The sequence below is a fragment of the Acartia tonsa genome, chromosome 1, assembly GCF_053477335.1.
Source record: "Acartia tonsa isolate MP-2025a chromosome 1, ASM5347733v1, whole genome shotgun sequence".
Taxonomy (NCBI): domain Eukaryota; kingdom Metazoa; phylum Arthropoda; class Copepoda; order Calanoida; family Acartiidae; genus Acartia; species Acartia tonsa.
In genome coordinates this window covers 16767706-16911884 of record NC_137260.1, presented here as the reverse complement: position 1 = coordinate 16911884, position 144179 = coordinate 16767706, and the positions used below count along the sequence as shown (strand labels likewise).

The window sequence follows — 144179 nt, the reverse complement described above, 5'->3', positions numbered from 1 at the left end:
AGAGGTTAGTCAACTGAGAGCAGAGCAGTTGCGTGACCAGGGATTCGGATTTTTATGCAATAGGACCCTCCCTCCCCCTCTTCTACCACTTTGAACAGGGACATTCATTGTGAAAATAAAAAGTTGAATAGCAAAGGAACTAAAAATGATGTTTGAAAGAGAAATAACAGTCAAAGAAATATTTGTAGTAATCTTAAAATGAAGAACAAAAATGGATTTGACTATAATTCATTTACAGAAAAGTTTATTTAAAACGGTTATTCTTTTTCTTTCGATGGAATTTAGATTTTAATTCTGATCTACTTTTAAATTTTAAGATTAACTGTCCCTATTTGAAAAGCACTCAATATTTTACAATAAAAATGTAGTTAAAGATTTTCATGGATATAAAGTATTTTGTATTTAACAAGAAAAAAAAACTATTTGCCATTTTTTTTTAACTCAGCTTTTAATTTATTATGTAATGTTTGTATTAAATTAATATTATATTTATTTTCTGGAGTATACTTTTAGAATTAAGATTATTTTTTTTTAAGTTTGGATTTATAATCAGAACCCATATATATTCAAATAATAAATGTGTAAGTATAGATTTATAAACAGAACAACTACCTAGCCCAAGTGGTGGATACCTCTTTAGTCTGCTAAGAAATTGCTTTCTGTTATTTTGAAGGTACCTGGCTGTGTTTATATTTCCGACGGTATTACCTGATTTTAAAGACCCAATACAAAATCGGGACAGGGCAAAAATTAAATATAGCTCATGTCTCCCTCTATTTTTTCACTTTTTAAAAAATCTAAAAAAAATCTAATTTAAAAATAAATGACTGTTTTCTGTAAACCTGAAAACAATACCTGAAGTTCCGTATAAAAGATATTGCACTGCATATTGTACTGTCCTGTTATGTAATATCTATATTTAGAATTTCATATTCTCGATATTGGTAAAAATAACCAGGGATACAAATAAATATTCAATAATCTTGGATTACAAAAAATGTCTGAGGTAGATTCCATTTCAGTGTTAAAGGGGCAAAAGGTTCTTTAGCACAATGTGTCTGTTGTGCACTAATAACTCCCCCCCTCCCCTAAACCTACGGGACTTCCCAGTACCTAACCTAACCTAGCCTATTGTAGTAATAAACAGACGAAAAACTACACCTTCCCTCCCACCCCCCTATCCCTTATTTTATTTTAAAAATAAAAGGATTAGGTTCTTTGCTCGACAAGCAACTTTGTGTGAAAGTGCTAAGCAAAATGCTATGTAAAAAAGTTATATAAAAAGTCATGTGAGTAATTTCTTGTACAAAAGGCAATTAAACAAGGATCAATCAGATTCCATAATAATATTGGACTTTTTTCCTACTTTTTTATTATGGGGGTGTCGACAGTCCTATATACTACCCTCTCGTACGCCGATGATTAGTTTTAAAAAATTTAACTACTTTACTATTTTTGAAAATATTTTAAAGAAAACTTATCTGTTTATTATGAATAAGCATAAGTAAATTGATACGGCATGTTGTTGTTTTTTTTAGCTGTACTTTCTATTCTGTACTTTGCGCATTTTTTCCTCTTATTATCATGGGACATTGGACTGTTTATTACTAATTTTCTTATTCGTTTGCTTAAAAACTTTGAGTACTTTTATTTAAATAAATTTGATTGGTTGGTTCATTAAGTTGAATGTCCAATTGTTATCAATTGTTATCTATAATACAAAGTAGAACGATGTCTGTCCGTCCATCCGTTTCTCCCTTAAAATCTCGGTAACCACTGAACCGATCGGTTTCTACTCTTCAGGGAATACCTACTGGTCCTGTTGTGGTTTTAGGCTATTTTCTTGGAGTTGGACACAAAAAAATCTCCTTCAAAATTTTTTTAAAAATATGTTCGAAAAAAGTGGGTGCACCTCCATTTTCTTAATTTTTTTTAATGTTCGCAATAAGTTGTTGCATCTACATTTTTTCTTTCTTTTTTTAATTACCTCTTCGGGCAAAGCCCCTCAAGGCTAGAGGCGAATCCGCAAGTTGTAATATTGTATATCATCATAGGGGAGGTACATCAATTTATTAGTCATTTTCTTATCCCTATACATCCCTGGTTTATATAGTTATTAAAGTTACAATTTTACTAAAAAAATTGTATTTTAAGTTTTCAGTATATAGAGTACAAAATAAACGAACTAATGCGTTCAAAGAAATTATCAAGGGGTGTAAATTGTGCTATATATAACTAAAATCCTATCTGATTCAAAATGTGAATTTTTTGGCAGCACAAAATTTAACTTTAACAATAAAATAGGCGGTTTCATTTAAAGTGCCTAGTCGAGCACAATCCTCCCCCTCCCCTATTTTATATAAATTAGAAATAAAGAAGGGGGGGTCTAGTTTCATTTTTGTTTGTTATTTACTTAGGTTCAGGTTAGGTTAGGTTATAATGGGTACTCTATGGTATGGGTCCCGCAGGATTAAGGCCACCTTAACGGGTTTAGGCATTGGGAAAAAACTACTCTTACCCGTATTTTTAATCTATTTTAAAAATAAGTGTAGGGATTTCATTGTTCGCTAGGCATTTTGAAGGAAAGCACAATATAATTATTGATTTCATTTATTCACCCTCTTAAAACCCAATAATCTAAGCACCATTTTTTGTTAGTAATAAAAAAAATAATCCAATCTGAATCCCAGATTTTACAGCAGAAAGAACAGGCGCAGAAACTGGCAATTTTCATCAGAAATATATATCAAATAATAAAAAAAATATTAATAGAAAACTAAGTGTTAGCATGTCTGTCTAAAATTTAAGATTTTTAAAAACTAAGCTTTTCTATAATAAGCTGGGTCGGTCAGTCCGTCAGTTAGTCCGTTACGGTTAGCTAATTTCGTTAATTTAGGCATGTTAAAGTTGTCCTATCGATTTCAAACTTTGCATGGGGATTCCTGTAGTAGTTAGGTACAATTTAGAAAGCGTAGCATTTCTATAATCGTTACCAGAATGTCCGTACGTCCATTTTAAACATGTTGGTTTTTAACCTTTTTAACAACAAATTTTTATATGATAGAATCATTCGATTGATCTGATTTTTGAATTACTGATTTCTAGGACAACAAAGTACAATGTTATAAGCAAAGCATCTCTATACTCAAGTCCTAAAAATTTGCCTAATTTTTTTTTTATTTTAAACATTTATATTCTGATTATTCAGTTATGGCACTCTACAAGTGTCAATGTTCGTTTGTCCTACCGTTTCAAAGCTTCCCTTTTATGGATGTTGTCATCCTTGTTAAACATTTGATTAGACGAACATCAACCTGCTTTATATTTAGCCGTTAAAGGCTTTGGTACTTAAATAGCCTAAAACTGTCCTGGGGCCACGAGGTAGCTAAAAAGTGTAAACAGATTGCTATACAGGCATTTTAGAGATATTTTATTATTTGTTACAAAACGTTATAACCTTTAGAAGATTCTATTTTGGGGATGATTCTCTCGTGTTAATATTTAATTGTCAAAAAGCAAAAAAACCAATTAAATTTTCTGAGGAGAAAAATTCTGAAGTAGGTTTAACTTTAACCAAAGTTGAACAAAAATAATGTAAATAATTTTACAGTTGTAAAAAAATCCCAAACAAAAATGCAATTTGTTATTGCAAAGTTTATTAATGTTGAAATAAAAATGGCAGCTCTAAATATGATTATTTGTTTTGCCTTGAACTTATTTACATTCAAAAACTGTTTGTTGATAAAAATCATGAAAATTCGTTATAACAAGCTAATTTAAGATTTAAGAAAATGTCAAAGAATTTTAAAGACATACTGTTAGGCTTACTATTTAAATCACAATTTTTTCAATCAATTTTTGTCGATTTTCCCTAAAGTACCAAGTCGGGCACAAAACCCCGCCCCCCTTAATTTAAAATAAATTGAAAAAGGAAGCGGGATGTTTTTTCGTATGTTTTAGTTTTAGTTTAGGTCAGACAAGGTTAAGTCATTGGGTAAGTGGTGGTTCAGCAAGGTTAGTTCACCACATTTATTAGTCACTCATAAAAAAAACTACCTCTTCTTGTTCTTGTTTATTAGTGTCAAAATTTTTAGAGTGCTCTTTGCTCGCTAGGTACTTTGGGGAAAGTACCGATATTTTTTCATAACTTTCTTTGTTTTTTTTCATCAATTCTTATTGAGACTCCATATCACACCTAAAGGCTATCTATTTCTTTAATTTTGTCAACATTTACAAAGGAAAAGTCAACTACTAGAAATAATGGAACTGGTGCAGTTCATGGTAAAATATTCCTGATTATCTTTAAAAAATCTATGAGCTTTAAAAGCTGATGATAACGACCAAATATATTCTTATAGAGCTATTTTACACGATTTTTTCTTCATTGAAGCTTTCCCTGTGCATCATTGGATCTTGGTTTTTCCAGATTATTTATAGGACTTATCATGCCGCTAAACACGGTGTTACACGTGTCCTGACATGGCATGTACGTTTTGCAACTAACAGACTTCTAAGTTCATCGATTTTTGGAGAATATCGTTACCAGAAACATTTTACCATGAACTGCACTAGATTCCAAGTAACTTTAATGGCATTTAATACGCATAAATGAGGAATACAACCAAAATAATGAATTCAATGCTAATACCAAAAAAATGCAATTGAGCAAGAACAAAAGAAGCCGAGGTCATTGTTGTATGGTATAAAGGAATATGATATATATTAAAGATGAAAATTCTAAATGGTAACAGAGGAAAGCTGCCAAGAAACAGCGGATGTATGACAACCTTTGCAGAAAATTACAGAAAATCAAGTTAGATAAAAACAAGGAGAGACAACGCGAAAAAGACCTGAAAATAAGGCAAAGAAAATCTAATTTTTTTGAGTGATTTTTAGCCCATTTATCCTATCATAAAAAGACAGACATTCTACCTCCGATAAATAGCTTAAAATATGTCTGTACCAGTACAAAATCTTCGAATCCTGATTTTTTAAATTAAAATTTTCTTTGAAACAAGAATGAGAAATGCCAAAAACCGCGAGGAAGGGTACAACAGAAAAGTACAGAACTATCATAATCGAATGAATAGGAATAAAAGAATTGTTTAATTAATGTTAGTTCGACTATTCCAAAGCGTTTGATATTACACATATTTCTTTCTGCAAAAACAGATTTATTAAAAAAAGTAAACTAAACCCTACCGTGCTTAGCATAAATTAATGCCTAGGCCTGTCATAACATTAATGCTGCAATGTCAGACGTGTAACAATAATAGCAGAAATCGTAGAAAAAAAGGACTATTGTAATACAAATGATGTTGAAATGAAGTATATTTAAAACTAACCAACATGTTTTGAAACTCATTAACTAATTAGAAATTTACATATTAGAAGGTCGTATTTGATCTGCTATCTACATAAGTTAAAGTTTGTCATTTTTTCAAATGTAAACTTAACAATTCTTTCACAATAAAGGTTATGCAATATAGAACGAGAACGGGGTAAATTAATAGGCAAAGAAGTTAAATCAATAAAAGACGACCTCCAAAACAAACAGAGAAAAAGAATGGAGATGCTGTTGGCCAAAATGGAACCTCTGATAATTAAAGATGGTCCCTCCCAGAAAACTACATATAAAATGCACGCCAGAAATTTACACACACAAATTTTCCCGCTAAATCAACGCATAAGGAAAGAACATTTATTATAAAAGTAAAGGTATTTTATATGTTTAAGTGTTTTGCTATTTTTGTTATTTGATTTTTTATTACAACAATATGACAATATCTCCGACTGTCCAAAACCGCATCACCAAAAGTTTGGGGAGAAAAGACCAGCCACGGAAATAATTTTATTTCCTAAATCTTGTTTACATATGGCAGGTTTTCTTGCATTTTTTTTTTTTTTTTTGGGGGGGGGGGTAAATTAAACTCACATTTTGAAAGGTTTTACTCTAAACAACTTTCTGTAAATTTGTTATATAGTGGGGAGGTATAATGTTGGGTAGAAATCTAATAAGATTTCTAATTTTATTTGGAGGGGGGGGGGAGTGGAACATTATTAACCCCCTCTCCTTCTCCTTTGACGTCTATGAGTAAGGATGGTATGTCTGACATCATGTTAATTAATACCCAAGGTATAATAATGCTGGGTGATACTTTATTTTATCTCTAAACTAGTTCCTTATAAGGCAACAAAATCCAACTAACCAAGGTGTAAGTAAATGAAAATTATTACAATAAATAAATATTCTTGACTGAAGGTTATTACAAATGAGAGTGGAGCATGAAGCACACAGAAGAAAGGCTGTTGAGTTAGAAGTTAAACAATTAAGAGATCAAATTTCTGAACTTTTAAATAGAATCACAAGGAAACCAATATACAATTATAATTCTAAGTCTAGGGACTGCGCGACAAGAAACTAAGGCCACGTATTTGAAGGGTTGACGAATGGCCTTAAAAATAGCCTTAAACTTTTCCGTAATCTATACAAAGCTTCCTAAAGGGAGAACTCAATTGTTAGAGTAGATATAAAAATCTTAAGCAGCAAAAAACCTTACTTAATTGCGAGGTGAGGATTATCAAAATAACCTAAAACTTCTCCAAGACTTTTATAAATTTTCCCTGATAAGTACTATCCACTCGGATCAGCAATTTCCGAGAACCTTCGCTTCAGACAAGAATTCTTACTACATTATATAATACAAATAAGAAAAAGTGGTTTGAGGCTTAATTCTAAATGAAAATTTCATACCCAATAAGATTTTACTTTAGTTTTCCATGTACTAAAATTAACATTCACTTTTAAATGATTTTAAAAGTACTACTTGATAATTTTAACTGCATTATATTTAAATAAAAATTTAAAGTTCTAAAACAAGGGACAAGTTTGTTTAAATACTGCAACTGTATGATTACATAAATATAATTGATTGAGATTACTAGTCCAAAGTTGGGGACTTGCATTGAAAATTATTATGCTAAATGATAAATATTAATATATTGACTTTAAAAACTTTGTTCAACCTAATGATATGTATAGATGGGGTGAGGAAGGTTAACACTGAAAATCATGGGCACATAATTTAGCATTATTGCGGATTTTTTTATTTTCAAAAAGATTTGTAACATAATCATTCCAACACTTTTCTTCCTTTAATTTTCTGATGTACAAAAAAGTAAATAATTATTTTGTTACCAACAGATGAAATGGTTCTTATTGTTTAAATATATATTTTGCCAAGAAATTACCAACGTTTGTTTTACAATTTCTTTTAATTTTGTTATTCAACTCCCTAACTGTAAGGTGCATTGTTTTCTAACAAATGCCAAAGTCATAATTTTAAGGCTTGTCCAAAGTTTTACAAACTTTTTACTATTTCCTTACTGCTCTTGGGTAAACAAGAGGGGAGAACTTTGGGAATTGTCTGGAAAATTTCTAAAAAATATTGGCCTGAAATAATTGTTACAAAGAAGTCTTTAAGTAATATTACTTGTACAGTATAATTACTACTAGAATATTATTTTCATAAAAAGTTTTTCTAAAATCAGTAAAAGATTTTCTAACTTTATCCTTTACTTTCTTGTAAAACCCTTTTTACTTTTAAAACACTGAGGTGTGTTCTCAAATTTAGTTAATTATTTTGTAAAAAAAATCTATTGAAGGGGTATTAAAAGTCTATAACGATTTTTATATCTTATGCTTAAACACATTTTATGATTTTATAATTTTTTAATTTTTGGGAATGAATTTTGCTAAAAATTCTTGTTTTTTTTTATTTTCTGGACTTTGAAATATTAAGACACAGAAATTAGAAAATTTACTTGCAATGTTATAACATCAATCTTGAAAATGAAAAGGTTTTATGATAACAATAAAAAGCTGTTGTAAAGATTTACAACAAGCTTTTTTCTTTCAAAGATTTATTAGAATTTATAGTAGGATTCTAAACAAAAAGTATTATAAATGCAACTAAATACACTTTCTATATTTTAAAATAATCCATCTTTTTGATATAGGAATATAAAAAATATAGGATTAATTCTTGTTTTGTTGGCCTTAATAGACTGTTAACCATAGCCAACAAAAAAGAGTCCTATGATATTTATCTTCTTTCCTTGCAAAGTCTGCTTATATAAGAATTTATTTCTGTAAACAAGATTGTTATGTGAAATTGCATAAGACTTGTTTTTGCCAAAAGTCACCTGTTTCTGCTCATGAACATTTGTCTTTTTAAAAACCAGTAAAAGAAATTAGGGACTATTTAGCATTAAAAACAAATCCTTGTTAGATCAATACAATAATGATTTAACAGATCTATTTAGAGGATATTATCTCTATTTTAATCTAATTTACTGTTTGAAATAAGTCAATAGACATTGTTAAGATTTATGCTACATTGTTAAAGCACAATAAAAAATAATTGAAATATCAATCTAGAACAAAGGGAAAACAAGGATTTCTGGTTGAGTAAGTTCCTTGTAATTTCCAATTTTGTTGCACTTCATACTACGGTCTATCATTGAAAATAATAGAATTAAAACTTTGATATTATATTTATGCATAATTCAGAATATTATTGAATCATTATAACCATTATTTAAGCAAGAGACTGAATAATGATAATGTAATATAATAATATTATAACCAGAGGCATTAGGGGGGAGGGCTTTTTTTTGACACAACCAGAAGGAATACAGAAAAAACGATTATATATCCTTATTCTCTGTAAAAAAGTACATCAAATTTATAACAGGTGTTTTTCATTATCTCTATAAATACGGCCTCTATGATAGATACATAGTTTCCAAAAATGCTATATGTGAAAAATGTTGTGCAAGAAAAATTAAACTATCTCTTCAATTATGTATAAAAAAATCGTAGAATTTCATTATTAATTTAGAAAAAGGTATAAGAAAAGTACCTTAATGAGTTTTAAAGGTGAAATGCTTTTTAGCTCCTCACAAAAGCATTTTTAAGAAACTGCAATTTGTCATTTTTTTCACATTTCTTGATTGTGATGCATTTGCAGTAAAAGAATCTTCTTTAATAACGTAGGTTATAGTAAAAAGAAAAAAAACTCCTTTTTATTTGACAAAAAAATCTCTAAAGACAAAAAAGTTATTGAAGTTTGAATTTTTGGATCATATGAAGGAAATGGAGTCATTCCTTATAAGGACAGAAATTTCATTCCAAAAAGGACAGAAATCATCTTCCTTTTTCTCAGATAAGTGAAATATGGACCAAAATCACTCTCCTTATTCTCACATATCTGAAAAAGAGGATAAAAATCACCTCCCTAAATCTCACTTAATCTTCCTAATCCTAAGAAAATTAACCTAGTTCCTCCAAATTCTACCTTTTCATAACAATGTCTACCTTTTCCTTACACATTGTCACTTATTCTCAGATAACCTACCTTATTCTAAGAAATTCTTCCTAAATCTAAGAAAATCTACCTGACTCCCCTGATTCTTCCTTATTCTTGGAAATTCTATGTTATTCTAAGAAATTCTTCCTTATTCTAAGAAAATCTTCCTAATTCTCCCAAATTCTTCCTTATTCTAAAAAAATCTACCTTATTCTAAGAAATTCTTCCTTATTCTAAGAAAATCTACCTAATTCTAACAAATTCTTCCTTATTCTAAGAAATTCTTCCTTATTCTAAGAAATTCTTCATTATTCTAACAAATTTTTCCTTATTCTAAGAAAATCTTCCTTATTCTAAGAAATTCTACCTTATTCTAAGAAAATCTACCTTATTCCAAGAAATTCTACCTTATTCCAAGAAATTCTACCTTATTCTAAGAAATTCTTCCTTGTTCTAAGAAAATCTACCTTCTTCTAAGAAATTCTTCGTTATCCTGAGAAAATCTACCTTATTCTAAGAAATTCTTTCTTGTTCTAAGAAAATCTACCTTATTCTAAGAAATTCTTCCTTATTCCCCCAAATTCTACCTTATTCTAAGAAATTCTTCCTTGTACTAAGAAATTCTTCCTTATTCTAAGAAATTCTTCCTTATTCTAAGAAATTCTACCTTATTCTAAGAAATTCTACCTTATTCTAAGAAATTCTTCCTTGTTCTAAGAAATTCTTCCTTATTCTAAGAAATTCTACCTTATTCTAAGAAAATCTACCTTATTCTAAGAAATTCTTCCTTATTCTAAGAAAATCTACCTAATTCTCCCAAATTCTTCCTTATTCTAAGAAAATCTACCTTATTCTAACAAATTCTTCTTATTCTAAGAAAATCTACCATATTCTAAGAAATTCTTCCATATTCTAAGAAAATCTACCTTATTGTAACAAATTCTACCTTATTCTTGCAAAACATAGCAAATTCTTGCAATATATAGGGGTCCCAAACTCAAAAACGAATTTTCAGCGCAATCTGACCACCCTTTCTTGAGATACGGTGACCGGGTGTCCTTGGTACTGATGGTAAGATTTGGGAAATGGTTCGAATCCTTAATAAATTTGGCAGTAAAGGCCAAAAATATTTTGGCACTTAGTCAAAATTTTGAAGAAAAAATACCCAGGTGGACAAATAATTTTCAAAATATTTTTGGACTTTGACCAAATTTACTAAGGATTCGAACCATTTCCCAAATCTTACCGTCGGTACCAAGGACACCAGGTCACTGTATCTTGACAAGGGGTGGTCGGATCGCGCTGAAAATTCGTTTTTGAGTTTGGGACCCCTATATATTGCAAGAATTTGGGAGAATTAGTTAGATTTTCTTAGAATAAGGAAGAATTTCTTAGAATAAGGTAGATTTTCTTAGAATAGGGAAGAATTTCTTAGAATAAGGTAGATTTTCTTAGAATAAGGTAGAATTTCTTAGAATAAGGAAGAATTTCTTAGAATAAGGTAGATTTTCTTAGAATAAGGAAGAATTTGTTAGAACAAGGAAGAATTTCTTAGAATAAGGAAGAATTAGGGGGAATAAGGCAGATTTTCTTAGAATTAGGAAATATTTGGGAGAATAAGGTAGATTTTCTAAAATAAGGTAGAATTTCTTAGAATAAGGAAGAATTTCTTGGAATAAGGTAGATTTTCTTAGAATAAGGAAGAATTTCTTAGAAAAAGGTAGATTTTCTTAGAATAAGGAAGAATTTGGGAGAATTAGGTAGATTTTCTTAGAATAAGAAAGAATTTCTCAGAATAAGGTAGAATTTCTTAGAACAAGTAAGATTTTCTTAGAATAAGGTAGAATTTGGAGGAATAAGAAAGAATTAGGGAGAATAAGGTAGATTTTCTTAGAATAAGGTAGAATTTCTTAGAATAAGGTAGATTTTCTTAGGATAAGGAAGAATTTCTTAAAATAAGGTAGATTTTTTTAGAATAAGGTAGAATTTCTTAGAATAAGGAAGAATTTGGAAGAATTAGGTAGATTTTCTTAGAATAAGGAAGAATTTCTTAGAATAAGGTAGATTTTCTTAGAACAAGTAAGAATTTCTTAGAATAAGGTAGAATTTGGGGGAATAAGGAATAATTAGGGATAATAAGGTTGGTTTTCTTAGAATAAGGAAGAATTTCTTAGAATAAGGTAGATTTTCTTAGAACAAGGAAGAATTTCTTAAAATAAGGAAGAATTTGGGAGAATAAGGTAGATTTTCTTAGAATAAGGAAGAATTTGGGAGAATAAGGTAGATTTTCTTAGAATAAGGCAGAATTTCTTATAACAAGGAAGAATTTGAGGGAATAAGGTAGATTTTCTTAGAATAAGGAAGAATTTGGGGGAATAAGGTAGATTTTCTTGAAATAAGGAAGAAATTCTTAGAATAAGGTAAGTTATCTGAGAATAAGGGAGAATTTGTGTAATTAAGGTAGAATTTCTGAGAATAAGGAAGAATTTGGTGAAATAAGGTAGATTAATTAAACATGGTTGTAATAGTGAGGAAAAGGAAGAATTTCTAAGACTAGGAAGAATTTGTAAGATGGTGGACAGATGTCACCTTCCTTTAGTGATAATTTGTAAGATAGTGGACAGAAATCACCTTCCTTACTGAGAATTTGTAAGAAAAAGGAAAGGAAATAGCCTTCCTATACCCAAGGAAGGGGATTTCTGTCCTTTTTAGGAATGACTTCATTTCCTTCATATGATTTGGATCATATGAAGGAAATGAAGTCATTCCTTATAAGGACAGAAATTTCATTCCAAAAAGGACAGAAATCATCTTCCTTTTTCTCAGATAAGTGAAATATGGACCAAAATCACTCTCCTTTTTCTCACATATCTGAAAAAGAGAATAAAAATCACCTCCCTAAATCTCACTTAATCTTCCTAATCCTAAGAAAATTAACCTAGTTCCTCCAAATTCTACCTTTTCATAACAATGTCTACCTTTTCCTTACACATTGTCACTTATTCTCAGATAACCTACTTTTTTATTAAAGCATTTAATTACAAATTATGGATAAATTATGAGTTTATGTCTTAACCTGTCAATCAAATTAAAGGATTATAGGAATAAATGAGGGGTGGGGATTTACGAACATGAGCAATTTTTAAGGTCATGTTTCTTAAGTATACAAAAAGAAAACTGAATATTTGTTTTCAGTGAGGGAATTTTAAATGAAATTTTTAGTGTAATTGGTAGAAAATTGTATTGGCCGTATTAGGATGTTGTTTTCAAGTGAATAAATTTTTGAAAACCAACCTTAAGGCACAAAATTCTACCAGAAAAAGATATCATACGCATCTTTTGAAATATTTATGCTTTAAAATGCGCCGTTATTTTCAGAGATATTAAAAAACACCTGTAACAATTTCGATGCATATTTTTATAGAGAATATTGACATATAATTATTTTTTTTTGTACTCCTAATGGTTGTTTCCCAAATTTGGAAAACGCAGTTTTTTTTTAATCGCCCTGTATATATTATCCATGCTATGATCTATAATTCCTGATATTTCTTTATTGAAATTAGGGTTGGGCCAGATATTTTTTTGGCCGGATACCGGATATCCGGTTGATTTCAAATGCCGGATATCCGGTATCCGGCAAATATCCGGTTATCCGGCCAAATTACTGCATATTAAAGTATCAAAAAAGGATATAGTCCCTTTCGTGGCAACGCACCTTAAAGGGTGATTCGTCATATTTTTAAAATTGCTTTTAATAGGTTATTTTAGGTTAGGCTAGGTTATATTTGGTTAGGTGATTGCCCCGCAGGGTTAGGCAATTGGCCCCGCAAGGTTAGAGCCCCCACAGAGGCTAGAAATATGAGGAAAGCTACTTTGAAAAAACGAATAATCGCTCCTTAAGGGGCGTTGCCACGAAAGGGACTATACACGCAAAACAAATTTCTTAATAAACTGGTGTTTTATTATTTAAAATTAAGGTTAAAACTTAAAAATTAAGTAACTATTAAATGATCTTTCTTTTTAGCAATTAATCTAATGAACTATTACTACCCTCAATCTGTAATATCAACCCCTAACGGTTGGAGGATGGGTGGGGAGGTGGTGTTAAATGCCCCCCCCCCCTCTGTTTTTTTCTATCCCATTTTCTGTGTATAGAGGTAGAGGGCTATAACTGAGTGACTTTCGAAATATGGGTATGACACATAACTGAGAGTTGAAGTTTTTTAATACCCCCTTCTTGGAGGGCACAGGATGCCAGCAAACCTGGTAAGGTCATTCAGGTAAAAAGTAAAATTATTTTTTTTACTTAAACAAAGCATTTCATGTTATCTAATACTAAAATATTCTGTAGTCGTACATCCTCATATGAAATATAGGTGTTCAAGTCGATTTCAGATTCCAGGTATAATCCTGCAAGTCCTGAACCTCCAGGTCTCCAGAAATCTTTAAACGGTTACTGTAACCGCAAATTTTTACTTGAAGATTTCAAATTTTAAACTTAGGTTTTAAAATTACAGCCATTTAAGATTTAAAAAAACAGAGTTTTTTGTTGTAAAATATAAAAGATTATGTTGCCGGATATCCGGCCGGATAGTTTCACTATCCGGTATCCGGCCGTATATTGAAAATGGCCGGATATCCGGCCCAACCCTAATTGAAATCAATCAATAATCTAATTGTATGCATATTGATTAATAAAAACAGGATGACAAAAGGAGTTCCAATTTCCAAGACTATGCTTTCAACAATTGAAGAACACAAGGAGAGATGGAAGGCCATGTGTAACAGACATGCCATAGGTAAGTAATCAAATTAGTTTGTAAGCTTCCAGGTACTGTAGTCTAGAAAAACAGTAAAAAAAACTCTCTAAAATACTTTCTAATATTGCTCTGTAATTATAATAATAATAGTATAGATAACTGCCTGCACCCTGCAATGAGAACCTTTATGTCTTCTAGCAAATTGCTTTCTGCTCTTTTGTAGCAATTTGGTTGTGTCAATATTTACAATGCTATTGGCTGTTATTCAAAGACCCAATTTAATGTCGGCACGGGGTCCATGGGGGTCGGGACTTACAGTTATCTAACCTCTTCCCCCTATATTGCATTGTTAAGCAACAAAATAATCAAGGGTAGCCAACAAATGTTGATTGATCAAATCTTTTGGCCAAAATTTATTAATTGAACTGGATATTTTTAAAGTTCAAAACATATCTTTATGCTGTTATTATAAGATCTGAGAAAAATGTAATTTCTAGGTATAAAGGCAATTGTTGAGAAGAGCAAAGAACTAAACTGTGATAAACCTGCCAAGGAGGGAGAACAAAGTGATAAAAAGAATAAGCTAAAGGAGAAATTAAAAGGTCTTGGTTTTGCAAATGAGGTTGCAATGCTTATGACCATGCACAAACAAAGTAAAATTGATGCAGTTTCTTGATTTAATGCTAATATTTTTGCATGCTGGAAAATATTAGTAAAGGTCCTAAAGCTGGATTTTAGGACTATAGCTCACTAAAGTACCTTTATGTACAAAAAAGGATTTGTGAAGGAAAGAAGAGATTTATTATCTTAGATTGTTTCTAGTTCAGTTAAATTTGTGTTGAGGCCTGTCTTAAAATAAATCAAGTCTAAGATAGGTTACTCCAACCAAGACTATAAATGTTACTTGAAAATGGCCTAACTTTGATAATCTAGTGCTTATTTACAAACTTTCCAGGGTGTCTTTGTTATGCAAAGTTTTTTCAATTAAATTTTACTTGCTATTGATTGATGCAAATATACATGATTTAAATAGTAAATATCCTCTTTTCTACTTTAAAAGTTTCTAAACATAAATAAATTTGTTTCCATATAAAGAATTTAATAAGTTGATGAAATTTTAGGAACATAGCAAAGCAGTTGATAAAATATCAAAACTTAAAAGCCCTTTTAGAGTTATTTTGATTTTAAATTATATCTATCTTCTGCTCATATTTATATGTTAACTTCTGACTGGCAGAAATTTAGTTTTAAATTTCAAAAAAACCCTTATTAAGGTTTTCTAATTGGCCTCAGATTATTCATGCTTGATCTATTTTGGTTGGTTTAAATTTTTACTTGATTCATTTTAAGATAGATGGGATTTATATCCAATATATTTATCTTATTTTCTCACGTTATATCTGTTTTTTTAAACAAAAGAATTTTTTCTACATTAAACATTTTAAAAATTGCAGATTCAAAGAAACAATAATTGACCTTCAGAAAGTATCTGATTTTATTTAACCTTGTTGAAGGATTTCCTTTTTATATTGGTTTGGTTAAATAATAATTTATAAAAACAGATTTGCTAAGATTTGTAATGAAATTGTGTTGCTATTAAATATTTTTTATTGTTTTTTTTCTTTCTTATTTGATTGAATTTTGAAAAGTAACGGATTAACTTATGGCTGAAATAAACAATATGTGATATTAAAAATTATTTTTTAAAAATATAAGCTACTCTAAACTCACTTTGTCCATTTATGATAAACAAAAACTGGAATTTGATGAAAAGACATAAGATATATTAAGAAATTTTATGTTTTTATTCAATGAAATAGACACATGTATTTCATTGAGTTTATTAAAAGGATTTGATTGGGCTAGTAACTGAGAAAATAGAGAGATAAATTATCTAAAGAGAAGCTGCACAATTGCTACAAACCTATAGAGTCTGTATTGTTATAGTTGTTGTAAAGTCAATTTGCATTTCTGCCTCTTTTATAAAGAAGCTAAACTACTAAAAGTACACAATATAGATACGACAATTTTTTGTAACTGATATTTTGTTTGGCAAAAAGTTTTTGAACAAGGAAAAAAACTTTTTTATAAGCTATAATTGTATTATGCCCCACAAACTATTTGACATGTTTGCAGTTTTAAATGGCAAATTTGTAAGGAAATAATAAAGGATTATTCATTACTGTATCATTATGCTTGCTTGTCCTAGATTCTATTATGTTGATACAGTTGGGGATCAAACTAAAACTTTTACATTTACAAGACATTAAAGAATTCATTTTCAGCAGGTCTATGTTGTACATGAATTAATCCAAAAATGGTAAATAGTTGATGCCTATTGGTAATTTGAATCCATATAATGAACTTTTTTTTATCTTCTTTTCTATTATGAGTTCAAAGTTCTCATGTTATATTTTAATTGTCCTCATAAAACCTCAGAGCTTTATCTATAAAGAATAATTCCCCTATGTATTATGAGTTCAAACTTCTCATATTATATTTCTATTGTCCTCATATCAACACAGATCTACAACTATAAAGAATAATTCCCCTATGTATTATGAGTTCAAAGTTCTCATATTATATTTCTATTGTCCTCATATCAACACAGATCTACAACTATAAAGAATAATTCCCCTATGTATTATGAGTTCAAAGTTCTCATATTATATTTCTATTGTCCTCATATCAACACAGATCCACAACTATAAAGAATAATTCCCCTATGTATTATGAGTTCAAAGTTCTCATATTATATATCTATTGTCCTCATATAAACTCAGCTCCACAACTATTAAGAGTAATTTCCTTATGTATTATGAGTTCAAAGGTCTCATATAATATATTTATTGTCCCCATAAACTCAGATCCTCAACTATAAAGAATAATTCCTCCATGTATTATGAGTTCAAAGTTCTCATTTAACATATCTATTGACCCCATATAAACTCAGCTCCACAACTATTTTCCCCTATGTATTATGAGTTCAAAGTTCTCATATTATATTTCTATTGTCCTCATACAAACTCAGTTCCACAACTATAAGGAATACTTCCCCTATGTAATATGAGTTCAAAGTTCTCATATTATATTTCTATTGTCCTCATATCAACACAGATCCACAACTATAAAGAATAATTCCCCTATGTATTATGAGTTCAAAGTTCTCATATTATATATCTATTGTCCTCATATAAACTCAGCTCCACAACTATTAAGAGTAATTTCCTTATGTATTATGAGTTCAAAGGTCTCATATAATATATTTATTGTCCCCATAAACTCAGATCCTCAACTATAAAGAATAATTCCTCCATGTATTATGAGTTCAAAGTTCTCATTTAACATATCTATTGACCCCATATAAACTCAGCTCCACAACTATTTTCCCCTATGTATTATGAGTTCAAAGTTCTCATATTATATTTCTATTGTCCTCATACAAACTCAGTTCCACAACTATAAGGAATACTTCCCCTATGTAATATGAGTTCAAAGTTCTCATATTATATTTCGATTGTCCTCATATCAACTCAGCTCCACAACTATAAAGAATAATTCCCCTATGTATTATGAGTTCAAAGTTCTCATATTATATTTCTATTGTCATCCTATCAACTTACATTACATACTTTTATACCTTTTAACTTTTACTGTAAACAATAGAATTGGCTTGTGTTATCAAAATATTTTTTTTTCATTAAAGAAGGATTGTTAAGTTTTGAAACAAAAATGACTATTTAATTCGTCAATCAAATTTAATTGCGTTGCTACAAAGGACCTAATTACAAAAGACCTAAATCACAAAAGTCCTAATCCTAACAAAGACCTTTTGTTATTTAGGTATTTTGTAGGATTAAGTCTTTTGTATGATTAGGTGTTATGTAATTTAGGTCTGCTGTAGGATTATGTCTTTTATGATTTAGGTCTCTTGTTGTTGTTGCAAACGCAATTTTAAAAGACTCTGGTCGATAATTTTTTTTTTATTTGAGAAACACATACCTTATTCGCAGCTATAATATGGTGCAACTTGTCATTATTTATTACAATATTTCATGTTACATATTATTTACTCATTCTTCCAGGAAGTGAGGGGAACATTGAAATGTAATTTAAGACGGTACCCAAAGTTTTTATTAACATGTTCTCTCATTCGTTGGAATTAAAACATCTACAGGCTAGAAAACAAATGAGATATATAATCCAGATAACTACCAGGATCAAGAAAATTGTTTACTGTTATTTTTTAGCCACTTGGCTGTGTTAATATTTCCAACGCTATTGGCTGTTATTCGAAGACTCAATTGAAAGTTGGTACAGGGTCCACGGGCTGAGGGACATACGGTTGTTTAACCCTCTTCCCCCTCTATTGTTTTACTTTTATGGCTAGAAGCAAAAACCCCTGTAATATGTATTATTTAAGGTTAGATCTCTATATCCACTGAACCGATTGTGAAATGCATTTTAACAGTTCACTATATTAATTCTTAAAATATAAAAAAAAAACAGAAAAGCAATTACACAAGTTTAGATATAATTCAAAACAAAGACTGTATATATCATGATGAAGAGTATAATTAAAAGTCTACTTATTAGATAGATGGTCAATCAGCCGCAAGTTTAGATTAGATTCAAGTCATATGAAATGCACTAAAGTTTATAAACACTTAAATTAAACCCGCGAATGTGGCTCAACACGTAGTGCATCCGCTCGTCAACGGGGAGGTAATAGGTTCAAATCTTGGCCTAATACCGCGTCATAAATAAAGACAATGAAATGGTTCCTACTGCTACTATGTTAGGTACGCTTCTCAGACAAAGGTCGTGCAATCAAAAAGTTGGTTGTCCGATGGGTGTTACTTAACCTAATAACCCGACTGTTCAGACAGAAAATGAGACATTTGAATCCCTTTTGTTATCCTGGGTTGTTGGACCTGGCATTACAGCATCCCCGCCTGTATGAGGTACCTGAGGTAAAACTGAAATTAGCTAATAGTAATTATACATAATCATACTGATTCCTAAACACATTGCATTGGCTGGCTTTAATATCACTCACATTACTCTAATCTAACAATAACAAAGCATAAGCGGCTGTCAATGCCCATTATTATTCCCTTCTGAACTTCCGTATTTAAAACTATTGGTAAAGGCAGTCTACTAGTCTACAAAGTAATAGAGTGTTTTCTCAAAATAGATAACATTATATTAATAAAAAATTTCTTTTCTGATGTCCTGATATTCGACTCTTTAGATCCCGCTAGCTACTAAAACTAATGTTATTCTTTTAAGTTTTATTTTGGCTAGTTTTCTACTGTTTTTTAAAGTGTGGGACAACCTAAGAAAAAATTGTCAACCCACTCTCCTTAAAGAATATGCATGACTAAAAAGTTCATATGGGTTGTTTAATCTCACCCTAAATACAGTATGTTGTTATCATGTCATTACAATAACGCTATGTTGATAATATGTCAGTAATTACCACCTTTATCAAAGCCATAAAGTAGACATAAACATTAAAATTGTATTATCAAGTACTGACAGGGGATCTATGTTTTAATTTATATATATCTAATGCTGATTTGTATGTATGGATCGGGGATAAGACAATGTAATGGCCGAAAAATGGATGTACATTCGCAATGATGATACACAAATTTACCCGTAAATTATCCGAATGTCCCCTTTTCAATAGTGTTACTGTTTTCTATAAATATTTTCATGATCAAACAATTAATTACAAATTTTCTGTTGCTTTAATAGACACAATGTTTTGATTACGCAAATTCTAAAGGTTATGTAAGGCAGAGAAAATATGATGATTAAGTCTTGATAAAACGTCTGGTGTTATTATTACTTGACAAGGATATAGTAATATGTAAATAGAAGCAAAAAGTAGTCCATCACCATATATTTCATCAAAAAAAAGTAAGGAAGGAAGAATAATTTTTTTTCTTCAGGTTTTGGTTAAAAAAAGACAATTTACTTATCAAGGCTCGGCACCCAAAGCTGTATAGGCACACTATGAGAATGTACAGCCGCATCTCCACTGTTGTTTCCTTTCATATTGTGTTTTTTTTCTGGGTGGAGGGAGGACGAATTTTTAGGTGCTTGACCTTTTGAAATAGACAAAAACCTGATCATCAACTATATCAAGCTTTCCTAAAAAGAAAAAACAAGCGGTCCAGCGGTTGGCGAGAAAATTTTACACTTACCCTTACATTGTATTTTTTTGTATTTTAATAATTTATTCATTCAAATTCATTTCATTTGACATTTTTTATAATATCATATCTACGTTGAGAATAGTTTGTTATTGAATTAGTTATTGTTGAAGTCTTATTTGGGTTTTATACTTATTGTTTTTGTTTTAGCTTTGATACAAATATAATCATGCAGTATATTGATGACCAACATTCAATATTATTCTTGTATATTTTGTAAGTTTTATTCGTTACCCAGCCAATTCTATGCAATAACAATAATATGTGCAGCATAAATACAGCCATGTTAGAATTGTCCTATTGATTTCAAACTTTACATGATGATTCCTGTAACAGTTCGGCACAGTTTACAAAGCATTGAAACTCTATAATCGTCCATTTAAAACATGTTGCTTTTTAACATTTTTAACAACAATTTGTTGTGTGTTATAATTATCCCATTCGTCTGATTTTTGAAATAATTCAAATGTAAATATAACAATGCAAACAAGTGAATATGTTATAAGCGAAGCATCTCAATAATTAAGTCCCAAAATTGTAGGCGTGTCCTCACATTATCCTTTATTTAAGCAGTTTTGCAACATATTCAATTACAATTTTCTTTAGACTTATGATATGATATGATTTATCAGCAGTAAATTACAGATTAGCTTTACAGATAATTTAATACATTTTAAATTAAATAGATTTTATTTATAGATATATTTATTTACATTGAAAAAATTAGGGTAATTGTACTACTTGATTAACAAAAATGTACACCATTTTGGTGCCCTAAAAGGGTCCTCAGAAATTTTTATTTGTGGCTATCTAATTTTACACGGGGGAATTTTTCAATGTGCTACAATTCAGTGGAGCAACTATAGAAACTATTTTAATCGAATGTAAATTTCAACTACTCTAAATCAAGGTTATGTAAAAACTGATTAATTAATATTGGATTTGAACCAGTTCTCATCCATACTAAAAACATGTATTGCGTCGTATTACAGACAATTTTTTAGAACATCGGCCCCAAAGGGCTAACCAAACAGGTTTTAATCTTATATTTTTTATTTTTATATTCCAAGAAAGCTGTCAATTAAACGATGCGATAAATAACTATTAAAATATAATAGTTTACTGTTTTATTGGATAAAATCTCAGTATGTTGTCTTTTGAATAAGTTTAAATGTTAGAGAATAATTTGAATGTTTAGTATTTTAGGTTAGTCATGTTAAAATTTCTTAATGGATTTTAAACTAAGTATGACTCCAGTAACAATTTGGTATTATCTAGAAAACTCTAAAATCTTGCATATGAAATCATACCATTTTGTCTTTAACAATCATCATAAATTTTCTTAAATTGGTCAACTTATATTTTTCAGATATTTTGAGCTTCTCCTTTTCGGATATTTTAATCCTTGTTATTGAATATTCATTTCTTTATAGTTGACACTCAGTAATGCAGTCTGATGTCGAGACTTATATTTGTTTTATCGAAAAAAAAAGTATTTTTGCAGTAGCGTGTCTAAGAGGGTTGAACACCTACATTTCCCTAGGTCAACACCCCTCTCTACACCCTTTTTGTAAGCTGGTTATACCCTTTCAACATAGCCAAAGAGGGTATCATTTTAAAGCAAGTCACACATCCCACAAAACTTCTAGATAGGCTTTGGAATCTATCTTATTTTTTTATATCAATTTACTTCCCTTTAAAAGTCTGAATTTAACCCCATAATGCTTTACCCCTTCGCAAGGGGTTATCAACTTTTGCACGTGCTTCGCACACAACTCTCATTAAAAAAACAGTGCATGCCACTGTATCTGTCCCAATTTTCACCTTTGCATTTTTACTTTTTAGACATAAAACTTTTTTCGTAATAGCTTTTGATAAATCTATCAATCATTGGTCTTAGATTATTGCCATCGAAGCTAATTTAATTTCTTTTTTTGCAGATTTTTAAAGAATTAACACTGAACCAAACTTTACTCTGTAACCATCTAAGGTTCCTACCAGGGCTCGGCAACCGCATGTCAGCCTCATTTAAATCATGAATGTAAAACCCAGCTGAATGTCCGAACCTGATCCTAAACATACAATCCATCTTCTCAAAACTTACTTTATTTGCATACAAGCGGGTTTTAATTTGAGGCTTTATATAATATCAATCTTTGATTGTTGAACATGGATTCCTATAATCACTAGGTAGGAATAATTTGATGAGCGAAGCACCATTTTAGACAGCATCTGAATTTTTAATGTTTGTTTGTCTGACCGTCAGTTTTGTTGAGCAACGCTTTTATGGATGTTATCATGCTTGTTTTTAAATTAATTCTATTACTCATAGAAATTATCCAAAATTTCGTTATGCATTTTTTAGAATATTCCTAAAAAAAATCAGCCAGATTGACAAGTAGCGAAGCCAAAAAAAAATGTGGATAGCTACGAGCGGGTAAATTGAGTTCTCGTGAATATATTCAGTGTCAAGAAAAATAAACAAATATCTTAGATATTAAAAATTTCAAAACCTTTTTGTATAAAAAATGCATTGTCATTCATAATGCTAAAAAACCATATGTATTTATTTATCTATAAAGGTTTCATCATACCCATCTCTCTATTTCTTTATCTATTTTTCTGAAAACTGCTCTATAACTTACTTGTCCGTTTGTCCATCCATGATTTTTTGTGCTGTGTTTCCTATGAATTTTGTCATCCTTGTTCTTTTCTTTTTTTGGAATTCCCTAATGTACAGTAAATTTATAATATGAAATTCATTACTTTGCCATGAAAAACAGTCATCAAATAAAAGGCCCAGTAATGATGGAAGATTAATTGTTTGTAAACTTTATATCAAATATAAATGCTAGATTTATTATTAAAGCTACTCTAAAATCTATCATGATATGCAAAGTTACCCCTTCTGTAGATTAATATTACTGGTGGAAAAGTTTGTACCAATCATTCAAGATTCAATAAAATACCCAAAGTTTTTAAGCCAATGAATGATTGATAACTTGATTATAAAACATAGGGTACCAGTATAATTTACAGTCCAATGTCTCTTCCCTCTGTGTGATTATGTACAACTTATAGGTAGAAACTTTATTTTACCCATCACATTGTTGCGCTTATTATAAATAAAGTTGTCCTAGTTATAGCATGTTTTATGATTCAAACCTCTAGCCTTCAAAATAATTCAAGTCACAGATTCTTTGTTTCAACATTAATATTTTGTAATTTCACTAAAAAACAGCAAAAGTTCAAAATCAAATTTCACTTGTTGGGGCATTTTCCTTAAAGATCTTATCAAACATGGAACCCACCTTCCCTTATATAAAAAAAATGAGTTTAAAAAAACGGTAGGACGGTTAGTTTTTATGCTTTGCCTGCCTTTTCGGGGGAGGGGGATCAAAACTGGGGTGCCCAAATCCTAAAGGGATACCCAAGTACCCAATATACCTAAACCTAATCTGACCTAATAAAATTCATAAACAAAAAAAAAACTACCCCACATTCCTTATATTTATTTATTACACAAATAAAAAGGAGGGGCCCTGCGCAATAATGCACTTTGAGAGACAACGTCTAATATTTAGTAAATTTCACTATGAAACAGTGAAAATTCAAATTCAAATATTTTCTTTTAAATCTTTTCATTCATTTCCGTTCTGGACAAACAAACTTTCCCTGGAATTGCGGATCCATATATCTAAAGGATAAGACAATGGCCGATAAATTGATGTACATCACCAACGATGTTACAAAATTTACTCCTTCTGTAGATTTTAATTATTGGTAGAAATTTTTGGACACACAACTTAATAAACAACCGAATCAAAATTCTATAAAAGTCCTCAAAGTTGTTGAGCCAACGAACATGAAAACATTATTGTTAAACATTGGGCCCTCCCAATAAAAATAAACAGCATGACCCCTCCCTCCCTGTGTTTCATCCCTCAATTGCACTCAAATAGTAACAGAAAGTCTGTCTGTTTGTAGCAAAGAATCTCGCTAACATCAGTGGCTAGCTTTAGATCAAAACTGAAGAAATATATAAACTAGCAAAAGATAACAAGATTATCAGTACCAACATCTTCAACTCGCTACACCAGTAGAAAACTAAGATAAACAAGCCAAGTATCAAGTAACCATGTAACCGATATAGGTCTCCTTTAAGGTGAAGCTTAGCATAGGTCCAGGGAAGAATTATAAAAAAAATTTACTGTTAGTTTTAAAAAGCAAAAGTAAAACAATGTTTAGAGGTGTCATTTTTTCTATGGGCGATTTCTTTTAGGAGGGTGTTGGTTAGCCTTCATAGGACCCATGAGAAGCTACATTATTTGTGAGGTCCTTCGCTACAGATAGACAGACACACATCTTGTTACTTTTAAACTTAGAGACTTCAAATTTTAAACTTAAACTTGTCTTACATGTCTACATAACGTATTAAAATTTCATAAAGATCCGCCGCCGTTTTCCCGCCGACCGCAAGCGGCGGCGGCTGGCAGTTGCCAAGTACAGCTGCGGCCGCTGAAATTTATGTTTTGATCATTAAACATTTTCTGCAAAAAAATTGTTCTTCTAGCTTCAAAAAAAAGAAAATTACCAGCTGTTTGAAATTTTTAAGTAAAAAAGGCCCTAAAAACAAAGGTTGTTAAATAAAAGGGTGATGGTTGGAAAAAAGATTAGTACCTTTCGTGACAACGACTCTTAGGGGGCGTTTCGTCGTATTACCCAAGGTTCTTATATAAAATATTGTGAAAATAACAATTTCTTAATTTTGCATATTCGATAATTCTAGTACAGTACACCATGATGAATCATCCAATAATTTTATTACTTTTTTTGCAACAAAACTAGGAATTGAAGAAATTGAGTAAATTTTTTTGTGCTTTTATATTATTAAAGTTTCTAACTGACTCCTTAGTAAATAAATACCCTTACGTTTTATAGGTGTCCCTACAGCTATATTCGTTCGCGAAAACATAATGGTACTTTCTCATAGTTTCTAACAAGTAACAAAACTCCCCCCCCCCCCTTATTTTTTAAGAAAGGGTGCTGGGGTAATGATTGTTTCTTTTCCTGAAAAACCAATTTAAATATAACCTTACCTAACTTAGCTTAAGTTAACAATAAAGACAATAAAAAAATACATACCCCCCCCCCGCCTCAATTTGTTATTTTCAATTTGTTTTAAAATAAGGGTGTAGGGGGATTGTTCTTGAACTAATTAAAAAATGTATCAAATCCTTAAAAAATATTCTTTATGCTTAAAATTAATAATATATAAGACGATGAACTATTACTTGATATAAATCCCCAATGATAGCTAACAATTTCCCCTTCGGTAGATTAAAATCATCGCAGTTGAACAGTTGACTCTGTGAGTGCTAGAATTTGATCCAACCAATCAAAATTCAATATAGGTACAAGGTTTTGAAGTCTACAAATGAAAGATCGTGTTTTCAGACTTTATGTGCCATTTGATTTTAATGTAAAACGTTCAATTCTTTCCCGCTATTTCATAATTAAAATACTATTTGGATTTAAAAATAAAAAAGGTAGGCAACTATGAATTAGCTTGAAACAAGTCGGCAACCCTTATTTCAAAATGCGCAAAACGCGGCATTTGTAATATGAGCTTGTAAATCAAAACAAAGATTATTTTTTGTGTTAAAATTTAAATAATGAATTCTATCTTTTTGTATTACTTTTTTTAAAAATAATTTTATTTTAGTGGTTTTTTAGATCTTTTAAAATGTCAGGTTCGAATCCTGGCGGTTCCAAGAATGGAACAAATAATAAACGGAAAGGTAAAATATACAAGTTCAAACAATGTTTATTTTTTATTTCAATGAATGAATTAGTTTCGGCTAGTTATTATAAAATATTGGGAACAAGCTAATAATATACAATTTTGAATTAATTATCTTACTAAATTGTTGATTCTTCTAATAATGTGTTTTAAGTACGTATAATCGAAACAATAAAGAAGAATATATAAAACCTTAGTGTTTTAATTTAAGGTAGCGCGCTATTATGCTATTGGGTATCAAATTTCCAATATTTGTTTTTGTGAAATAATTCAAGTTCATTAAGTACTTCTTATTTGTAGTATTGATGGATGTGGCTAACCTGCGTCAGCCAATCAGCACAACAATCACTGGCATGAAGCAGGCCATCAGTGTCCTCAACTCTGGCTCTGTCGAGGCCAAGAACGCGCTGCTCCACGAGTCCAACGTGATCTACGAGTGTAGAGTTTGTCTCAGCATGTTCAGGAATGGATTTATTACTATTACACTTGGATCTTACTCTAATTAAATGAAAATTGTATGTGGCTAAAATAACTATCCTCAAATCCACTCCCTTTACTCAATGCCCTCCCCTCCTAATGGATGAACGATCTTACCAATATATAGTGTCCATGTTAGCAACCTAAACTTACGACAATTTTTCCCCTGTCATAATATCCACGTATAGTCTATATCCATTTGTTCAGGAGTATTGCCAACTTGGTGGCACACAAACGTAGTTTCTGTAGATTAAAATCTTGCTCAACTCTTCATGTTTATCCTGATAAAAATGACTTAAAGGTAATAATAAAAAGTTATATAGTTAAGTGTAATACCTAATCATTTATATTTTACAATAATGTCTTTTGGTTAACATTACTATAAAATTAATTAGGTATTTTATTACTCGAAAATTAATACCTAGGTATATCAAAAGTAAATGTATTAAACATTTGGCGGATATTTAGGCTAATAAAATATTTATTCTTGATACTTATGTTTTTCTAAATCTAAAGTAAAGAAACAACATTTTTTTCAAATATTAAATAGTTAGCCTATTTTTATATTTATATTCAAAGGAGAATGAAGAGACTATTGTATCTGTGGAACAGGAGCTGCCAACAGGAACCAGTGATTCAGATACCTGGAATTTTGACAATTATTCTCCCAGTATGGAGCTTATCAAAACTGCGGGACTTCTAGAGGATCTATTGTCGTCCAAATATACGCCAGATCAACTTAATCCTAATAAGTCAATCTTAGCAGTGACAAAAAAGCTAAAGACAATGGCTGAAGTAGCCTCTAAAGAAAATGTCTCAACTCTCAGATGTGATAATAATAGGGCTATAAATACAAATGATTCTCAACGACCAGCTAAAATTGTGCTAGAACCTGTGTTTAACACAAACAATGCAGTTTTTCAAAGCTGGAAAGTTAGCGAGGGTGAACCCACTCAGAAAGAGTTAAACACGGAGCTAAATTCATTCAGAGATAATATTAACCATGTGATTATCAAAGGTGATTCTAGTTGCTATGAAAGAAGTGACGATGCACCTTTAGAAAGACGTTTTCCGTGTAGTTTTTGCGATTCAGAATATGCCCTTTTTCATTCTCTTAAAAGACATTATGATAAAAATCATACCGAAAAACATGGCGATTTTGCATTGCATAGAGACAAGCTTATGAAAATGGCTTTTTACAAAGATGTTACAAGTGAAGTATCAAATATGGATAGTTTGCCCCTTAGATCTCCTATCAAACCACTTAAAGTGAATGTATCAAGGAAGAATATAACACAAGAACATTTGGATGATATTGTCAATGAAAAGGCTGTGGAAATCCAAGAAGTTCCCGAGGAAATAATACCCTCCCAGGTGCAAGAAAAGATTATGGAATCTGTGGACCGGCGCAATGTCCAATGCAAGCAATGCTTCAAAAAGTTCCGCACAACTAAACTTGTCCAGCAGCATGTAGCTAACAAACATCTGCAGTTTAAGAGATTCAAATGTACACTTTGTGATCATGGAGCCTGGGTGAGGGATCATGTACTTAAGCATGTGGAAAATAACCACAGAAAATCTAACAAAGATGTTATTATTGAGCAGCCATTTGAAAAATATTTTGTGTTACCCTCCCCTGCCAACAGCCCTAAAAAGAATGGACAGAAGGGTGTTAAAACTCCCCAAAAGTGTTTTGAAGTGAGGCTTAGCCCAGTGAAAATGTTGCACGACAATCTTATAAGTCTTGACAAGAAAGAAAAGAGTCCGTCAAATTGTTCAAGTTATGATAGTGATAATGAGCTTGTACCATCAAGTGTGCTTACAGGTAGGCTATTAATTGACCGCTTAGTGATAGCTTTCTGGGTGGGTGTTCAAAAAAATATTTCTGTCTTTTAATTTAATACCTATATACCTGTTTTTTCCCCCTGTACAATCATACATCAGAATATTATTTATATTTCTTGATATTCACCCCTGTATAGCTATCTAATAATGAAGTAATATATCATTTAAGGCTTGCAGAATCAAATTCGGATATCTATAGAAGAGGATGCCAAGCCCAATTCCCCAGAGCCTGAAGAGATAATGAAACCCCGAGTGAACAGAGGACCCAGAGGGCGCGCACGAGGACCAAAGAGAAAAAGAGACACAAGTGAAAGTTCTTGCGACAGCAACCAACAAGATAAGATCATAAAGAATGGTAAGTTTAGTACTAACATAGACAGATGTTCAGAAAATATTTTGTGTTTACATAATTATCTTAAAAAGTGAGTGAGGTAGGTATATAGGATTTATTTAGAAAAATAATTAGGGAAGCTTCATTTTTACAAAGAACAAATCGTGCTTAAAGGCAAAAGACATAAACACAAACATAGTATGATTAAAATTGCTGAATATCAGATTTTTATTCCATCAAGCTCGGGACCTATTCAAAGCTTCCCTGAAATCTGTTCAGTTGTTAATGAAAGACAATAAATCTTGCCTAATATTTCATGAAATAGAGCAACGATTTCTTAAAAAATATTTCGTGTGTTTAACTTAATATTTTTAACAGGTGTAGGAGTTAATGGAAGTCCCCAGCTGCTGATAGACACCCGAGCTAAACAAACTAAGAGATCTCGCTCCCCAACTAAAGCCATGGTAACTTTGTCTTTCATTTAGGTATTGGTAAGTAGAAATGATAATTATCATTATTTATTTATTATGAATAATTTTATTTGTGAACTAAGACACTGAAAAGAAACTATACTATTGAATTTTTGTAATTAGCTTGAATGGCACGATGAGAAGAAAGTAAAACCATCCTCCAGATCCAAAGCTAAAGGCCCCCCAGAGAATAAGGAAGCTAATGTCCACAAAGTTAGAAGATCTTTCTCAAAATAAACTATTATAAGTCATATTATTTGGGAAGCGAAATATGACTGGAAAGTTGTACGCAAATTTTTTTTTGTTTATGAATGATGTATTTATTGATCTAATCGTTAGTATCTTGCCTCATTTTACTGGTTATTAATTCATTATACTCATAATTTAGAATTATATTTTCATGTTATTTCATTTCTCAGGAAGGGGTTGGACACTGGACTGTAAATCATACTGGTACCCAAAGTTTTATAAACACGTTATCTCATTGGTTTCTTTTAAAACTTATTTACTTTTGTTAGGTACAAACTAGCAGTTTCTCAATTTTTCCAACATTGATGTAAAGCTTTATAACTAGAACTAAGGGTTAATTTTTTGTATCAAAGTTTTGAGTAACTTACACCAATTTGTTGTCCAGTGTTTTACCCCTTGAGGTTCCTGATGATATTAATGCCCTTAAAGAAAGTTAACATACTTGTAAATAAAATAGAAAATTAAAAATGAGAGTTGCAATAATTATATTAATATTAACTCAAGTCTTAGTTTTTTTTGTCAAATACCTACTTGACTAAATCAAAAATGAATTTATCATTAAGAAAAAAATAATTTCTGAATCTATTTATTTTATTTTTTATTAAACATTTTCTTCCAAGCAGTCTTCTTCGTGATTGTTTTAACTATCTTATGTTATTATGTCCAAATTTTTTAGTATCCTTATTTTTTGGGCCATTTCTTTCATATATACCTAGTAATTTTATTTTCTATAGATTTATTTTATACATAATAAGCTAACAAAGCTTTCTATGATATTAAATGATATTTTTATATTTGTACCTTTGTAATTTAAAAATCTCTACTTATCTTTCTATGTGATGTCAAAATCTATCTAATTTCAAGGCGTTCATGCCAAGAATTAGAAAATATGTTACTATATTATCTAAGTCTGTTAAATACAAACAAAAAATTAAGTTAATGTAAAAAATATGAAGAGGGCGGATGGAAGGGTCCCATTTTGAAACCAGCAAAAAGGAACCAAGGCAATGGATATAGGATCAACGTGGATATATTGACAGGGGAAAACTTGTCCTCAATTTAGCTTGCTATTATGGACCTAATTTATTGTTTAGTTCGTTCATCCAGTAAGAGGGGAGGGGATAGGGTAAAGGGGGTTGGATGGAGGGTATCGTTATTTTAGCCAGCTGCGAGTATTAATTAACCAGAGTACATGGAAACCCGGTGCAACATCCAAGTAATACTATATCCTTTACCCAGCCTAAGAAAAAACTATAGCAGAGTGATATCTTAAGATATTGAAGTACAATGTGGAACTATGAAAAAAAAAAATAAGGGAATTAACCATCATTTTGCTGAAGTGTTAGTTTCTAGTTACTTTGCTAAATTAAAGCAACTCTACCAACCAATAACCATGTGCTGTATCTTTTTAAAACTGATATCCTTTATGTTGGTTTCGAAATCAGAACCTTGCAAATTTGTTTAAAGTAATTCTTAATAATATTTGTACCGTTATAATAATAATATTTTATGTATTTTTCAATATCATATGCAGTAGTTATGCCTATATAATTTCATTATTTCTTATTTGTTTGCCTAATGAACGTCTTCTTAACACGCAATCCAATAGTAGGTACTTTGTTGTGTTGGAAAATAAATCCAGATATCTTCTTCCAAATTAAATTTTTATAAATGAAATGTTTAATACTATTAGGTATACGTATGTATAAATCCCCAAGCAGTTCATGAACAAATAATATAAAAAAGGTGTTTTTTTTTCTTTCTTTCTCACTTCCAAGACAATTAACAAATATTTAAGTTCTTACAGGCTATCAATAACAGTCCATTTTTGTTGTAACCTACCAAAACATGAATTAAAATAATATATGCTAAGAATATTTAATATATAGTGACAAATATGTATACTGTTAATTAATATTGTAGATTTGAAAAATGAAATAATGGGGATGAATATGAGAAAGATTTCATGTAATCCTGATGTTATTTTGGGTAAGTTTGGTATTTTGTTCTCTAGGTAGATAGGTATTGATTTTCTTGAAGCCTTAATTTCTGACATTTTTTATATTTGGTTTAGAATAGAGAAATTTTTTTGCAATTACTTAACCTTTCTTAAAGGTAAGTAGCATATGGTAGACCTAGATTTTCTTTAACTTATTTTCAATTTGAATGATCAACTTTTGTTGAGTAGCCCTTTTCTACTTAATCTCCGTCATTAACCTAAAATTTTACCAGCCGTTTACGAGGTCTTTTTGTACATACATGCATTTGCCTACACTCGGTTTTTGTGTAAAGGATAATAAGGAAAAATTTGATTTCATCTAAAGTTTTGGTTTTATTCAAAATATTTAGTTACCTAGCTACCTAGTTATACAAATATTTAATACTAGCTGCTTGAGGACCTTAGGGGCACTTTTGGTAAAGGAAGTCGACCTTTTACTCTCAATTTTAGTTTTCAAAACAATAATACCTACATAAGTTTTCTCATCGGAGGAAGGAGTTACCTTCCCTGGGACCTAAAAGAAGCTTTGCTTCCCTCACCCTGTAAATGAGACCATAGATATTAGGTTAGCGAGATACTTCGCTACACACAGACAGAGATACAGATAGACATCCTGTTCCTTTTTTACAAGGATACCTAATGTTTTTATATCTAGAGCACATAAATGATTTGTACCAGAGAAATATTCTGCCTGATCTCGATATTTTCTGCCAAGATGGTGTTTTCAAATCATACAAGTAAGATTGATATTTATGTAATATTATATAATAATCATACTAGCGGCTTCGCTAGAAAAAAAAGTACCTAGGTAACTAAAAAAAAAAAAAATTGGGGGGGATTTTTTATTTTTGGGGGGGTTGGAGGTGTTACCCACCATGAAAATAGCCTAAAACCACCACAGGACCAGTAGGTATATTCCCTGAAGAGTAGAATCCGATCGGTTCAGTGGTTATCGAGATCTTAAGGGACGGACGGACGAAGAGACATCATTCTACTTTGTATTATAGATAGCATGTATGTTTGTTTGTCTAAATGAAAAAGGGTGTGAAAGAGTATGAGGCACTTTAGAAACCAAACCCTAAACACAAAGTAACTTAACCAAAAAAAGATCTATATATGTTTGAGGTAGGTATAATGTGTAACTGTGAAGAAATAGCTGCAGAAACACCGCTACCGTCAAAAAAACACCTTTTTTCGCTGAATATTTTGTCTTGCTTCTTTCTCGATAAATTAGACGATTTCAATCATCTGGTTTGGAGACAAACTTTTTTTTAAAGTGTAAAGTGAAAATATAAGAGCTGTTATCCGCTCTTTTTTGGTTGAGTTCCTTTGTGTTTTAGTTTTGGTTACTAACAGTGTCTCATCAACCTTCCCCATTCGTTAAGCTTCGTCTTTTTTTCAGATTTTCAAGTTTTCATTTACTTAGCTTGTAAATTTATCAATGTTGTATGGGGCTTGTTTGTTTTTAGTGTAAAAACAAATCTTATCTAAAATATATTCTTTTTACGTAGAACATTATTCGTCGCCTGCAGTGGACTTGTTAAAGAGTGTTTATCCAGTGACGTGAATGAAAGCTGTATAATCCTGCCAAATATTTCTATCTGGGAACTAAGGGTAAGTTATTTTGAGTATAGTCCCTTTCGTGACAACGCCTCTTAAGAGGCATTTCGTTTCTTTTTCACAGAAGCTTTTGATAGGTTACTTTAGGTTAAGTGATTGCCCCGTAGGGTAATGTAATTGGCCCCGCAGGGTTAGAGCCCACCGCAGGGGCTAGAAATAGGAGAAAATCTACCGTGAAAATAAATACGACGAAACGCCCCTTAAAAGGCGTTGTCACGAAAGGGACTGTACCCGTTATTTTTCTCTAACCTCGATTTTCTTGAATGTAATGGATATGATTGATATGTAATGTGTAGATCAACCACCTAGATTTTGAGTTGAATAGGGATATACTAAGATCTATATTGTAAAGTCTTTAACCTTTATTTAAATTGGATAGTAGGGGTACCAAGATATATTTTTGCAATACCTTTCTATTTGATAAAATCTAACATAGATTTTATTTTACAGGTGTTCCATGCAACCTTATTAAAATTAAGAAGTTCACCACAAAATGAAGAATTAGATGCTGTTTTGAAGGTCAGTTTTTCTTAGTGATCTTAAGGAATAAGAAAATAATGTTAATTAAAACTGTAAATTACAGACTGGCCAGAGTGTACGTTTTGTACGTTACGCATCGAATCTGTGTACGTTCTGGACGTTATTTTGATATGTGTACGTAACGTATTTTGAAATTTGTATTTTTGTACGTTTTACGTTTTTTTAAAAATAATAAGAATCAAATATTAGCAGAAAAGTAATTTGTATGTTTTGTACTAAAATTTTAACAAAAACTATAGGTGTATTATATTAAATAAATTCAATAATATCTTCAATTTTCATAGAACAAAAATATGTAGGTAAATTAGGTAAATTATGTTATTAGAACTTATAGTTTAAATTTATGGATTTGAAATAAATGTTCTATAGATTTAGTTGAAACTATTGAACAGAAAAAGATATGCAGTTGACTAAACTCAAGTTTAAATGCACTTCATGCAACTACCCCTTTAATAGATTTTACGAAATTTTTTTTTCAAATTCTTTATATATATACTTAGGTAAATTTTCCGATATATCATATGGTGCTCAGTTTAGGATTAAAAAGTCTTATTTTGTTGTATTTTCATTTATTAAAGAATAAGAATCAAATATAAGTACCTATAAAAGTATTTGTATATGTATTTGTATTTGTACAAAAAGTATTACAAAAATAGTATATTATCTATAATAAAAAGTAGAATGATGTCTGTCCGTCTGTCTATCAGAAGCTTAAGATCTCAGTAACCACTGAACCTATTGGGCTCTACTCTTCAGGGAATATACCTAATAGTCCTGTGATGGTTTTAAGCTATTGTCTTGAGGGGAGGGACACTTAAAGCTTTTTACTTACTACTAGGATTAGCGGCTTCGCCCCTAGCCTCTAGAAGCTTCTTCCCCTCCTTTATAGAATCGTTTGTTCGAAATTTGTCAAAAAAAACGAAAAAAAATATTGTGATGATTTTTTTCATTTAGGTTTCGCCCCAGGGTGCGGAGGGGGTTTCCCCCACCCCGCTTATTTGCATTAGTTTACAAAAATAAATTGAGGGGTGGTTGATTTTTTTTGGAGGGTAGGGTTTCCCACACTCCAAGAAAATAGCCTAAAACCACCACAGGACCAGTATATATATTCCCTGAAGATTAGAACCCAATCTGTTTGATTTACTTTGTATTAAAGACTATAGTATTTTCTGAGATCTTTAGCATTAGACAAAATAACCCTATATCTTATTGTATGTATATCCTATAAATCCTTTTTTTTCTGTAGTGAAGAATCTCGCTAACTGCTGAACCGACATGATCTTTGTGAGGTTGTAGGCTATTTTCTCTGTCCTTCCATATCCCTTCGAGAACCTGTATTCAAGATGGTAGAAAAATAGCCTAAAACCATCTCGGTAACTGTGTGAAGTTTCCCTGAAATTGAGTTATCAATCGGTTCAGAAATGAAAATCTTAAGCATCAGACAAAAAAACTTACTACTTTATATAATAGAATATACTCAGTACGTAATAATAGGATGTATGTCTGTCTGTCAGTTTATTTGTACCAAAGGTTCTTGCTAACTTCTAAACTGATATGGTTCTCCTTTACAGGGTAGCTTCTCATAGGTCCTGGGAGAGGGTACAACCACCCTCCCAAGAAAAATCACTCTTAGAAAAAAATCACCACCCTTCCCCTATTTTTTTTTTTTTAAATTGAAATAAAAAAGGGGGGTGGTCTACTCCCCCCTCCCTCACTAAAAAATTTATTAGCAAAGCTACTCTATAATCACTTTGTCAGTCCGTTATGCTATCGGAGAAACGTGATTTTCTCGGCTCCTGTTTTTTGATTAAATAAGTTCACATTCTACATATTTTCATTGAGATTTGCCTTTTGGTTGGGGTGCTAGATCTATTCCTAGATTTTTAAGTTTTCATGGTTTTCTCGACTTCTATTCAAGATAGACGGCTGAAATTTTCAGGGAATAAATAAATTCACATTCTACATATTTTCAAAAAGTTTCTTTAAGGTTTGTCTATTTGTTGCAGTGCTAGATCGATTCCTAGATGTATAGGTTTTTGTGATTTTCTCTACTCATATTCTTGAAGGCGGTTGTAATTTTCAGGGATTGTATAAGTTTTCATTCTTAATACTTCCACTAAGTTTAATTGAGATTTGCTTATTGGTTGGGGGGCTGAATTTATTCCTAGATTTTCACGTTGTTAATATATATTTTTAACAAGGATGACAACATCCATAAGTAGCGAAGCACAAAATTTCGTGGATGGGACTGACGGTCATTGTTGTTTTCTTCAAACGACGGGAAATTTAATTTTGATATCTTTAACTGAAAAAATTTTGAAAATCAATTAATAAACACCAAAGATATGGGGGAAAATGTAAAAAAATATAAAAATAGCCAAAAACCTGCAAAAAGGCAGTCTGACCGTCATTGTTGATTTCTTCAAATGAGCGGAAATTTAATTTTGATATCTTTAACTGAAAAAATTTTGAAAATCGGTCCATAAACACCAAAGATATGGGGGGAAATGTAAAAAATATAAAAATAGCCAAAAACCTACAAAAATGCAGTCTGACCGTCATTGTTGTTTTCTTCAAACGAAGGGATATTTACTTTTGATATCTTTAACTGAAAAAAGTTTGAAAATCGGACCATAAACAGCAAAGATATGGGGGAAAATGTAAAAAATATAAAAATAGCCAAAAACCTGCAAAAAGGCAGTCTGACCGTCATTGTTGTTTTCTTCAAACGACAGAAAATTTAATTTTGATATATCTAACTGAAAAAATTTTGAAAATCGGACCATGAACACCAAAGATATGGGGGGAAATGTAAAAAAATATAAAAATAGCCAAAAACCTGCAAAAAGGCAGTCTGACCGTCATTGTTGTTTTCTTCAAACGAAGGGAAATTTACTTTTGATATCTTTAACCGAAAAAAGTTTGAAAATCGGACCATAAACAGCAAAGATATGGGGGAAAATGTAAAAAATATAAAAATAGCCAAAAACCTGCAAAAAGGCAGTCTGACCGTCATTGTTGTTTTCTTCAAACGACAGAAAATTTAATTTTGATATATCTAACTGAAAAAATTTTGAAAATCGGACCATGAACACCAAAGATATGAGGAAAAATGTGGAAAATAAAACATAGCCTAAAACCTGCTAAAAAGCCGTCCGACCACCATTGATGTTTTATAGTTACTTGTGCTCCTTAATGATGGGAATGTTGTCAAAAAATTTCAGCTTTCTATCTTTTATAGGAGCTGAGTAAATCCCATTTCCCCCATAGCGTTACGGACTGACGGACGGACAAAGTGAATTATAGAGTAGCTTCGCTACTAAAAAGGTTTAATGATTTATTTAAATAAGTTAAAGGCTTATTGTTTATGACACTATTCTATAGTTTATTTATTTTCCCAGATTTCCATCCATAACTTTTGAGCTATGCTACTTAAGGATCTTGTCATGAAAAATAAAAAAATGGGTTTTTGGATTCAACTCCCCCTAGTCAAGTTCCTCTAGAGACCTCCAAGGGCGTAGTCGCTGGTCCTTATAATAGATATACTTTGTACGAGTAACAGGATGTCTGTTTGTTTGTACCAAAGGATCTCGCTAACCACTGAACTGATATGGTTCTCCTTAACAGGATAGCTTCTCATAGGTTTTTGGAAGTTTTATAACTATTTTGAGGAAGAGTATCACCATCCACCCTCCCCCAAGAGAAATCGACTTTAGAAAAAAAATTACCTCCTCCCCCCAAAATGAATTTTAATTGCTCACTGATTTTAAGTTAATTTTTTTTCCAGATGTCTATATATAACTTTTGACTCTTTGAGCTTCGCTACTTATTTATGTTGTCATCCATGTTTTTACTTTTTCTTTTTAAATCTAAAATAAAAAAAAATTGGGTTATTGAATTCAACTTTCCCCTCCTCAAGTGCCCCTAGAGGCCTTTAGGAGCATAGACGTTAGTTCTTTTAAATAGAGTAATAGGATGTCTTGTGTCTGTCAGTCCGCTATGGTTTTCCTTTACAGGTAGCCGCTAGTAGACTTAAATGTATTGATAATAGATAACTAGGAAATTATTTAAGTTATTTTTATTAGGAATGTACGTTTTTTGTACGTTTTTTACTTTTTTTATGTACGTAACGTATTTTTTTTGTGTACGTTATGTACGTTTTTTATTTTCAAAATTGGCTGGCCAGTCTGAAATTATAATTATTGGTTAAAAAGTTTGAAAACTGAAGGTTTTAATAATTATATCAAAATTCAATAAAGTACACAAAGTTTTTAAGCAAACGAACTTTGCTTTTTTACCTAATGACCAAAATATTTTAATGTAACCTTCATCTGACCCTGAAGCTTATAAAAATCCTATTTTAAAGGTATTAACAACACTTGGAGTGGATATTGGGCAGTATCTGGCTGTCAACCTGGGTCCTGCTGCAGGCAATGATGGTGCCAGCTCTAATCTGGATATCCAGTGTCTGCATCTCATATCTGAACATACCAAAATTGAAAATATTGAGGTAACATATTTCAAGTTAAATCCATAGAAATATTAGTCATAATGATTGATAGTAAGAGTAGGGAGATTGCTTTAGCCTAGAACAGGCGCAACTCATTACCATCATGTACAGTTAGAACTTCCAGGCAAAAGCAGTGCAATCAAAGAATTGGTTGTCTGTAATAGTTCGGGATGTAAGAGCCTTGGGACTGGCCCTACATTGTCACAGCCGTCTAATAAGTTATTGACGGTATAGCTAAAAATGTAGACATCTACTTCTTGTTCGAGTCGAGTTACAAAAAAAATTTCAATAATACTACTGCCGCGTGTCAGAAGCGTGACATTAACAAAATGTGGTGACAGGCTGACTAACATACCCGAATAATGATCATTAAGCAGCTCCGCTTACAACAAATATCATTATTTTTAGGAAGAAGATGAGAGGAGCATAATAGTGCTACCTGAATCTCTAGAGATAATACCTGTCCAGTCACGCAGTCAACAGCATACCCTAAGCATTATTTCACAAAAGTAAGTTAATATTAGGGAGGAAGTTAAAATTGGATTGCAAATTATGTCGGTACTCTAAGTATAATGACGTTATCTTAACTGTTGTTTTAAAAACTTTTGGTACTTCTATTAAAATTACTAGTGTCCAGACTTTTCAACCAATAATTTCAATCCACATAAGGGGTAATTGTGTATATCATTACATGGGATGTATATCAATTTGTCGCCCATTGTCTTATCCGCGAAGATTCCTGGTTAATTTGCAATGTTACATTAGAAGTGATTTGTTTCAATTTTCAATGAAGATTTGTTTTAACGTCTACATACTGACTCATTATCTGCCAGGTTTTTTTTATCTGCAAATTACTTTTTATCCGCTCTTTAATTTTTTTGGGGTGTGTGGCTAAACGCATTGAAAACTAATTTCTGGTCGTTCATTTGACAAAATATATGTTCGTGTGTCTCTAGTATGTCTGTATGAAATTTTGATTATTTTAGGAAGGTTTTAAAAAATCTTTAGGTGTTCTCTGTATGTCTATAGCTGAAAGGACAGTACATAAGTAGTATTTTCTCATTTAAGAAGGCTTAGGTTTTAATGAAAACTACTCTTGTTTTATTCAAAGTTCAGTATGAAAATTTAAACACAATTTTTTAGGTCACACGAAGACAAGGGTTCAAAATTAACAGAATTAGCATGTCCTTTGTGCAGCCATGTGTTTAAAAATTTAGCCACCTATGAAAAACATTTGGCCAGCCATCAGTCTATTCAACAAGATAATATTCAAGCAGGCAAGTTTTTATTTTGATTGGTTAATCATGATTGTTTGAAAAGGGGGGAAGGGAGGAGTTTGTACCTTCTAAAAATAAGCAACTGATTCATTTAAACAAAAAAAGGGTTTGACTCAATTAGCAACAAAACTAAGAGAAGCAGCACCAAAATAAAATTGCTAGTACTTTATTTTAGAAGTTATTGAATGATCTCCTCCCTCTCCCTATAAAGTCTACTCAGTATCTCTATACGCAATAGACTTAAAGTACACTAACCCACCCCTCTGCCTACCTACATATACTCACAAACAAAAATATACCTACTTAACTTTTTTGAGGGTCAAAAAGAATTTTAAGAATGTAGGTATAATTTTATATGATATTTTTTTAACTTTCATTATTTTACATTTTAGAAAATGAAAATGAAGCAATAGTACAAAAAGATTTGAAAACTGAAGAAGAAAGAGAAAATATTGAGCCTATATCCGCTCAACAGCAGATAATCCTCTACCAATGCTCAAAATGCAGCCAAACTTTTTCATCAACCAAAAAATTAAATGCCCACTTCAAAACTCATGAACCTAGAGAATACTCCTGTGAAATATGCTTGAAATCTTTTAAGCTAAAGAGTACTCTGACGAATCACATGAAGTTTCATGATGATAAAGAAAGAGCACGTAGATTTACCTGTGATATTTGTATGAGTAATTTTAGTCATCCCAGTAACCTGAAGAGACACATAAAATCAGGCAATTAGAATATTTAGATTTATTTTAATATGTAACTTTATACACAAGGATAGCTATATCAATATGTAGCAAAGCTCAAATAAACTGTAAACAATTTGCTAAAATTTCAAGAACCGAGCTAAACAAAATATAAACAAAGTGAGTTTTGGAGATATCTGCAAAATAAAGGTCAAGAATACGTATTTTCTTGACGTAACACTTTATAAATGGGGTTTAGACAGACAGAAGGACAAAATAATATAACTTGTAGCTTCGGTGGGTATTAGAAATAAATCTAAATATTACTCAAACTTAAGTGCATGGCGAAGACAGTGAAAAACGAACTTTAGCATGTTATATATGTAGCAAACTGTTTAAAGATAACTGTACCTTGAAGTCGCACATAGAAAACCACAACTCCACACGAAGGTTTCCTTGTGAATTTTGCAGCAAGTCGTATACGAGAAAAAGTCAACTAGAAGCTCATTATAGGAAAGTTTATACAGCGTTTATATCAAAATCTAACACTATTTTGTTTAATTTTAACATTTTGTGATTTTCTAATTTGTCATAGATGCGTAGCCAGATATACTGCACTGCGACTCTGATAGGAAATTGACAACATATTCATATGTGCTGTACTAAATCAATCATTACTTGGACTAATTTAACCAAATTAGTTTATTTTTAGGTTTTTGATAATTCATACAACACCCTTAAGTTATTCATTACAATAAAATACAATTTTAAACTTAATTTACTGTGTAAATATGCATAAATATGACGTTTTTACTGACAATTAGGTTGATTTTTACTCAACGCATATTTCTTGTAGACAATAAAATGATTATAACTTTCGTTCTATTTAAGATAAATTGATGAAATAAAAAGTATATTAAATTTTATTATGCTGAGAAGTCACTTATTGATTTTAAGAAATAATAAACCCCTTTGAGTGGGGGAGGGGGGGGGGCGTTGAGTATCGAAAAAAGAAACTAATGTAAATTTCTTTTCTATTGTGGGTTTTAATGATTCATATAGCAGCCAAACTGTTTTTAGGCAATACCCATTTGTCTGTCTGCCTGTCTGTCCCTCTGTCTGTCTGTCCTTTTGTCTGTCTGTCCCACCACTTGTCTGTCTATCTGTCTAACTGCCTCTCTTTTGGATTTCAATGAATCATCTAGCATAGCCTAATTGTAATTTGTTAATGCCTCAAAGACTGTCTATTACTATTTACCTGTCCCTCTGTCTGTCCGTCTGTCTATCCCTCCGTCTGTCTGATCTTTCACAGGTTCCTATTGGATTTTATCTAATTAATTGTCTATTATAGTCAAACTTTGATAATTCTTCTTGCCTGTCTGTCTGTCTATCTGCTGAGTTTCTACCTTTGGTCTAACAGACTTATTCACTTAATTTATAAAAAAATAGATTTAACTAATAATATGGTGGTATCTTGTACCAAGAGATACACAAATAACCTTGTGTTGAAAAAAAACAAATAAAAAATTATTCAATTTCTTCTATTAAAAAAGTGTAATACATGTTCCTTAAATCTCTTTGTACATCAAAAATATGTTTCAAATTTATAACATCAGGTTATATTCCATTAATTTATTAACAACTAAATTTTTTGACACATCACTTATGACTTTTAACAGTCCCCTTAAACTAAAATCAAGGGTTATTTTATTAAGGTTTTACCAAAACTACTTTACATAAGAAATTTATTACATTTCAAAATTTTTTTATAAAAATAGGATTGGAATATATCTCCCTCCCAACATCCTCTCCCAATTAAGATCCAATTATTGTCCTAAGCTCCAAAGTTACCTGCATTCCATCAACGCTTCTCTTTCACCCAACTGCCCATCCTGCCCCAACAATCCTACCCCTGAAACAGTCCAACACCTCTTTTCCTGCCCTAATAACCCCACCAACCTAAATCCCATTGACCTCTGGCAAAATCCCACCCTCGTAGCTGCCTTCCTATCATCACACCCCAGTTTCACCAGCCTCCCTCCTCTTCAACGCCCCCCTCCAGAGCCCCCTCCATAAGCCTCCCCTCCCCCACCTACTGATGACAACCTGGACACGAATATGGACTATGAGCAGCCAATACAACAACAACAACATTAACTTTGAGCACTATTGTAAAATATATTAAAAGTTATAAACATATATCTATCAAGATCATTAAAGGAATTAATTCAAGTTTAAGGGGGGGGGGGGGGGTTAATGCAACCATCTCGTAATCAATGCGCAAATTGCACTTAGAATTCGAATTTTGTTACAAAACTTGGCATGAGTAATCCTTGGTATATCTATTTTCCCAAAATGAAACAAAAAGTTGGAAAAATGATGGCTAACAGCTGGCGGCTTAGTCGTTTAGCCGTTTTTGGGCTATATTCAGGGCAAAACTATCATTAATTACATAGGAATCAACTTTTTAAAACATATTTTTGCTTTAAATATCCATTTTTAAAATTTCTTGTACCAGCTGCTAAATGGCTAGAACTGGCTGAAAATGGCTGGGAGCGGCTAAGAGTATGAAGAGTAGATAGGGCTTGTGACATGTCTAGGGGTAGGTTTTTATTGGTACCGAGCTCAAAAATACTACTATAAATAGTGGGGGTCCATCCATTTGGCAGCTGGGGCTGTTACACAGACTGTTAAAAACCTACCTAGATCGACACGTCACAAGCCCTATCTACTCATTCTACTCTTGGCCGCTCTCAGCTGAGCTGCGGCCGTTAGCAAGCTGCCATATGGATGTTGTGTGGTATTTTTGAGCTCAGCACCCATAATAACTTACCCCTATACACATCAAAAGCCCTATCTACTCATCATACTCTTGACCACCCCCAGCTGTTTCCTGCCAGTTCTAGCTGTTAAGTGGGTGGTATATGGTTATTGGTATAATTTAACATACATTAAATCAAAAGTATGTTTTTAAAAAAAACCTACCCTAGACATGTCACATCTTCCAAAGTCAAAATTGCATACATATATAATACAATTTTTGAGGTCATAATTTACTATAAATACTAACACTATCTGTGTAAAAACTTTGAGGGAAACCCCCCCAAAATTAATGGTCTTCTTATCAATAAAGGGGGGGGGGGGGTTTAGTGCTGGAAGGTGAGCAAAATTGATTGAATATTGAGCTAAAATTTTGAAAGTGCCTGGTCCAGTAGTTACTGCATCTAAATGAAAAACAAAATTAAAATTTTTATTTTTAAGTTATGTAAGAAAAACTCTGCAAAAATGGAATTTGACTTTGCAGATTACTTGCTACACCTTCATATGTTATAATTGAGACTGCTCCAATTTTTTTGGTAAATTTCATATATTTATTTTGACATTTATATTGACATACTAGAATCAAAATTTTGTAAAAATCTTTAAAATTGAGATCACACAAAAGAACTAAAATAACATTTTTTTTGCAGATTTAAAAAACTTTGCAGTGCTTATGAGGTCACAATTATTGCATCACAGAAAAAATATTTAGCATGGGTCATTTTTTTGCTTAAATCAACCAATTTTTACTGGGGGCAAAACTTTTATCAAAATTTTTCCAGGGCGGGATGATTTAATCTACAATATATACTTTTGGCTGTTGACAGCTGTTCTCAGCCATTTTTAGCAGTTTTTAGCTGTTATGACAGCGAAATCTAGAAATTAAAAAAAGTTCTTTTAGTAATATGTCAATGAGTTATAATGTTAATTAAGAAAAGTTTAATTCCATGGAAATATTCAATTTTTTTATATCCTTATAAGCCATTACCCAGCTGCCACTATTTTTGGTAGTATTTTTCAGCTCAGCACCCATTAAAACCTATCCCTAATGGATGATTCCTACATGATTATTGATGGATTCGCCCTGAAAATAGCCCAAAAACGGCTAAACAGCTGAGCAAACAGCCATTAGCCATTACTTTTCCAACTTTTTGTTCCATTTTGGGAAAATTGGATTACTCATGCCAAGTTTTGTAATGAAATTTGAATTCTAAGTGCCATTTGTGCATTGATTACGTGATGGTTGCCTTACCCCCCCCCCTAGATATACCACACTTTTCTGGGAACTTGCCAAGTCAAGTATCAACTGTTGGGAATATCAAAGGATGACTCCATGCGAAATTTGAGCCGGATCCGGCCAAAACCGGCCGTGAATTTTATAAAAAACCGGTTTTTTCCGGTTTTTAGGGGGTATCTGTAAATCGATTCACCTGGAGCAAAACCGGTTTGAGGTACAAAAAATTTTACTTTACATGAAATTTAGCCAATGCAATTGCCTACAAAAATGTACTTCATCATCAACTTGATTGGACAACTCTTTCCCCTCCTAAATGTCCATTAAAATCTCGGAAACGGCAAAAATCGCCAAAAATCACGCCTTCGGCGGCGAATAACTGCTAAACGGTCAGCCGGAGGCGAATGAAACATAAATAAAGAAATGTCCGCCTCAAAAAGTTGTTTAACATCAATGAGATGCTTGAAGTCTCTAAAACGACTCCTTCCCCTCCTTTAAGGGGAAAAACTGAAAAAAACGTGATTTTCAAAAGTATGCCCACTTCGTGGGTGTGGGAGGCACTGAACCCGTCACCCCAGGGTCACCAAATATAAAGTCTAGGCAGCCCACAATGCTGAATTTTCATCAAGTGAAAGTCTTGTGTCATTATCTCTTTTGAGAAAAAAGTTATTAATTAATTAAAATTTCAAATTGTGATTTTTTGATGGATTTCTTTGATGAAATGACAGGCCAGTCAATTTTTAGGCCATTTTTTGCGGTTTTAAGGCCTTCACGCCCAAACGGTTTGAGATAATCTTACGGGACCTTTTGCCCAACCTAAGTCTGGTTATTTGTGAGGTCTAGGAAAAAAAATCAGACTTACGCAAAAGATTACAATTATAATCTTTACACAGAAAAATGGCACGAGGTGAGCGATAGAGGGGGCAAAATGAGCCGACCAGCGATTTTTGACGGCGCGCAGCGACGTCGTGCTTTATCCAATCCGGGATTTTTTTTTCTTAGACCTCACAAATAACCAGACTTAGATTGGGCAAAAGGTCCCGTGAGATTATCTCAAACCGTTTGGGCGTGGCGGGCCAAAAACCGCAAAAAATGGCCTAAAAATTGACCAGCCTGTCATTTCATCAAAGAAATCCATCAAAAAATCAAAATTTGAAATTTTAATTAATTAATAACTTTTTTCTCATAAGAGATAATGACACAAGACTTTCACTTGGTGAAAATTCAGCATTGTGGGCTGCCTAGACTTTATATTTGGTGACCCTGGGGTGACGGGTTCAGTGCCCCCCACACCCACGAAGTGGGCATACTTTTGAAAATCACGTTTTTTCAGTTTTTCCCCTTAAAGGAGGGGAAGGAGTCGTTTTAGAGACTTCAAGCATCTCATTGATGTTGAACAACTTTTTGAGGCGGACATTTCTTTATTTATGTTTCATTCGCCTCCGGCTGACCGTTTAGCAGTTATTTGCCGCCGAAGGCGTGATTTTTGGCGATTTTTGCCGTTTCCGAGATTTTAATGGACATTTAGGAGGGGAAAGAGTTGTCCAATCAAGTTGATGATGAAGTACATTTTTGTAGGCAATTGCATTGGCTAAATTTCATGTAAAGTAAAATTTTTTGTACCTCCAACCGGTTTTGCTCCAGCTGAATCGATTTACAGATACCCCCTAAAAACCAGAAAAAACCGGTTTTTTATAAAATTCACGGCCGGTTTTGGCCGGATCCGGCTCAAATTTTGCATGGAGTCATCCTTTGATATTCCCAACAGTTGATACTTGACTTGGCAAGATCCCAGAAAAGTGTGGTATATCTACCCCCCCCCCCCCCTTAAGCTTAACTTTTTGTTAAATTTTGAAAAACAGACCTACCAAGGATTACACATGACATTTTTCATAACAAAATTTGGATTAATTGATTATGGGATGGTTGCATTAACTCCCCCCCCCCCCCCTACATATATATGAGAGCTTCCTCATGTATCAATTTACTAATTAAAAGTTGTACAGTACAGTTGTACAGAATATTGCAAGATTATTTTAGTAAAGTCTGGTAATTAATTTATCTAAAAATAGATAGCATATAATTATCTGAATCTGTGACTTGCTTATATACACCCTCCTTAAACAACCCCAACCCAACTTTATTTTAAGGGGTGTAGATTTATTTCCTTTACACCCCCTTGGAATTTATAGGGGGTGTATCTGAAGGTGTAGGCTCTTGTCAAGAGGGTGGACATGGGTGGACACCTAAGGAGGTGTATCCATCCCCCTTAATTTTACAAGGGTGGTGTAAACAACCCCTATACCAACCTTTTGCACGCCTTTGATCTTAACTATACTTTCAGAGTCCATTAAGTTGAAAATTCTGTAATTATTCTACAAAAATTATCTTCCTAAATTAATATATAATTTTCGGGGTGACATGGGGTGGACTAAACATTAAAATTTTATGGAAAAAAAGATATTTTTAGAACATTCATGACTTGAAATTATCCCCCCTTTGTACTCAATAGGGTAACGCGGGGTAAATGCGGTAGGGGGGTCTAATTCCGGTCACTCGACTAACTTTTTTAAAACCGTTTTTTAACGGTGTTCTAAACGTTTGCGAGAGATCTTCAGAAAAGCAAAGTTGTAGTTTATTGCCTATACTTTCATTTCTTACTTCAGCAAATTTTTGTCAGATCACTCCTTCTATGATTTTTTTGCCCTCAAAAAGTTGCAAAAAATTTGCAAAAAAAAAATTTCAAAATAGGCCATGTTCAACCTAAAATTGTGAAAAAATGGTAAGTCCTATTGACCCGCGGGTTTTTGTAAAATGAAAGATATGGCATTGATTTATCGTTTGCAATTGGAGGCGTTGTTCTAACTTGATTTTTTCATAATTTTTTTTTCGTCTCAAAAATATGGTCTATTCCGGTCACTTTTTTTACTTTTTTTTTATTACTGTATTTATAAATTTATAATACCCTAACTTTTTTTTCAGGTGATCTGGAAGCATGAACAACCTCAATGCATGACAAAGGCTTTAACCTTCCCTTGCCTGTTGTTAGATGTACATTATTAGTCATTTTACTGCTTGTATTATGTCATGTTTTGTTGCCTAAGCTTTTCAAATTGTAAAGACATTTAAAATTTTTCAGACACATTTTTATAGTAATGGGAAGAGTATATCACCCAAAGGAACGCCTTAAATATTTGCCTGAAGATGTATCAGCTGCATTGGCTCATGTAAGAAGGGGTATGTCTAATAGAAAGACCGCTAGAAGATTTTAAATTCCATATGAAACTCTTACATCTTTTTCGTATAAGAGGGTGTTCGTGATTTTTGCGCGGTTTGGATTTTTTATGTCAAATCGGCTAGGATTAAGCTAGAAAGGTGTTTAAGGTGTCTATAGAAAGCTCTTTGCATGTCCTAACAAAAACTCCCCAGGATATGGGTTCTATCTCCAAGATTTAGAGTACATATTCAAAATTTTGCATTTTCAAAATTCCTGTTGCATAAAATGTGTTGAAATATTAGAGTTAGACCCCATATCATTTCGAGTTAATTGTCAGGCATGTAATTTTGCATCTTTAGACACCTTAACCACCCTTGTAGGTCAATCCTAGCCAATTTGAGACAAGAAAAATTGTATCAAAAACTGCTGTCAAAACTGGCAGGATTTTTAAAATTAAAATTTTTTTTGGAAAAAATCACTTTTTTCAAGAAATTCCAAGACCTGCGAATCAGAAATTGCCTCTAATTTATGTATAAAGCTTAAAAAAACCTAATCATATAATAAAAAGTATGATTTTTTTTTAAAAGTTTGCATGAAAAAAATTGATGTTTTTTTTTGCGATTTTACCGACTTTTTTAAAATGGGGAAAATGTTGTCAAAAAATTGTCTGATCTGCATGCGACTAGTACTGTTAGAAAGCTAATGACCTCAGCTTTCTACTCATAGTTTAAAATTAAAAAAAAAAATACTTTAAGGGGGTGTTCCACCCCCCCAAAGTCAACTGACCGAAATAGCCCCACCGGTGGGGCTATTCCGGTATAGGCCAACCGCCGCCCTTTAAACCGATTTTTGACCGACTTCTAGTTGCGAGATCTTAATGGGACCAAGACAGGCTTCTTCGTTATTGCCATATCGTTCATTTGCACTCTTAAAAACCGGAAAAAGTTTTTGGGAAGTATGTTTTTTTTTAAGTTGAAGAAAAAAATTGACCGGAATTACCCCGCGTTACCCTACGCATTTTTTATTCTAAGTGCGTCAATTTTGCGTCTAAAGATACCCTTAGTTTAAGCATTAATTTCTCCAAAAAATGATGAAAAAAGATAATTTTTTTTTGATAAAATGATAAAAGTATATGTAAAATAAAATAAACAGCAAAAAAAATTATAAAATTACGGTAAATAGAACAAAAATTAGAGCGTTTTGTATGCCTTATAAAATGCGTTTTTCTCATGAAAATTGTTACGATTTCGTGTGTTGAGTAAAACTTTAATAAGTTTCCCATTTCTATAAGTGAGCGAGCCGCAGTGACTGTATAATATGATTTAACTTGACATGTATTACATTATAGGTAAAAATTAAACAAAAAGTTTTATTGCACATTCCTTTTAAGGTACAAAATAGTATTTTTTCCGTCACTTTCAATAAAAAAGGATAATAAAAGGAGGATGTGCATAAGTCCCATTTGGGCAGGGGGGGGGGGGGGGTTTACTCGAGAACCCTTAGTGCTAGAGGGAGCTAATTTTGGATTTAAGCTTCTATAGGGCCAAAGTTACTTTTAAAATTATCGTCGAACCCCCACCTCCCCCCCACAAAAAAAATTTTTTTTTGGGGGGGGGGGCGGGTTGATTATACTATAGGATGTTTCTAAGAAACGACTTGAGATAAATGGAGCAAACCTTGGGATAACACTTTTGTAGGCCTATATTTGATTTTAGAATTATCGCTGACCACCCACCCACCCCCAAACCCCTAATTTAGGGGGAGGGGGGGGGGCGGTTGGATTATACTATAGGGTGTTTCTAAGAAACGACTTGAGATAAATGGAGCAAACCTTGGGATAACACTTTTGTACGCCTATATTTGATTTTAGAATTATCGCTGACCACCCACCCACCCCCAAACCCCTAATTGGGGGGGGGGGGGTGGATTATACTATAGGGTGTTTCTAAGAAACGACTTGAGATAAATGGAGCAAACCTTGGGATAACACTTTTGTAGGCCTATATTTGATTTTAGAATTATCGTCGACCCCCTACCCCCCCCCCCAAATTTTTTTTTTTGGGGGGGGGGGCGGGTGGATTATACTATAGGATGTTTCTAAGAAACGACTTGAGATAAATATAGCGGTAAACAACATTTCTTAGTTAGTAAATCAGTGAGGGAGGTGGATACTTATGGGGATGCTCCGCATCTGGAAAGTACAAATAGCCTATATTTAAGATATTGAGCTTTTTTGATTTAAATTAAAGTGTGTATAAAACATAAGGAAAAAGGATAAGAGGATGAATACTCACCCCTTTTTCATGGTAAAATACTACTTCCCCATCCCTAAATTTAGAAGCAGACGAAAATCAAAAACCGCCCAGGGCTTTTTGTAAGTCAATCATAAATAATAATGTGAATAAAAAGAAAAGCGATATTTAGCAAACAGCCGTGGGCGGTCAGAATCAGCTGAATGTTCATTATGAAAAAAATTTCCCCCTTTTTAGAAATAGAAGGATTCATCTTTCATGAACAAATTTTTTTAAATAAAAATAAAATTCTATGTAATTTTTAATTAAAACATTAAAACGAAAATATCTAATCTAATATTCTTGCCCTAAATATGGAAATAGTAAAAAGTAAAAAAATATTTTTTAAAATAATTTTTAATCCTCCCATTTGAAAAGTAGTGGAATAGCAATAAATTTTAGCGCGGCAACAGCGCTAAGTAGGCCTCTAGGCCCACTGCCTATTTTCGTCTTCTAGTTGCTTCGATTCCTCTCTTTTATTTTTTTCTCTATGGTATAAAACTAATTTCAACAGAGTACATACAGGAGAAAAACCATTTGAATGTAATATTTGCGGGAAAAGATTTCGACTGAATGGCCACCTGAAGTCCCACAAGCTATCCCGCCATGTTGGAATGAAATTAGAAAAGTCAAACCTCTGCCCGGAGTGCGGCCAAGGAAGGATTTTATTTTAGCTTCACTCCCATGCTGAAAAAGATGAGTAATATCTCGCAAATGGCTAAATTATTAAGGTAAAAAAAAGGGGGCACGAGATATTTGTACCCAATGGGGTAGGGACCCTATGCCCACTTTCAATTGGGTCTTTGAATATCTGTCAATAACATCGGAAATATAAAGACAGCCAAGTCGCTACAAAAGAGCTGAAAGCAATTTGCTAGCAGACGAAAAAGGTTCCCACTACTTAGGTCAGGTGTTAGTCTGTGTTATACATCTTCTATACTAAACCCAGAACCACTTCATTATGCAATCTACATTTTCCTGGATATTTTGTCTACGGTAGTCCATAAGTGTACAGCTTTACAGTACATTGTTTCTATTTGTTAAAGCAACACGTATGATAAAAGAAAAAGATTCTGTTTAGAGTAAAATGGTTATATTTCAATCAAAATCTATATTTTTGTATTTTTTACCGATCCACTTCATTATGCAAATCAAAAGAAAATCAATGGGAAAACGTTTGTTTTGCTCTTTTCTCCACTTTTATAAATTAATTCTGATAAAATAACAATTTTTTAAGGGATATATGCATTAATTATAATGAAAAACAGTTTAAGGTAGATTTTAATGATTTTTCTAAATAAGAAATAATTTTAAAAAAAGAAATTCTATTCCTATCACTTTGAGGACAGCTGCCGACCCTCAGTCTTATGAATGAAGCTAAATACATGTTAAAAATAAAAATTAGTTTGAAAAGTATACAAAAATGTTTTTTGATGTGTTAAAAAAATCCATTTTAAAATCTTGATTTTGAGGATTATGGCCTTTAAGATGCTCTTACTGGTGGTGATGGTGAGCTAAATGTTATCAAAGTGCATGCCCATGATAAAAACTTATATATTGAACTATGGTCCAATTTTTGTAGTCATAGCAGCCTCCAGCCAAGCAATATTAAAAACGAAAAAAATTGCAATTTTAATTACTAAAATTCATAAAGTAAATAATGTAGTTTTTAGATAATGGTTATATTTCATGTCAAAAGGCTCCACTGGAGGCTGCTATGACTACAAAAATGGTACATAGGTTAATAGACAAGTTGTTATAATGGTCATGTTCTTAGATAACATTTAGCTCACCTTCACCACCAGTAAGAGCATCTTTAAGGCCATCAACCTCAAAATCAAGATTTTAAAATGGATTTTTTTTAACACATCAAAAAACATTTTTGTATACTTTTCAGGGTAATTTTTATCTTTAACATGTATTTAGCTTCATCCATAAGACTGGGGGTCAGCAGCTGTCCTCTAAAGTGATAGGGATAGAATTTCTTTTTTTCAATTATTTCTTATTTAGAAAAATCATTAAAATCTACCCTAAACTGTTTTTCATTATAATTAATGAATAAATCCTTTAAAAAATTGTTTTTTTATCAGAATCATTTTTTAAAAGTGGAGAAAAGTGCAAAACAAACGTTTTCCCATTGATTTTCTTTTGATTTGCATAATGAAGTGGATCGGTAAAAAATACAAAAATGTAGATTTTGATTGAAATATAAGCATTTTACTTTAAAAAGAATTTTTTTCTTTTATCATACGTGTTGCTTTAGCAAATAGAAACAATGTACTGTAAAGCTGTACACTTATGGACTACCGTAGACAAAATATCCAGGAAAATGTAGATTGCATAATGAAGTGGTTCTGGGTTTAATATATTTTTTGATAAATCTACCGGTTCATAATTTGATGAAATCCAAGTTGTATGATTTTCAAGCAATTTGGAGCATATACACTGTATAGGAAAAATAAATTTATAGTTCAGTTACATCCCCTGTCCACTTCTATAGTTTGAAGTTAAATATAAATCCGCATTTCATATTAAAGGTTTTATAAAAGAATATGATCTGCGCATCCACTTACGGAGGCACAGGGGAGAAAGACCATTCACCTGTCATTTATGCAACAAAAGTTTTATTGGAGAGAGAAACTTTAGGGATCACAATAGAATACATACAGGTTAGTTTTTAGAAGTGAAGCTACTCTATAATTTGAAATGCCCGTCTGTGTATCTGCAACGTTTAAGAGGGAACGTTATTTTCTCGGCTCCCATTCAAGATAGATGGCTGAATTTTCAGGGATTAAAAAAGTTCACATTATACATATTTTTACTAAGTTTCATTTAGATTTGACTTTTATTGGGGTGCTAGATCGATTCCTAGATTTTCACGTTATATATTTTTAAAAGGTTTTGTGATCTATTTTATCAAATAATTTATGACACTGCTCTATAGGTAGTTAATTTTTTCCGCATGTCCATCCATAATTTTTTTAGCTTCATTACTTTTGGATGTTGTCAGTCCTGTTTTCCTTAAGTAGCGAATTAAGTAATTTTGGACATTGTTGTTTTCGTGCATCCGTCCAACATACTGTGCAACGGTCAATTAAAAAATTAAGCAAATATAACATACCTATTATATTAATTACCTAAAGACTTATACCTACTGGCTACTTCTTGTTTTGTGTTATATTTTTTTCCTATAGAAAAATTACCTACTATTTTTAGGAGAACGGCCATACGAGTGTGAAACTTGTCAAAAAAGTTTCTCATCATCCTCGGGTATTAGGCAGCATTTTAAAGCTAGGTAGGTTTTAAAGATTTCTTAGAATTTCTTTGATAGTTTGATTTTCTACATTAATTATTTCCATGTAAGCTATCTTATCCAACCAGTCTCCTTATTCGACTAGCGCCTATGCCCTTAGATGCCTTTAGCGGCCGTTGAAATATTTTTTTTTGTACTTTTCTTGGGGCGATTTCTTGCCCTTAAATAGTTAATAAACTTCCCTAGACGTTCATGGCATGAAGAACCTTATTGCTCCATCGGTTAGCGAGATCCTGAGCTACAGACACACATACCGATAGACATAACTGTTGTTTATTTTAGTCAAAATTGTCGAATCAATGCATCTGAAGGAGCGTATTCCAAGTATAAGCAGAAAAGAACGGAATGGCAAAGGTTGGAAGGTTTAAGCCTGTCCGAACTTATCACCACAGAGGCCAATCTTAATCTCAATGAATACAACGTAGAACAAACCCAGGTATAAGGGATAAGACAAAGGACTATTAAACTTAATTAAACTTAATTACCTAGGTACCCCATTTATAGATAAAACAAAATATAGGTTAATAACTTTTGACACTGCTCGTTTGAACCAACCAATCAAATTTAATGAAAGTACCCAAAGCTATAGTAATGTAATAAAACTTCGGGTACCATTGGGCTCCGCCTACAGTAACTTTATTTTCATTACTTATTTACGGACTATAATGTTTTTTTTAGATTTTCATTATTTTCATATATGTATAATTGAAGTCCTGAGCTTCTTAAAAATAAATAAATTGTACTTGTTGAAGCAAAGTTTTTAACTTCAGAATTTTACCTATTAACTTATTATAAATATAAAATGATGAATCATTATTTGTAAAGGATGGAGGACAAGAGCTTGAAGAAGGAGGGCAACAAACTCAACAACAACAACAAGAGACAATTGTCTACCTGACCTCACCAGAGCTGGCACTCGTTGCAGGCAAGTTTGGAGTTCTCATACAGGGTGTTTCAAGAGAAATGCGTTTTTTGAAAATATAATAAGGCATAGAAAATGAAACAATGCTTTATATATTTGGAAAACCTATTCTGGGACATTTATGTTTCACATATTTAAAATGATTTTTTCGACAAATTATGCCTTTAAAACCAGTTTTTCCGAAGACCTTGATTTTGAAGATTTACGAATTTAATGGTTGTGAAAAAAATGCGCTTATTTTTAAAATTCAAATTGCGCGGCTTGTATTAATAGTAGAAAAACGTTAAGCATAACGTTAGAATCGTCATAAACTCTAGTTTTTGGAAATATAAATGCCATTTTTGTGCTTTTTGTAGTTAAGGAGCTACATTGAAAAATGTGAGAAAGGTTGAAAAGTTTAAAGTAAGTTGGGACATTTTACCATCTAGCTCCTAAACTATATGTTGCACAGGAATGGTTTTTAAATATCCAAAACCTAAAGATTATGATGATTCTAACGGTATGCATAACTTTTTTCTACTATTAAAACAAGCCGCGCAATTTGAATTTTAAAAATGAGGGCATTTTTTCCACAACCTTTAATTCTGTAAATCTTCAAAAATAAGGCCTTTGGAAAAACCGGTTTTTAAAGCATAATTTGTCGCCAAAAATTATTTCTTAATATTTGAAACATAAATGTCCTAGAATAGGTTTTCCAAATATGTAAAGCATTTAATATAATTGTTTCAGTTTCTATGCCTAATTAAGTTTTTAAAAAACGCATTTCTCTTGAAACACCCTGTAGTTTTCTGCAAGGGTTCTTATGCACAGGGATGAGAAACAAAGTTAGGAATATATATGATAAAAAATCTAATATTTAAAATTAGACAACGCTCTCCAGCACAAAGCACCGTGTTGAGCGCTCATAACCTTAAATTAATCGAAGGCAGGTTTTTGTTTGTTTAATGCTTTAGGTCAGGTTAGATTAGATTAGATTAGATTAGATAGGTAATGGTTTAGAGCACCGCAGGGTATGCTTATCGCAGAAGATAGGCATAGTAGATAAAAACTACCTACCTACTATACCCCCCACCCAACTTATTTTTAATTTACGTTAGAAATTAAGGGGCTTATAAGTGCTTAAAGGGATTTTGTGTAAAAGCACCAATAAAATTATTGTAGGTGTCTAATTTAACTACTTTACAGGAACAACAACTCTTGTGACGGGAGCTACTATGGTTGAAACAGATATTAGTGGACAAGTCAGTATTCAAGCCATGCCTCTACAGATTGATACTGAGGTACCTAAGTTAACCTTTCTACTTTCCAAATCATTACCTAAAGAAAATGTTTTGAGGGAAGGAGAAATATTTTTTATTATGGGAAGATGAAGGTACCCTCCCCTAAAAGAATTATAAACCTTCTCAGAACCCTTAAGAATCTTCACGTATACGAGAACCATATTGATTTAGTAGTTAGCGAGAATATAAGCTACAGGCAGACATCTTATTAAGAAGAATGCTTTTGTTTTGACTAATTCATATGTAGTTGTTAATGAAATTAAAAGGTAGTTTTCAAAAATGAATGAAAAAATATAAAAAAGAGGTTACCTAGGTAGGTATTTATTTTAAATGTTTTTTTAGGGAAATGAAGTTGTGCTGTCGGAGTTTTTGCCATAAAGAAAATTAAGAATAGAATAATAATACCAGTTCTTTCATTACATTTAAGAAGCTGTTGAAAGTGCCTCGTACTAAAAAGGGGACAAATTAAAAACTGTTACCCTAAGCTTCCCCCTTGACGTTATATTTGAAGAAGATGACGTCATTTGAAATAATTCGATCAAATTTTGTAACATTAGTCCACTTTTTTACGAGTCACTTTTAACAGCTTCTACATTGAAATATTTCCTGTTACCTACTTAAGCATGTTATTATTTAAACCTAAAAATATTTGCATGATAAATATTTTCTTACTATTCATCATTAATATTGTACCCGAAATTTCAGACAAGAACAAAAAAAAATGGCGGCAAAGTATAAAAAGCGCGCGTTGGCAGAATATGGCAGTCAGGTTCTTACAGAAGAAAGGGCTGAACCTGTTAAGAGATTGAAATTATCATCTAGGTATTTATAAAAATAAACTATGTTTATGAAATTCTCGATGTTTATCCTTTAAACAATTCTTGAGCGTTGAACCTTCTATTAGATTTTTTAAAAGTAATAACAAACGAACAAAAAACTACCCTACACTCATTGAATATAAATCAAAGGCATAATTTGTACTTTAAGGCAAGATTCTAATGTCTTACAGTTAAATACCCCTAGTACATATTATTTTTTATTCAGGCATTCTGTAAATTCAGATATTGAAATAGATCCCATTTTAAATATAGGTAAGAATTTATTTTTAATCTATATAGGTTTTTTTTATTCCTTCGAACTTGTGTTGTTTTTGATAAGAGCTGCTACTCATATCACAAGAATATATGTCAGTCAATAATGTACCTAGTCTCGTTAGTTTTGTTTCTATATTATCAGTAGATAACTCTTTATACATTCTACACTAACATATATACCTATATAATTATACAACTAATATCAACATACTGTTTTTTTTTTAAATTGTTGATAGATAGATAAAACAAAAATATATTTAGATGCCAACTCAACAGAGCGAAGAATAATGTCAGAATTGATGAAATTTAACAGACATCTTAAACTATCATCATCTGATAATTTAGAATCTTCTATGAGGTAATAAGTTCATACATTTATTCCTAATTAAAAGTAACAGATTATGTGTGTGTGTTTGTAGCGAATGATCTCGTTAACCTTCATGGTTTATCTTGACATTTGTGCTTCTGTTCTCATAGGACCATGGAAGGTTTGTAACTATTTTGGAGGAGGGTTCCTCCACCACTTTAAGAGAAATTGCATTGAGGCCTCTCGGGGAGTATCCACTAGTTATTTCATAATACTACCTTAATTGCATATGGAAGGTGTCCTTCCATGATAAAGAAAAGATACTAACAGTTAGTTGTTAGGGAAAAAAGACTTTATTGGTAAAATCTGGAAAATTGGCAATAATTATGGGCAATTTGATAACTACAAGACAGGGTTGTCATATTGGGCATTTTTTCGATAACGGGCCGCCCAATTGCCCAAAAGGGGTTTTTGGGCACCCTTTTGGGCAAATGTCGTAAAAAGCATATTAAGAGGTTATAAAAAATACCCTAAAACCATACGGAGACTTACTTTCAGAAATAGAATAGCCTAAAACCATCTCAGGACCTATAAAAGCTCCACTGGAAAGGAGGACCATATCTCTTTTCTACCCCCTCTTTTTCACCCACTAAAACGGGGGGTGCCCAAATCTGCCCAAAAGGACCGATATAGGGCAGCCCAAAACCGCCCGCCCGATTTGACAACCCATAAGAATTCTATATGTAATAATGTAGGAAGTCAAAAATGTAAATTGACAATTTCTAAAAACACATAAAAATACAAAAATACGTTTTCTTAGAATTAGATATGTACTTTACTACCTATTTAGGTACCTATTGTTATTTCAGGAAAATAGAAGAATGTTTGAAGAGAATAAAAGATAACTCAGTCAAGTATAAACTTATCATGGGTTACGCCAAGATTTTAACCACAGGTAACTTATACTAAATGCTTTGTTAAGACAGTTATAAAGCTTCCCTGAAAAGTAAAAATGATCCTACCTGCATTTGTATGTAGCTATGTGATAATCCTATTTCCTATCCCTTCTTTTCAGAATTGTTTAAGTAGTCTCTAACTTTTTTAAAAAATCACTTTCTTTGCTTCAGGGAAAATTGGAGATATCTCAGAAAAGATTAAGAAAATTTGTGAACACATATCTGATGAAAGTTCAAATAAATTATTATCTGCATGGCTGCAGGCGGCAGAACTTTATGTACAAACAGTAAGATTTTCTTATTAAAACAGAAATGATGAAGTCAAGTAGATGCTAAAATGACATTTAAACTAAACACTATTAGTATTTTAAATAAACCATTTTACAAAAGACAATACAATTCAATATTGGCAGTCTGCATATAGACAGACCAACTGACCACCAGGATTGACTTTTAGAGTAGCTATACTACCTGAAGTGTTTAGTATTGCAGTTTCTCTATAATTCTGATGTATTTTGTCTATTCTTCCATCAGTCCGCAACGCAGCGGCCATTTAGGATAGTTTGCTAATTTTTCTGTTATAGATATCTTTTATCAAAAAACCATACAGCATACAACCTACTTTGTCCGTTAGTCTATCGGTTATTTTTACAAAAGACAATTTATTTAATAATGTGAAAAGATTACGTGATATTCTATAATTTGGTTATCTTTCCCCTCTTCTCCTTTTTTTATGACCACTGAACATATGCTCTATAACTCACTTTGTCCGTACATTGTTTTTTTTTATGCTACGCCACTTGCAAATATTACCTTGTTTTAACGAATGATTAAAAAAAATACAATTTTAGGCCCAAGTGGATAGAAATCAGACACAGCAGCTCTTAGAAGTGGGAAGAAGCACCCTCCTCAATTCTGCAAATCCGCAGGTATTGATTTCAATAGCCAAAAAGATTCTTTTTTTAAATTTCAACATTTTAATTTGAAATATAAAGGGAGGAATATATATTTTTAAACAGAATTTTATCAACATAGCACATTACATCATGATATTGAAAGGAGAATATTTCCAGTATGGTTACGAAACCGGTTAAGATTCACTGGATTACAACCAGTTCTGAGCCATACTGAAAAATTTATGCATCGTACCGTAATACAGACAATTTTCCTTGAGTAATAAAATAAATATCATAAAGTCGGTGTCAACAAAACTGGAATTTTCATTTTATTATCCGCCGAAAGACGTACCAGTTAAATAAAAACCGTAGTTAATATGCTACTGTGCCACTCTGCAAGTGGTAAAACTTTTAAATAAGTGTGTAATAAGTCTAAGAATATTTTAAACAATTGTTTAGGTTCATGTTCATGGCTTAGCCTTGTTGGCCTTGCTTGTGAAACCAGACAGTGTAGAGGTCAATTCAAAGGTTTTTAGCCTTATCAGCAGTTATTCTATGTCCCAGGTATTCATTTTATTTTGTTTCATAAAAAGTACCTATTTGTTCAAGTAAAATAATAATAGGTATAAAGATAAAGAAGAAATATTTTATTTGATATACTTATTAAATGTTTCAAGGTTAAATCTTCCTTACAATTTAATGGTGTTTTTATTTAACTCTTCACAGTTGGATTTTATTTTTTTTTTTTTTTTAAATCAAAGTAGATAAAATTAAACCAATGAATATCTGAATAAGCAACATAAAAAAGAAAATAAAACGGAAATCTTATTCATTGGTTAAAAATTTTGATTATTTTTTTTGGTTAATTGTTTTCAAACCTTTTAATCAGCAGAAGGAGTTATTTTGTTTATCATTATTGGTGATTAGGATGTTCATCAATTTCTTTGCCATTGTAATATCCCTAAGGATTCCTGATTTATGTGTCATTTTATTGTATTAGGATGCTAGAGTGAGATGTGCTGCATTTTCCAGCTTGAGAAAAATCCACGAGAGAGGAGTAAAGTTGGATGTTTCTATCTACCCTGTTCTATGCTCGGCAATAAGGAACAAATGCTTAAACGTTTTATTTTTTGTTTATCTGTAAATGCCAGCTAGGCCTCTAGTAGCACCTGGGGAAAGGGTAGGTGCAAGTCCACCATCCACTTACAATTTAAAGTTCAAAAAGAAAAAATGTTCTTTTTTTGGGGGGAGTGGGGGTCTTTTTTACTGTGGCGATTTCTCTTGAAAGGGTATAGTTATAAACCTTTTCTATTTTTTATTAATAACATTATATGATAAATTTGGCAATCTAATTTAAAAAAGCACTTTGTCGCAGAGATGATTATGAGGGTGTAAGAATAGAGGTTTTGAAAATTATGTGTCTTTTATCTGAGATACATCCAGAGTACCAGGTAGGGTATTATCTTCTTAGAAATATTTTTTCAATTTTAACGCCAAAATATTTTAACAACAAAGATGAAAATGCATTAAAATTGTGCATCTTTAATCTGAGATTTATTGCTTCGCCCCTAGCCCTAATGGAGGGTGGCGTAGGTCAGACATATTGCTCAAAACAATCCCAAGATATTTATTAAGCTTACATGAAAAGTACAAACAATTCAGACTAGCAATTTCCGATATTTTAAGCTTCAGACATTAGATACATAATACCCCTCAGATGATATGAAAATATAATACAGAAATTAACCAATAGTTAATAGGTATAGTTTATATTCATTGTACATGTAGAATTGTATATTGCATAAATGATGTCACGAATTTCTCATACATAGGTAGTACTGTTAGTCTGTACAGTTGATCAAAGTATGGGACACTTGTCATAATCGATAATCATAAACCTTAATATTTAGGTGAAATTAGATGGAGATGCAGGTTATAACAGACTTGTGGATGATGTTTTCTCAAGAATTTGCCAGGTAAATGCTCTACTGCAAATGTCCAATTGGCTTCAGATTTACTTGAATTATTTTATTTTGACTAGTCATTTTATCTTTTTCTAACTTAATTTTAATTTATTGTTCTTTTATTATCATGGTTGCTCTACTTGTATACATAATAATCCTTATGAGTTTGATCCTACTGAAAAATACCACAAGAATGTCATTATAATCGATATATTATTACTTGGATGTTACACCAGATTTTCATGTACTCCAATAAAGTGATACTCCGAAATGTTTAAAATAACGATACCCCCCATCCACCCCCTTATCCTTGACCCTTAACTCCTAGTGGAAACGAACTACCCAATAAATATAGTCCATGTTAGCAACCTAATTAGGCGACAAATTTTCCCCTGTCATAATATCCTCGTAAATTCTATATCCATTGTCATAATACTGAAATTTTACCACAATATTTTTTTTAAACTGACAATGTAATTACCTAAACCTTTTAAAAATTTCAGGTGATAAATGATGTTCGTGAGCCAGTGCGCTGTTTAGCAGCCCAACTTATCGGCAGGATGAACAAGGTCAGCCAAACATTTCTGGAACAAACTCTGGACAAGAAGCTCATGTCAAATATGAGGGTTAAGAAGTCAAGCCATGAGAGACAGGAATGGAGTTCAATTTTTAATTGTTACTTTGCTTTCAACTGGATCTTATCTATTTGTTTAGTGATCTTTTGTGGGATAAGAACATCTAATAAACACAAACATCAATTTATTCAATTAGAGGTGATTCTCCATACAGAGCCTCATCAAGCACTGAACTTCCCCCTTCCCTTATTTTTAGATAAATTTAAAAATTTTTTTTTACTTTGCCTATTTCCTAGGCCCTCCCCCCTCTAAACCAAATCAAATTTGCTGCTTATTAGTTTTGTTGTGAAGTAAAAAAAAAACTTAGATTTACTCCATTTCTGAACAAAGGCTGGACTGGTTGCCTCTGGAGAATGGAGTTCAGGGAAGAAATGGGCGGATGACGCCCCTAAGGTAAAAATTAGTAAATAAATTATTTTTCAGATTTAGAACGTTGTCTGTTATTGTTCATTTGCCAAATTATTCCTTTATTTCAACTTTATATTCATAATATTTTTGTAGGAGGAAATAAATACCGAGTCAGTAAGCCTAGTGAGCTTTGGCAGCTGTGGCGCATTTGTCCACGGTCTGGAAGACGAGTGTTACTCGGTGCGCGTTGCCGCGGTGGATTCTTTAACTACTCTGGCCATTGAGAATCATGACTTGGCAGTTTTGGCACTGGATTTTCTGGTTGATATGTTTAATGATGAAATTGAACAGGTGCGTTAGTTAGAAAATTATACTGTTTTTAAATTCTTAATTATTTTGGAGATTTTACTTTAAACCTTATTTATAGTTCTATATAAACCTTACGTAGCTTCCTTTCCAATCCTCCAAGTAAAAATTTAATTCCATATTACTCAGATATTCAACTCTGAACTTTCATGCTTGCTAGATTTGTTTTTCTTTTAAAAAATTACTATATATTACTTTTCAATTCAGGTTCGCCTGAAAGCAATCGGAGCATTGACTGCTATTTCTAAACACATTAAGTTGCAGGTAATTTTTATATTCCTACATAAAATAAGTTAATCTGATCAGGTTGACATGACAACAGAAGAAGAAAGCTTTGCCTCTATATATTTAAGCTTACATGTCAAAAATAGAACCATATTTTTTTTTAGAAAATTGTCATTTTAACTTTATACTTTAGCTAAATTTGTTTGTTTTAAGAACTTTAATATTTTTTGTATTAGATAAATCATACTCATATCCAATGTTTTAGGTGCACCAACTTGACATTATTTTGGCTGCTTTGGACGATTTTTCCACCCTACTCAGAGAGAAACTTCATGGCATGTTGCAGGCTTGTAATCTAGCTACAAAGGTTATTTAATACTTTAAAACTAATCAATAATACGAAATAGTACGATGTTTGTCTGTCTTTATGTCTATCCGTCTGTCTCAAGCTTAAGATCTCGCCAATCACAGAACCAATTGAACTCTACTATTCATGGAATATAGATACTGATCTTGAAGGGTTTTAAGCTTTTTTTTTTTGGAGCGTGGTACACCTCCACCCACCAAAAAAAGAAACAAATAACCCTCCAATTTTTTTGTTCAATTCTTTGGGCGAAGCAACTATTAACTGTATGTCATATTGGATCAAGAGGGATAAGACCATGGACGAAAATTTATGTACATCCCCTATGATTAACAAAATTCCACCTTCTGGACAGTATCCAAGGTTTTCAAGTTAACGAATAAGAGGATGTGTTGGATATCAGAGTAATTTAAAGTTTAATGTCATTGTCCACCCTCTCTCTCTGAATTAGAATGCTGATACTATTTTAGCTGCTCGCCCTAGAGATTACCCAAGAATTGATAAGGTCCTTATTTTTTAAGTTACAATTTTGTTATCATTGTCTTGCTGATTTTATGAAAAGGACATTTCATTTAATTTAAATTATGAAGCTAAAGTATCATAAAAAGTAAAAACATAAATTATTTTGTACATTTTGTAATTTTACATTTAATATTATTAGCACTTGTGTTATATGTTATGCTAAGTGAGATAATCCTTATTATAATTTTCTATTTTAGGATGGATTAAAATCTGTTATCAACAAGTTAATGTATAATTTGAAGAAATATCCTCAGGTTATATATTATTGCATATATTTTAGAATATTTTTTAACAAATTCTTTTTTAAATTATTTATTTTATCATGAAACTATTAGAACGTTATTATCGACTAATAATAATAGTTCTTAAGTATTTTAGTGAGATTTGCCTGCTCATGCGTTTTCTATTATAATAAAAAATAACTGAAGAAAACATGTTACATTGTTAACTCTGGTTCGTTGAACCTTACCGACAAAAAAAAGTCATAGACACATAAAGCTAGAGTACTACTTGTTTCATGCCGATAATTTTGATTTCAGGACAAGAGGTCAATCTTGCTGACCTTTAAACATTTGGGCGCCAATCATCCAGACCTAACCTTACCTCTGGTCACCACACTGCTGCACATCCATCCGTTCTTTGACACTCCAGAACCTGATATTGAAGACCCAGGTACGTATAGATAGATTATATTTAGCTCCAGATAGATAAAAATACTCCAATAGATAGATATACTAAGCTCTAGATAGATATACCCAGCTCCAATAGATAGATATACTTAGCTCTAGATAGATATACCCAGCTCCAAATAGATAGATATACCTAGCTTCGGATATATAGATATACTTAGCTTCAGAATGATTTATCAAAAGAAAGAAAGATCTAATAAACTGTTTGGACTGACAGACAGGCACAAACAAATGATTTGATAGTTTAGTTAAGTAGTTTAGTTTAGGTGGATTAAATGCTTTGTGATCGAATAAAACATATAGAAGACATTTAGAGAGATAGGTACAGTTAATAATACTTACATAATAAAATTGTTGATATACAAGTAGATAGATTAGGAAGACAATTAGCCAAACAATAAAGAAAAAATTCGACTGGAATAGACAAGTTATATCAATTTAACCCCCCCTTGCTCCGACTTCTAAAAAACATTGAAACAAATGTTTATTGTGATATAGTTTCGCTACTTATGGACATATTTGTTATAGGGTATCTGTGTAACCTTGTTCTTGTATTGAATGCTGCACAACACTGTCCAACCCTGACTCCGCTTCTAGATGATCACACCAAGAGACATCATGATTATCTTAAGGTTTGTGCATATTGATACATTATGTAAGTAAACAATTTTTTTCAGGGATCTAAAGGATAAGACAGTGAAGGATTAATTGATAGGTATACATGTTTGGATGAAACCCTTTTTCGAACCAACCAATTAAATTTAAACAAAAGTACTCAAAGTTTAAAACAACATTTGCCTACTGGTGTAATTTAGAGTTCAATTGCCCTTTCCTCCCTGATTTTAAATGATTTGTTATTGTCTTAAATTTAAAACTAGAATTTGTTTAAATTGTATTTATAATTTTATACAAGCTTAAGTTCATTGTGTATACAAAGTTTTTAAATTAGTATTTGAGTAATAGTTGTATAATAAGTAGTCTAGTGTAAAGGGTTTTGTTGCTTTCCCTCGAATTTCCTAGCAAGCGCAAAAACTTCCCTTTTAAAGAAATAAATTGAAAATTTGAGGGAGGGGGGGGGGGTATTTTTAATTACAAACTACAAGAGAAACCACCATATTTTTTTCTAACATTAATACTTAAGCAAGAATTTGTTATTTTACCAAGTTGTTTTAATAATTACAGTTTGAAAGATTTTCCTTGGCTTTGAATGTAATAAATCAGTTATGAATAAGTGACTTTCTAGTCATGGAGGGAAAGACATTGAATTGTTGATTACACTGGTACCCAAAGTTTTGTAAAAATGCTCTCCCATTCGTTGGCTCAAATTTTGGGTACTTTCTTGATTGGTTGGTTGAAAAGTAATCATATTTCCCATCATCAGTGATATATATACAGGGTGGGGCAAATAAGACCGGACAAATTCTAACTTCTAAACAAATGAACATAAAATCGTCAATTTTAAAGATTTTATTGAATTTTAAAAACTGGCAAGCAAAATAGGTATATGACTATTAGATTATTCAAAGAAATCGCCGCCATCCCTAATCACCGCCTCTACTTGCCTTCTCAACCGCCGGCAGGTCCAGGTCAAAATATACCTGTCCAAGCTGGCGTAGTTCTCCTTGATAGTGGCAATGAGGGAGGTCTTTGTGGTATGGGCACGTCTATTGGTGCAGGCTTTAAAGTAGCCCCAGGTCCAAAAGTCCATTGAATTAAGATCGGGCTGCTGGGAGGCCACATTTCCTTAGAAACGTGAGTAACCGCAGGATCTAAATTCGCACAACTTTCAAGCTACCCTTATACACGGAGGCTCTTATTTGGCCCACAGTTGAGCTAGAACGACGATTTTTATTTTTTTAGAAATGGCATGAAGTTTCAGCTAGGGTTGTCAGCGCAACCCATAGTCTAAAGTGAGTTTTAAAGTTCAATGTGGGTCCCTGAAGTCAAGAACCGATAAATTTTCAAGGATTTGTGACGTTTTTTACATTTCAAAATCTGCCCCGTTGCACTTTGTTGGAGTACTACGGCCAAGCCATTTCAGATAGAGAGCTCTAGTCTTTTTTAGTGTCTTACTTGTGTATCTAACAGTATCCCCAGAAAGTTGCATAACTCTACCTCACCTGCAGATGGGCTGAGGTCAGATTTAGTGGGCCCTAGTCGAGAATCCAGATTAAACCACCGGCGCATTTGGAATATGCCTTGTTGAAGATATACGCGGCCAGCTCGTTGTACATGTCCATCTTCGTCCAAAGATTTTTTTGTGCTAAAAAGTCATTACCTAAGCTTTTCATAGTGTGGTCAAACGTCCTGATTGGTCAAGTAGTTTTGGTGCTATTGCCGTTTAAAGTTTGTTCGGTCATATTTTTGTCTTATCCAAGTTATTTATACATAGACTAAAATATTGGATACTTATTCGTTGTAATGTCCCTTAAGATCCCTTCTCATTAGTTATTGATACATTCATTGAAATTTAGGATACCTTTCCAAGTCTAATACCCTCGAGCACGAGCACGCCCACAACAAACAATAACAAGGATGACAGTCTACCACAGGAGGCGGCACAGTTCATTGCCTCAATACTGCAGAGGGTCAAACTATCCAGAAAGATGTCCTCAGCTAGTCATATTAATATCCTGACTGCCTCTTGCAAGTAAGTCGAAATAGATATTTATCGAATTGTATTATAGGCAGCTTTCAGCGGATAGTAAAATGAAAAATTATAAGATCATTTCTAGTTTTGTTGACTAAGCTACAAACATCAATTTTATACCTAATGCTTTTTTCTTAGTGAGCTTGAGACAATCTCCAATGTACAAGAATCTATCTGTGATCCAGCTAACTTCACCAGGTGCGTCTCTTTCATTTTAAGGTTATTAAAGAAAAAATAGATGAGTCTTTTTAAGACGATTTCTCAAAAAAAAGTTATAAACCATTCCAGCAAATATGACAAGCTACACTTTAAAGAAGAACAATATCAGTTATCAGTCTAGCGGTTTGGGAAAGACAGACACACACACAGAGACAGACATCTGTTACTTTTATATAAGAATCAATTGGCTTTCTAGAAATTATTGTAAAGTTTTATTAAAATGGAAAAAAATATAGAATCAAAGTTGTTTGAATTATAGGTTGTATCTGGAAGGTCAGGCATTGTATGAGAAGATAGTTCGTGGATATGGCTGGTCTCATAAAACAAGTCAACCAGGTGACTGTACTTTTCAATATAAAAGTCAATAAATCTATCTAAGGGGGGGGGGGGGGGGATTAATGCAACCATCTCGTAATCAGTGAGCAAATGGCACTTAGAATTCGAATTTTGATCTGGAATTTTGCATGAGTAATCCTTGGTAGGTCTATTTTCCCTAAATTGAACAAAAAGTTGGAAAAGTAACGGCTAACGGCTGGCGGCTCAGCAGTTTAGCCATTTTTAAAACTATTTCAAGGGAAATCATCGCGAAACCTATCTCCACATAATACTCTATGCTGCTCCAAAACGTTTTCAAACGGTTCTAGCCGCTAGTTGCTGGTACTAGAAATCTAAAAATGTTTTTTTTTGTATCATTTCACATGATTTAAAGTAAAAATATGTTTCAAAAAGTTTATTCCTACATAATTTAAGGCAGATTTGCTCTAAAAATAGCCCAAAAAAACGGCTAAACGGCTGGGCCGTTAGCCGTTACTTTTTCAACTTTTTGTTCGATTTAGGGAAAATAGACCTATCAAGGATTACTCATGCAAAATTTCAGATCGAAATTCGAATTGTAAGTGCCATTTGCTCACTGATTACGAGATGGTTGCATTAACCCCCCCCCCCCCCTTTTTTCACTCTATTTGCTTTAAGTTATAATATCTTAAGATATAATTGGATAAAGTCGGGAATGTAAAGGGATAAGACAATGGCTCATAAATTAATATACATCCCCAATGGTTATACACAAAATTACCCCTTGTGTAGATAACAATTAGTCGTAAAACGTTTGGACACTTAACTTAATCAACCAATCAATCTTAATTCAATAGAAGTCCCCAAAGTTGTTAAGCCAACGATTAAGAAAACGTTATTTATTTTAAACAGCCCAATGTTCCTGGATAAAGTAAAGCAATCCGTTATTATCAATGATGATTGAGTGGAGGGTGGGAAATTGGATGAGATACAATTTTTGTTATCCTTATTTCGAAGCTATAACACATGTTATTCGCTGGACTTAACATTGATATGAACAATTAAATATTTAACCAAAGTACCCAACGCTTTTTCACCAACGAATTCGATAGCTTGGTTACTAGTTTAATTTAAAGTCAAAGTTCCCTCCATTCTAAATTACTTGTTTCTAGGTCCAGCAGACAGATCTAACCTGTTAAAACTGCAAATGGTGGCTAAGAAGCTTAATTCTATGTTTTCTAATTTGGGCCATCAAAATCAGGTGAAAAATTGCTGCTTTTAGCATAGCGGTAGCTATTATATAGCTTGGATAAATTTGTAGGATTAAACTTTAGTCTCCAGTAGTATGTACGGTTATTTTACAGTTAAAAGTCCCTTAATTGAATTATATAAGAAAGACGTATTTTAATTAATGATAATTTTCAGTGCTTTACCACAAAGTCCTTAATGAACCCACTTAATTTTTTTTAAATTGAAAATAAGGAGTTGTGTCTAACCATTTCAGGGAGTCCTAACCCTATGGGGGGGGGGGGGGGGCTATACATGCGTTGACCTAACCTTTTGGAGCTACCCTGTACCCAATATAAACTAATCTAATTTTTTTTCTTCTTCAAAATATGGGGTAGGTGATTTCCATTCTCGACTATGCACTTTGAGTAAAACCGTCTAATTTTCCAAATTTCTAGATGCTTATCCGAATATTGAAAGTGAAAACCTTGGCTGTTAATCTTGTTTCTGTTGTGTGCCATTCAAATAAAAGCGCCAAGGTAATAATTTAAACTTTATTTATTTAAGCCATTTAGGGATGGCTAAGAATATATTTAGCATCAAAAACAGTTACAAGCTCTTTTTAAGTGCTAGCTTATTTAACTTATTAGGTATTATATTATTTTCTTTGTTGATAATGATAACAATACAGCAGAGACAGAACGTTTAATTTTTAAATTGTCAATTTTTTACTGATGGAAAAGTTTGGCGTCACCACATTAATAATAGAACAAGGATGACAACATCCATAAGTAGCGAAGCACAAAAAATCGTAGATGGGAATACGTACAGGTAGATTTAAAAGGTTTTTACTAAAATCAAGAATAGATTTATTGGATAAAATAAATATGAAACATTGTTTTATTTTGTATGATGACGATGGTCAAAGTAAATTATATTAAAGATGCTCATAACAATGGGAAAAATTATTTTGATACTGATATCCCATAAAAGTTTGAAAAATGGATCAAAATAAACAAAGATCTTGGGAAATATGTAAAACATATAAAAATAGCCAAAAACCTGATAAAAGGCAGTCTGGCCGCCATGGTTGTTTTCTTAAAACGACAAAAAAATTAATTTTTAAATCCTTAAAAACTTTAAAAATTTGGAAAATCGGACCATATACACTGAAGATATGGAAAAAAGGGTTAAATATATTTATAAATAGCCTAAAACCTGCCAAAAAGGCAGTCTGGCCGTCATGGTTATTTCCTTTAAAGACGGGAAATTTAATTTTAATATCTACAACTTAAAAAAAATTGGAAATCGGACTATAAAAACTGATGATATGGAGAAAAATGTTAAAAATATAAAAAAAACAGCCTAAAACCTGCTGAAAAGGCAGTCTGGCCTTCATGGTTGTCTTCTTTAAAAGACGGGAAATTTTATTTTTGTATCTATAACTGAAAAAATTTTGAAAATCGGACCATACACTGAAGATATGGAGAAAAATGTGAAAATATAAAAATAGCCTAAAACCTGCTAAAATTCAGTCTGGCCTTTTTGATTGTTTCTTTAAACGACAGGAAATTTAATTTTGATATCTGTAACTGAAAAAATTTTGAAAATCGGACCATAAACACTGAAGATATGGAGAAAAATGTGAAAAATATAAAAATAGTCTAAAACCTGCTAAAAATCGGTCCGACCGCAAATGATGTTTTATAGTCAATTGTGCTCCTTAATAATGGGAATGTTGTCAAAAAATTTCAGCATTCTATCTTTTATAGGAGCTGCGTAAATCCCATTTCCCCCATAGCGTTACGGACTGACGGACTGACGGACTGACGGACTGACTGACTGACTGACTGACGGATGGACGGACGGACAAAGTGAATTATAGAGTAGCTTCGCTACTAAAAACTTAGCTCTCCCGGTCTTAATAAAAAGCTTGTTCTGAAAATATCGACATCTTTGAGACCTCCATAATACATCAAGTTATATACCTATCTAATAGACAAATTAGAGAAATAATCGCCATCTATATGTAGGTTTTGTATGTCTTTTATTTGCAGATTGGCTTTGTGAGTCTTAGAAAAGGTGTCTTGACTTCTTAATATATATTATCCATTTATTGTTACTTTGACTTTCTCGAGTCCTTTGATAGTCAGTTGATGGTTCTTCTTGGTTATCTTGAACAAGAGAGAATTTATGATTATCGGAGAAAACAACTTTTTCTTAAATTTGATAGTTCAGTTACTTAGTTTCTGAGGCAGTAATTTTCTTTTTTAGCTGTTTTTATGATTTTTTAATATAAAGGGTGAATGTGACGAGTTTCTGAGAGAATTTGAAAATATTTTAATGGATATACCTGATTCTGATCTCAAACAATTCAGGTATTGTCATTGTTTTTGCTTTCTTTAATTTCCTAGACTTTCTATACTTATTTTTATGTAAGTTTACCGACGCAGCTTTTATATTACTATAATATAGGCACATAGTTTGTAAAATTTCAAACTTGCAGACTGTGTTGTTTTTTTTTATGATAGGTAATTATTCTTAACATGTTAAAGAAAAAGTTATAAATGTTAAATTTTTGCAGATTGAAATATCTGTGCGCTACTTATTGACATTTTATTTTTATAGTTTTATTGATGCCTTCAATGCTCTGGCTTTGACAGACAGTAAACCTGGCCAGGTGGCCAACAAACTGAAGCCTCTCCTGCTCCAATACCCACCAGAAAACCTGTCAGCAGTACCCCTGCAAATCAAGCAGGCCAAGGCAATCATCCACGAGCCTACGGGTGGTTGTGAGACTCCGTTGAAATGTCTGGCTGGTCTTGTCCTGGGCATTAGGCATGAAATATTGAAACTATAATAAATTACAATTCCTATCTTTTAGTTTTGACAAAATGCCTCTAAAACCCTTTTTTATTAAGTATATTATATGTCGAAAAAGTGTACTAAATACACAGAGGTTAAATTATAGCTTCTTTAATAAAAAAAATCCAGTTGGTTGAGCATTTATAAGAACTTTAAGGATTGACAGGCAAATATACCTAAAAAAGCCTTTTTTTATCAGGAAAACTTCTTTCGTCACAAGACTTAACATTAAAACCCCAATATACCTAATCATTATCAGTGATATTTTCCTCTACAAACATCAATATTTCTCATGTACAGAATGGATGCGGAGCTCTATAATATTCCAGATCCTTCCATGCTGAGAATTTGTATCAGAACAGCTGATCAGGTATGACAATGGATTTATTATTACTTGGATATTACAACAGATTATCATTTACTCTAATAAAGTGAAACGTGAAGCTGGCTTAAATAACGGGACCCCCTTATCATCACCCTTTACCCTAGCCCCTTCAATCCTACTGGAAAAACGAACTGACCAATAAGTGATGTCCATGTGAGCATCCTAAATTGACCACAATTTTCCCCATATCCTAATATTCACGTATATATAAATATTCTATATCCATATATCCGTTGGTATTATTGAAACATTCTTATTCAGTAATAATAAAGATATTTTTAATAGGGGGGGGGGGGGGAGGCTTAAAATATGATTATAAACAGACACTCAAAATGGAGATTGAAAAAAAATCATCTAGAGTAGGTATATAAACATGTTTTATGAGAGTTTTTAGTACAAATGAAAAATTTTATTTAGGTATGTTTTTTTTTATTGCATTTTAATAAGGCTTTCGCCCTTACTTATGGGTTATAAAACAGTAAGAAAAAAAACAACAACAAATTTTTTCATTCATAATATCGTCACAATGAAAAATAATTGTAGTAATTAAATGACTTTTCAAGGTGAAGCAGTTATCTGTACCAAAGCGTGGAGATCTAGTTTCTGTGGGAGGAGAAGAAAATTTTAGGCTTCTTACCACAGCGCTTTTCAGTCATCAGGTACTAATAAGAAAAATCTTACCCCAATCTTAAATATACAATATTTTGCCTTTGATAGGAAATTGACAAAATTGAGTAAAAGATTAGGTAGGGTAAAGTTTAAAAAAGGTGCCTTCCTTCACAAAAAGTGTTCATTGAGTACTGAAACCACCACCATAAAAAAATGGAAAATAATGATGGGTGTAGTTGTTTTTTTTCTAGCTAAGGCCCTTACATAGTTACCCTGCGAGGCTACCCAGTTCCCATTACAACCTAACCTGCCCTGAATTAAAAAAACAAAGAAAAACGAAAAACAACCTATTCTTTTATTTTAGAAATAAAAGAGTGTTTTTATGGGCTATTTTAAAATATTTATTAGAAAGTTGAATGGATTCGTATAAATAATAAGGGAGATTTAGACACTAAGTAGGTTAATCTATGACAACCAAACAGCTTATTTTCAATAACTTAAGCTTAACTCTACAAATGTTTATTTTAGGTTTGGTCTGAAAGTCTGGATATAGAGATCTCCATAGTGCTATATCTTGGTTCTAAAGATAATCTTGTCCCACTGTCACAAACTGTCAAAGTCTCAGTCCTGCCCAAACCTGTCAGAAGAGGAATTTAAATTATTTATTGATAGTTAAAGTGATAGCTCCCTGAAAAAATCAAAGTATTATTTAAAAGCTTCTTCTTACCAGGGAAGGAGGGGTCATTGGGCTGTTTCATGAAGTTCAGTGTACAAACGTTTCAATCACTAATTGTAATCTACAAAAGTGGTGTTATTGTTTCTCATCATTGAAGTTGTACTATTGTACATCAATTTAACGTTCATTGTTTATCACTTAATAAAACATCATATCATATCAAAAATTTCATTGCATGTGTTCCCAATTCCAATAGTTAACATTCTGTTATACCTTGGGAGTTCAAAAGAAATTCTATGCAATCAAATTTTTATGAATGAGGAGTGCTTTCTGTGCTTTTTGACACAAACAAATCAAGATTGTATTTTTTTGTGCTACTCATGATTATTTAAATATTTTTCCAGTATGGATTCGAAATCGATTAATATCTCTTGGATTAGAACCGGTTCTCAATTATACGGAAATCCATATAAATCATCGAATTACAGACAATTTTCTACGAATATAGAAATAAAAATCAAAACTGGTATTAATCTTAAAATTTTAAATATTAACATCCACGGAAAGCTGTCTATATGACGATGCGATAAAAAAAAACTATTATTGTACCTCTAAAATCTATAAGGCTAGTAATTAATACTTATGAAACTACCCCCTGTTGCTAAATAAAATGTGATGAATAAAGTATTACTTGTTCTTGCTATCATGAAAATTTTTTAATGAATATTACAATATGTAGGTAGTAACTTGAAATAAATGTATTTTTTCATTATTGTAAGATTTTTTTCATAAAATAATAAGATATTATTTTCAGATTTTCATGTTATTATATTAGAAAATAATCAAAAATGCTTTGCCGTGGAAGCCTGAGAAATATTAGAAATCTTCATAGCAGCGCTGGTTAGAGAAATTTTGAACTAAAGTAGTACAATGTCTGTCTGTATATTTAATATGCTTGAGACACTAATTCCTGCTTCAAAATTCTTTAACTAACTCTTAAGACATACAAAGGAGCATCATTAAAATAGTATAATTGTGAAATTTAGCTAGACGTCTAAGTTGAACAGGTATATCACAAGATTATAATTTTCAAGTCCTAAAATTTAATTCCTTTCAAATACATATATTGTCCTATAAAATTAAAAATAGAATAAAAATTAAACAGGAAAAATATGTGGCAGGCTCAAGTGCATTTCGTGTAATTCTTTGTCATTCTTTCATTTTTTTAACATATTTAAGGTTGTGGATCTGAATATGATATTGTTGTTGTGGGTGGTGGAATAGTTGGTCTTGCATTTTCTTTTTAAGGTTGTGAATCTGAATATGATATTGTTGTTGTGGATGGAGGAATAGTTGGTCTTGCTGTAGCTTAACATATTTTTTTAAAGGTTATGGATCTGAATATGCCATTGTTGTTGTGGGTAGTGGAATAGTTGGTCTTGCTGTTGATTAACATATTATTTTTAAGGTTGTGGATCTGAATATGATATTGTTGTTGTGGATAGAGGAATAGTTGATCTTGCTGTAGCTTAACATATTATTTTTAAGGTTGTGGATCTGAATATGATATTGTTGTTGTGGGTGGAGGAATAGTTGGTCTTGCTGTAGCACAAGAAATCACGAATAGATCCAATGCCTTTAAAGTACCTAATATTTGTCATTTATTAATTTTAAAAAAAGGAAAAATTTTAATTCTACAGTTCAAAAAGATTTCCTCTAGGTAGGTAATTAATAAGATCATGACATAGTCCACATTTTACCTAACACACAAGTGTTATATTGTCAAATGTTATCTTTAATTCAAAAGAACACTAAACAATCAAATGCCTCCTAAGAATGTTAGTATTTATTAGGTTGAATATCCTTTACAGGTACAGAAACAGTGAGAAACTTCTGATTGTTTTTAAGGTTGGATTGTTAGAAAAAGAAAATGAATTGGCCACGCATCAAACTGGCCACAATTCTGGGGTCATTCATGCTGGCATTTACTACAAACCAGGTAATTTTATCTTCTATTGGTATATCCTTGTATTCTAAGCTTGTTCTTAATTGTAGTGTTTGATTAGTGTCATACTAAAGACTTAAATTTAGTTACCACCATGCCATTGTTACTATGTCTGATAATGTGAATATCTTAGAAAATGAGTTGGTAACCCATTACCATGCACAGTAAGCACTATTAAAAAGTGGTTGTTTTACCGCTTAACTAACCTTGTATTAAAAAATTTTCACTTTGTGTTTGCGTTGGAGTTTAATTTCTTTAATAGAGTATTTGATAATCTGACATAAGATCCAAGTAATAATGAATCCATTCCACTAATCCATAATTTGTCAGGTAGTGTAATGGCCAAGCTTTGTGTAGAAGGAATGAAAGCAACTTATTCTTACTGTGATCAACATAACATACCATATAAAAAGGTATTTATTCCAGAAGTAACAGGATGTCTGTCTGTCTGCGTCACTGTCGCTAAGGTTCTCACAAACTGCTGAACCGATAAAGATCTCCCTTTAGAGACGAGCTTGTTATATGTACAGAAAGGTAAACAACAGACATTATAAGGGGGGGGGGGGGCGAAAGTGACACTTTTTGAAACCAAAACTAAAAGTCAAAGGAACTCAACTAAAAAAAGTGTTACAGGTCTGACATTTTGCATGGCAGTTGCTTTATAGGGGTACAATATGGAACTGTGAAAAAACGGCGGCGCAACCGCCGAAAACCGCCGAGAAAAGGCAACAAAAATTACGGCGGTTGCGCCGCCGTTTCTTCACAGTTCCATATTGTACCCCTATAAAGCAACTGCCATGCAAAATCTCAGACCTGTAACCCTTCTTTTAGTTCAGTTCCTTTGTTGACTCTTAGTTTTGGTTTCAAAAAGTGTCACTTTCGCCCCCCCCCTTTAAATATTTGTTTATTTTTTACCTATTCAAGGAAAAGCATAAAATGTATAAAAGTTACCTAAATGTTTTAAAAATTACGTTGCAACTGTATGGTGCAAAGTAACGAAAATAAATTTGTGTTTGGTGTGTGGTAGATGGGTAAAATTCAATATTTTTCCAGTGGATATTTTGAAAATCTTACATTTAAATTTGTGAGTAATGTATAAATGCTTTTCTCGTATTCATTCGAATCCGGTGGATAGGAACCGGTTCTCACCCATACGAAAAAACTATGTCTAGCATCGTATTATATCCAGCTTTCTACGAATATAGAAAAAAAAATAGTTTTAATCTTATAATTGTACTTTCTATATCCGCGGAAAGCCGTTTATAATACGATGCAAGAAATAACTATTATTGAATTATTGGCAACTATGCCTTTAGGAAAGATATTTTTAAAAGAAATATGTATTCTTTTAAATAAATAGTTAGGGGTGGGGGAGTGAATTGTCCACTTGCCATAAAAAGTGACTATTCCTGAGAAGGAGTGGATGTGAAATTAAGTTATACAATTTTGTGTTCATGATGCATTTCTTATCCTGCAAACCCTTGGCTTGTCACGATTTTAAAAAAAATTAAAATATCTCGAATTATTTTCTGAAAACCTTGGATTATCTTGGGGTCAATTTACACTTTTTGAAACGAAGGGTTAAGCCCCTAGAAGACTCGGGGGGGGGGGGCTTTTCATTGGGGTGGGGGGAAGTGGAGCCTATTTTTCAATTAAAAAATAAAAGAGTAAAAAGACATTTTACAAGAATAATCTAGAATTGAGATACTAAGCAAACATAGAAAGACAAACATGATATTACTTTTATATATCATAAGTATCGCAAGGTTATAAAAAAATGCATAAACCATACATTAGTGCTAAAGATTTAATTTGATTTTTTTAAAATGTATTCAAATCTGCCCCTCTTAACCAATGCAATATAGAAATAGGATGAATTTTTGTTTCTTTTTAAACTTGTAAAAGGCGGGACGGTTCGTCCGACAATATTTAGGAAAGTTTGGATTGGGTTCAGATGAATTTAGGCTATTACTGGTGGGATACGAGCCTCACCGGCCCTTGATAATATTGCTCCTAGATAAAATCCGTACCCCTCAAAAAAATATTTTTATTTAGAAAAAAAAGTGACTGTGGGGGTTAGTTACCCCCTAATTTCTTTTTGAATTAAAGGTCCTACAGACTTACGGCAAATCCACAAGTTGAAGAATACATTAAAATATATTAATAAATTAAGTCAGTTTTATAAACATTTTTATAAAAAAAAGATTGTTTGTCACAAACCTAAACTAACAACCATCACATATAGTTTTGATCAATGGTGTTTCCTTTCACCAACAACCAAATTTATGTTTTAAAACTCTAAAACCAGACTAGTTTAGGAAAGTTTCTGTGCTATTGTCTCGATATAATATAGTATTAAATGTTTGTTTTAAGTCTATAATACATTATTTGTACTGTCATTTTAGTATTTTAGACTACAGTTTAGTGATTAACAAATAATAGAGAAGTACATTAATCCAATTTAAATTATCATTAGCCCAAAAATCTTATTCATAAAAATCTACAAATTAATAAAAAAATTTTGGATCAAAAAATAATAATTGTTGTTTGACATGAACGATAAGCTTGATGAATGGGAATTAGAATTTTATTATGAGGAGAGGATCTAAACCTAATCATATCTTTTCTTTTTCTGCACAATAATTGAATTTATCCGGTGGAAAATTGGTTAGCAGCATGCTTCTAGGCTTTACTAGGTTAATAATATTACCAGATGTTGAGCATTTTTATTTCAATTTTAAATAGGTACATAATATTATCTACATGCAGCATTTAGTATTAACCACTCCGGTTTTGCAATAAAGGCAAACAACCTTTTGATTTAACAACCCTGTACTAGATGTAATAAATGATTTGCGTATGCTTTTTGGGATAGTCATTCATAATATTTTTGAGGATTTTAAGAGGATATTTCATTGTTTGAAGGATCTTAATCAAACCTTCTTTATTTGTTGAAAAAAAAGTTGTAAAAAATTTATATTCTCCAAGTATACTAGGACAAAACGTATGCATAATTTTTTTTAAAAAGTTGTAAATAAAATACCTAGTTTTCCTCCTATTGAATATATTTCGAATGTATGTAGTATAGTGTTAATTTATATATTATTACTATGATGTTGAATCAGATATTCATGTACACTAATAAAGTGTTGATCTCAGGTGGATAAAATAACCATAACCCCCCCCCCCGCATCTACCCTCTTTACCCCATCCCCTTCCCTCCTACTGGATGAACGAACTGACAAATAACAAGGTCCAATATAAATTGACGACAAATTTTTTCCCCGGTCAATACATCCACGTATATTCAGGGCGACCACTGCATACTATATATACTATTTATACTATATAGGATGAATGTGGATACTATATCATACTATATGACAAAAATTTACTATATATACTATATAATATTACCTTTTTTTGACCAAAATTTACTATATATACTATATGATATTACATTTATATAACAAAAAACGAATATTGTCAGTTTTGTGACAACGCCTCATAAGGTGCATTTTGTCTTATATTTTCACTGTAGGTTTTCTCCTATTTCTAGCCCCTGCGGGGCAATCATTAACCTTTATCTTACCTAACCTAACCTTCAATAACCTATCAAAAGTTAATTGTGATATGACAAAAATACATAAAGCTCTACAGGTAAAAGATTAAAATTTCTTATTTGAATAGTTAGAGTTCAGAATATGCATCTATTTAGATGATATTAAAATATCTGAAGGACAAATTAAAATCGGCCATCAAGTTTAGGTCCTGTAGGTCTCCAAGTATTCTCTGGACAGAGCTACATGGAGGCCTGCAGCACCTGAACCTGGAGAGCAATTGTATTTTTTCTTCAGATATGTAAAATTGTAAATAACATCTAAAAAGATGTTTATAAGAAATTTTGATTTTTACCTTACCAGAGCCCACCTGGAGGCCTGCAGCACCTTAACCTGGAGCTCAATTGTCATTTTTTCTTTAAATACATAAATAACATCTAAAACTAAGCCTATGTTGTCTAATAAACTTAATTTAACTTCTTAAATAAAAAATTTTGATTTTATACCTGTCCAGAGTCTACCTGGAGGGCAAGAACGTCCAAGGTGGGGGAATAAAGTGGTGATTACCCCCCACCCCCCAAACGAATTTGGGGGTGCTGGCACCCCCAAAATTTTTTCCATTTTATTCCCCCACATATAAAAATTACCCAGAATGAATAATCCCTAAAAAGTTCTGGCGTGCTTCGCGCGCTTTTTTACTTCCACTTTCAAAAATTTTTACCACTGCCAAAAATCAAAAGACTAAATAGTTCCACCAGATAAAAACAGTTCTTAATCATGATACAAACACGTGTTATAGTTTGCAATGGCCCTTTAATTAAACAATGCACTGGGTGTGTCCTATCAATGTCTTTTCAAAGAAGTAACATTTTCCCAATTATTAAGAAAAAAATGTTTAAATCAAAATTGATTGTCTACCTTCCATAAAATAGATCAATCAAACATTTTAATAATTATCCAAATATCAAATACCCTCTTCAAAACTAGTTAAATAAACCTTACCAGGACATATTTGAAGCTACACTTTAAAGGAGAATCATATTGTTTCATCAGTTAGCAACGCTTGTGGGTTGATTAGGTATTTTGTTTTCATGTATAGGATTGAAATTGTTTTTAGTACTTTATTATTAGTTAGGTACTTATTTACATTATTAAATTACCCCCCCCCCCAAAAAAAAAAAAAAAAAAAAAATAAGCTTGGACGCCTCTGTTGGAGGCCAATTTTTTTCCTTCAAATATATAAATAACATCAAAATATATGCTCATTTTTTTTAACAAATAAACTATTAACTGCTCAAATAAGAAGTTTGATTTTTACCTGTACAGAGTCCACCTGAGGGTCTGCAGCACATGAACCTGTAGGCTAAATGTCATTTTTTCTTCAAATATGTAAAAAAGTTTACCTCTAACTCTTGAAACAAGAGATTTGAATTTTACCTGTCCAGAGTGGACCTGGAGGCCTGCAGGACCAGAACTTGAATGTCGATTTTAATTTTTCTTCATTAATGTTAATAACATCCAAAAAGATGCATATTCTGCTTTATAAGTTGACCTCTTACTCTTCAAATAAAAAATTTATTTATAACCTGTCCAGAGTGGACCTGGAGGCCTTCAAGACCATAACTTGGAGGCCTATTTAAATTTTTTCTTCAGATATGTTAATAACATCCAAAAAGATGCATATTCTGTTTAGTAAGTTGATCTCTAACTCTTCAAACAGAAATTTGAATTTTTTTTTACTTGTCTAGAAACCACCTTCCAGCTAGCCTGCAGCACCTGAACCTGGAGACCTATCCAAAAATGATTAAATATACGTGAAATACTACCCAAAAGTAAACTTTTATCCCATATAACCTATAGTCTCACATTAATACCTAGCCTAATAATCACAGAGTAAGCGAAAGTGGCAAAACTCTTCCCCCCACCCCCTTATATGTTAAATTGCTTTGATAACAACTTTGCTTTGAGTTATTATTGATGATGTATATACTATGTATTACTAAATAATTCAAAGTACGATACTATATCATACTATATGAGTAAAAAAAAATATACTATATATACTATATGAATAAAAAAAATATACTATAAAAATACTATATTTTTTTGGTTTTGGAGTGGTCGCCCTGTATATTCTATATCCATTATGGTACTAAATATTATTTAAGGTTGGAAAGTTAGTAGTAGCAACCAATGATCTGGAAGAACAAAGACTTATGGATCTGTGGGAGAGAGCAAACAAAAATGGTGTCCCAGATATTGAACTAGTTGATTCTAGGTAACAAGTTAACTGTAAAGTTTTTTGTTGTTAATATTCAATTTACAAATCTCAACACTGTTTTTTTAATAGCTGAACTACATACCTTGCAACAAGAGTTTACTCGAGTGTTGTCTATACATTTTCTCTTTGGACGATTTCTTTAATGAGGGTGGAGGTTAGGGTGGGTCGATTTTTGACATTTTTTTCTGGGACCTAAGCGGGGATCTGCAAACGATTCTTATGATTATAATACACCTCTGGATGATTTAAAATTTATCTTAAGTCTTAAAACCGCTGACGACCAGACATATAATTGTATAGGTAGCTATTTAAATGGGAGTAAAAAAAATTATTGAATCAGAACTATGGCTTCATGGTGCTCTCAGGAAAGGCATTGAGGAGTAGAACCAGGAACTTTTGACCGTTTCAAAAAATCTCGTTTCTAGCCTGAGAAAATCTCAAAAAACCTCTACAAATTGGACAATTCTCAATAAACCTGGAAAAATGGTGGTTTTTTTTTAAATTTTCTAAGGGTAGGAACGAGATATTTTGAAACTGACTAAAGTTCCTGATTCTACTCTTCAAGGCCTTTTCTGGGAGCACCATGAAACCATAGTTCTGATTCAATTTTTTTTGAAATGTCGTCTTTGCATATTAATAAGTAATGAAATACATTTTTAAGTACCTAGTCGCATTCTAAATCTCAACTTTTTAAAATTCTTTTTCAATCAGAATTATTTTTAAAGTTAATTTTATCTGTTGCATATCCCCTCTTTGTCTAATTCCCATATGAACCCGCCCTAGTGGAGGTACTCCCCACAAAGATAGTTAAAAACTCTTATTAGACCTATACGAATCTTGACTTTAAAGATTACACACAATCAAACACAAAGACATTTTTTTTACTTTAGTAATCCGAATCTGTTTGAATGTTACTTATTTTCAGTGGTATAAAAGCTCGAGAACCTGCTTGTGTTGGAACTAAAGCAATATGGTCACCACATACTGGTATTGTGGATTGGGGCAGGTAAAACTTTAACAAGGATATTTAAGTCCATCCTTTATTGACTTCTAACAACAATGAGAATTAAACAAGGAAGACAACAACAATAAGTAGTACAAATATTCATGGATTAACAGCTAACAAACTGAATTAGAAATTTTTATTGAACATACCTATAAAAAGAGAGCAAAAATAATAGAAGAAAGTAGAACGATTAAAATCACGGAGCTTTAATATGTAATATATATTTATTTGCTTTTGTTGCCTGACTGACAGATAAATTAGTTGCAAACTGGATACTCAAATCTCCACACAAAAAAATCAGCAATTTATATTAAGAATCAGCTGCGAAAATCACATTTTCTCCATTGCTTTACGGACGGACTGAATAGGTGAATTATAAAGTAGGAAGCTTCGCTACTAAAAATGCCAAGCACTAACCTTTAAAAAATGTCTAATAAAATGCTATTCTATTCTATTAGAGTGGCGAGACATTATGGGACTGTTTTTCAAAGTAGAGGTGGAAAAATTCACACAAATTTTGAGGTAATGATTATTAAGAAGTAGTAAAATTATTTGTTCAGTGGCTTAAAATTTAACTTTTAAATTGTTCAGGCAAATGAATTTTCAGCAGTAGATGATGGGGTTAAAATTACTAGTCAACAAGGTGAGCTTTTAACCTTAAATCATCTTATAGTTAAAGGTAGTAACAATTTAATTTGTTTGTTGAGAGAAATTTATATTTGGGAAGCTCTACATAGGTCCCAAGATGGCTCCAGGCTAATTTATTTTATGGGAGGATGGAATTGGGCTATTTTTCTGCTTCTTACCTACCCCCTCAAATAAAGACCCCCTAAAAGGTATGGAAACAGCCACTAGTTCATAATAAAGTAATATAACCACGCTGTAGAAAATATTTGGTTGAAAAGTTTCGACACTGTTATTTGAACATGCCAATCTAAGTTCATTTAAAATACCCCAAGTTTTTGATCCAACGTTGTTATAAAACTTTGGGTATCAGTGTAATTTACAATCCAAAGTCCCCTCCATCCCTGGAATATTGTATATGGAATATCAGTCTTTGTGGATGACCCTTTCTCATATTGTAATTATTTTGTAAGGTGAAGAAGTACGTTGTAAATATGTGATAGCCTGTACAGGTTTATACTCTGACAGAACTGCCAAACTCACCGGCTGTGATCCTGAACCTAAAATTGTACCTTTCAGGTAAGATCTCCTTTAAACAAGTTATCCACTAATATTAATCCAATCTTTTGAAAAATATGTCTTTCCAAAATGTATAACTTTCTCTTTGATTTTAGAGGTGAATATCTGTTACTGAGTCCAGAGAAGTCAAAATTAATCAATGGAAATATTTACCCAGTACCTGACCCTAGGTTTCCTTTTCTAGGAGTTCATTTTACACCCAGGTGAATAGATAGATAATTCCTTAGTGACAGGTGGTGCTATATCTTTATGTACCTGGCAATAGTTTTCCTTTCTTAGAGTAAATTTTACACCCAGGTGAATAGATAGATATGTGCTTAGTGACAGGTACTGCTATATCTTTATGTACCTGACCCTAGATTCCATTTCTACGAGTAAATTTTAAAACAGGTGAATAGATAGATATTTACTTAGTGACAGGTACTGCTATATCTTTATGTACCTGACCTGTGGTTTCCTTTCAAGGAGTTAATTTTACACCCAGGTAAATAGATAGATAAATATATATATTTAAGTACTTTACTGAACAGAATCTAAGATTTCCTTTTACGTAGTACAAAATACATACAGGTACACTAAATAATTACCTAGATATTTATTGTATTAAAGGCAGTTACTATATCTATTCTGTATATTACTCTAAGGTGTTCATTTAAAAAAAAAAACGCATTTTATTAATTTAGGATGAATGGTGAGGTATGGCTCGGTCCAAATGCTGTTTTAGGTAAACTATGCGTTTTTTAACAATTGGCATATCTATTTTTAAAGATCTGAATTAATTGCTCAATTTAACATTAAAAAACGTATTTTCACTGGAAAAATTAGGAAAAGAAATAGAGTTATAATGATAATGTTTCTTAGCTTTCGCCAGAGAGGGATATACCTGGGGAAAATTCAACATTAGAGATTTGTCTGAAGTCTTGCTCTATCCTGGATTTTACAGGTTAATAGTTTTTGTTTAGTTGATGGTTTTTGATGGTTCTGGTGAAGCCTTCTATAGGTCCGTGGAATATTTATAACTATTTTGAGGGAGGGTACCTCCACCCGCCCAAGAGAAATAGCTCCTATTGAAAAATGAATTCCCCTTCCCCCCTTCTAACAAGAAAAAACAATTCATACCTAGATGTTTTCTTCAACTTATCAGTTAACAATAATCCTGTTTTTTAGGCTTGCAGGAAAATATCTCGGATACGGATTGGATCAAATGCTAGGCTCTATTTTTATCAACAGAGCTGTGAAAGAATTAAAGAAATATGTCCCACAGGTAAATTTATAAATCAAATGACACCCATCAGACAAACAACACTCGAAAATTGTATATTGTTACTACTGTTTTAAGGTCAATGCATTCCTTTCCATAGTTTGAATTTTGTTTTAAAATGAAAAAAAGTAGGACAACATCCATAAATAGAAAAGCACAAAAATCCATGGATGGACAGGTAAAATGAGTTATAGAGCTAGTGTTCAGTTAAATTGTACTAAAAAAAAGAAAGATAAGAATGTGCAAAAATCAATGAAAATCATGAAACCTTTCAAAATATAATTATAAAGGTCTTAAAAAGCATGAACGACAGTCAGACGGACAACAAGACGTCAAGACTAGAAGCTATATCATGGAGGGGCGTTGACCAAACTTTAAATAGCCGAAAACCTGCCTTATTCAAAGCTTTCCAGATAGTTGTAGACCAATTAACTTAATTTAACTAATTATCTTTCTCGTCGGAGGTTAGTGATACCTTCCCTCAAAATAGTTATAAACCTTTCCATGATTTATGAGAAGCATTGTAAAGGAGAACCATTTCAGTTCAGCGGTTAGCGAGATCCTTCGGTACAGACAGACACACAGACTAAAATCCTGTTACTTTTATATAAGGATCAAATGAGTACAAAATAAAATTATGTAACTTGTAAATATGAAGTCAGGTATTGTAAAATGTATACTTGTAATGTCTGACTACTCTGTATAATATGTGTGTTAGTATGTAATTTACATAAAGAGATAAAGGTTTGACAGAATAAAAGTTTACCTACATCGGTCACTATTTCAAATGAACGCATTTTTCTTGCTTATATGTGATTTTAAAACTTTTTCAGTGCAAAGATCTGAAGGGACGATAAATATCGACAATTAAACGAAATTATCCCTGTGAAGATTAAATAATTGGTTAAAAAGTTAAAACTATGGGTACCAGTGTAAATTACAGTCCAATGTCCCCTAACTACCTGCAAATATGTTATATTATGTAATTTTTATAATAATAATAATATTATGTAAGATATATATTAAAAAGTTAAATAATCCAGTTTTCTATAGAATGTTTAATTTCTTGATTTACATATATTCATAATAGTATAATATTGAGAATGTAGAATTAGATGCTTAACAAAATTAAGTTTACAACTTTGTTCCAAGTAATTACAGGGTTTAGAGATTAGGAAACTAAGATAAACTAATATGCCTCCTTTTCTAAACGTGAGGATGGTGGGGTAGTCGACCACCACACCCCCCATTTTTAAATTTTGTTTTAAAAAGAAAAAGTAAAACCAAAAACTTATTGGGATGGTCATTTTTTCGCTTTAGAGGGTAGTGTACACCACCCCCCTCAAAAAAAATGTTATAAATATTCCTAGGACAAATAGATAAGCAACAAATTAAAGATGAATGAAAAGAATATATTCTGTTTTAGGTCGCCTGAAATTATTGCAAGAAAAATTGGGGGGTTTTATTTTATCGTCTGTTGTCCTCTCCACCCCTGAATACTTTGCCAACAATGTTTTAGATTTTCAATGGTTTTCTTGCATTATTCATAAGCTCATATACATTCAATTTTCAATGTATAATAGACTAAAGAATAAAGATATATGAAGTTGCCAATCTATTTTTTTTTGGGGGGGGGGGGGAGGGGTGATTCCCGTCTAAGCTTATTTATTTTTCATGAAAATAAAGGAGGTTTTACTAAGTTGCCCCTGTTCCAAACTTCTTACCACATGATAATATTATTGTTTAATAATACACTTTGTACTAAAACAAGGATGACAACATCCATAAAAGCGAAGCACTGAAACGGTAGGACAAACGGACATTAACACTTGTATAGTATCTGAACTGAATAATCAGAATTTAAAAGTATAAGAGCCGAAGCAAAAGTGTAAGTAAATTTGTTGAAAAACTGCTTGAAGCAGGATAATGTTTATGGACATACTTACATTTTTGGACTTGATTATAGAGTTGCTTCGCTTATAATATTGTTCTCTGTTGTCCCAGGAATCAATATACCAAAAATCAGATCAAACGGACAATTAGAACACTTGAAAATTTGTTGTTAAAAAAGTAGAAAAATCAACATGTTTAAAATGGACGTACGGACATTCTGGTAATGATTATAGAGTTGCTACGCTTTCTAAATCGTACCCAACTACTTCAGGAATCATCATGCAAAGTTTGAAATCGATAAGACAATTCTAACATGCCTAAATTAACGAATAAAAGCTATCTATCTCGGACGGACGGACGTACGGACCGACCCTAATTATAGAAAAGCTTCGCTTTTTAAAAAATTCCACATTGCGTTTTGGTTTGGATTCGGCCTCTAAAATAAATAAAATTTTAAAAACTATATGAACAATATAATATCTATGTGTAAATATTCTGATCCTTGCATTGTGTTTTAATATGTTAACTGAATTAAATATTTTCATTTGCATACAGAGGTGAAACATTTCAAAACTAATGCGACAATTCCTGGAATATTTAAAGACTAATCGGTTTTAGAGATATTCATTGACAGACACACTAGCACCAAATGTTTCCCAGGAAGTTTCTGTCGAGTCATATTATATCATATTTATCATGGATTCTTAAAACTTAATACTTTCAACTGAGTTTACTCTAATGTTTACTGGATTTAACAATGTTAAGGGTTTTGGGATTTACGGAAAATTAGCCAAAGAGTTTATTAATTTTAGTTGAACTTCATAATGTAATTTAATAGATATTTAAGATCTCGTTAACGGCTAGTGACCAATTGTAAGAAAAGCTTAGTATTAATATAGGGGCGGCTTTATGCCATTTGATTGATTCTCTTAAAACACATTGCCTAAATAAATTTAACTTGTAAGTAATTCCACTATTTTGAATCAAGGATATTTGCCCTGTTGCAATCATCCTTTCAGTTTAATACAAACTTTGGGTATAGTATTTTCGTGACAACGCCTCTTAAGGGGCGTTTTGTCTTATTTTCACATAAGCTTTTAATAGGTAATTTTAGGTTAAGTTGGGTTAGGTGATTGCCCAGCAGGGTTATGCAATTGGCCCTGCAGGGGCTAGAAATAGGGGGAAAGCTACTGTGAAAATAAGACAAAACGCCCCTTAAGAGGCGTTGCCACGAAAGGGACTATACCCCAAACTTGTTTTAAGAAGTTTGTTATTTCTAATTTGTTTAGGTAGAGGCATCTGATATCTGCCGAGGGCCCGCAGGGGTAAGAGCACAGGCTATGAACACTGCAGGAGACTTGGTTGGGGATTTCATCTTTAGCAGTGGAGAAGGGGAGTTAGGTTCAAGGTAAAGAAATTTCTAGGTTTCCCTAAAATTGCAAGTCAATAAAACCCTCTCCCTTTATTTTGAAATATTTTGAAAGAGTGGATGATGGTAGTTTTTTTAGTTTGTTATTCAACTTTATGAGCTTTTTAACCTTTTAACATTGATTTCTTCATATATTGATATTCTTCTACGAATTCCAATATACAAGATTTTAATATGTCTATTATTCGCTATTTATGGTTGTAGTCATCCTTGTTTTCCATACTTTTCATGTACTGCAATAGTCAAGAGATCTAAAGGGATAGAAACAATTGCCAATAAATTGATGTAAATCCTAAATAATGATACATACAATTTACTACCCCTTCTGTAGATTACAATTGAACTAACCAAACCAACCAATCAAAATTCAATAAAAGTCTCCAAGATTGTTGAGTCAACTATTAAGAAATCGTTATTATTAGAATTTGAGTACTAGTGTAATAAACAGCTCAATGTCCCCTCCAACCGTGGTAATTATTCCTATTGATATTATATGCTTTTCAGGATCTTGCATTGCCGCAACGCTCCATCCCCAGCGGCCACCTCTTCCCTGGCTATAGCCCACATGGTTGTGGATAAGATGGAACAACAATTCAACATTCAGTTTAAGTAAACTATGGAGTAGCCACCTGGAATCCTAAGGGATAGGACAATGATTCCCAATGTTGATAAACAAAATTAAATTTCCTGCACATAAAAATTGGTTGAAAAGATTGAACATTAAGTTTGGTTCATCTAAAGTACATAAACTTTATGAGATAACTAAGTACCAGTGTAATTTAAAACGTTTATCCTTTCCATCCTTGAGTAGGTAGCTACTATTATTATAATGTTATGAAGTACAATAAATTTTGAAATGTTAGTTATAATCTAGTCAATAATAAAAGAATAAGGTATCCTTATTCGTAATATTCTAAAAGTTACCTAGGTAGGTATACTTTTTTTAGATGAAAATCTACCAAACTCAAGTTTTAAAATCCATTTTTCTCTTAAACTAGTTTTCCTATTATTAGAGCTTATTATTGTAATCTACATTATTCATTGTTAAATTCTCTATGATAGTGACAAAAATACATTTTATTATATTTTTATACATATATCATTTATTATACATAAAAATAAACAAGGATGACAACATCCATAAAAGCGAAGCTCTGAAACGGTCGGACAAACGGACATTAACACTTGTATAATGTCAGAACTGAATAATCAGAATGCGAATGTATAAGAGTCAAAGCAAAATTGTAAGTAAATTTGTTGAATAACTGCTTGATACAGGATAATGATTATGGACATACCTACATTTTTAGGACTTGATTATAGAGTTGCTTCGCTTATAATATTGTACTTTGTTGTCCCAGGAATCAGTATACCAGACCAATCGGATAATTAGGTCAAATACAAATTTGTTGTTAAAAATGTAAAAAAATCAACATGTTTAAAATGGACGTACGGACATTCTGGTAATGATTATATAGTTGCTACGCTTTCTAACTCGTACCTAACTATTACAGGAATCACCATGCAAAATTTGAAATCGATAGGACAATTCTAACATGCCTAAATTAACGAAAAAAGCTTTTTAAAAAAGTAAAAAAAATCAACATGTTTAAAATGGACGTACGGACATTTTCGTAATGATTATAGAGTTGCTACGCTTTCTAAATCGTACCTAACTACTAAAGGAATCAACATGCAAAATTTGAAATCGATAGGACAATTCTAACATGTCTAAATTAACAAAAAAAGCTATCCGTGACGGACGGACGGACGTACGGACGGACGGACCGACCCTAATTATAGAAAAGCTTCGCTTTTAAAAATTTAAAAATTACATTATTTTGAGTATTTTAATCATATTTTATCAGTTTATTGCTTTGTGCAACTAAGGGACTGTTCAATGCCCCCCCCCCCCCCTCTCCCTCTTGATTTTGATACAAAAACAGAGCTAGGGTAATTTTACTCTCATACCTAACCCCATTGCGACTGCCTATTACCCCATGTAACCTAACCTGATCGAAAATTAAAACAAAACGAAAATATAATCACAACCCCCTGTTTTTTCAATTTATTTTAGAACACGTGGGGGATGGATTCTGTGTTCGAACAGGCACTTTATTGGAAATTGCTGATTTTTCTATTGATTGGAAGTTTCCACGACATCAGCATGTGCAAGAACATGGACTCCGGGCTGTGCCTTCTCACTGTTTACAACCATACTCCTGAAGGATAGTTATGTAGGATAGGTACTTGGTAGAAAATTTTAGTAGTCCTTAAATATGTTTGTAGCCAAGTACCCTCAGATCTTTTAGGTAAGCTCGAAAATGTATCTAGTTAATATATTTACTCACTAGCGGCTACGCCCCTAGAGGCATCTAGGGGCACTTGAGGAGAGGAGAGTCGAATTTGATAACCCAATTTCTTATTTTAGATTTTTAAAAGAAAAAGTACCTAACAAAAAACAGTTTTTTTTTGGGGGGGGGGGGCGAAATTTTTTTTGAGGCGGGTTGGGGGTGTCCACCCCCCAAGAAAATAATTATAAACCTTCCCGGGACCTATGAGAAGCTACCCTGTTAAGGAGAACCCGATCGGTTCAGCGGTTAGCGAGATTCTTCGGTACACACACACACAGACACACAAACATCCTGTTACTTTATTAAAAGGATTTTACAGAGAACAAGGATGACAACATCCATAAAAGCATAGCTCTGATATCAAACAGAAGAACAAACGAACATAAACATTTGTAGAGTGTCATAACTTATTTAAAGGTATAAACAAAATTGTAATAAAACTTGTCGCAAAATTACGCCGTTACAGATAGCACCTGACTTTTACGGCAATAATCATACAATGATTGAAATCAAAAGGACAATTCTAACATGCCTTAATTAACAAAAAGAAATAACCGTTACGTACGGACGGACGTAAAGACCTTAGTTTAAAAAAACTTGGCTTGTAATATTTTATTCAACGAAGAAAAACTAGTTAATACCTGGCAACTTTTGAAACAGGTATGGACCAGGCATTTCTAGAGCTGTCCACTTGTTTGAAACACCATTGAAGAATGCTTTCTCCTATCCTGAATCAAGAAATGTCATTTGTCAATTAAGATCACCACAACCAAATCTTGAACGTATATCGGCAAGGTATGAAATTCATTCAAGAATTCTTTCTGCTAACAGATCTATCGTATATATGTATACAGATAACTACCTACCCCCCTTTTCCAAGGACTTTTTTCGTCTGTTAACAAAATGTTTTCTGCTACTTGGCTGTGTTAATATTCCCGATACTATTGGTTGATTTTCAAAAACCAAATTGAGAGTCGGCACAAGGTCCTTGGGATGGGGACATACAGTTATTCAACCCCTTCCCCCACGTCCTGTACTCTAATCTCCTAACCTAATTGATAAAATTTTTAGTTTGATTAGCATAATTCCGGCGGCGTGTTCCTAGCACTCGCGGCTGCCGAGCCCTGTATTGGGTTATTTCAAATCATTACCTTGTTTCACCACGTTCACAGATAAGTAGGCCTGGACGGTAGATGTAGGTACTTGTAAAATTTAGATTCTTAACTGCCTCCTCAACTTTACCCTAAAATATGAAAATTTATGCTTACTTCACTTAGCACCTAACCTAAGTAATATCCACCAGTGGACGTTAGAGTATTACATTCCATTACAAGCGGATGATGCCCTTGGGTTCTCTAGATAATCACCAGAAATCGAAATTGATCCCGCACCCAATTAGGTACATCAATAGTACATCAACTCATTCAATAAACTCGTTAAAGTTTGCATTATTGTAATAACAAGCTATAAAAGTTAAGCTAAGTATTAACAGGTATTGTTTTAATTAAACAAATTGAAAATAATTTTTGCATAGCCAGACCACTGCATGGTGTCCCAACCATGCGGGACCTATACCTGCGGTTGCCCTGATCCTGCGGGACTACCCAGTACTTAATATAACATATCCATAAGGAAATAAAAAAAAAACACTTATTTTTTTAAAATTTTTTAAACATAAGGGAAGTGGGTGGTAGGTTATCAGTGTTTAACAAGGTAATTTATGTGAAAGTGTCAAAATTAAACTTTCAGCAAATACACACCTTAGTAGAAGGATATAGGAACCAGGAGTCTGGATTAGAACCTGTGCTCGTTAACAAATGGAATTCTTCACAGCCTTCTTGTTTTAACAACTTCGCAGCCTATAATAATGGATATATTATTACTTAGATGTTACACCTAATGTTCTTTAATAAAGTGAAATTTGTTGGGGGCTAAATTAACAATCCCCCATCCCCTTTTTAACCCATATCCTCTCACTGGATGAACAAACTGACAAGTAAATGATAAAAACTTACATTTAAAACATAATCATGATCAACTTTGATAAAACCTTCTTTCCCAGCTTTAGCTCGTGTTGTTCCAAGTGTACAAAATGCCTAAAATTAAAACTTTTTATTTAGAACTAAATCACCTTTCTAAGATAGGTACCTATTTAATTTAAATATTGATTTTTATATGATTTACATTTACTAAACAAACAAGGGGGTTATCTATAATACAAAGTAGCTTGATGTCTGTCTGTCCCTTAAGATCTCGGTAACCACTGAACCGATCGGATTCTACTCTTTATGGTATATACCTATTGGTCCTGTGGTGGTTTTAAGCTATTTTCTTAGGGGGTGGGGCACCCCCAACCCTTCCAAAAATGAAATCCCCCCCCTAAAAAAAAAAAATTGGGGGGGAGAGTATGGTTCGCCCGAAATTTTTTTATTATTTTAAAAAATACCTCATGGGGCACACTGCACAGCCCCTAGAGGCTAGGGACGAAGCCGCTAGTCTTATCATAAAGTAGTAAGCTTTTTGTCTGTTCCGAAGGATCTAGCAAACCTCTGAACCGATTTGGTCAATGGTCATCCTCTACAGTGAACCTTTTTATGGAAAAAAGTAAACCAAAGTTTTATCCGTTGACTCTTAATAATACTTTAGTTAGTTAATGTTTTTGAGTTTTAATTGGTTGGTTCAAAACTAGGAGTTTCTGGACATTTAAGCTAATAATTTTAATTGAAAGAAGGGGTAATTTTGTTTAACATAATTTTCTAACCTTGTGAACATCCTTGAAGTCATTTTGAAAGTTGTCCATGTTGTCAAAGTCAATAATTCTCTGTTCAACTTTGTGGATGCCATCTCCCTCCAAAGGTACCTCCCGGCGTCCCAGGCTAACTACCTACAGAAAAATTTATATAAATATTTTTCCAGTATGGCTTCGAAACCGTTTTACATCCGCTGAATTAGAGCTGGTTCTCAGATATACTAAAAAAAGCACGTATTGCAGCCATTTATTCTAAGAATAATGAAATAAAAGTTACAATATTAATACCTACCAGTTTTATATTTTAATATCCGCGGAAAGCTGTCTCTAATACGATGCTGTAAACGACTATTATATTATTAAAGATTGATTGACAATATCCACTAAATCGAAAATAAACAAATCAGACAGTCAGCTTCAATTATAAAATTAAAGTAAAAGTATATATAGAGGGGACATAAGGCATTTGTGACTTTAACCACAGGGCGGGGACCCTGTCCCGATTTTGTATTGGGTCTTTGAAATCAGCATATAGCGCCGGAAATATAAACACAGCCTAGTCTCTACAAAAGAACAGAAGCAAATTACTAGCAGACGAAAAGGTTCTAGCTCCATCAATTGGGCCATGTAGTTGTCTAGAGTATACAATACATCTATGGTTAGTACTAAACATTTATTGTAAAAAAAAAACAATTTAAATGCTTTGCTAGAAATTTATTTAAACATTAATTCATGTTTCCCGCTATTAGGAGACAAAAAAAATACATAAAATTTAAAATTTACCTTGCCCACATTTTTAGAAGCAGCTAGCTGCTTAAGAAGCTGTTTACCCGTCTCCCCAGAGGCTCCTAGCAGCAAAACTGTATATAACGCGGGACAGCTCATTTTAGAATAACCTTATATTATTAATTTCAAGTCTTTTTATCTTTAAAAGTTTTTAAATCACTATAAACTGATGAAATAACTGTGTTAAGTGTAGAAAATAAGAAATTCGTCTGCTAGCTACGGAACTCAATGTTTGTTTTCTTCTGAAAAGGCAGTGGTATTTCTTTCATACAACTAAATATTTTATCTAAAATAGCAATAACAAATAATATGCTTATTGGTAATTATGACAAACGTGTAATTAAAACCAACTTTTCATTTTGTCTGAAAGTCTATTCTTACTTTTTTGAATAAGCGCCTGGCATAGTAGCAGTAGTTATCATTTTAGAGTCTCTAATTATGACTTAGTTAAGGTAAATTTGTCTATACTATCACCTCTTTGTCGAAAAATTTTTAAAATTTGAGATATTATGTTTGTTCAGAGTGTAGAAACGTCTAAAGTCAAAAACTACACTACGCTTACTATGGGGAAAGGAGGTAGTATATAACATAAGGCTTATGTACACTGTGAACTCTAGTGTGGGTTTAGTTACAACAAATTAAAAACAGCTAATGCAGAAAACTATACTACCACTAGGGAAAGATGTAGTTAGACTTATGAACACTATGAACTTTAGTGTAGGGTTATTTACAACAAGTCAAAAACAGCTAATAAAAACTACATTTACAAAGTAGTAACACTTTTAACTTTAGTGTGGAGTTGTAATAATAAAGCAAAAGGTCTAATTACTAAAACTACACTACTATACTAGTGTCAAAAAAAGTAGAAAAACTTATAGACGCTTTGAACTTTTTTGTGGGGCTATTTAAAACAATTCAAAAACAGTAAATGAAAACTATACTGACAAAAAATCTAAAACAGGTAAAAAAAATTGCCCTATGCTATTATGGGTAAAGGATTATGGGTAAGCTAATTATTTAAACTACACTTCGCTTCTATCCTCTTATAAGCAGTTGTATGGTTTTTAGACTTATATAAGAAGCTTCACTGTAAAAGATTCATAAATTAGCAAGATCTTTAGTATACAGTAAGAGCAGGGGCGTTTAAGCTTTTTTATTTGGGGGGGGGGGGTAAAAATTGAAAATCCAAAATTCATTTGGGGGGGGGGGGGGGGTAATCACCCCTTTACCCCCCCCCCCCCCCCTTGGAAGTCTATGAGTAAGAGTATACTATACATGACAGACATCTGGTTACTTTAATCTAGAGATTAGGGTTAAACTGTTTTTAACCTATTTTTAAAACTTATATAAACAAGGATGACAACATCCATAAGTAGCGAAGCACAAAAAATCGTAGATGGGAATACGTACAGGTAGATTTAAAAGGTTTTTACTAAAATCAAGAATAGATTTATTGGAGAAAATAAATATGAAACCTTGTTTTATTTTGTATGATGACGATGGTCAAAGTAAATTATATTAAAGATGCTCATAACAAAGGGAAAAATTATTTTGATACTGATATCCCATAAAAGTTTGAAAATTGGATCAAAATAAACAAAGATCTTGGGAAATATGTAAAACATATAAAAATAGCCAAAAACCTGATAAAAGGCAGTCTGGCCGCTATGGTTGTTTTCTTAAAACGACAAAAAATTTAATTTTTAAATCTTTAAAAATTTGGAAAATCGGACCATATACACTGAAGATATGGAAAAAAGTGTTAAATATATTTATAAATAGCCTAAAACCTGCCAAAAAGGCAGTCTGGTCGTCATGGTTATTTCCTTTAAAGACGGGAAATTTAATTTTGATATCTACAACTGAAAAAATTTTGAAAATCGGACTATAAACACTGAAGATATGGAGAAAAATGTTAAAAATATAAAAAAAACAGCCTAAAACCTGCTGAAAAGGCAGTCTGGCCATCATGGTTGTCTTCTTTAAAAGACGGGAAATTTAATTTTGATATCTATAACTGAAAAATTTTTGAAAATCGGACCATACACTGAAGATATGGAGAAAAATGTGAAAAATATAAAAATAGCCTAAAACCTGCTAAAAAGGCAGTCTGGCCTTCATGATTGTTTCTTTAAACGACAGGAAATTTAATTTTGATATCTGTAACTGAAAAAATTTTGAAAATCGGACTATAAACACTGAAGATATGGAGAAAAATGTGAAAAATATAAAAATAGCCTAAAACCTGCTAAAAATCGGTCCGACCGCAAATGATGTTTTATAGTCAATTGTGCTCCTTAATAATGGGAATGTTGTCAAAAAATTTCAGCATTTTATCTTTTAAAGGAGCTGAGTAAATCCCATTTCCCCCATAGCGTTACGGACTGATGGACGGACGGACGGACAAATGAATTATAGAGTAGCTTCGCTACTAAAAATATACTATGACACCAGTAGAATGAGACTGCAGAGCCTAAATTTGAATTAAGTCCCCAATAAACTTTTTTAGTATACCCATTTATTTTTTCGTTTAATTAATATATTTTTTCTTTAACTAAAACACCCAACCTCGCTACATTTTTACAATTCGAAGCGAAGCAACTCTGTATAAACAGAGAGTAGGTACTACTTTATATAATTTACTCATATTTTTTATCAGTGTCATTTCAAAATATAAAAAAAAAACATAATCTAGACGCTTAAATCATTAGCGACGCATATAATGATTGCTTAGCAATACATTAATCGATATATGATTTCTTGGATGTTGCACAAAATTTTCATGTACTCTAATAAAGTCTTAATAACGATAACCCCCCATACCCTATATCCTTCCCTTCTACTGGATGAAAGAACTGACCAATAAAAGATGTCCATACTAGCAACCTAAATTTACGACAAATTTTTTTCCTGTGAATATATCCACTTTTACTAAATCCATTTAAACAATACATTCTCATAACCAGCCTATAATTTGTTATTTGGTCCGAAAACAAATGATTCGGGATAGATATTCTAAAAGTGAAATTAACAAATATAAATTTCCTTTTCTTTTCTTTAGCGAACCTACTCTATAACACGTCTGTCTGTACATCCTAAGATTTACACGGCTGTCATCAGATTTGTATATGGTTGATTTTTTGTGTGGATTCCCCTGACCAAGAGTATCTACTAAATTACTCATTCTGACTATCCATCCGTCCGTCTATCCATCTACAACTCAATTTTTACGTCCATAACAAAACTATAGGCAAAGCTTAATTTTTCTAATTGAATTTTTATTTGCATCTTTTTTATAACTAATTTTGTCCGTTCGTCTATAACACACAATGAGAGGAGTATTAGGACTCTCTTTCGTACTTCGCTACCTTAATATTTTTTTGTGTGTGTTTAAAATATTTGTTTAGAAGGCTTATCCCTGTGTAAAATGGTGTTATTCGGGAGTAATTATTTAATTCTAGACATACGTGTTTGAAAGCTGCCGTACGTGTCTATACGTGTCTAGTCTGCGTCAAAATTTTAACAAGCACGGTAACCTACAATAGTAGCGAAGCCTATTTTCAAAAAATCAATTCAATGTGGTGGACACTTCATGTTTCTATGGTCTATGTGGACGGAGTGTATAGCATTAAATACAGAGATCTTGACGAATAAGACAATGTCCGATAAACTGATACACATCCCATGTGATGATACACAAAGTTACCCCTTATGTAGATTACAATTATTTGTCGAAAAGTTTGGACTCCTAACTTAATTAAGCAACCAATCAAAATTAAAAATCCTGAAAGTCGTTAAGCTAACGAATAGAAAAACGTTATTATAAATTTGTGGACTAGTGTAATAAACAGCCCAGTGTCCCCTTCATACCTACATTAAATATATATTGGTTATGTCGCTCCGTCTTTCCTTCTTTTCCTAAGACCATTAGGTGTACTGTTATAAACAGAGCGTCTCTAAAACCAAGTTTAAAAATGTAAGTATGTCCATATTAAGCAACGTGTATTAAAATCAGAGAGATTTATCCGAAGTTTTTGTTCAAACTTCAAAATAATGTTAAAGACGTTAATCTTCTTTGGTGTGACTTTCTGATATGTTAAGCTTTATGGATGTTGTCATCCTTGTTAATAAATTTCGAAATTAATATAACTCTATTCTAGTAATACTAATGTCGACAGTGTTACAAAAGTCTTATAATTATAAAATTACAGCACATAATTTCATACTGTTTTAGTTGAGAAGCAATTAATTTCACAAAGAAAAATGTAAAGACTGAAAAGACGAAAAAAGTTGGAAAGAAATGAAAATTCAAGAAACTTTCTGTGAAATTTTTTGTTTCAGTGTCACAAACTGACCGACATTAGAGATTTATAGAGTAGCTTTGCTAATGATAAATAGGTATGGGCCTTAATTAGCCTCGCCACCCTGTTTTTACCCCCCATACACACACCACCTTACAAATCACACTAATGAAGAGGAGTGAAGTGGGAAAAAAGTTGAGCTATAGCTAGACAAATTATGAATAAAATACATAGCTCATTAAATTTTGAACGGTGCGCGGACAATGCAACAGAATAAGTAGTAAGGATTAATAGTTTTAATAATTAGTTACGCTTAAAGCAGTTCTTTTAATTTATTTTTTGATAAGACAAATCAACAATTTCAAGGGGATGGATAAACCTATTTGCATTGATAAATTAAAAATTTAGTGTAAGTTTTTATTGACTAATATGATAAAGAAAGTATACATTTTTTATGTTCTATAAAATTACAACCCTTTTTGTAAAACACATTGTTTTTAACGCTTTTTTCTCACTCAAGTTCTCATCCCCTTAACTTTTTTCTACATTGATTAAAAGTGAAGGAATTGAAGGGTGACAACATCCACAAGTAGCGAAGCTATATACAATCTAATTCACAGACGGACAAAATAAGTCATGGAGTAGAATCTTTTCAATTTACTTTGGCATTAGAGAAGGACTGATTCATAGAGTAAATTTTATTTTTTCATGAAAATTCTCCAAAGAATCTATCCCTAATAGCAGCGGAGAAAATTCCGATGGTGCTTTCGTACAAAGTGCCTGTTGAGCATTGAACAACCCCCCCCCCCTTATTTTTTAAATTAATTAAAAATAAAGGGGATTTTTCTTTCCTATGCCTAACCTCTGGAGGGGGCCCTGTTCTTGCTGTGCCCAATATAACCTAACCTAATCGGCTCAGAAATATAAACAAACAAACGAAAAAATCTTATCTATATTGAATTCATTTAAAATAAAAGATGCTAGGGGTTAAGTGCTCAAATGGCACTTTGATAGTATATACCATTAAGCTTTTCTATTAATATAGCTGACTGACGGACTAACATTTGATATTGTATGAAAGCCCCGCTACTCCAAAGTGTTAGAAGTGTTAGTTAAAGAAGTATATGGAGCTGATAACATCTTTTGTCAATTTGTTATTTGCTTATAAAAAAGTCATTCTAAATTATCTACCCCCCTTCCTTTCCCCCATGACAAAAACTATTCATTAAATCTTTCTTATATCCACCCCCCCCCCCCACTCTGTCTCCCACTTGCTCATGGGGTTGTAAGGAGCTAAGGTATAAATAATGAATCATAAGCCATAAACGGAGGGGTGGGGAGAGAGGAATTTTTGTTATGTTGTATTTTTTTAGACAAGACCTACTTTTTTTTAACTAAGGGAAAGGTACCTATAATCAACTAGTGGGGGAAATACATACAGAAAAATAATTTAAAAATTTCAAAAAACATATCATATAGTCCATGCTACATTAAGAGATAAAAGAGATTTAAAGGGTTGGTAAATGTTTTCTTTTATTGTATTGGCTAGCGGTTATGCGGCTAGCCCCTAGGATATCAAGATCTTTACAACAACATAAATATTAGAACTTTTTAAGCTTCTGAATTGGAGAACTAAATCTAATCAGTCACAACTAACAGAAAAAAACCTTACTTTATGTTATAAGAAAGGAAATAAAAAAAGCCTAAAACCAGCCCTTAGTATATTAGGCTTCCCTGAAGAACTTTTTAAGCTTCTGAAATGGAAAACTAAATCTAATCAGTCACAACTAACAGAAAAAAACCTTACTTTATGTTATAAGAAAGGAAATAAAAAAAGCCTAAAACCAGCCCTTAGTATATTAGGCTTCCCTGAAGAACTTTTTAAGCTTCTGAAATGGAAAACTAAATCTAATCAGTCACAACTAACAGAAAAAAACCTTACTTTATGTTATAAGAAAGGAAATAAAAAAAGCCTAAAACCAGCCCTTAGTATATTAAGCTTCCCTGATATGGATAGCTTAATCGGTCTATCGAATGTTGATACGATAACTCACAGACAAAAAAAAAACTTACTACTTTACTACTAAAACAACCGCAAGACATTTATAAAGCTTTTCTGAAGAATACACCCCATTCAGATCAGCAATTTACGAGATCTACCCAGGACGGAATTAATACCATAAAAAAACCTAGTTTTTACCACTTTTATGGTAAAATTTTACCAGCCTATACGATTTAAAAGGTGGTAAAATTTTACCGTAATCGTGGTAAAAACACTTTTGGTGGTACTCTGTGACGCTTTTTACCAGCGATTTTTACCACAATTATCGGTAAAATTTTACCAGATTTCCGGTAAAATATTACCATTTTAGGACGCAAATTTATACCAGATTTTGACCAATTTTTACCACTTTTTTGGTAAAATTTACCGCAAATTTCTGGTAGATTTTACCGAAAAAGTGGTAAAACTGTTCAACACCTGGTAATATTTTTGCCCTAAACTGGTAAAATTTTACCAGAAATAGGGTAAATATGGTAAAAATTTACCAATAATTGTGGTAAAAACGGGTGGTAAAAATCACGAGAAAGTGGTAAAAAACGACCTTAATTATAGAAAAACCTCGCTTGTACACAAATCGCAAAAATAAAAAAAAAATTGTTTTCATTATTATCTTTATTGATTGAAACACTTAAACATATTTTTTTACATAATGATTTACATAGGTACGATAGCGCGATACTATATAGGTATATATTCACAGAAATTTTCTTAATTAGTCTATAATTCTAGACGTGGTTTAAATGACCAAATATTACATAGTTTTACAGATAATATAACTGCATGTTTAATCGGTTTAAGCTGAGAAATTAACACAAATATACATAGGTTTTAATTGCTGAGATCTGGATTCTAATTGTACTTTATACTAGAACATTTTTATACACAAGAAAAATATATTACGAAGTTACTTTCCATTATTAAATTTTCAAAAATTTGCTATATAGGAATAGCGGTTTCAAATATAATATTATATGAATATTCTCATCGTCAGAACAAAACTGTCAAAACTGTCATATAGATTAATGTACGTACAAATTAAAGGTGGTTAAACATATTTTTGACTCAAGATATCTTGATATATATCACTTTTTTATCACAAATAGTTTATATATGATCTGACTGGAAGGACTATTATACATCAGCTTACTTTTGTCCTTCTTTTCTTTGTTTTTGCCTCTTGTGAAAGAAGACGCGGCAGTCTGGACACATATAGGTGCATTCGATGAGTCTTGTGTTCAATGGCAGCTCGCTTCGGGGACTGCGTCCATGGGCGCAGGTCTTGATTTTCCCCGGTGTTGCACTTCTTTTGCGCCTACTCAGTTTTGATGCTGGCGGGATTGTAGGAGGGGGTGGTTCAAACATCTCCTGCTCATCATCTGACACCCGATACACTGAAATTAAAATATTTGTTAAAATTACTTTTTTTTACAAAAAAATACTTCAATTTTACAATAGTTTTTTTTTCTAGCCTAACCTAACCTAGTGTATTAATAGAAAGAGTAATATTTCTAGTTTTAGCCTAGCCTAGCCTAGCCTAGCCTAGCCTAGCCTAGCCTAGCCTAGCCTAGCCTAGCCTAGCCTAGCCTAGCCTATTCTAACCTAACCTAACCTAACCTAACCTAACCTAACCTAACCTAACCTAACCTAACCTAACCTAACCTAGTGTAATAATACAATGTATTACGGCATTTTCTTAGTGCCTAGTACAGAAATGTTTCACTATATGCTTTGGGCACAGTCGCTAGTATAAATATTGTACTATACCTGGGCTTTTTGGTCCTGGATTCTTTATGTTCTCATAAATTATATCAAAATCCGGTTTGTCTTCCATCCTGAAATTAAACAATCTATACTACAAAGTAAAACGATTTTTGTTTGTATGTAGCGAAGGATCTTGTTAACCGCTGAACCGATCGGGTTCTTCTCATAGGTACCGGCAAGGGAAGGGAGTGGCAAAAGAAACTTTAAGGATATACTTCATATTAGAGGGTTTAGCGTACAGAAAAATCATTTACAACACAGTCGCCAGGATAAAGTAGTAAAAACAATTTTTAAAAAATCTTACTTTGCTGGTGTTTCCATAACAGTGACTTCCTTAACCTCGTTCTCATCCGAATTTTCTGGAGAGCCAGCTGCAGCTGTTTTGTTCCTGAATTAAACAATATATATATAATAATCTATTTAAATTAAGTAGTTAACTTTTTGGTTCCACATTTACCCCTTCCACCTTACCCAGCTAGAGGCGTACTTGCTAGTACTCGCTTTTAATAAATAAAGGAACACGTTGAATTTGTCTTTACAGAAAAATCATTTACAACACTGTCGCCCGGATAAAGTATGAAAAAATAATATTAAAAGAAATATCTTACTTTGCTTCTCCTTCCATAACAGAGGCTTGTCCGACCTTCTGGTCATCCTTTTGTGCCGCCGGACATTTCTCGGATTGCTCCCTGAATTAAGCAATCATATTATTATTAAATAGTAAACTTTTTATGGTCCACATTTACCACTCCCACCTTACCCCTAGAGGCATACTTGCTATAGTTTTGTAATATATAAAGGTGAATTTGTCTGTACCGAAAAATCATTTACAACACAGTCGCCCGGATAAAGTATGAAAAAAGATTATTAAAAGAAACTAGTGGCTACGCCCCTAGAAACCTCTAGGGGCACTTAAGGTTGGAAGGGGAAAAATCAACATCTTCCCATTTTCAATTTCAGTTTCAGAAGAGTAAAAATATTTTTTGGGGGAGGGGGTGAAGACACCCTGCACAAAAATAGTTTAAAACCTTTCCAGGACCTATAAGAAGCTTCACTTTAAAGGAGAACAATATCGGTTTAGCGGTTATCCTTCGGGACAGACAAAAAACGCTTACTACTTTATATAATAGGATATCTTACTTTGCTTCTCCTTCCATAACAGAGGCTTGTCCGACCTTCTGATCATCATTTTGTGCCGCCGGACATTTCTCGGATTGCTCCCTGAATTAAGCAATCATATTATTATTAAATAGTAAACTTTTTATGGTCCACATTTACCACTCCCACCTTACCCCTAGAGGCATACTTGCTAGTTTTGTAATATATAAAGGTGAATTTGTCTGTACCGAAAAATCATTTACAACACAGTCGCCCGGATAAAGTATGAAAAAAGATTATTAAAAGAAACTAGTGGCTACGCCCCTAGAAACCTCTAGGGGCACTTAAGGTTGGAAGGGGAAAAATCAACATCTTCCCATTTTCAATTTCAGTTTCAGAAGAGTAAAAATATTTTTTGGGGGAGGGGGTGAAGACACCCTGCACAAAAATAGTTTAAAACCTTTCCAGGACCTATAAGAAGCTTCACTTTAAAGGAGAACAATATCGGTTTAGCGGTTATCCTTCGGGACAGACAAAAAACGCTTACTACTTTATATAATAGGATATCTTACTTTGCTTCTCCTTCCATAACAGAGGCTTGTCCGACCTTCTGATCATCATTTTGTGCCGCCGGACATTTCTCGGATTGCTCCCTGAATTAAGCAATCATATTATTATTAAATAGTAAACTTTTTATGGTCCACATTTACCACTCCCACCTTACCCCTAGAGGCATACTTGCTAGTTTTGTAATATATAAAGGTGAATTTGTCTGTACCGAAAAATCATTTACAACACAGTCGCCCGGATAAAGTATGAAAAAAGATTATTAAAAGAAACTAGTGGCTACGCCCCTAGAAACCTCTAGGGGCACTTAAGGTTGGAAGGGGAAAAATCAACATCTTCCCATTTTCAATTTCAGTTTCAGAAGAGTAAAAATATTTTTTGGGGGAGGGGGTGAAGACACCCTGCACAAAAATAGTTTAAAACCTTTCCAGGACCTATAAGAAGCTTCACTTTAAAGGAGAACAATATCGGTTTAGCGGTTATCCTTCGGGACAAACAAAAAACGCTTACTACTTTATATAATAGGATATCTTACTTTGCTTCTCCTTCCATAACAGAGGCTTGTCCGACCTTCTGGTCATCCTTTTGTGCCGCCGGACATCTCTTGGATTGCTCCCTGAATTAAGCAATCATATTATAATTAAATAGTAAACTTTTTTTTTGGTCCACATTTACCCCTCCCACCTTACCCCTAGAGGCATACTTGCTAGTTTTGTAATATATAAAGGTGAATTTGTCTGTACCGAAAAATCATTTACAACACAGTCGCCCGGATTAAATACCAAAAAAAGAAGTGAAAAAAATTTCTTACTTTGTTTGTGTTTCCAAACAAGCGATCTCCTCTTCCAAAGAAGCAATTTTTTGCTTTGCTGCCCTAAGGTCTTGTTTTATTTTCTGCATTGTCTCCCATCCATCGTCGTCCCTGAAAAATAAAAAAAAATAATACTAAAGTAACAGGATGTCCGTGTTTATGTACCGAAGGATCTCGATAACCACTGAACAGATCGGGTTCTTCTCATAGGTACCGGCAAGGGAAGGGAGTGGCAAAAGAAACTTTAAGAGATATACTTCATATTAGAGGGTTTAGCGTAGCTGCTAATTTGAAATATCAGGGGTGTATATCCTATATGGGATCCCCTGTTCAGGTGGTGGGGGGAAAATAACTAAAATATGTGTGGTAGGACCAAAAATTTTAGTTCTTTCAATATTTCTCCATTTCCGTCCCTACTTGGTGAGATAAAAATAGGTGGGAAAAAAATACAAAATTTTGTACCACGGGAACAAAATAAATCTTGTGCGTAATGTACACCCCTGAATGAAACTATAATTATTCGCCATAACAATAATGTTTATCCTACTCTTTTCAATCCGGCTACTACCACCTTCCGAACAGAAATAGAATGGTAACAAAAATAAATAAACTTACGTAGTGCAATCCAAAGTTAGGTTCAAATCTTCTGTATCAGACGATTTAGGAGGGGTATCAGGCAGGTCAGCCAGCTTAGCAGGCAGCTCAGGCTCAGACACACTCATTTCGTTCTTCTCTTTTTCGCTATCACTGAAATATATAAATATATATTATATATCCCAGGTAATCGGACCTTTGCCCAAAGAAGTAATTACCAAAAAATATGTAATATGTATTTATGTAATTATGTTGTGATGGATTGTCGAATCCGATTCGATGAATGGTTACCAAAATATAGCTAGGGACGGACGGACGGACAGACAGACAGACAGACATCATTCTACTTCGTTTTATACATATTAAAATATTACTCACCCACTTGTGGTTTCCGGCTTCTGTTCTTCGTGCTGTTCGTCTCTCTCTAAGTCGGCTGCTGCTGTGGCTGACATGGACATGTCGGACATTCTATATTAAATTTGAAAAGAAACAAATTATCACTGGTAATTATAAATTTTCATGAATAAATGTCCAAAAAACTGACGTAGGGAATTTTAATATAATAGGGTCCAGCAAGATCACATATTGGTATATCTTATATTGTAAACAAGTATATAGACAAATTTCATTTACAAAAAGTTAATACAAATTTGAAACGTTCTCTTTTTTAATTACAGCACAGAAACATTACGGATTTTACCATGGAAATCTACCACCGTATTAATTAAAACATTCCCTACGATAACTGTCATATATATAATATTTATATACAAAATTAAACAAATATATAAAATTAACAAAAGCTAGTTGTGAATACTTTTTTTCCTTAGTTTAGGGGGTAAACTACAACTGCTATATACTGAATTACAAAAAATGCAACAGATTATACAACAAAAAATTTTCAGTTTAAGCTCTTAACTTTAAGCTCATTAAACTTAATTGGTGGAAAGGGGTAGTTTCACAAAATGCATTTGAACTTAATTTTGTGAATGGCATATTTTTCTTTGTTAAGATGGTAAAAGTACGTGGTAGAAAATTTAACTTTCTTCAAATTTATGCCATATAAATAAAGTTTAAACACATTTAAACAGGTTCAAATATACGGTTCACTAAATTAACTTCAAATGCATTTTGGGAAACTACTCCTTTCTAGATATTATAAAAAAAAGTTGAAGATGAAACTTATGACATAAAAAAAAATTACATATAAATATATATATACGTAAAGTCCTGGAATTATTGTGATTGACTGGGAGCTATCAGGTCTTCGTCTTGTTCTTCGTCTTGTTCTTCGTCTTGTTCTTCGTCTTGTACTTCGTTTTCAGACGAAAGTTCCGACGAATAATACTTGTCTCCATTCTGCCAGGGATGTATATTCTACATGGTTCGGATGTGTAATATTTTTTCCAAGTCTGCACAGGGATGTATATTATATTTCATTAAATATAAATAGATGGAGGTAAGAAAAAAAGGTAATAATTAAGAAAACTGAAAACATTTGTAAATTTTAAAAATTTTTAGCCGTGGACAAACAATATTTCTTGTGCAGAATATACACCCCTTTCCCGAATCAGCTGTAATGTAGCTGCCAAAGATACTGTAATTGTTTATGTTCTGAGAACATTGTTGAGAACTTGCTCTCTGTGGTGGTCTGGAGCTTGATCTTTTCTTCTTCTCTAACTCTTCATCTTCAGGCCTGATTCCCTGTTCCCACAATCTTTGCTTCTTCATGTTGGCCTTTACTCGTTTGTTGGCATCTCTTCTTGTCCGAGTCTCACCACGCTGGCCGAAATCGGGCAAATGTGTATTTGTTCTGTTCAACATTTGCTGCATCCTAATTTGGTTAGGTTGCTCACTGAGTTGACTATTACTACAACCTGGCTCTGCACTGAGTTGACTATAACTACAACCTGGTTCTGGGTTTACGTCTTCATCAGGATTTGATGTGCCTCCGCAACTTTCAGCATATTCCCGGCTTTCATTTTGTGCTCTGCTCGTGCTTGCTCTGCTCTGGTTTCTGTACAACACCGCTTCAATTTGATTCGTTGATGGAAATTTTGTTTGTTTTCTGGGACGTTTAGGAACTTCTTTGGTAGGCTTTGGCTTTTGGGCCACTTTTGCTTTTGGCCTGCGTTCATCTTCTTCTTCTTCACTACTACTACTACTGCCAGTTCCAGTGTCTGGGTCTGATTGATGACCTTGATCTGTATCATCACTTTCTGGTGCTTCTTCTTTGATGTCAGAAATTAAATCACCTTCTTCTTCATCTTTTTTCCACTTTGCTTTTTCTCCTACAAAGAAATAAAAAATGTTAAAGCAAATGTACATAATTGTAGCTTCAATATTATTTCCATACCTATATGAACATTAGTTACTATTAATCAGATTCAAATGAAAACAAGCAATATTTTTTACCCTATATTTATATGCCAATCAAAGATAAAAGGGGGAATTTTGCATTGGCAGTTGCTTTATAGGGGTACAATATGGAACTGTGAAGAAACGGCGTCGCCACCGCCGAGAACCGCCAATAAAAGCCCCAAAAAAATTAGGCTGGTTTTAGTTTTGGTTTCAAAAAGTGTCACTTTCGCCCACCCCCCCCCCCCCCCCATTTATTACATTAAGACCTGTAACTTACCGTCAATGTTGATGAGTTCTAAAATTTCCCTTTGGTTGTGTATAGAAACATTTGAGCCTACTGCAACAACCTCATAATGACCCGTGTGGTTTTCAATTATAATGGCAAGTTTGGGTAATATTATTCCACATGGATGTATCCGAATTTCCTTACTTGCATTGCCGTCATTCTTGCCCTCAATGTCCTCAACCTCCAAAATTTCGTCACTCTCGTTTCCGTCATCTTCGTTATCCACCTCGAATGATGGTTCATTTGAGTCCAGCTGTAAACTTCTCTTGGTTTTTGCTTCGGCTTCCAATGCGGTTTGCCTTCGCTCCCGGTTCTTCTTTGGAATGATCGGCACATCATCTAAATAATTATTATAGTCATTATTTCAAATAGTATAAATGTTACCCACCCCCCCCCCCCCCCCCCTCCAAGGAAATAGCTTAAAATCACCGCAGGACCAATACACAGAAGAGTAGAATCCGATCTCCAGGATACAATTAATACCATAAAAAACCTAGTTTTTACCACTTTTATGGTAAAATTTTACCAGCCTATACGATTTAAAAGGTGGTAAAATTTTACCGTAACCTCGATCGATTCAGTGGTTACTGAGATCTTAAGCTTCTGACGGCCGGACAGACATTAAGCTACTTAGTATTATAGATAGCGGCTGCGCCCATACAAATTTTAGCCTAAAACCCTGTCAGGGCCTGTACGAAGTTTCCCTTAAAACAAAATTAATCCACAGGGTTTTTATCTAAGACTACTTCTCAACTAAAATATTAATAAACTTAAATTTAGGTGATACAGTTCCTACGTTTTTCAAACTATAAATAACAATACCTTCGGCATCCTCATCATTCTCATCACTGCTGCTTTCCTCCACGACACTTGTTGCCTTTCCAGTCACCTGTCTCTCGTTACTGTTGCCTGTAAATAATTAATTTATACATTAATTTTATACGTTTCCAAACAAAAAGCAAGTACTGAAAACATTTTTTCCACCCCCCCACCCCCCCTACTTGGTTGAAAAAAAAATTTTAAAAGGAAATGTGTTGTAGGAGGGATAGAATAAATAAATCATAGAGTTCTTTAAATATTTTTCAATTTTCCCCCTACTTGGTGAAAAAAAACTAGGGGGGGGGGGAAGAAAAATTTTAAAAAAATTAGTAGCAGAGGAAAAAAAATCTTGTGCAGTATATACACAATACGAGGAAAGATAAAACTTATAAATAATAATTAATGTTCAACAAATATGTACCTGTGATTGAATTATTTCGTCCATAAAATTCTTTCTGTCTTTGCAGTGGTGGAAAGTTTGGTGGTGGTTCATCATCTTGCATTGGCACTGTATCATCAAGATTTCCCACATTTTGGCCCTCATCGTCTGTTTCACAAATAATTATCTTCTTCGACTTTTTCGAGCCCTTTCCATGCTTCTTCCTTTTGGAGCTTGTGATGTTTTCAAATACATTTACTTTGGGTTTATTATTGGACTGGCTGTTGACAATTGGATCTTCATATAACCTACGTGGCTTTACTGGTTGCTTTACTGGTTCTGGAGTTACTGCTGGATTCTCCGCGGGTGGTATGCGTAACTCATTCCCAATCTGATCATCATTTGAATTCATTTCAACGTCGTCGCCTCCGTCATCAATTACAAGCTCCTCACCATTGTTGCTTTCTTCATCAGCAATGTTTTCCATACCATTTTCTTCAACAGCATTGCCTTCAGCATCATTGTCTTCAACAGCATTGCCTCCACCATGATTGCCTTCACCATCATTGTCTTCACCATCAGTGGATTCATCAGCAGTGGAATCATCAGCAGTGGAATCATCAGCAGTGGAATCATCAGCAGTGGATTCATCAGCAGTGGTGTTCATTCTTCCGATCTTTCTATTTCTGGAAATTTTTGTTGCTTTCTCACTGGCATTGTGAATCTTTGTCTGTTCTTCACTCATTTCTGGTTTCAAATTGTTTGTGGCGTACGAATAATACATTACAGCTCTTTGTATAACCTTCTTATCACTATGGACTGTCTTGAAAAATTGCTTGGATTTCTTTGCATTCCCAATGTCTGCATAATTTTTGATCTGAAATGTAGTACTCGACCTGTCATTGTTTCTTTTCAAGTAAATCTGGTTCTTTCCTTGAACTTCGTGGGGTAAGCAACCCATTGAGTGGGCACCTAACATGTAGTAAAATTTCTTGTCTTCGGCTGTAACACCTGGTGTTGAAGTTGTGATTGTCTTCGGTTTAATACGCCGCTTAATTCTTTGTATCTCTGCAGGGGCCAGATACAATTCACACATCTGTAAGGCTGATCGTTTCTGTGGCTTTTCCTTCTTGTCTTTCTTGTCTTTCTTGTCTTTCTTGTCTTTCTTGCCTTTCTTATTGCTTGTCTCCTTGCTTGGCTTGATTTCAAAAACCTGTTCATACTTGTAGAGGGGGGTTGACAATGCGCGTTCTTGTTTTCGCGTTACCAGCCCTCGAAATAACCTCCAGCAGACAGGATCCTCATTAGCAATCATATAATCTTCGGCCCTCTTCATATTTTCACAAAAACCAGTCGCGTCCTTTTTAAAAGTGTGTTCGAAATTGCGCTTGAACCTAGATAAAAAAAGGGTTTATATCAAAACAGTCTCAATATATAACATATAACATATATCAAGAAAAGATGAACTAAAAGTCTTGCCACATAAAAAAATACATGGTACAAAATTGAAATTCTTTGAAACATATGCCATAGAAATGTAGTTTAACAATTTAACAAGAATACAATATGCAGTTAACATTTCGTGAAACTACTTTTTTAACTAAAGAACATTGAAATGCATTTTGTGAAACTACCACTTTCACATTTAATAGACGCGGAATAGATGCGATAAATAATTGAATTACCTACAAGCTTGTATGTGGTTCCTCACTAGAAAAAGGTCGCTTGAAGACACATAGGTTCCTGTTCTCCACAAATTTGGTGGGATAGCTTCATGTAGGTACGTCTCGTTAAGCACTAACTTACAATGATCCAAGAAACGTTCCACTGAAATAATAATGAAATTTTCAATTAACTATGCATAGGTACATGTTTATTATTGTACCAGGGGTGTATATTCTGCACAAGATTTATTTTCACAAATAAAATATATATATAAAAAGATTATTGTACATGGTCACCTGCTAGCAAGAATAGGAATGCCCCTTTTATTCGGTTTATTTCCCTTGCCCCCACCTCCCTTCTCCCTGTTTTAAACGTTTTCTCATCATGTCAAATTTACAAAATAATATTTACTTACCAGTTTCGTCATCAATAAGTTCCGGAGCAGTCCAAAAGGCAGCGGTGATGCGGGCGTCAAAGGTGAACTGCTCGAACACGACATATAGGAAGGTTATGATGTCTCGGCATACTTTCAGTAAGGTTTGCCAGCCTTTATCCACTTTCAGTGAGTCTTCGAAATTTTGGATGAAAAAGACAATTTCTTCTCTTCGCATATAACCATCTTTTTCCAAGGGGTCATGGTTCTTTATTCTTTCTTTGTAAAATTCTGGTGAGAAAATACGGTCCACGACAACATCCTGATTCTCACTAGGCCCTTTATTCGCCTCCTCCTCATCAAGCTCATCCACATTGGTCAGTCTTCTTAGATCAGTCACCAAGGTTTCCACTATTTTTCCGGTTTTCTTCATTTCTGTTGTCAGGGTTACAGTATTTTCAGCCATATCTCTTGATACACTGTCTTGCAGGTCTTTGATTTCATTCTTCACTAATTCATGGTTTGTGGACGTTTTGTTTACCAAGTTTCTGATGGACGCATTAATGGGCTCTATTTGATTTTTCATTTGTGAGGTCAAGAAAGTACGTAGCTGCTGAAATTGGTTCTGAATTTGGTTCATAACGGCCCCGGTGAACAAATCCTTAAAATTAAACATATTAAACCACATATTTTCAAGTCTTGGTATTTTAAAAACTACGTGGTAGAAAAGAAGACTATCCACAAACAAGAGCAAGTGATCCTAAGCATCTTCCATCATTTTTGGACTTTGACAAACAAAAAAACTTGGTAAAATTTGACCAACTTTTTGGTAAAAATTGACAAGGTAAATTTTTAGGCTAAGTCCAGATTTTTGGACTTTGACCAAAAAATCAACTTGGTAAAATTTGACCAACTTGTTTGTAAAAATTTACAAGGTAAATTTTTATTGGTCAATGTTTACCAAAAATTTAGTCAAATCTTACAAGTTATTTTTTCCAGGCTAAGTCGATATATATCCTAAATAATTGTAATTTGTATCCTCTGGATGACAAAATGAAATAAAAATAATACCTCGCTTTCTTCCATCTCACCAGAAGGGCCAGATGATCCCTGGGGTCGTGATGACTGGGACTGGGGTCGTGATGATGTTGCAGGAGGAACTACAACTCTCGCGGTCCGTTGACTCGCGGAGTGGTGCCGTGCCCGTGGAGATGGAGGTGGGGTAATATTTATTGGCCTTATTGGAGATGTTGTGGTTCTAGTTGTGTTCTAAAAATAATATAGATAATTATTGTAAAGCATTACTTACCGAGGATTATAGTTTTAAACAACACCGGCATTATCCTAATTTTTTTCTTCTATTTTTTAAAACTTTACCCTCCCCCCCCCCCTCTCCCGACAAAATGACTGTGTTAGGTTAGGCTAGGTTAAGTTATATGGTTAGAGGGACCCAATTTGTTCAACGGTTAACGAGATTTGTTGGTACAAACCCACAAACAGACATCATGTTAGTAAGTTTAGTTTAACAACAAAACACCAACAAACCAAAAACCGATAACAATAAAACTTAAAATTCTACCTTTGCTGTTGTACCTTTGCCACCTCCAGTAGATTTGTTGCTTCCAGGTTTGGCACTTGCAGCTTTGGCACTTCCACCTCTGGCACTTCCATTAGGTTTGCCACCTCCAGTAGGCTTGTTGTTCTAAAGCAAGAAATAATTGTTGTATTTACAATGCATAATAAGATATTAGATAGCAGTGGCTACGCCCCTAGAATTTTAATTACTAATATCAAATGTTAAACACACTGTGGAAAATTAATAAATAATTATACTTGGTCAATAATCTTTTGTGGTCTGTTAAGCATGAACCGATAAGGTTTTCCTTTCGATCCGGTAACATGCGAATTTATAAGTTTTAAGAGCGAAGGGTAGCAGCAATTTGTACAATAGTAAATTAGGCCTTAAATATAATTTTTACCTTTACAGAACTAGCACTCTTTCCAGTCCTCGTCATTTTGGGATCTAGCTTGGTCAATTGCCAGTCGAAATTACGCTGTTGTATCCAGGTCGTTGGCATGGGCAATTTGCATAGTTTTAAATCTGAAATGTGTAGACAGAAATTAAAATTTTATGTAAAATTAAATTAAATTGCAAACATGTACTCTTTCAAATTACAGACTAGACTTATAACACTTTAACTTCATACCCATCGATGGCCAAAAAGGTAGGGTTTTGCTAAATTAAGTTGACATGCCTTTTTTAAAATTAGCTATAAAAAATTTTAATGAAAAAAATATTTTAAAGTACATTTCACATAAATTCCAAATAAAGAGGGAAGGGCCTTCAGTTGAATTTTACAACATTTTACATACATATTATAACAAAAGGGGGGGGGGGGGAAGTGACACTTTTTGAAACCAAAACTAAAAGTGAAAGGAACTGAACTAAAGAAACAGTTACAGATCTGTCATTTTGCATGGCAGTTGTTTTATAAGGGTACAATATGGAACTTTTAGTTTTGGTTTCAAAAAGTGTCATTTCCCCCCCCCCCCCCTTTCTCTGCTTTCAATGTACAAAATTAAATTCCGATAGGAATTACGATGGAGACATCTTGATGCAACAGGTGTACGGAGATATGTGCTACTCTGTACTTCAGTAGGTTGGAGGCTAGTTGTGTTGGAGGATGGCTATAGTCTTCGGGATCGTCAGTCTTGCCTACTCCTAATACCAGGGGTGTATATTTTCAGTGTTTAAAACCATAAAACTTAATTCATATTTCCTAGACCCCCCCTTTACCACACTCTCCTCCTGGCATGATAAGAGAATTACAAATAAATTGTGGTAGGTTAAAAAGGAATTAGATGAAATGTATAGTTCATGAAATATTTCTATACAACAATTAATCATGTGCAAAATATACACCCCTACCTATTATTCTGGAATCTTCAGGAAAGGTGTATGCCGGAAAAAATGTCCTCACTTTGTGGACCAACCATACTGTTTTATCACGACGGCAGTCTGGGACAAAGTAGAGGTCTTGGCAGTCTGTATAGAATTGATTACTTTCGAACTTTCGTTTGTTGGCATTCCTTTTTCCCCTGACAGCCAGCTTTTCATTTATGTACGGTTTCACTGTGTGAAATATCAACAATCTAAATATGTCATTTATGTCATTAATGGCTGTTAAACGGAAAGGTATGTTGCTGGTGAAATCGTTATAGCTTAAGTGTTTGATCAGCAATACACGGAAAGAAAGTTATGTTACATTTTTAAAAATTACATTAAAATTTGTAAAGAGTGGGGGGGGGGGGGAGAAGTGACACTTCTTGAAACCAAAACTAAAAGTCAAAGGAACTCAACTAAAAAAAAATAGTATTACCTGTTTGAAACCTCTTTAAGGCCAAAATTATATCCTCGGATGTAAGTTGATATCACATGATTGGCACTTTCGAAAGCATAACAACTGAACGCCATGGATGGTCCAAATCGGCGGACATGTTCCGGCATATGGTAAAGCATGTGAGTATTGTAACTCAAGCACGATTCGCCGTACATCTCCGCCAATTTTGAGTTCAGGACCATTATCATGGTCTTGAGCTCAGCCACACGTTCAGTTGTTATATGCTCTTCGAGACTGCGCAATATGTGGAATAAAAACTTGCATATCAGACGTTGTTCATCTTTAAGATTTGCCAACTGGAAAAAAAAAACATTGTAATAATTTAAGGTAAAACTAGCTCTTTCGCCCCTAGCCTCTAGGGGCTTCGCCCTATATACTTATTGGAAGTCCACCCTCCTCAATAGAAATATATATATAATATAGCACACGTGCGCAAATTTAAAAAGAATGTTATTGCTATACAATATAATGAAACTGAAATAAGCTTTAAATTCTAAAAAAATTATAATATGGTAAAAACCTACCTCTGCATAAAATATCATATGGTAAAAGCCCAGTACTTTGAATTCAGAACTTTTCAAATTGAGGGCTAGCTTCTTCTCTGTCAGGCGCATGATGGACGTACGGGGAACGCGATCAAAATCGCCAACAAGCTTCAATTGATCGTTGATTTCATCTATAATTGGAGTTACTGCAGTTCATGGTAAAATATGGGTGATAAGGAGAAAATTTTCAAAATTTAAGTTCTTTAAACTTTTCAAACTAACACTCTTTTAAGCGGCATAACAAGGCGTACAAATAATGTGTAATAGACATAAATCTAAAAATGCAGAATTTTATCGCAGTGCCGAGAAATGCGCGAAGAAAACACCTATTTTACGCGTCATTTCTTTAGTCAAATGCAGTACATCCCTGTAATTCTCTCCATTTGAACTAAGTCTTCTTCTTCCAATTCTGGATAACTATTACGTCCTTTCTTCAGGTACGTCATCACTTTCTTTACATAGCCCAGGTGCAACGCGTGCATCGGATCACTGGGGGTATCTTGTATTAAATCCAAGCTCGGGTCAAGGTCAGAAAAACTGGTTTTCATGTTCTGATTATTTTCCTCTAACTTGCGGAATTTCTCGTCAGACCTCGGCGTACCCATATTTTGACTGTCACTGGGGTAAAATACATTCATTGATTCGAACAATACCAAGTTCTTTTGACGGAGATAAGTCTGTGAAAAAGCCATCCCTGGAAGGTCACAGTGTGGGCATCCATTTTTTGATCCATGGCCAAGAATGCCGAATACATCGGCTCTGGCAACGGCATCGTGGATGATGGTTCTACATTGAAAGGTATGTCCAGGTAATCCTTCTTGAATTAGTTTGTTGATGAATCGGGTAACATTATCCAGAAAGTTGTAACTGTAGGGACGCCTCCTCGTCTTCTCAAATATGCTGACTGGCAATATAACACTGAAATCCTTGTTGAAGAATAACCTGAAATAATAAAGAAGAATTAATAATAATAGCATTTAATACCTTAGACTTAAAATTGTAGTCACTGATTTATAAAACGTAAAGGCTGGTAAAATTTTACCGTAAAAGTGGTAAAAACTAGGTTTACTTATGGCATTAATTAAGTCCTGGTATACAGTAAGACAGATTTTTATATATGTATGCAATAGAAAAAAGTATCAATTGTAAACTTAGTTTTCTTTCTTATTTGTTTATTGAATGGTTTCCTAAACTTTGGCTTTAAAAATCTGGGCTGTCAATTGATGTAAAACAAATATTTTGATATCCTTTGAAATATAGGCTGCCAATCCTAAAAAATATTTTTTCGAGGGTCATGCTGTATATGAAAAGAACTTTATCCCAACCCAACCCTTTCAAATCCACAATATATTAATTACTTACCTAATCCAGACAGTATAATAGGAGATATGAGATCCCTGAGCTGCTTTCACTCCGTCGCCCGAGATGTCAAAAGTTATATGATCATCAACGGCCTGTTGTCCATTCAACCGTTTAAAGTCTGTGATGGCGTCTTGGAGGATCTCATAGGTAGGGAATCTGGAAAAAGAAATATATTTTTAACTAAAACTTGCACAATTCAAAGAAATTTTGCACCATCGGGCTCCAAATAATATTACGATGAAAAGTAATGGAACAAGGATGACAACATCCATAAAAACCAAAGCACTGTAACGGTACGACAAACGGACATTAACAATTGTGAAGTATCTGAACTGAATTTAAAAATATTAAAGTCGAACCAAAATTGAATGTAAGTAAATTTGTTAAAAAAAAATACTTCAAGAAGGATAAGGTTTATGCACATACTTAAATTTTAAGGAATTAATTATAGAGTGGCTTCGCTTATAATATTGTTCTCAAGTTGTCGCAGGAAGCAATATACCAAAGAATGATCAAACTGATAATTAGAACACTTGAAAGTTTGTTGTTAAAAAAGGAGAAAAATCGACATGTTTAGAATGGACGTACGGAAATTCTGGTAATGATTATAGAAATGCTACGCTTTCTAAATCGTATATAAACATACCTGCACTCAATCAGTGAACCAGGAGCATTTGTAGGATTATATTTGTTTTCTTTGATTTCAACTTTGTATTTGGGTTTGAATAATGTATTATATGACGGAAATTTGAAAATACACGAGCGTTTCAGAATCGCCAGGATGATTCTAACTTTGTTGTGAGAGATGGGGTTGTCTAGAACACAAACGCTTCTGAAATCATTAACAATTTCTTTCTCAAGTTCTGTAAGATGTTTGAAGCGATCCCCGTCATGATCGCCATCAGGTTCGCCATCAGGTTCGTCATCAGGGTCATCGTCATCATCTGGGTCAAAATAATCTTCAGGTATATCAAACAATTCGACGTGGTCCCAGTCCTCGGCATCTTGAATGCTGTCATTGTCTGCATCATTATTATCGTTGGTATTATTGTTGTTAATATTGTCTACAACAATATTAATGTAGTTTGTTTCTTCAGGATTGTTATTTAATCGCTCCAAAACTTGGTTTGCGTAGCATTGATAACATATACTTTCGGTTTCCTTTGTGAAGTTGGTATTGCAGCCTGTACAAACTTTACCTAAAAAAATACGATGTTAAACATGGTGTTTTATAGTTATAAACCTTCCCGGGACCTATGTGAAGGTACCCTGTAAAGGAGAACCCAATCGGTTCAGCGGTTAGCAAGATCCTTTTGAACAGACACACAGACATCCTGTTACTTTAGTATAAGGATAATGCCGTAAAGAAAAACTAGTCAAATTAGAAAGTTAAAAAATTAAAAATTCCAGAAAAAGTAGATAAATGTAGAGAGTGGGTGAAGGTGGGTTAGGTTAAGGGATCCCATGTAGAATATACACCCCTGGAACAAGGATATCTTGAGACAAACTTAACTAACGTTTGATCAAACCAATTGTTTGAAATTTAGATTGAAAGGAAAATAAAAAACAAAAATTGGGAGACAATGTTTGTGGGAATTTGGACAAACAAACAACAAACAGACAGACCGACATCGTTCTACTTTATATTACAGATATTGTAGGTTACCTTTTGACGATGCAGTTTCGTTCTCATATTCCACATCCATCAAATCCTCCTGCTGTTCTTCTTCTAGTAATGGCTGACTGTCTTCACTTTGTTGATGTTTCTGCATGCGCCATTTTCTGGTTCTCGTTACCTTACAGAAGAGTTTTCTTATGGACCTCAGTTTATGCTGCAACTGGAAAAAGATTACATAATTAGTGAATTACTTATTTAAAATAATATAGGGGAGTTGTTATGGATCGTTATTTGGGCAAGCTACACGTGTCAATTGATTACAGTACATATGACTATACTGGTGTAAGAGCAAGCATGTTTATAGTGCGCTGACTGCAAGTGAAAAATAGAAATTAAAGTCGAGCATAGATTATACTTTAAGTACAGTAATGAAAAGTAAGGTCTCATCTTAAATATGTAGAAATAATTAGTTGTAAAAAGTCACCTGTACATTTTTCGTCTTATCTCCACTTCTTATACGCTTCAGTAGAGCTTTAGAGAGTGTACCAATCAAATTGTCTCCCATTTCAATAACGTCTAACAGGGGTGTATAGGTAACTCCTGAAATAAGAAGTATATGTTATAATCAGGGATGTATATTCTGCATGGGATCCCCTGCTCAGGGGGGGGGGGAATAAAAAATAAGTGGTTGGAGGAAAAAAAAATGTAAAAATTAAGAAAACTGAAAACATTTTTTCCATTTTGCCCCCCTCCTTGGTTAAAAAAACTAAAAAAATGTGTGGTAGGAGGGATAAAATAAATGAAATATAGAGTTCTTTAAATATTTTTCTATTTCCCCCCCCCTACTTTTTCAGAAAAATCTAGGGGGGAAAAAAAATAAAAAATTTTGTAGCAGGGGAAAAAAAATAAAAAATTTTGTAGCAGGGGAAAAAAAATAAATCTTGTGCAGAATATACACCCCTGGTTATAATAATAAGGTTATTACTTGTTTACATATAATGAAAGAAGGAGAAAGCAAAAAAGGGGGGGGGGGGAGTGACACTTTTTGAAACCAAAATTAAATGTCAAAGGAACTCACAAAATAAAGAGTTAGAGTTACAAACATAAGAAAATACCCTTATTTATTCTTTGATTGTCTATAAAATTAATTAAACTTACCTATCAAAATTGTGATCCAATTATACATACGTCATCCAGCGTTGGTCTGACATTTTTTTACTTTGAAAAAAATAACTATATACAATATATACATAAAATTTTGTTTGTTCCAGTCCTGACCTGGATAATACCTATATAAATTTCCTGCCTTCCCTGAAAAGCCGACGAACGCATATATAATCGAGCCCCACTGGTCGTGACTTTTGCAGAATTCTGCAGTTGCATGGAGTTTTATTATAACAACAATGTTGAACCCAGAAAATTTGTTAATTTGCTATAAAATAAATAATAATAAATAATATAAAACAACATAACAAAAATATCAAAAAACAAAAACAAAAAATAAAACATATCAATTAAGATCTCCTAGAGAGCTATAGCCAGAAGCTTAAAAAACTGTACACGTGCATACGTAATCGTCGGCTTTAGGGGTAAATAATGTTTATTAATGTTTATATGCAGGAAATTATATATCTGCACGACCAGTGGGGCTCGATCACTGTCACCATGGGTACTTAATTCTAAAATATATGGGCGCTGCAATCAAAGAGAGGTTAACGTAAATGTTCTGAAAGAACAAATTGATGTTATCCTCTTAGGAAATACCCCCCCCCCCCTAGAAAAACGGCGCCTGGCCTCTACCTAGCCGTATAACTTAACCTAGCCTAACCTAACCCAGCAATTTAGTTTGGGGGGGGGGGGGATGGGGAGTTAAATAATACAAACAAAATTTTCTAAGAGGATAACGCCACAAATTACAATTAAAATTCGCTTTCAGCATGGATATCCGGAGGCTGGATGAAATCGCCGGCGGCGAGCTCGGCTTCTCCTAGCTTCTCCTTTCTCTTCCCTGAAAGGAAAGAACATTGAATTAAAAATGAGAAAACTAAAGCGTTTTTTAATGAAGAAACTCAAAGAATTCTGAAACATTTTTTGGTTAAAAACAATTTTTTCCCCTGCTACAAAAGACAACTAGCCATGAACAAGAGCAGGTGATTTGAAGCAACTTCCATCATTGATCCACTTATTTCTTTTTTCCCCCTCCCCTCCCCCCCCCCCGGAGCAGAATATACACCCCTGCAATAATTTCGTAGTTTTTACCTTGTTACTCTGGGTTTTATTTAGAAAAAAGGGCTGACGTTGGTGAGGAAAGGTGCACAGTCGGCTTCATGGTCAATGACATATCTCTCGGTATCATCCAGGCGGGGTCTCTCGTTCTCGTAGAGATTCTCGGGCATAGGTTCATTCTTCTTTAATTGTGTCTCTACCCAACCGTGATGGTATAACAGTTTTACTATTTCAGCAGCGTCATCAATGCCACATGATTCTTCTTGAACTCGAATATTTAACTTGGAGAAGAGTCTCAACATCCTAACCATGAGGGCGTCCCATCTGTCATGCAGCTCGTGGTATTGGTATGGATCCATCCTAATTTGAGGAATGATTATTTTGTTTGTCTTGTTTATTTTTGGGAGGGGTGTGATTAATGTTTTTTAACTTTCCGGTATTTTATTTGTCCTTAAACAAGGGGGGGGGGGGGAAGGCCTGGAGCTCCGGAACCTGGAGGCCTATCCAAAAAATATTAAAACTTGGGAAAATTCATCATATAAGAATGATTTTATCCCTAATAACCTATACTCTCAGTCCAAAGATAAAGCCTATACTCCCTGTTTACGCAAATGTGTCAAAACTTCCCCCCCCCCCCCCCTATTTATTTAAAACAAATTTTGTAGCAGGAGAAAAAAAATAAATCTTATACAGCTAATATACACCCATACCTGTTATTATGATGTACGCGTACCCAGGTGATTGACTTGAATAGCCTGTTATTCAGAACTATCTGAAAAGGTAGAATATTTAAGAAATAAAAAATTACAAAATAAAAATAGCTCGTATTCATTCGAATCCGGTGGATAGGAACAGGTGTTCTCATTCATACGCAAAAAAACTAGGTAACTAGCATATCGTATTATATGCATGGTTTTCTACGAATATAAAAATCTAAAAGCATAAGATTAAAAACAGTTATTTTTAGCCAGTGCCTCCGGCACCTCTGGGCCAAAAAAGTAGTTTCATTCTTATAATTGTACTCCTATATTTGCGACAATCCGTTTATACTACGGTGCAAGACATATATTTATTAATTTTACATTTAAAAAAGTCCTGTATATTACGTAAGCTAAAAAGAGTCCCAAAAATGGGAGAAAAAACGAATACGAAGAATATTTTAGAAAGAATTTTCAATAATTAATGATAAAATTTGAATTATAAAACAGAATGATACATATTAACTTCAAAATTCACTGTAATTTCACTAAAAATGATTACTAAAATACAAAAATGCACCGTAGTCATATAGTCCAGTTGAATTATTGCGCCGATGGAAAGTTACGGTTGCCAACATACAGATTGAATAGGTGGCAAAACACTTTGCAAGACAGTTATATTTTTAATCGTAAAATTGCAACGAATAATAACATTTCATGAATTATATAAGTTATGCAGTTTTAATTAATTAACCGGTAAAATATTAAAATGATATTATATACATAAGGTGTTTTTTAAAGTTTGGCAACTTTGTCCAGCACGTTGATTTTATCATCTGAAAACAGGGTTACGAAAGTTAAATTAATGTAAATTTTTTTTAATGTGAATGTAATATATTTTTGCAATGACTTAAATGAAATATCATCGATAAAATATAAAAAAATATATTGCAATGGATATAAAAGAAATATTTTTCAATATAAAGTTGTATACCTGTACAGAGCATGTGCATGAATGCCGCTATACCAATTGAAAACTATTGTAAACAATGAGTGTTATAGTTCAAGTCTCTTAGAGAAAATACGTGTTATATCCAAGTATGATTGACAGGAGATGGTCCATGTCACAAGATTTATATGAATGTCAGTTAAGAACGCCTAGAGAGCTATATATTCAGAAGTTTAAAAAAGTACTTGTCTACCAGTCTTGGCTGTTAGTGTTGATATATGGACCCTGCAATCAAAGAGATGATAGTCAGAAGTTTAAAAAAGTACGTGTCCACCTTCAGTCTTGGCTGTTAGTATATGGACCCTGCAATCAAAGAGTGGTTTGCGTAAAAGTAAGTGTTTAAATAATTTTAATATAAAAACATTAATAATATAGGACCTTGAGCGTACGGTTTTAGGCTGCCTTTGATTAACGGTTTAAGTTTTACTAGCGGCTATGCCCCTTAGAAGCCTCTAGGGGCACTTAAAGTAGGAAGAGAAAAGTCGAGGCCTCATCCTATTTTTAATTTGAGTTTCAGCTATAGATTAAAATAAATAAAAAGCTTCGTTGTAAAAGAGAACAATATTAATATATTTATATAATAGGATAATTGTTTTAAGCCTTTTTTAAGCCTTTTTGATTTGATCTAAGAAACACTTTTTATCCTATTCTTAATATTAAATAATCCGGGTTTAATATATATGAATGTAAAAGAAATATTAATAAATTATATTTAAATTGAATATTGTTTTTCAGGTTCAGCAACACTGATTCATCAGAAATAACTATTTGGGCGCTGCAATTAAAGATTGGCGAGATAGAAGTAAGTGTTTAAATAATGTAATAAAAAATCAATATAATTTAGGACCTTACGCATGGTTTTAAGCTGCTTCGATAAACTGTTTGTTTTATAATTTTTTAAACCTTTTTGATATATGATATAAGAACGACTTTTTATCCTATTCTTAATATTTAAAGTATTCTACTATTAATATATATAAATAATAATAGAAATATTAACAAATTATATTTCAATTAATATTGTTTTTCAGACTTAACCAGGAATCAGATTCGTGAGAAAATATATGGGCGCTGCAATTAGTGAATGGTTTACATAGAAGTAAGTGTTAAAATAATTTTAATAAGAACATGGATATTTTAGGCCATGTTATTAAGACTATCCTTTAACGAAGCCTTTTTAATTCAACCTTGCTACGAAGCCTTGTGTGATGGTAGAGTGTTTGAGTTCTTAGGGAACCACACTAATTACATAATATTATCTTGAGTTAGACAGGTTTTATAAGCTGTAAACAGACTAATACAATTAGATATGTCATTATCTTTAAATTATTTATTATAATTTATATAATAGCACCTTTGAAATAAGCTCATATTATATCCAACCTATATTCGCCCTTTAAGGTTTATGATTGTTTTAAGCGTAACGAATTTTTATACCCTTAATAGAAAGATATTATAAGATGTGTTTTATGTAAAATAATATTAAAAATATATATAAATTATATTTCAATTAATATTCTTTTTCAGGTTTAGCTTCGCACACAGCTGGGTTTATTCTCCGATTATAAGCTGACCGCAATTCGACCGTGGAACATTTCTTGCACCAACATGAAGCTGTTGCCGTCAGAAATTCATCCGTTAAAAGTAAGTGTTTAATTATTTGTAATAAAAGATAGTTGGAATAATCCTACACGCAACTACGGCAACACCTCGGCCCCAAAAGGTAGTTTCCATGTATACAAGCATAACAAATATGAAGTTAATATACACAGACACACATCGAACTACCTTTATGAAACTGTATACTAAATTATATTAACAATTAAGCTATTATTAAATTTATTAGATAGATATTAAACTGGTTAGACAAAAGTTAATACATAAAAATAATGTACTAGATAGGTAGCTATTTAAAATTAGATTTTACTACTTTATATTATTGAAACAGTACATTCAGGATATTATTAAAATCTAAACAGCATTACATTCATCCTCGTGCATGTTTACTTCGTGAAGAACAGCTGCCAGTTCGGCAGCCTGGGCAGCGGCGGGCAGCAGAGGGGAAGGACGGCAGCGATTAAGATGTGTAGTAATCCATCCATGTTGATATAACCTCTTACAAACCTCCCTCTGGATCTCGACATTGTCAGTTCTGGCTCTAATCTCTAGACTCTCTCTTAAAACTAACATACGACTATTTAATTCATACCATAACTCCAAATTCCCGTTATAAGACATTCTTAGTTTCTCTCAGTCTGGTTATGTATTGATAACTGAATTAAACTTTCTCTAATAAGCAGGCACGTACACAAGCTGTATCTACTTTCTCCATGAAATTTTCCCAAAACCGTTAACTTTCCTTTTTGTAAGGCCTTTTTGATTTGTTAATCCTTTAATTGCTTAATTTAAAAATGAATATTCTTTTTCAGGATTTTGGAGTTGAACCAGTTTTGAAGTGTGGAGCTTTGCAGTTCCATGGAGAACAACTAGAGTTCCATCTCAAGATGTAACAGTCACAGATTATACAAAAAATTTCATTATTTATTATGACGACAATGTTGAACCGAGAAAATATGTTAGTCAGTTAAAATTAACAAATAATTTACAGAACGATACTAATAAGTTTTATTATGACGATCAATGTTGAACAGAGAATATTCTGTTAGTCAGTTAAAATTAACTTAAATAAAGCGTATTGATTACAATCAGTGTTTATTATGACGACAATGTTGACACCTAACATTCCACAAGCTAAAATTCTAAAAAATATTGACTTTAACATATAAAGCGTATTGATTACAATCCGCCCAATCGGTGTTTATTAATTAAGTTCTACTCGAGAGCTCCAAACATTCCACAAGCTAAAATTCTAAAAAATGTTATTTACAGAAACGATACTAGTAAGTTTTGTAGTTTCAGTATTGACCTGGATAATATCTATATGACCTGTTATGTTATAATATGAAATAAATTCTAAATAAAATCATTATCATCATTATATTTTATTTGCGATTTTTATCATTAAGTAGAAGGATGTTTGTTTGGAAAAATCTGGACTTAGCCTAAAAATTTACCTAAAAATATTGACAAGAATTTAATTAACAAGTAAGAATGGAAAAACCTACCTTAAATACTGGAGATCTTGAGGCAAGTATAAACTTGTGCACTTTTAATTTGGAGGTACTAGTTTCTATCAAACAATCAGTAAACTCTGGATCCTCAAAACAATTCTCCAGGTCACCAGAGAGACAGGATACTGCACTTTCAGGTCCAGGTTTTATAACTTCCAGCCAAATAGTCAGAGTACCTCCAGGTAGGAGACTTGCCTGATTGTTCTTCAGTACATTAATCTCCATAAAAGCAGCATTACAATTTCCCTCTCCAGGTGGCACTGTTATCAATCGACATTTAGGCATCAGTACTAGACTGTTGTTATCTTGGATGCCAATCTTTTGTAGTTTCAGTATTGACCTGGATAATATCTATATGACCTGTTATGTTATAATATGAAATAAATTCTAAATAAAATCATTATCATCATATTTTATTAATTTCATATTCCATATAACGAAAGCAAATAGTGCTGAGTAAAAGGATGTTTGTTTGGAAAGTATTAGGTCTGAATATTTCCTCATTATATTTTATTTGCAATTTTTATCATTAAGTAGAAGGATGTTTGTTTGGAAAAATCTGGACTTAGCCTAAAAATTTACCTTGTCAATTTTTACCAAAAAGTTGGTCAAATTTTACCAAGTTTTTTTTTTTGGCAAAGTCCAAAAATTTGGACTTAGCCTAAAAATTTACCTTGTCAATTTTTACCAAAAAGTTGGTCAAATTTTACCAAGTTTTTTTTTTTGGCAAAGTCCAAAAATTTGGACTTAGCCTAAAAATTTACCTTGTCAATTTTTACCAAAAAGTTGGTCAAATTTTACCAAGTTTTTTTTTTTGGCAAAGTCCAAAAATTTGGACTTAGCCTAAAAATTTACCTTGTCAATTTTTACCAAAAAGTTGGTCAAATTTTACCAAGTTTTTTTTTTTGGCAAAGTCCAAAAATTTGGACTTAGCCTAAAAATTTACCTTGTCAATTTTTACCAAAAAGTTGGTCAAATTTTACCAAGTTTTTTTTTTTGGCAAAGTCCAAAAATTTGGACTTAGCCTAAAAATTTACCTTGTCAATTTTTACCAAAAAGTTGGTCAAATTTTACCAAGTTCATTTTTTTTGGCAAAGTCCAAAAATCTGGACTTAGCCTAAAAAAATACCTTGTCAAATTTTACCAACTTTTTGGTAAAAATTGACCAAATTGTGTTTTTTTGTCTAAGTCCGAAAATTCGGACTTAACCTGAAAAATAGAGTTGTAAAATTGACCACATTTTTGGTAAAACTTCCAAAAGTGGTAAAATTGAAAAAAAAAAAAAAAATTTAAATTTAGGCTTCATTGTATAAAAGTCATTATTTTAAAGTACTACAACTGATTATGAAGAGCTGTTTTTTATTTAAAACACAAAAAACGGGTTTTTTTGTTTCGTCAAATTTTACAAAAAAAATGGTAAAATTTGACTAATTTTTTGGCTAAAATTTTTGCTGGTAAAATTTACCACGAAACTGGTATATTATACCAGGTTGACCAGCTTTACCACTTTTCTGGTAAAACGACTCTTTTTTTATGGTATTTCGTAGAACCTGGGTAAAGATTCAAACAAGAAACTTGGTACTTCACATATTGCTAGAGGCTGCACCCATAGCATATAGTGACTCTGTATTCGAAGGACCTAAAAAGTAAACCTAATATTTTGGGCCCAATCGGTTTCGTAATAATTGAGGTTTAGAGATTCAGACAAGAGACCATTACTTCTTTAATGATATTGAGATTATATAAAAAGGGTTTAGATAATAAACATTAATCTCTCACAATCTTTTTAAGCTACCAAAGACAAATCTTTCCCCAGTCAAATGCATTTTCGCTTCAATGTGTCTTGGAATTTCCTAAAATATATTTTCTAACTTATATCCCCTATAGCTGGAGCCCTAACAAGCTCTAAACATATTATTGTCCGCGAGTCTGAGACAGATAAAAAAGACGACTGACTTTTTCAATGTGCGTGAGTGTGTAATATATCTATGCGCCTTTTTTGAGGCTGCATATAAAGCTGCAAATATTTTAACAGCAAAATAAAAAATTCAGGGGAACTATGCACAAGAAAAAATGGAGGGGGATTGTTTTTTTTTTTGTATGGGATGAAGCATTTTTAGTCCACAACCCCCTCAAAAATGTTATCCTTTTTTAAATAAAACATAACATAATTATATTATCTTATTTTTAAAACTTTAGGTCCATATATGCCAAATTCCGCTTTAAATTGGTCTTTCATACCTAATAACCTATACATTTATAACATCTCTTATTCCAACTCAATAATCCCATTTTTAACAGTTATGCTATTATAGATTCTCAGTTTTCTATCTGTTTTGTAGGGATGCATAAAACTACTGCCTATGCCTACCTAAGTAGGCTATAGGCAAAGTAAACGGAGCTAGACTTATACAATTAAACTTAATTCATGTTTTCTATTTACCTGTTCAACATAGAAGCAAATTTGTTGACATACAATTTTAGTAGGTTATTCGACAAAACGTGCTATAACTGATCATTCTAGTATGGCTTCAAAACCGATTAATATCCGCTGGATTAGAATAGGTTCTCAGCCATACTGAAAAATCATATAAAGCATCGCATTACAGACAATTTTCTAAAAATATCAAAATAAAAATCATAAAACTAATACCAGTTTTGTTAGCCTAGGCCTTTGGCCCCTCGAACCTAACAAGATGGGTTTAATCTACAGGTTAAATCCAATGTCGATATGTAATAGCATCTCCGAAGTCTAAGAGGGTATATTTGAATTAATTACAGGGGTAATCAATGTAAACAATGTCATGTAATGACAATAATTTTCATTATTTTACCATGCATATACAGACAGACAGACATGTTTAACAAACAGATACAGACATACTTTTATACAGACAAACACACTAGAGTAAGACATATGTATATATATATATATATTTCGATAGGAACACATAAATCAGACACAAGATCTTTTTTGGATAGGACAATTGTTGATAAATTTGGTTTTAGGCTATTTTACTTACTTAGATGGTAGGATCGCACCCGCTACTGACTAATGAATAGATATATTAAACTACACAAATAAAAATACTTACAAATTATATAGTTTAAGGGAAAAATTAATATTTAGGCCTATATCATTCAATTGCTTCAAAAAACTTATTCTAGAACAGTATATCCGACTAACTAAGCCAAACATTATATAAAAATGCAGATCGCGAGATCTTTTGATTTATACCTATGCAACATCTGTTGTGGATATTTTTATTTACATTCTAAGACTTGATTTATCATAGATTCTAGTCGTCCTAGGAATCAGTTATGAAAATCAAGCTTCTCGGATAATTAAATTAAATCATTTGAAAATTTCTAACAAGCTATCATCATGCAAAGTCTAAAAATTATTGAATGATTCCGAAATTAAAAGTAATAGCTGTCCGATACAGACTAACGTATCTACATAAAAAAAAACATCTGATAATGCAGGATCTGCGTACTTGTTGTATTAATAACAGATAGATGTATGGATATATCTTAGTTATAGAGGACCTTCGCTTTCATAAAAATGACCTAGAAAAGAGTAAAATACATAATTTAATAGCCCAGTTTTGGGGCTGGTTAAGTGTGAAATCTTTTAATGTTGTAATTAAACATTTTTGTTCTTACAAAACAGAAAAATCACAATTTCAGTAGAACATTTAAAGTAAAACCACAGTGCAGTCGTCAGACTGTCGTCGTTCTATTATATATAGTAGTACGTATTTTTTTATTAGTAGCTTAAAGATTATGACCAGATGGGTTCCCTATTATAGAAAGGCTTTACATAGTCCTAATATGGTTTTAGTCTATTTTTTTCAGAGTTATGTAATGAAGAAATTGTTTAATTCATTTTTTTCTGGCTGCTCTTTCCCCCTTTTAATAAAGAGCTCTTAGATTCTAAGGCCGTAGCCTCAAGTTTTATTAATGTAAGAAATCAGCCTTCTAAATATAAATGTAAAAAAAATACTTGGATTTTTATTGAATTACTTAAACTATAGATACTAACTATTTATATTTCGTTGTTTTGTAAGAGAACCTAATTTAACATGCTATCAATCTGCTGGCAATCTTTAATTATAGTTATCCATCTATTAATCATTAATTCTAGTTATCTATCTATCTATACATCTTTAATTGTAATTATCTATCTATCTATCTATTAATTTTTAACTCTACTAATCTATCTATCTATGATTCTGTAATTGTAGTTATCTATCTATCTATTAATCTGTAATTGTAGTTATCTATCTATCTATCAATCTTTAATTCTACTTACTTATCTATCTATCTATTAATCTTTAATTGTAGTTATCTATCTATCTCTAATTGTGGTGTCTACTACTAATGGTTTTTGTACCATTGGCCTTATGGGGCTTTTTTGTTATGCTTAGACAATATTACAAAAAAAGTTTGAACAGCAAAGTTGATTTTGAACCATTAAGTCATATTTTTGGTTTTAATCTATTAAAAATGGCCTTAAGAGGGCAGATTGATAAAAATGCCAATAAAAATATGTCTAAAAGACAAAGCTACATTATTATCTACGATTTTTTTCTCAGTTTTGTATGAACGCTATTTGTAATACATAAAAACCCATAAAAAGTGATGGATTTAATACGATCAAAGCGAGAGGCCTCTTAATGGATTAATTCATTGATGGATACAGATTACATCATTTAGATATTTTTGGCTTCTTTTTTCCTTTCTATTTTAATTGAATAGGAATAGAATAAGAAATACTAGTAAGTTAGAAAGAAGTTGCCATTAACTATAACATGTTAGAGCAGATTATCTGTTATAGCAGCTGAGAAAATTATTTTTAAATCATATAAAGATATTATATCATATCTCTATTGTGTTAAGAACCAATACGGATGAAAAAACTAAGTTATAGAGTACATGATTATTGGTCAAATTAATCTTTACAAACAATTTTAGATATATATATCATGTAGCAGCCAAGAAAAGAGATTTTCCTCGACAGCAGTAATTAAATGATTATCTTTTACTGTTAAATTTTGTTTTTAGAGTGAGCAGACAGCTGAAATTATGTGCTCAGACAAAAGGTGGTATAGGACAGAAAACTATACAGGTACCCAAAGTTTTATAAACATTTTTCATTTTTTTGGCTTAAAAAGTTTGGGTCCCCTTATTAGATCTTGATTGGATTTTAAAAATCTAACAAACTTTTCAACCCAAAACTTCAAGCTGTAGTTTTGTTTATTGAAATTTATTCTTTTGGGGGATTCTTTTCTCTGGAGGTGATTTCCTTTCGGAGGGTGGTGGTACCCACTCCAAAATAGTTAATAACCTATGAGAATCTACACTGAAAAGGAGAACCATGTTTCGGTTGAGCCAGATAGACATCCCGTTACTTTTTTATGAGGGTTGTTTTCTAACCAGTTAAGATCCCTAAGCGTTTCTTCTACAAACAATACATCCATAATTTATAGATAAATTTTTAAATAGATTACACGTTGTGTTATAAATATTTAAACGATTATCACGGTAATTGATCATTTTAAAGCTAGAGCTAAGTGTAAAGGCACAAACAGACACTTAAAGGGAGTGTGAACGTAAAAATTTCTCATCTGATTATCAAATCTTAACATTTACCAAGCACATTTCACTACACTGATCAACCAAAAATGTCCTATTCACAAAAATATCCAGAAATGATGCCTTGATTTTATGGTATTTTGAGAGGGAAAAAGGAAAAAACAGGGAAAATCTGAACGTTTTTGCTTCTTATAATGTTTGTAGGGATATTTAACTTGTCATATATAGTTGAAACAATTTACTTACTGTTAAGGATTTATTTTATGTTATAAAATTGCCAATTCGTTTTTTTATAACGTAGTAATTAGGTAATAAAGACATATTTTAAATTCGTATTATTGACAAAAAAAATACCTCACTGTCTACAAAGGGTTGAATCTCATAGGTTATATAAAATAATAATATCCTTTTTTATTGTGTTGAACAATAAATAACCCACTTTGGAGAATTAGTTTACACTTTTATCAGACTGTTTATAAAGAAATATTGCGTCTGTATTATTTACAAATTTGTAATTAAAGGTGGGCGAGAGATGGACCATTTAAAGTTAATTGGATACTAATAAAAAACCTGTTTCTGGCTTTGTTATTGTATTTGGTTTTCAATAAAAAAATATTGCTTATTTCATCAATTTCTAAGTAACTATACATTGGATTAAAGCAAGGATTATGTTAAAAGTCAGCTTAACTGTTAGGAAAAATCTAGAACTATGTGAAAAAGTTTAATTTTAGCTATAATGGGAGAAAAAAGCAATTTAATGCACATTTTATATAATACGGAAAATTTCTTCCTTTCCCCGTACCTTATAAAAATCGTCGGAAAAAGCCGTTTTTTAAGCAAACAAAAGCGCGTTTTGCTCTATCTGTGAGATATTATGAATGAGATAATGTTAAGATTTAATATTAAGATGAGAAAAATTTACGTTCACAGTCCCTTTAATAAGATGAAAATTAATTATAAAAGTAAAAATTATGGTTAATAAAGTTTGTTCAGACTTGTGTCCATGATTAGTTTTAAGATATTAGCGCTTTGCCTGAAATCAAATACCGAGAAAGCAACCCCCCCCCCCTCCCACATTATTTAGTAAATTAATTGAAAATAAACGTTAGTTAGTTTTTTCATATGCCTTGCACAAGTTATAAGTGTATTTTTAAAAAGCTTCTCTGAAAAGAACAATCATATTGACCTAGTGGTTTGTTGATAATAATCAAAGAAAGATCCCAAATTCCGATAACATTGTGATAAAGGAATTTATTAACTCATTTGGTAACCATACAGCCAGAGGCGTGCAGATGGACGGTGTATGAGGTGTATCCACACACCTTCCCAAATCGTGGAGCCTTGATAGGGCCCTAGGGGGCTCTTCTACACCCACTAAAACAGCAAAGGTGGTTGTCAAGTTAAAAAAAGTTACACACCCCTCAAATTTAAGAGGGATGAATTATTGTGAAATACACCCCTCTCTATATTTAGGGGGTGTAGAAATTTATTAAAACCCTGTGCACGCCACTGTATAGCTGTGAGAAGTTGGGATTTTACCCTAGAATGCTAAGAATCTATTTATTTATTTTTATTTCTGTGCTTTGCTTCTTATGTATAATGTATATTGTCATCCTGGTTTATTTTATAACTTAACTATTTAAAAAGGTAAAAGTGTAAAAGTGTTATTGATATCTGATACTGATATGCCATCTTATACATTTTTATTCAATTCAATTTAGTTACCCTTAATTTTTTAGTTGTCTTACAATCCAAATAAATTTCTGAATTTTTTGTTGATGTTTTTGTATCTTGAATGATTATATTTATAATTACAGTTCTAAAATCAAAATAGCTGTATTATACAGATAGGGGTTTTATAAATGTATATTTGTTAAGAAAATATTTTTCATCTATGATACATAGTAGAATGATGTCTGTCCGTCAATCTGCTTAATACTCGGAAACCGCTGATCTTGGTTCTCCATTGGGTTTAAGCTATTTTGTTTAGGGTTAGTCAACCCCACCCCCCAAAATATTAATACACAACTCCTAATTTTTTGGTTATGTTACATGTGGTGACTCCTTGATTCCTCCTCTGATGGGGCGAAGCCTCTAGAGGCCAGACTTTACAGTTACACTTTAACTGTAATTAAATTAAGTTAACATAAATTTTGTCAATTTATCTGATTATAATAACTGAATTTCTATCACTATTTCCTCATAATTTAAAGAGCACATTATAGTATTTCACATGATAAAAATCTTTAGCTACTTTTCAAAAGAACCTTTTTCTCATTTTTCTTTATTTCTGTTTCTTCTAGTAAATGTTAATGATTTAATCGATCAGATAAGCAAAGAATTTGATTGAATGGTAGTTGATATTAAATTTTAAGTTTTGTACAGTATTTTGTACTGTAAAATTGAAAGCATAATGTTAATGTACTATTTCAATATGTATAACATCAACTTTGTGTCAATTAAATAAAATACAGGGATCTAAAGAGTCAAGACAGTAACATATAGATTGATTTACATCCCCAATGATGATAAACCAAATTACCCCATCTTCAGATAAAATCGTGGTTGATGCGCTTGGACACTCAATAAAACAACTAATCAAATTCAATAAAAGACCCAAAAGTTGTTGAGCCATCAAATAATAAAACTTTTGGGGTACCTCCTCTCTGAAAAAAATATAACAAAGTGTACAAACCTTTAAAACCAAAGTTATCAATCTCACAAACGTGCGTGGTCTTTCTATTTTTTGTTGGCTGTCTGTCTTAACTTTTTTTGCTTTTTCACCTTTCAGTATTTTAATTATTAGTTTTTGACTTATAGATGAATTCAAAGATTACTTGGAGGTTTCCTTTCAAGTGCCCAGTCGAACATAGAACCCACCCCCTCTTTGAATAAATTGAAAATATGAGTTCTTTTGTGTTTTTGTTATATTTCATGTTATGTTAGGTTATATCTAATATAGAGTAGCCCTGCGGGCAATATAGGTAGAGTTCCCGCGTGGTAAGGGCCTCTGCAGGGGCCAGGATAGGGGAAAAAACTACCACCACTCTCATTTTTTATTTATTTTAAAAACAATAAAGAAGGAGGGGTGTTCTTTGCTTGTTAGTCACTTATAGGTAAAGCACCATATATCAATAACGGATGTTATTCTGAAACGTTACAGGGGAATGTAATTTTCTCGGCTGCTAATAAAGAAAGATTTAAGATTTTGGGAATAGTCCCTTTAGTGGCAACGCCCCTTAAGGGGCGATTCGTCGTATTTAAAAAATGGCTTTCTATAGGTTATTTTAGGTTAGGTTAGGTTATATTGGTGACTGCCCCACAGGGTTAGGCAATTGGCCCCGCAGGGTTAGAGCCCCCCGCAGGGGCTAGTAATAGGAGACAAGCTACTGTGAAAAAAACGTAGAATCACCCCTTAAGGAGCATTGCCACGAAAGGGACTATACCCGATCTTGCTACAAAAGGCATAATTCATAATTCTATCCCATATGCTTTTATATATCTTTTATTCTTCCACTCTTTTTTAAACAATGAACATTTGCCCTATAATTCATTTTGTCCGTCTTTGTATTCGTTACTAATAAAAATAAAATATATTTTTTTCATAAAAAATTTTAATATTATAAACAATGAAAAGAAAGTTAGATAACTGTACTTTATACTTTAAAATCATTTTATTTTAAAGTTAACATTAATGATTAATGAAATCTCTCTTGGATGTATAAAAAGAGTGAATAAATTTGGGCACAAGATAAAAAAATTGATTACAACAATATTTATTATTTTGTTACGCCCTAGTTTTAATATCAAAAGGTTAAAGAAATGGTGGTAAAATTACTTATTTTTCTGGTGGAAGAGAACCCTCCCATAGTCTGCTAGTTGCTTGATGATATATATTTTAAGTTTGAAAGGTTTTAAAGTTAGTATATTTTTCAACCTATTTTTAAAAAAAGTTACACTATTCTAAGACATGCAGATATATTTCGATTTTAGCAATCATTTTCAATTCATTTTGTCTAAAAAATATAGGTATGAGACATTAGATAACAGCAAATATGATCAAAGATATTAAACATAAATTTATATAAAACAATGTCACAAATTAATTTGAACCTTATCACCAGAAAATCTAAATGACAACTGAAGAAGTTTGAAAAAAGAGAATAAAACATGACTTTTTATAAGGAGGAGTAGGGAAGGGAAAGCGTTATACTAAAGACGTTTAAAATTGTTATTAGTTTTTTTTGCCTTGGCCTATGAACAGGTACAACCCATAACAACTTTTATATACACAGATCAATTTTTAAGACAAAGGTTATGAAATCAAAAGGTTTTGTTTATAAATATTTGAGCTTGGGGCTGTCTTTTCTATCCAAAAATATGGCTGAATTGTTATACACTTTGTGCGTTCTAATTATGGATCCAGACAATCTATATTTAATCAAAAAAAAAAAATGAAAGGGTTGATGTTGCGCAAAAAATTACTTAAAAATGTAAACATAAAAATCCACTTTAATTACTTCCAGATCTTCAGTAGAACATATTTCAAATATTTATTAAAATCAATATTTGAAAGAGAATAGATATTTAAACATGAAAAAGACAAGATACATCGTAAAACAAGATATATATTTTCCAAAACAATTCAAGGTTGTTAGCTTTCATGGACATTTGTTTTTGAGTGTAAGTTGCTGCGCTTATTGCCCCAAATGCCATTGATACAGGACCAACAATTTTAGAGATATTTGCTCCATTTAGAAGGAAATTTGCAGTTCAGGTATTTTACTTAAATGAATGTATATAATATTACTTGGATCTTACACCAGATTTTCATGTTCATTGATAAAGTGAATTTCGCGACGGACTAAATAATGATTATTAACTGACTAATAATTGAGTTTAAGGTTGAAGACAATGTGTCATAATATCAACGTAAATTCTATATCCATTTTTACTTACGAAAGGGATGCGAACACTTTGTAAGAAGCTATGCATAAATGTGAAAAAACAAATTTGATGATATCAGAAAATTGTTCCCTCATTAGTTCCGGGGAGTTTTTAATCCCAAGCTGAGCGAATCCTGGGATATAGGGAAACTTATATCAGCAAAAATGTTTAGCATCATTAACGAAAAGACCGACAAGGCGAGTTATATTATAGATAAAACCCGCGACCGTGGATCAACACGTAGCGCATCCGCTCGTCGTCGGGAAGGTTATAGGTTTGAATCTCGGTCCGACACCGCGTCATAACTAAAGACGTTAAAAATGGTTCCTACTGCTACTATGTCAGATGCGCGACGTAAATAGTTAGAGTGGGGGGAATGCCTTGGCCCAAAACAACGCGCAACTCGTTACCATGCACAGTTGGGACTTCTCAGACAAAGGTCGTGCATCTCAGAGAGTTGGTTGTATGATGGGCGATTGGACGCTTTACACCGCATTCATAAGCGGAGTAAGGTGCGTGGAGAGAGGTCTAGTTACCTAGTACCCGAAGCGACACCAAGCCCCCTAGAGTCTTAACATCTTATAGTATACATAGATAATTGCCTCTTGTGGAATATGTGACGCTTCGGGTACCCATCCTCTCCACGCCACTTTGAACATACTTTGCATTTAAATTGCAGTGAAACTCGCCTAAATGCCAAGGATATAAGTAAGGTAACACCCAACAGACAACAAACAGTACTAACTGTAATAATATGGTAATAATTTGCGCCTGTTTTTGGACCAAGGCATTCAACACTACCCTAGCTATTAATGTCGCGCATCTGGCAGCAGTAGGAGGTCTTTAGTTTTGACTTATAGACTTATAGCAATGACTATAGACTTATAGCAATGCAAAACTTATTTTGACATAATTTATGTATCACTATATCTCTAATTAAAATAAATTTGCATAAATCTATCAATAGCATATTTTCATAACATATTGTTTAAATAACGATGTTTGCTAATTTTTTTTAGTAACGCAGCACAGTTTTATTGTCTACCAGTGGCTACTCCCCTAGAGGCCTATAGCGTCAATTTAGAATATTTTTTGTCTAGAGGTAATTTATCTTGGGAGAATGGAGGAACCCCTTCAAAATATATTTTTTAGAAAATCATCAAGGAGAAACATATCGGTTTAGTGGCTAGTAAGATCCTATGATAGAGGCTAAGACAGCCTGTTACGAATATTTAAGATTCTGTAAATTTTAATCATGTTTACAAAAGATTTTTTGTAAAATACGACGCTTTTATATATTTCCAGTCACAAATGATAGCTCTAATTTTTAATTTATGCATGTCAGAATCGCCCTATCCATTTTAAACTTTGATTGTTGGTTTTTGTATCTATAAGGTACAAATTATAGAATCTCTATAATCAGCCGAAAGTTATTTTGAAACTTGCTTTTTAGATGATTTATCCTTTCAAGTCTTAAAGATCAAGTGTTAAAAATGTAAGTTTATCCGGTTGTATTGAGCATCCTGTATTCAATTTTTAGATTGATTTTAAAATTTAGATAAAATTATGTACTGACACTCTATTAGTGTCAATGTTCGTTTTTTCCTACTGTATGATTTGTTAGATTCGCCTTTTTGCTCCTTATCATTCTTATTCCACATATGACAGTGGACTTTTCTCACTATCTATAATACAAAGTAGAATGATGTCTGTCTGTCCGTCCGTCTGTCTGTCTGTCTTAAGATCTCGGTAACCACTGAACCGATCGGATTCTACTCTTCAGGGTATATACCTATTGGTCCTGTGGTGGATTTAAGCTATATTCTTGGGGGGTGGAACACCCCAAACCCCCCCCCCCCCCCCTCAAAAAAATAAATAATTTTCTTGGGAACACATTAGACCAAGCACCAGTAGTACTTTATTTTTTTTTTTAATTATCTCTTGGGGCAAAGCCCCTAGAGGCTAGGGGCGAAGCCGCTAGTTTATAAATAAATTAATAGTGTATGTTTATATGAATAGAGGGAGGTGTGTATAAGTTTTTCTAAAGGTAACATTTTAAACATTTCTTACACTTTAAATTAAACTCAAGCGGGGTTACGTCACGTTCTCAAGTAGCGAAGCTTCTGTATAACAATCTTAAGCTGGTAACTTTCTTTCCCTAAAAGTGTTTAGCAAGCATAGAAGACCCTCCCACTTATTTGAAATACACTAAAAATGTGTTTTACCTTTTAGGTTATGTTAGGTTGGATTAAATTGGGTACCAAAAAATCTACTTTTTTACAAAGATAAGAAGGGGATTGGGTTCTGTGCTCGATATGCACTCTATATTTGGTCGTAGAAGTACAGTTTTTGTTTGTACGTTCTTAATTATTGAATTTTCTTTGTTAATTTTAAGAATATTGAAATGATTAATGCAAGTGTCATCATAACAATCATATTTTTGTGCTACTTATGAACATAATTGTTGTTTTTAACTTTTCGAATTTTTTTCTGACATGGATTTAACCGTTCTTGTTTGTAATAAACTGTACAGTCTAACAAGGATGACAAAATCTTTAAATACAAAGCAAAGACAAATTAACAATCAAAATGTAGTTCTTATCTTATACGACGATGTAATTGCAGAGATGCTACGCTTAACATATCGTTATTGAAAATCAAATCTATATTGCACTCATTTTAGCTATAAACTAAACTTCTTCAAAATTGACACGAGATAATGCTTGGAGAATTACTATAATATATCGTCACAGGAATCTTCATTTATAGCCTAACCTAACCTTTACTCTAAGTATAGAAAATCTACTATATTAAAATGTACATACAATAAGGAGGAGAGAAAAAGTAGATAATAAAAAACTTCATCTCATTTCAACGATGAGTTGAAATTTTCAGGAACACATGTACTGATTAAATACAGCAAAGCTTTATACATTTTTCAGGTTCGTGAATATTCTACTTGCTGACGGTTAGCTCTTGAAAATATGAACAGTTTGTTTGTTCTCTTGATTGAAACCTGTATAAGTAATGAGTTAAAGATTTTCGGGGTTTTTTGAGGAGTTTAATTCGTTGGTTCAAAATTTTTTATTTGTCTTGTCACTTTAATTAAAATGTTACTGATTAAATTGATAAAACTCCTTGAATTAGGACAAAAAATAGTCTGCATGATGATTTCTATAACAGTTAGGTACGATTTAGGAACAATTTTTTTTACAATATTAGATTTATATATTAATGTTCTTCATATTAAGATCCAACACTGTACAAGAGTTATTGTTCGTTTGTCCTTTCCCATGGTTGTAGAGCTTCGCTTTTATGGTTGCTGTCATCCTTGTCACCTTATATATACATAGTGAATACAGAAAATATATACAAATTATATAAGTGTTAAGTCATACAACTAAGCAAAAAAAAGCACCTATTGATCGATTCACACCTAAAACGGCTGTTCCAATCTGATAAAAATGGTTGAAAGTAACCCTCTCAGGGTGCAAGCTATCTAAATTTTGATGGTTCATAATTATCTCACAATAAATTTATTTTAATTGCAGACATATTTTAAACAACCCGTAATTATAACCTGAATGTTACAGGAATCGTCGCGCAAGGTTTAGAGCTAGTAGGGTGATTTTACTTTAACATGCTTAGATTTACGATTAGAGCTAGAATTGCGGGTCAGCTTGTCATGTAACATAAAATACACTCAGCTGTGCACGATCTTTTGGCCAATCAAAGATTTTCCAAAGGGCTCTACATTCAAGTCTCCGTGTGCATTTGATCCTAACTTCACATAATTAGGGCTATGCTACAAACAACAACATTGGAGCTGAACGTCATATACGGACCTACCCGTATAGAAAACCGTTGATTAACAAAAAGACTCTTAAAATTCACCAAACTTCCATTAATTAAATACAAAATAAATTAAGAATCTATAAACCTTTTTTTGTGAGGCTTACCAATAATCTAGTCGAATATGACCCATTTTGTCCGTCTGCCTGCCTGTCCATCTGACGAAAAAAATCTTAAAATTTTAGAAACGCTCAATGAGTTTTTGATGATTTATTAATTTTAGAATTTTTTATCTTAATATTTATATTTAGAGTATGACTTACTGATAGTCCGACAATCAAAGTAAATTTCATACTGGATCCTCATTTCATATAGAGAATCTTCGCAAAAAATTTCAGCCACTTATCAAAAATTCCCCCCCCCCCCATAACGTTACAGACTGACTGACAGACAAAGTCAATTAGAGAGTAGTCTCCCTACTAAAAAGCTGTTCTTGAAATATATTTTATTTTTTTTTATATTTCACTAAGATATTAATCAATATATAACCATGATACTAAAAAAGGAGTTATAAATAAAAAGCTTTATGAAACTAATGAACTATTTTTTGTTTTAAAAAAATAAAACATTATACACAGATTTCTATACTGTTTATATGGAAAGGGAATAAGTTTTCTGAAAAAAAACAAGGATGTCATTGACAACATCCATAAGTAGCGAAGCATAACAAAATCATACTGAAAAAAAGTGATTTTAAGGGCAGATACTCAGTGGTAATAAAGGAATAATAAAAAAGAATCAGAAAACCTTTTTTTAAAAATAAAATACTTATAGGTATTTCGTATCATAACTGATAGATCGAGGGACCAAGTAGTGAATATTGTACTGACATATTTTTGATATTATACTATGACTACGTAATATACGTGAAAAATTGTCTATAAAGTCTATAAACCGGTTCTAATCCGGCGGATATGAATCGATTTCAAAGCCATTCTGAAAAACCCATTTCTACCCATGTAGGTTTGAAGAACTGTTTGTATAAATAAGTTGGTGTGTCATCACCTCCACATTTTGACATATTTGACAGATACCCTGTAGTCTTTGAATTTACACACGTTAGAAGATATATAAATGAGCTTTATGTAACTTTAGCTATAGGGCGGTAATCCTTTTCCGATTTTGTATTGGGAAATTGAAATCAGCTAATAGCGTCGGAAATATAAACACAGCTGAGTCCCTACAAAAGAACATAAAGGAATTTGCAAGCAAACGTTAAGGATCTCTTTGAGCCAGGTAGTTTTCCTGATTATTCATCTATAATTAAATATTTATTGGAAGAATTGTGCTGTAGTAAAAATTTTTGGCTACCCGGATTTACTAACGGTGGAAGTAAAGGTTCAGCTTAATGTGTTTATGTAGGTTAAATCAATTTATCATTACAAAATAAATGGTTGTTGTTTTTTTCTTTATATTATCAAACCCTTCTTTTCTACGATTTTTCAACACTCAATATTTCATAGCAAAGCTACTCCATAAATGACGTAAGCCCGTCTGTCTGCCATTGTTGATATTTTTATTTGAAAATGTTCAATTTTTAGTACAGCTTTTAAATGAAAAAAGCATGTTGGTCCACTTGTTTTTCCATCATTTTGCATAGAAAAATTACTTTAATATTGCATTTGCATATACGTTATCACCCCTTCATTCGTTCGTAATAAACAGTTTATTTTTTCTGAATTTGCCTCAAGCAAGATTCTTACATCATTACTGTACAACAGTCTACTATTGTCATTTAATCTTATTCAGTCATGAGTAGGGTTTTCCTAGAGGGGTATAAACCTTGATGGGTGAAAAAGATGGAAAGGCAGGCATTTCCAATTTCACATGGTGACACCATTTACACCCCTTTCTGTATTGAAGGTTATTTGACTGTGACCGCTGCGCTCAGAATGAAGATAATCATCCTTGTTGTTACTATTTCTTTTTCTCCCAAAGGAAAGATAAGGGGCGGGTTCATTGACTTACATTTAAATCAGGAAAAGGGTTAGGTATTCTAAAATAATAGACAACTAAAACATTGATTGCACTAAATTTGTCTGAAAGTCTTACTTTAGCTGGTAGGTCTAATGTGGTATATTATTATCATCCTATCTATTTTAAATCATTCAGGACTATTCTTGTTAACTTTTAAGCTGTTCTCATTTTTTTGATAATTCCTCAGACGATTAGTGAAGTAAAGGCTTAGTATATAAACTATAAGCATCATGTAATATAAGCAAATTCGTGACAGACTTCAATGGTCTAAAGAGCTTTGCTTTATGGGTGTTGTCATCCTTGTTTTAATCAGCTTTATATTTTTTCTCCACTACGCTTATCATTAATTAATTATTTTTTTTTATCCCGACTTTTTTATTTCAACAATAATAAAATAATATAAAAATCATAAAAATGTTAAACGATATCTGTGTGTCTGTCAGTGTGTAGCGAATGATCTCGCTAACAACCAAACCGATATGGTTCTCCTTTACAGAGTAGCTTCTCATGAGTCCTGGAGGGTTATCAGCACCTTCTACCCTAAAAAGAAACCCCCCCCCCCCCCCAGTATCCTGATGTTTTAAGCTTTTAATGGAAAACAAATAAGCCTCTAAAACTTTTAATTTTAGTTTAAATTAATTAAGAATATTCAAAATTGGATACGATAATGGAGCATTTGGTAAGTGTATATTTTAACGTACAGACCTTATTTTTTAAGTAGCTGCGCTTCTAAAAATATAGACCAAACACATAATTCTGAAAGTTCTTTGTCAGGATATATATTAAATGTTTTTATTTTTTGGTACCCATGGCATTTGATTATGATAGGATTTATAAACAGGATCCTAAAGTATAAAAGAGAATATTCGTCTCAAAGGTGTAGTTTAGTACTTTGCGCGCCTGTTTAAAAAAGTACATTATTGGAAAAAGTTTAGACTTCAGGTTTTGATGCTATTCATTCTTTTTTTTAAATCTGTTTTATAAATATGTTTTCTCATTCGTTGGTTTACAAACTTTAAGGAATGCGAACAAATAGTTCCCAAACTTTCCCACCAATAATCAACCATAGTCGTATCCCTTAAGATCCCTAAAAAATCATCAACAATCTAGGGTCCCTTTTTTTATTTTCAACTTGAATCATTCCATGGGTACATTAGCATGTATGTATAAGGTACCAAAAAAATCCCCACCCACCATTGCACCTGGGGGTGTTGCATACTTCACCACCCATGCACTGCACATGAGGGGGTGCATACATGCACCACCCACCCTGTTTTTTCAACCCCTCCTTTTTTTCCCTTCCCAAATAAATGAACACACACGCAGTCAGAGTTATAGTACACGTATATTTTTTGTGTGGATATTACGTTCTTACATAACCAATAAAAATAACCCATAATATCTTTCATTTTTATATTTAATCAAATAAAGATAATACCGATATTATTGATTTCAATTTTGCAACAAAACTATAATGTTTGGGTTTTGTTATAAATTAATTGAAAGAATTTTTTTCCCTCTAGTATAGAAATGTTACCTATCTCCCCCAAAAAATAGATACTATAAGATCTTTCCTATAAGGGAGAACAAAATTGGTCCACTGGTTAACAAGATTTTAGAAAATTTACGTGCATTTGAACTTTTTGACCACTTTTTAAAAAAAAACACCATTCGTGTATAATATATTATATACATATTTCGTATCCTAATGCATTTTTCCTCTCACCCCCCCCCCCCCTCCCATACACACACTCCACTAAAAGCACCACTATTTTTTCTTTCTTTATTCTTAACACATATTTTCCATTTTTCACGAGAATAAAGATCACAGGTCTCCATGAAGAATTTTAGATATTTGAATTTTTTGGTGATTTTTGTATTATTTGAAACATTTCCGTGGAATACTCTCTATAAAACGATGCGATAAATAACCATTCTGCATCTTTTTATAATTTGACAATTTACTCATTTTCATCAACCAACAAAGTGTTTAACGTCAGATTAATTCCATTGGAGAGTAGATTAAATAATCTTCGATTTGCAGTTTTTGGTTTAATCCAAAGATTTTCTTTAACCAGGATAGGCCTGTGCGAAAGTAATGGATTGCTTTTATCGTTAATTTAGGCATGTTAGAAAAGGGCTATCAATTTCCAACTTGGCATGATGATTTCTGAACAGGTATCCATTATCAATGATGATTTTTAGAATTTTTAAAAGTATGTTTTGTTTGATATAATTATTAACTTGATTTTTAGATTGTGTATTCCTAAGGCCATTAGGCATAAAGGCAACGAGCGAAGCATCTCTATAATGAAGTCTTTGAATGTGAGTATGTCTACAATACATCAAGCATTCTGCACTTAATTAAATGTGGGGTATTATTCTATGGAATATAGTCTACATATTTGTTACTGTGCATTTTTCTGTCTTTCTTATATGTTCGTTAATCTTTAAAATTCTAAGATCAAAAACTATTATTTTACATATAAATCAAAGACCTTCTCTTATTTGTACTTAAAGTTTTTTTTTACCAAATTAGAGCTTGTTTTGAAAAGTTAATTACCATCCATTGTAATTGCTCCTTTTTACAAAGTACACAAATTTAAAATTATAATTATAGGGGATGAAAACTATGAATAGTAGAAAGGTTCAATATTTTGACTTTTTAAAAATCAGGGCTGAAAAATTTAATGCAGAGTATTTTTTAAATGTGAAGCTTTTCTATAATTAGGGTCGGTCAGTCCTTAAGTCCGTCCGTAACAATTTTTTTTGGTTAATTTAGGCATGTTAGAATTGTCCTATCGATTTCAAACTGTAGTAGTTAGGTACGATTTAGAAAGCGTAGCAACTCTATAATCATTACCAGAATGTCCGTATGTCCATTTTAAACATGTTTTTTTTACTTTTTTAACAACAAATTTTTATGTGATCTAATTATCCGATTGATCTGATTTTTGGTATACAGATTCCTGGGACAACAAAGTACAATATTATAAGCAAAGCAACTCTATAATCAAGTTCTAAAAATGTAAGTATGTCCATAAACATTATTCTGTAGCAAGAGGTTTTTCAACAAATTTACTTACAATTTTGCTTCGACTCTTATACATTTATAGTCTGATTATTCAGTTCTGACACTTTAAGTGTTAATGTCTGTTTGTCCTACCGTTTCAGTGCTTCGCCTTTATGGATGTTGTCATCCTTGTTTTATTTAAAACTTCATTGCTTACGTCAAAGATAGTCTTTTTGACTTTGATTTTTGCCAATAAATGGCTTGACACAAATTTTCTAATTTAAACACAGAACCTCTTAGTTAAATATATTTTTATTTGCAAAAAAAAAATATAAAAAACAAGGGTCCATCTTGATCAAAGGGAGCAGATCATAAAAAAAAGAAAGAGATTAAGAATATACATATGCCTCAAGTAGAATAACTGCTGGACCGAAGGACTGCGTAAATTATACCTGTACTAAATGAACATAGGTATAGATAATGTTTACCAAATTTTTTAGCTTTCCCTCATGAATAGCAGCTGAAAAATACACGTTTGACTCCATTCTGGGTCTTACAGAAATCTTACAGACAGACGGGTATTTGGAATTATAGAATAGCTTCAATACTAAAAATTCCAAAAAGAAACAGGCCTAACAAATAGTTGTACTTTTTATGTATGAGGG

The 144179-nt window shown here is 32.5% G+C and overlaps 11 protein-coding genes and 2 long non-coding RNA genes across 16 annotated transcripts; 6 read left to right on the top strand and 7 right to left on the bottom strand.

Moving 5' to 3' along the window:
- Positions 1 to 14082: 14082 nt before the first annotated feature.
- On the top strand, positions 14083 to 15022 carry LOC145332459 (uncharacterized). Its single transcript, XR_013884185.1, has 2 exons — positions 14083 to 14173; positions 14632 to 15022. It is a non-coding gene; the product is annotated as an uncharacterized LOC145332459 (long non-coding RNA).
- Positions 15023 to 26046: 11024 nt separating this feature from the next.
- LOC145313879 (uncharacterized) lies at positions 26047 to 31457 on the top strand. 4 transcript variants are annotated; one of them, XM_080153534.1, is made up of 8 exons: positions 26047 to 26159; positions 26462 to 26626; positions 26848 to 26939; positions 27218 to 28463; positions 28653 to 28838; positions 29193 to 29278; positions 29408 to 30474; positions 31001 to 31457. In XM_080153534.1, exons 1-7 carry the CDS (start codon positions 26105 to 26107, stop codon positions 29519 to 29521), a joined length of 1944 nt encoding a protein of 647 aa, XP_080009660.1. In that variant the 5' UTR covers positions 26047 to 26104; the 3' UTR covers positions 29522 to 30474; positions 31001 to 31457. The 4 variants fall into 4 exon arrangements, with proteins under 4 accessions (XP_080009660.1, XP_080009675.1, XP_080009667.1 ...); XM_080153549.1 differs by lacking the exon at positions 31001 to 31457 and having other exon boundaries at positions 29193 to 29299; positions 29408 to 30016; XM_080153541.1 differs by lacking the exon at positions 31001 to 31457 and having other exon boundaries at positions 29199 to 29278; positions 29408 to 29709.
- Positions 31428 to 55689, top strand: LOC145313906 (uncharacterized). The gene is made up of 16 exons (XM_080153566.1): positions 31428 to 31522; positions 32188 to 32269; positions 33044 to 33146; positions 33603 to 33671; positions 38059 to 38202; positions 38611 to 38711; positions 39346 to 39479; positions 39872 to 40207; positions 40504 to 40678; positions 50242 to 50385; positions 52266 to 52396; positions 52944 to 53022; positions 53323 to 53476; positions 53866 to 53965; positions 55148 to 55242; positions 55585 to 55689. Exons 1-16 carry the CDS (start codon positions 31474 to 31476, stop codon positions 55618 to 55620), a joined length of 1932 nt encoding a protein of 643 aa, XP_080009692.1. The 5' UTR covers positions 31428 to 31473; the 3' UTR covers positions 55621 to 55689.
- Positions 55690 to 55919: 230 nt separating this feature from the next.
- On the top strand, positions 55920 to 73348 carry IntS4 (integrator complex subunit 4). Its single transcript, XM_080153525.1, has 28 exons — positions 55920 to 56064; positions 56287 to 56333; positions 56598 to 56694; positions 57513 to 57598; positions 57771 to 57886; positions 58451 to 58528; positions 58955 to 59059; positions 59496 to 59599; positions 59871 to 59946; positions 60406 to 60471; positions 60963 to 61113; positions 61426 to 61487; positions 61596 to 61793; positions 62016 to 62072; positions 62299 to 62400; positions 63117 to 63173; positions 63459 to 63591; positions 64137 to 64240; positions 66083 to 66258; positions 66397 to 66456; positions 66737 to 66813; positions 67944 to 68032; positions 68457 to 68537; positions 70300 to 70376; positions 70627 to 70836; positions 71164 to 71233; positions 71812 to 71907; positions 72386 to 73348. The coding sequence occupies exons 1-28, from the start codon at positions 55964 to 55966 to the stop codon at positions 72512 to 72514; spliced, it is 2805 nt and encodes a 934-aa protein (XP_080009651.1). The 5' UTR covers positions 55920 to 55963; the 3' UTR covers positions 72515 to 73348.
- L2HGDH (L-2-hydroxyglutarate dehydrogenase) lies at positions 73344 to 88316 on the top strand. The gene is made up of 15 exons (XM_080153571.1): positions 73344 to 73433; positions 74082 to 74176; positions 74442 to 74532; positions 74869 to 74951; positions 80267 to 80376; positions 81305 to 81385; positions 81844 to 81907; positions 81977 to 82028; positions 82483 to 82588; positions 82684 to 82791; positions 83272 to 83312; positions 83450 to 83531; positions 83756 to 83852; positions 87032 to 87150; positions 87676 to 88316. Exons 1-15 carry the CDS (start codon positions 73382 to 73384, stop codon positions 87782 to 87784), a joined length of 1290 nt encoding a protein of 429 aa, XP_080009697.1. The 5' UTR covers positions 73344 to 73381; the 3' UTR covers positions 87785 to 88316.
- A 952-nt stretch (positions 88317 to 89268) lies between these two features.
- LOC145313923 (protein HTATIP2-like) lies at positions 89269 to 93321 on the bottom strand. The gene is made up of 7 exons (XM_080153582.1): positions 93058 to 93321; positions 92287 to 92409; positions 91541 to 91621; positions 91286 to 91384; positions 90677 to 90768; positions 90167 to 90253; positions 89269 to 89393 (listed from the first exon to the last, which is right to left on the bottom strand). The coding sequence occupies exons 1-7, from the start codon at positions 93157 to 93159 to the stop codon at positions 89309 to 89311; spliced, it is 669 nt and encodes a 222-aa protein (XP_080009708.1). The 5' UTR covers positions 93160 to 93321; the 3' UTR covers positions 89269 to 89308.
- Positions 93322 to 100017: 6696 nt separating this feature from the next.
- LOC145313854 (uncharacterized) lies at positions 100018 to 101636 on the bottom strand. The gene is made up of 3 exons (XM_080153503.1): positions 101489 to 101636; positions 101188 to 101255; positions 100018 to 100814 (listed from the first exon to the last, which is right to left on the bottom strand). The coding sequence occupies exons 1-3, from the start codon at positions 101503 to 101505 to the stop codon at positions 100567 to 100569; spliced, it is 333 nt and encodes a 110-aa protein (XP_080009629.1). The 5' UTR covers positions 101506 to 101636; the 3' UTR covers positions 100018 to 100566.
- A 1729-nt stretch (positions 101637 to 103365) lies between these two features.
- LOC145313847 (uncharacterized) lies at positions 103366 to 104852 on the bottom strand. Its single transcript, XM_080153493.1, has 4 exons — positions 104633 to 104852; positions 104276 to 104407; positions 103661 to 103771; positions 103366 to 103465 (listed from the first exon to the last, which is right to left on the bottom strand). Exons 1-4 carry the CDS (start codon positions 104719 to 104721, stop codon positions 103381 to 103383), a joined length of 417 nt encoding a protein of 138 aa, XP_080009619.1. The 5' UTR covers positions 104722 to 104852; the 3' UTR covers positions 103366 to 103380.
- Positions 104853 to 105509: 657 nt separating this feature from the next.
- LOC145326637 (uncharacterized) lies at positions 105510 to 109435 on the bottom strand. Its single transcript, XM_080170009.1, has 5 exons — positions 108811 to 109435; positions 108142 to 108669; positions 107724 to 107810; positions 107046 to 107240; positions 105510 to 106545 (listed from the first exon to the last, which is right to left on the bottom strand). The coding sequence occupies exons 1-5, from the start codon at positions 109433 to 109435 to the stop codon at positions 105734 to 105736; spliced, it is 2247 nt and encodes a 748-aa protein (XP_080026135.1). The 3' UTR covers positions 105510 to 105733.
- A 345-nt stretch (positions 109436 to 109780) lies between these two features.
- On the bottom strand, positions 109781 to 112397 carry LOC145313837 (uncharacterized). Its single transcript, XM_080153484.1, has 2 exons — positions 110180 to 112397; positions 109781 to 109926 (listed from the first exon to the last, which is right to left on the bottom strand). Exons 1-2 carry the CDS (start codon positions 110823 to 110825, stop codon positions 109781 to 109783), a joined length of 792 nt encoding a protein of 263 aa, XP_080009610.1. The 5' UTR covers positions 110826 to 112397.
- A 304-nt stretch (positions 112398 to 112701) lies between these two features.
- On the bottom strand, positions 112702 to 113975 carry LOC145332452 (uncharacterized). The gene is made up of 3 exons (XM_080177446.1): positions 113518 to 113975; positions 113067 to 113290; positions 112702 to 112859 (listed from the first exon to the last, which is right to left on the bottom strand). Exons 1-3 carry the CDS (start codon positions 113724 to 113726, stop codon positions 112717 to 112719), a joined length of 576 nt encoding a protein of 191 aa, XP_080033572.1. The 5' UTR covers positions 113727 to 113975; the 3' UTR covers positions 112702 to 112716.
- Positions 113976 to 114641: 666 nt separating this feature from the next.
- LOC145313827 (uncharacterized) lies at positions 114642 to 118285 on the bottom strand. Its single transcript, XM_080153472.1, has 5 exons — positions 118222 to 118285; positions 117548 to 117663; positions 117112 to 117283; positions 116092 to 116644; positions 114642 to 115601 (listed from the first exon to the last, which is right to left on the bottom strand). Exons 1-5 carry the CDS (start codon positions 118247 to 118249, stop codon positions 115442 to 115444), a joined length of 1029 nt encoding a protein of 342 aa, XP_080009598.1. The 5' UTR covers positions 118250 to 118285; the 3' UTR covers positions 114642 to 115441.
- A 3127-nt stretch (positions 118286 to 121412) lies between these two features.
- Positions 121413 to 124619, top strand: LOC145313831 (uncharacterized). The gene is made up of 4 exons (XR_013877520.1): positions 121413 to 121798; positions 122028 to 122095; positions 122524 to 122640; positions 123426 to 124619. It is a non-coding gene; the product is annotated as an uncharacterized LOC145313831 (long non-coding RNA).
- Positions 124620 to 144179: the final 19560 nt, after the last annotated feature.

Bases quoted from the DNA above. Each gene is read 5' to 3' on its own strand.
- LOC145313879 (XM_080153534.1), top strand. From the start codon at position 26,105: ATGTCAGGTTCGAATCCTGGCGGTTCCAAGAATGGAACAAATAATAAA. The intron at 28,839-29,192 runs GTAAGTTTAGTA...TATTTTTAACAG, and splicing joins AGATAAGATCATAAAGAATG to GTGTAGGAGTTAATGGAAGT. The intron at 29,279-29,407 runs GTAACTTTGTCT...TTTTGTAATTAG, and splicing joins GCTCCCCAACTAAAGCCATG to CTTGAATGGCACGATGAGAA.
- LOC145313906 (XM_080153566.1), top strand. From the start codon at position 31,474: ATGGGGATGAATATGAGAAAGATTTCATGTAATCCTGATGTTATTTTG. The intron at 38,712-39,345 runs GTAAGTTAATAT...ACAATTTTTTAG, and splicing joins CTAAGCATTATTTCACAAAA to GTCACACGAAGACAAGGGTT. The intron at 53,023-53,322 runs GTAGGTTTTAAA...TGTTTATTTTAG, and splicing joins AGGCAGCATTTTAAAGCTAG to TCAAAATTGTCGAATCAATG.
- IntS4 (XM_080153525.1), top strand. From the start codon at position 55,964: ATGGCGGCAAAGTATAAAAAGCGCGCGTTGGCAGAATATGGCAGTCAG. The intron at 59,060-59,495 runs GTATTCATTTTA...TTATTGTATTAG, and splicing joins GCAGTTATTCTATGTCCCAG to GATGCTAGAGTGAGATGTGC. The intron at 60,472-60,962 runs GTAAATGCTCTA...TAAAAATTTCAG, and splicing joins TTTTCTCAAGAATTTGCCAG to GTGATAAATGATGTTCGTGA.
- L2HGDH (XM_080153571.1), top strand. From the start codon at position 73,382: ATGCTTTGCCGTGGAAGCCTGAGAAATATTAGAAATCTTCATAGCAGC. The intron at 82,589-82,683 runs GTAAGATCTCCT...CTTTGATTTTAG, and splicing joins CCTAAAATTGTACCTTTCAG to AGGTGAATATCTGTTACTGA. The intron at 87,151-87,675 runs GTAAAGAAATTT...TATGCTTTTCAG, and splicing joins GAAGGGGAGTTAGGTTCAAG to GATCTTGCATTGCCGCAACG.
- LOC145313923 (XM_080153582.1), bottom strand. From the start codon at position 93,159: ATGAGCTGTCCCGCGTTATATACAGTTTTGCTGCTAGGAGCCTCTGGG. The intron at 92,410-93,057 runs GTAAATTTTAAA...ATTTTTCTGTAG, and splicing joins CTTCTAAAAATGTGGGCAAG to GTAGTTAGCCTGGGACGCCG. The intron at 90,254-90,676 runs GTAATGATTTGA...TTCTTGATTCAG, and splicing joins TGTGAACGTGGTGAAACAAG to GATAGGAGAAAGCATTCTTC.
- LOC145313854 (XM_080153503.1), bottom strand. The intron at 100,815-101,187 runs GTATAGTACAAT...TTTTAATTTCAG, and splicing joins TCCAGGACCAAAAAGCCCAG to TGTATCGGGTGTCAGATGAT.
- LOC145313847 (XM_080153493.1), bottom strand. From the start codon at position 104,721: ATGTCCGACATGTCCATGTCAGCCACAGCAGCAGCCGACTTAGAGAGA. The intron at 104,408-104,632 runs GTGAGTAATATT...TATATATTTCAG, and splicing joins AAGCCGGAAACCACAAGTGG to TGATAGCGAAAAAGAGAAGA. The intron at 103,466-103,660 runs GTAAGAAATTTT...TGCTTAATTCAG, and splicing joins TGTTTGGAAACACAAACAAA to GGAGCAATCCAAGAGATGTC.
- LOC145326637 (XM_080170009.1), bottom strand. From the start codon at position 109,435: ATGAAGAGGGCCGAAGATTATATGATTGCTAATGAGGATCCTGTCTGC. The intron at 107,811-108,141 runs GTACATATTTGT...AATTATTTACAG, and splicing joins ACGAAATAATTCAATCACAG to GCAACAGTAACGAGAGACAG. The intron at 107,241-107,723 runs GTATTGTTATTT...ATAATTATTTAG, and splicing joins GAATGATGAGGATGCCGAAG to ATGATGTGCCGATCATTCCA.
- LOC145313837 (XM_080153484.1), bottom strand. From the start codon at position 110,825: ATGTGGTTTAATATGTTTAATTTTAAGGATTTGTTCACCGGGGCCGTT. The intron at 109,927-110,179 runs GTAAGTAAATAT...TTATTATTTCAG, and splicing joins ACTTATTGATGACGAAACTG to TGGAACGTTTCTTGGATCAT.
- LOC145332452 (XM_080177446.1), bottom strand. From the start codon at position 113,726: ATGATAATGGTCCTGAACTCAAAATTGGCGGAGATGTACGGCGAATCG. The intron at 113,291-113,517 runs GTAATACTATTT...TGACATATTTAG, and splicing joins CTTAAAGAGGTTTCAAACAG to ATTGTTGATATTTCACACAG. The intron at 112,860-113,066 runs GTAGGGGTGTAT...CCCTGGTATTAG, and splicing joins TGAAGATTCCAGAATAATAG to GAGTAGGCAAGACTGACGAT.
- LOC145313827 (XM_080153472.1), bottom strand. From the start codon at position 118,249: ATGTATAATTGGATCACAATTTTGATAG. The intron at 116,645-117,111 runs GTAACCTACAAT...GTATTTTTTTAG, and splicing joins CGAAACTGCATCGTCAAAAG to GTAAAGTTTGTACAGGCTGC. The intron at 115,602-116,091 runs GTATGTTTATAT...TTCTTTTTCCAG, and splicing joins GGTTCACTGATTGAGTGCAG to ATTCCCTACCTATGAGATCC.